The sequence below is a fragment of the Anomaloglossus baeobatrachus genome, chromosome 10 (genome assembly GCF_048569485.1).
Source record: "Anomaloglossus baeobatrachus isolate aAnoBae1 chromosome 10, aAnoBae1.hap1, whole genome shotgun sequence".
NCBI lineage: Eukaryota > Metazoa > Chordata > Amphibia > Anura > Aromobatidae > Anomaloglossus > Anomaloglossus baeobatrachus.
In genome coordinates this window covers 10,257,930-10,402,108 of record NC_134362.1, presented here as the reverse complement: position 1 = coordinate 10,402,108, position 144,179 = coordinate 10,257,930, and the positions used below count along the sequence as shown (strand labels likewise).

General features: G+C 50.6%; 2 protein-coding genes across 4 annotated transcripts in view; both read right to left on the bottom strand.

The window, feature by feature from the left end:
• Positions 1–73,812, bottom strand: part of PPFIBP2 (PPFIB scaffold protein 2) — a 239,716-nt gene extending 165,904 nt beyond the window's left edge. Inside the window, exon 1 of one of the 3 annotated variants that reach the window (XM_075326341.1) lies at positions 73,729–73,812. The gene's annotated coding sequence lies outside the window, so the exon portion shown is untranslated. Of the gene's footprint in view, positions 1–62,535; positions 62,555–73,621; positions 73,708–73,728 lie in introns of those variants that run through there. The other 2 variants (XM_075326343.1, XM_075326344.1) reach the window with 2 other exon arrangements.
• A 2,920-nt stretch (positions 73,813–76,732) lies between these two features.
• Positions 76,733–140,971, bottom strand: LOC142254493 (olfactomedin-like protein 3A). Its single transcript, XM_075325576.1, has 3 exons — positions 140,800–140,971; positions 90,479–90,767; positions 76,733–82,085 (listed from the first exon to the last, which is right to left on the bottom strand). Exons 1-3 carry the CDS (start codon positions 140,962–140,964, stop codon positions 81,301–81,303), a joined length of 1,239 nt encoding a protein of 412 aa, XP_075181691.1. The 5' UTR covers positions 140,965–140,971; the 3' UTR covers positions 76,733–81,300.
• Positions 140,972–144,179: the final 3,208 nt, after the last annotated feature.

Below are 144,179 nucleotides of genomic sequence, written 5' to 3'. Positions count from 1 at the left end.
CCATCAGAGGCAGGAGCCGGCACTACTACCACCATCATCTGCCGTTCTGTGGTTCCCCATACATCGGGGCCATACGATCGCTCGTGGGTGGCATTGAGCGGGGGTCGATCGTCCACCAATCATGGTCTGGACAGAGGTGTGCACAGTTTTCGGCTTCTCTCTCCAGAATGTTCTCGGAATGTTCAGACTCCAGCAGAAATATGCGATCTGCCCAGAAGGGAATATTCCTTGTGGGGAGCGAGTGTCCGCAGGCGTCTCCGGCCGCGCTCAGCGTCTCCCGTCAGGTGGATCCTTTACTTTCGCGCTTCTCCTTTATTAATGAATCCAGAGAAACACTGACGTTCCAGCGCTGGATTTCGGGTTTTGTCTTTGCAGGGTTCCTTGTATGTAAATAGGAGCCGGTCATAGATTTCCTGGCATCCGTGCGATTACGACAACACCAAACCTGTACGGGGGGTTTCCATATATTAAAAAAAAATAAATTAGATTAAAAAAAAACAATCAGAACTTTGTAAAAAAAAAAAAAAAAAAGCAAACAAAAAAACAAAAACAAAAAACCCCATCACTTGTTTCTCCCTCGCTGGACCTGTCTGGGGCTCGTCTGTTTTCGCATGCCCGGCCGTACCTGTAACTGGTCTCATTTTTGGTTTCTTTTTCATCACTTTCTATAGAATTGTTTGTTTGGGGGGAGGAGGGAGCTGCAACGACCGGAAAACAGCAATTGTGGGGTTTCAACTTTTCTTCCTAGCATTTACTGTAAGGGTTAAATCATTTCACAGTTTGATTGGACTTTTATAGACATGATCCAGATGAACCCATGACCCCAGCACTGCAACGCAACAGTGCTAACCACTGAGCCACCATATAGTGCTAACCACTGAGCCACTGTATAGTGTTAACCACTGAGCCATCATATAGTGTTAACCACTGAGCCACCGTACATTGCTAGCCATTGAGCCACAGCATAGTGTTAACCACTGAGCCACCATATAGTGCTAGCCACTGAGCCACCATATAGTACTAACCACTGAGCCATTGTATAGTGTTAACCATTATGCCACCATACAGTGCTAGCCATTGAGTCACAGCATAGTGTTAACCACTGAGCCACCATATAGTGCTAGCCACTGAGCCACCATATAGTACTAACCACTGAGCCATTGTATAGTGTTAACCATTATGCCACCATACAGTGCTAGCCATTGAGTCACAGTAGAGTGTTAACCACTGTGCCACAGTACAAAGCTAACCACTTAGCCACTGTACAGTGCTAACCGCTGAGCCATCGTACAGTGCTAATCACTGAACCATATAGTGTTAGCCACTGAGCCACCATTTAGTACTAACCACTGAGCCATTGTATAGTGTTAACCATTATGCCACCATACAGTGCTAGCCATTGAGTCACAGTAGAGTGTTAACCACTGTGCCACAGTACAAAGCTAACCACTGAGCCACCGTACAGTGCTAACCGCTGAGCCATCGTACAGTGCTAATCACTGAACCATATAGTGTTAGCCACTGAGCCCCCGTACAGTGCTAACCACTGAGCCACCGTACAGTGCTAACCACTGAGCCACCGTATAATGCTAACACTGAGCCATCCATGCGGCAGTATTCCAGCATGTCGGGTCCTGACCTGCGGGGCCGGGAGTCTCCTCCGCAGGAGACCGCAGCTGCCCGTGCCCACAATCAGGGTTCAGTGCGCTGCGGTCTCCTCGCTGTGTTCTTCCTACGGAGGACGCATGCGATTCTATAGCAAACAATTGACATGCTGCGATCTGGAAACACGCACCGCAGGTCAGTGTCTGCTGCGGAAAAAAGAAGAACAATGGGCACGAGATTTCTAGGAATCCATACACTGTGCTTGTACTGTACAACGCAGCGAAAACACACTACATCCAAAACACTGCAAATACTGATCGTGAGCACGCAGCCTGACAGTTCTGCTCTCACAAGTGCAACAGATCAAGAAGCTGATTGGATGATTAATGCACAGGTGCGCCTTAGGCCGTCCACAAAAAAAAGGCCACTCTAATATGTGCAGTTTTCTCACACCGCACAATGCACAGATGTCGCAGGCTTGGAGGGAGCGTGTGATTGGCTGCTGACAGCAGGAATGTCACCAGAGATGCTGTTCATGAACTGAATGTTCATTTCTCCACCACAAGCCATCTCCAAAAACGTTTCAGCGATAATGACCATGGTAATTGGCCGGGATAATCCAGATTATCGGACATTCTGGATTATGAGACATTCCAGATCATCAGACATTCTGGATTATGAGACATTCCGGACCATCAGACATTCTGGACCATCAGACATTCCGGACCATCAGACATTCCGGACCATCACACATTCCGGACCATCAGACATTCCGGACCATCACACATTCCGGACCATCACACATTCCGGACCATCAGACATTCCGGACCATCAGACATTCCGGACCATCAGACATTCCGGACCATCAGACATTCCGGACCATCAGACATTCCGGACCATCAGACATTCCGGACCATCAGACATTCCGGACCATCAGACATTCCGGACCATCAGACATTCCGGACCATCAGACATTCCGGACCATCAGACATTCCGGACCATCACACATTCCGGACCATCACACATTCCGGACCATCACACATTCCGGACCATCACACATTCCGGACCATCACACATTCCAGATCACTGGATGCTGGATTACTTCTATGGCGGCATTCATTGTACTCTGGTAGCGGCCTCACAGATTAAGTGAATCCAGCTGACTTCGCGGCTGCAGATCATTTATGAGATTCCCCATCATGTCACATGCCATGAATCTCTTTTCTTCTGGAGGCTTCGCAGATCCCGTCCTGCAGAACGTCATCAATTTACCAGATAATGAATTCAGGTCTGATGGCTCCAGAACAGGCGGCTCCGTGCTGACGACGCAACGGCCCCGACCGCTGCTGCCCCGCGCTCCCCAGAATCGCATCTGGGCGCAACAAGAAATTATGTGGTGCCATTTCTCAGCAGCATTGTATTCCTAGAGAACAGGCAGCCAGACAGGCAGAGACAGACAGACAGGCAGGCAGGCAGGCAGACAGGAAGAGACAGACAGACAGGCAGGCAGAGACAGACAGGCAGAGACAGACAGGCAGAGACAGACAGGCAGAGACAGACAGGCAGGAAGAGACAGACAGGCAGACAGGAAGAGACAGACAGGCAGAGACAGACAGGCAGAGACAGACAGGCAGACAGACAGGCAGAGACAGACAGGCAGACAGACAGGCAGAGACAGACAGACAGGAAGAGACAGACAGACAGGCAGAGACAGACAGGCAGAGACAGACAGACAGGAAGAGACAGACAGGCAGACAGGCAGAGACAGACAGGCAGAGACAGACAGGCAGACAGACAGGCAGAGACAGACAGACAGGAAGAGACAGACAGACAGGCAGAGACAGACAGGCAGAGACAGACAGACAGGAAGAGACAGACAGGCAGAGACAGACAGGCAGAGACAGACAGACAGACAGACAGGCAGAGACAGACAGACAGGAAGAGACAGACAGACAGGCAGAGACAGACAGGCAGAGACAGACAGGCAGAGAAAGACAGGCAGGAAGAGACAGACAGGCAGAGACAGACAGACAGGCAGAGACAGACAGACAGGCAGAGACAGACAGACAGGCAGAGACAGACAGGCAGGAAGAGACAGACAGACAGGCAGAGACAGACAGGCAGAGACAGACAGGCAGAGAGACAGGCAGAGACAGACAGGCAGAGACAGACAGGCAGGCAGGCAGACAAGAAGAGACAGACAGGCAGGAAGAGAGAGACAGGCAGAGACAGACAGATAGGCAGAGACAGACAGACAGGCAGAGACAGACAGGCAGGAAGAGACAGACAGACAGGTAGAGACAGACAGGCAGAGACAGACAGGCAGAGACAGACAGGCAGGAAGAGACAGACAGACAGGCAGAGACAGACAGGCAGAGACAGACAGGCAGAGACAGACAGGCAGGCAGGCAGGCAGACAAGAAGAGACAGACAGGCAGGAAGAGAGAGACAGGCAGAGACAGACAGATAGGCATAGACAGACAGGCAGGCAGAGACAGACAGGCAGGCAGGCATCGCCTTCTGTGCCTACAGGGTCCGAGCAGTGACGGAGGTTCAGGTAGATGAGACAACGCCTGTACCTAAAATGTCAGATAGAAAGAAAACCTCTCCCAGAACGGAGAACACCTCAATAATAATCAGAGGGCTCCTCATCATCAGTGCCACAATCACAGGGCTCCTCATCATCAGTGCCACAATCACAGGGCTCCTCATCATCAGTGCCACAATCACAGGGCTCCTCATCATCAGAGCCACAATCACAGGGCTCCTCATCATCAGTGCCACAATCACAGGGCTCCTCATCATCAGTGCCACAATCACAGGGCTCCTCATCATCAGTGCCACAATCACAGGGCTCCTCATCATCAGTGCCACAATCACAGGGCTCCTCATCATCAGTGCCACAATCACAGGTCTCCTCCTCATCAGAGTCACAATCACAGGGCTCCTCATCATCAGAGTCACAATCACAGGGCTCCTCATCATCAGTGCCACAATCACAGGGCTCCTCATCATCAGTGCCACAATCACAGGGCTCCTCATCATCAGTGCCACAATCACAGGTCTCCTCATCATCAGAGTCACAATCACAGGGCTCCTCATCATCAGTGCCACAATCACAGGGCTCCTCATCATCAGTGCCACAATCACAGGGCTCCTCATCATCAGTGCCACAATCACAGGTCTCCTCATCATCAGAGTCACAATCACAGGGCTCCTCATCATCAGTGCCACAATCACAGGGCTCCTCATCATCAGTGCCACAATCACAGGGCTCCTCATCATCAGTGCCACAATCACAGGGCTCCTCATCATCAGTGCCACAATCACAGGGCTCCTCATCATCAGTGCCACAATCACAGGGCTCCTCATCATCAGTGCCACAATCACAGGGCTCCTCATCATCAGTGCCACAATCACAGGGCTCCTCATCATCAGTGCCACAATCACAGGGCTCCTCATCATCAGTGCCACAATCACAGGGCTCCTCATCATCAGTGTCACAATCATAGGGCTCCTCATCATCAGTGCCACAATCACAGGGCTCCTCATCATCAGTGCCACAATCACAGGGCTCCTCATCATCAGTGCCACAATCACAGGGCTCCTCATCATCAGTGCCACAATCACAGGGCTCCTCATCATCAGTGCCACAATCACAGGTCTCCTCATCATCAGAGTCACAATCACAGGGCTCCTCATCATCAGTGCCACAATCACAGGGCTCCTCATCATCAGTGCCACAATCATAGGGCTCCTCATCATCAGTGCCACAATCACAGGGCTCCTCATTATCATCAGTGCCACAATCACAGGGCTCCTCATCATCAGTGCCACAATCACAGGGCTCCTCATCATCAGTGCCACAATCACAGGGCTCCTCATCATCAGTGCCACAATCACAGGGCTCCTCATCATCAGTGCCACAATCACAGGGCTCCTCATCATCAGAGCCACAATCACAGGGCTCCTCATCATCAGAGTCACAATCACAGGGCTCCTCATCATCAGTGCCACAATCACAGGGCTCCTCATCATCAGTGCCACAATCACAGGGCTCCTCATCATCAGAGCCACAATCACAGGGCTCCTCATCATCAGAGTCACAATCACAGGGCTCCTCATCATCAGTGCCACAATCACAGGGCTCCTCATCATCAGAGTCACAATCAAAGGGCTCCTCATCATCAGTGCCACAATCACAGGGCTCCTCATCATCAGAGTCACAATCACAGGGCTCCTCATCATCAGTGCCACAATCACAGGTCTCCTCATCATCAGTGCCACAATCACAGGGCTCCTCATCATCAGTGCCACAATCACAGGGCTCCTCATCATCAGAGTCACAATCACAGGGCTCCTCATCATCAGTGCCACAATCACAGGGCTCCTCATCATCAGAGTCACAATCACAGGGCTCCTCATCATTAGTGCCACAATCACAGGTCTCCTCATCATCAGTGCCACAATCACAGGGCTCCTCATCATCAGTGCCATAATCACAGGGCTCCTCATCATCATCAGTGCCATAATCACAGGGCTCCTCATCATCAGTGCCATAATCACAAGGCTCCTCATCATCAGTGCCACAATCACAGGGCTCCTCATCATCAGTGCCACAATCACAGGGCTCCTCATCATCAGTGCCATAATCACAAGGCTCCTCATCATCAGTGCCACAATCACAGGGCTCCTCATCATCAGTGCCACAATCACAGGGCTCCTCATCATCAATGCCACAATCACAGGGCTCCTCATCATCAGTGCCATAATCACAGGTCTCATCATCATCAGTGCCACAATCACAGGGCTTCTCATCATCAGTGCCACAATCACAGGGCTCCTCATCATCAGTGCCACAATCACAGGGCTCCTCATCATCAGTGCCACAATCACAGGGCTCCTCATCATCAATGCCACAATCACAGGGCTCCTCATCATCAGTGCCATAATCACAGGTCTCATCATCATCAGGGCCACAATCAAAGGGCTCCTCATCATCAGTGCCACAATCACAGGGCTCCTCATCATCATCAGTGCCATAATCACAGGGCTCCTCATCATCAGTGCCATAATCACAGGGCTCCTCATCATCAGTGCCATAATCACAGGGCTCCTCATCATCAGAGTCACAATCACAGGGCTCCTCATCATCAGTGCCACAATCACAGGGCTCCTCATCATCAGAGTCACAATCACAGGGCTCCTCATCATCATCAGTGCCACAATCACAGGGCTCCTCATCATCAGTGCCACAATCACAGGGCTCCTCATCATCAGTGCCACAATCACAGGGCTCCTCATCATCAGTGCCACAATCATAGGGCTCCTCATCATAATCAGTGCCATAATCACAGGGCTCCTCATCATCATCAGGGCCACAATCACAGGGCTCCTCATCATCAGTGCCACAATCACAGGGTTCCTAATCATCATCAGTGCCACATTCACAGGGCTCCTCATCATCAGTGCCACAATCACAGGGCTCCTCATCATCAGTGCCATAATCACAGGTCTCCTCATCATCAGAGTCACAATCACAGGGCTCCTCATCATCAGGGCCACAATCACAGGGCTCCTCATCATCATCAGTGCCACAATCACAGGGCTCCTCATCATCATCAGTGCCACAATCACAGGGCTCCTCATCATCATCAGTGCCACAATCACAGGGCTCCTCATCATCATCAGTGCCACATTCACAGGGCTCCTCATCATCAGGGCCACAATCACAGGGCTCCTCATCATCAGTGCCATAATCACAGGGCTCCTCATCATCAGTGCCATAATCACAGGGCTCCTCATCATCAGTGCCACAATCACAGGGCTCCTCATCATCAGTGCCATAATCACAGGGCTCCTCATCATCAGTGCCATAATCACAGGGCTCCTCATCATCAGTGCCACAATCATAGGGCTCCTCATCATCAGTGCCACAATCACAAGGCTCCTCCTCATCAGTGCCACAATCACAGGGCTCCTCATCATCAGTGCCACAATCACAGGGCTCCTCATCATCAGTGCCACAATCACAGGGCTCCTCATCATCAGTGCCACAATCACAGGGCTCCTCATCATCAGTGCCACAATCACAGGGCTCCTCATCATCATCAGTGCCACAATCACAGGGCTCCTCATCATCATCAGTGCCACAATCACAGGGCTCCTCATCATCATCAGTGCCATAATCACAGTGCTCCTCATCATCAGTGCCATAATCACAGGGCTCCTCATCATCAGTGCCATAATCACAGGGCTCCTCATCATCAGTGCCATAATCACAGGTCTCCTCATCATCAGAGTCACAATCACAGGGCTCCTCATCATCAGAGTCACAATCACAGGGCTCCTCATCATAATCAGTGCCATAATCACAGGGCTCCTCATCATCATCAGTGCCACAATCACAGGGCTCCTCATCATCAGTGCCACAATCACAAGGCTCCTCATCATCAGAGCCACAATCACAGGGCTCCTCATCATCAGTGCCACAATCACAGGGCTCCTCATCATCAGTGCCACAATCACAGGGCTCCTCATCATCAGTGCCACAATCACAGGGCTCCTCATCATCAGTGCCACAATCACAGGGCTCCTCATCATCATCAGTGCCACAATCACAGGACACCTCATCATCATCAGTGCCACAATCACAGGGCTCCTCATCATCAGTGCCACAATCACAGGGCTCCTCATCATCAGTGCCACAATCACAGGGCTCCTCATCATCAGTGCCACAATCACAGGGCTCCTCCTCATCATCAGTGCCACAATCACAGGGCTCCTCATCATCAGTGCCACAATCACAGGGCTCCTCATCATCAGTGCCACAATCACAGGGCTCCTCCTCATCATCAGTGCCACAATCACAGGGCTCCTCATCATCAGTGCCACAATCACAGGGCTCCTCATCATCATCAGTGCCATAATCACAGGGCTCCTCATCATCAGTGCCATAATCACAGGGCTCCTCATCATCATCAGTGCCATAATCACAGGGCTCCTCATCATCAGTGCCATAATCACAGGTCTCATCATCAGAGTCACAATCACAGGGCTCCTCATCATCAGTGCCACAATCACAGGGCTCCTCATCATCAGTGCCACAATCACAGGGCTCCTCATCATCAGTGCCACAATCACAGGGCTCCTCATCATCAGTGCCACAATCACAGGGCTCCTCATCATCAGTGCCACAATCACAGGGCTCCTCATCATCAGTGCCACAATCACAGGGCTCCTCATCATCAGTGCCACAATCATAGGGCTCCTCATCATCAGTGCCACAATCACAGGGCTCCTCATTATCATCAGTGCCACAATCACAGGGCTCCTCATCATCAGTGCCACAATCACAGGGCTCCTCATCATCAGTGCCACAATCACAGGGCTCCTCATCATCAGTGCCACAATCACAGGGCTCCTCATCATCAGTGCCACAATCACAGGTCTCCTCATCATCAGAGTCACAATCACAGGGCTCCTCATCATCAGTGCCACAATCACAGGGCTCCTCATCATCAGTGCCACAATCATAGGGCTCCTCATCATCAGTGCCACAATCACAGGGCTCCTCATTATCATCAGTGCCACAATCACAGGGCTCCTCATCATCAGTGCCACAATCACAGGGCTCCTCATCATCAGTGCCACAATCACAGGGCTCCTCATCATCAGTGCCACAATCATAGGGCTCCTCATCATCAGTGCCACAATCACAGGGCTCCTCATCATCAGTGCCACAATCACAGGGCTCCTCATTATCATCAGTGCCACAATCACAGGGCTCCTCATCATCAGTGCCACAATCACAGGGCTCCTCATCATCAGGGCCACAATCACAGGGCTCCTCATCATCAGTGCCACAATCACAGGGCTCCTCATCATCAGTGCCACAATCACAGGGCTCCTCATCATCAGGGCCACAATCACAGGGCTCCTCATCATCAGTGCCACAATCACAGGGCTCCTCATCATCATCATCAGTGCCACAATCACAGGGCTCCTCATCATCATCATCAGTGCCACAATCACAGGGCTCCTCATCATCAGTGTCACAATCACAGGGCTCCTCATCATCAGGGCCACAATCACAGGGCTCCTCATCATCAGTGCCACAATCACAGGGCTCCTCATCATCAGTGCCACAATCACAGGGCTCCTCATCATCAGTGCCACAATCACAGGGCTCCTCATCATCAGTGCCACAATCACAGGGCTCCTCATCATCAGTGCCACAATCACAGGGCTCCTCATCATCATCATCAGTGCCACAATCACAGGGCTCCTCATCATCATCATCAGTGCCACAATCACAGGGCTCCTCATCATCAGTGTCACAATCACAGGGCTCCTCATCATCAGGGCCACAATCACAGGGCTCCTCATCATCAGTGCCACAATCACAGGGCTCCTCATCATCAGTGCCACAATCACAGGGCTCCTCATCATCAGTGCCACAATCACAGGGCTGCTCATCATCAGTGCCACAATCACAGGGCTCCTCATCATCAGTGCCACAATCACAGGGCTCCTCATCATTAGTGCCACAATCACAGGGCTCCTCATCATCAGTGCCACAATCACAGGGCTCCTCATCATCAGTGCCACAATCACAGGGCTCCTCATCATCAGTGCCACAATCACAGGGCTCCTCATCATCAGAGCCACAATCACAGGGCTCCTCATCATCAGAGCCACAATCACAGGGCTCCTCATCTTCAGTGCCACAATCACAGGGCTCCTCATCATCAGTGCCACAATCACAGGGCTCCTCATCATCAGTGCCACAATCACAGGGCTCCTCATCATCATCAGTGCCACAATCACAGGACACCTCATCATCATCAGTGCCACAATCACAGGGCTCCTCATCATCAGTGCCACAATCACAGGGCTCATCATCAGTGCCACAATCACAGGGCTCCTCATCATCAGTGCCACAATCACAGGGCTCCTCATCATCAGAGCCACAATCACAGGGCTCTTCATCATCAGAGCCACAATCATAGGGCTCCTCATCATCAGGGCCACAATCACAGGGCTCCTCATCATCAGTGCCACAATCACAGGGCTCCTCATCTTCAGTGCCACAATCACAGGGCTCCTCATCATCAGTGCCACAATCACAGGGCTCCTCATCATCATCAGTGCCACAATCACAGGACACCTCATCATCATCAGTGCCACAATCACAGGGCTCCTCATCATCAGTGCCACAATCACAGGGCTCATCATCAGTGCCACAATCACAGGGCTCCTCATCATCAGTGCCACAATCACAGGGCTCCTCATCATCAGAGCCACAATCACAGGGCTCCTCATCATCAGAGCCACAATCACAGGGCTCCTCATCATCAGTGCCACAATCACAGGGCTCCTCATCTTCAGTGCCACAATCACAGGGCTCCTCATCATCAGTGCCACAATCACAGGGCTCCTCATCATCAGTGCCACAATCACAGGGCTCCTCATCATCATCAGTGCCACAATCACAGGACACCTCATCATCATCAGTGCCACAATCACAGGGCTCCTCATCATCAGTGCCACAATCACAGGGCTCCTCATCATCAGTGCCACAATCACAGGGCTCCTCATCATCAGAGCCACAATCACAGGGCTCCTCATCATCAGAGTCACAATCACAGGGCTCCTCATCATCAGTGCCACAATCACAGGGCTCCTCATCATCAGAGTCACAATCACAGGGCTCCTCATCATCAGTGCCACAATCACAGGGCTCCTCATCATCAGAGTCACAATCACAGGGCTCCTCATCATCAGTGCCACAATCACAGGTCTCCTCATCATCAGTGCCACAATCACAGGGCTCCTCATCATCAGTGCCACAATCACAGGGCTCCTCATCATCAGAGTCACAATCACAGGGCTCCTCATCATCAGTGCCACAATCACAGGTCTCCTTATCATCAGAGTCACAATCACAGGTCTCCTCATCATCAGTGCCACAATCACAGGGCTCCTCATCATCAGTGCCATAATCACAGGGCTCCTCATCATCATCAGTGCCACAATCACAGGGCTCCTCATCATCAGTGCCACAATCACAGGGCTCCTCATCATCAGAGTCACAATCACAGGGCTCCTCATCATCAGTGCCACAATCACAGGTCTCCTCATCATCAGTGCCATAATCACAGGGCTCCTCATCATCAGTGCCACAATCACAGGGCTCCTCATCATCAGTGCCACAATCACAGGGCTCCTCATCATCAGTGCCATAATCACAGGGCTCCTCATCATCATCAGTGCCACAATCACAGGGCTCCTCATCATCAGTGCCACAATCACAGGGCTCCTCATCATCAGAGTCACAATCACAGGTCTCCTCATCATCAGTGCCACAATCACAGGTCTCCTCATCATCAGTGCCACAATCACAGGGCTCCTCATCATCAGTGCCATAATCACAGGGCTCCTCATCATCAGTGCCACAATCACAGGGCTCCTCATCATCAGTGCCACAATCACAGGTCTCCTCATCATCAGTGCCACAATCACAGGGCTCCTCATCATCAGTGCCATAATCACAGGGCTCCTCATCATCAGTGCCACAATCACAGGGCTCCTCATCATCAGTGCCACAATCACAGGTCTCCTTATCATCAGAGTCACAATCACAGGTCTCCTCATCATCAGTGCCACAATCACAGGGCTCCTCATCATCAGTGCCACAATCACAGGGCTCCTCATCATCAGTGCCACAATCACAGGGCTCCTCATCATCAGGGCCACAATCACAGGTCTCCTCATCATCAGAGCCACAATCACAGGGCTCCTCATCATCAGTGCCACAATCACAGGGCTCCTCATCATCAGTGCCACAATCACAGGGCTCTTCATCATCAGTGCCACAATCACAGGGCTCCTCATCATCAGGGCCACAATCACAGGGCTCTTCATCATCAGAGCCACAATCACAGGGCTCCTCATCATCAGTGCCACAATCACAGGGCTCCTCATCATCAGGTCCACAATCACAGGGCTCCTCATCATCAGTGCCACAATCACAGGTCTCCTCATCATCAGAGTCACAATCACAGGGCTCCTCATCATCAGAGCCACAATCACAGGGCTCCTCATCATCAGTGCCACAATCACAGGGCTCCTCATCATCAGAGCCACAATCACAGGGCTCCTCATCATCAGTGCCACAATCACAGGGCTCCTCATCATCAGTGCCACAATCACAGGTCTCCTCATCATCAGAGCCACAATCACAGGGCTCCTCATCATCAGTGCCACAATCACAGGGCTCCTCATCATCAGTGCCACAATCACAGGGCTCTTCATCATCAGTGCCACAATCACAGGGCTCCTCATCATCAGTGCCACAATCACAGGTCTCCTCATCATCAGAGTCACAATCACAGGGCTCCTCATCATCAGAGCCACAATCACAGGGCTCCTCATCATCAGTGTCACAATCACAGGGCTCCTCATCATCAGAGTCACAATCACAGGGCTCCTCATCATCAGAGCCACAATCACAGGGCTCCTCATCATCAGTGCCACAATCACAGGGCTCCTCATCATCAGAGTCACAATCACAGGGCTCCTCATCATCAGTGCCACAATCACAGGGCTCCTCATCATCAGTGCCACAATCACAGGGCTCCTCATCATCAGTGCCACAATCACAGGGCTCCTCATCATCAGTGCCACAATCATAGGGCTCCTCATCATCAGTGCCACAATCACAGGGCTCCTCATTATCATCAGTGCCACAATCACAGGGCTCCTCATCATCAGTGCCACAATCACAGGGCTCCTCATCATCAGTGCCACAATCACAGGGCTCCTCATCATCAGTGCCACAATCACAGGTCTCCTCATCATCAGAGTCACAATCACAGGGCTCCTCATCATCAGTGCCACAATCACAGGGCTCCTCAACATCAGTGCCACAATCACAGGGCTCCTCATCATCAGTGCCATAATCACAGGGCTCCTCATCATCATCAGTGCCATAATCACAGGGCTCCTCATCATCAGTGCCATAATCACAGGGCTCCTCATCATCAGTGCCACAATCACAGGGCTTCTCATCATCAGTGCCACAATCACAGGGCTCCTCATCATCAGTGCCACAATCACAGGGCTCCTCATCATCAGTGCCACAATCACAGGGCTCCTCATCATCAGTGCCACAATCACAGGGCTCCTCATCATCAGTGCCACAATCACAGGGCTCCTCATCATCATCAGGGCCATAATCACAGGGCTCCTCATCATCATCAGTGCCATAATCACAGGGCTCCTCATCATCAGTGCCATAATCACAGGGCTCCTCATCATCAGTGCCACAATCACAGGGCTCCTCATCATCAGTGCCACAATCATAGGGCTCCTCATCATAATCAGTGCCATAATCACAGGGCTCCTCATCATCATCAGGGCCACAATCACAGGGCTCCTCATCATCAGTGCCACAATCACAGGGCTCCTCATCATCAGTGCCACAATCACAGGTCTCCTCAACATCAGTGCCACAATCACAGGGCTCCTCATCATCATCAGTGCCATAATCACAGGTCTCCTCATCATCAGAGTCACAATCACAGGGCTCCTCATCATCAGGGCCACAATCACAGGGCTCCTCATCATCATCAGTGCCACAATCACAGGGCTCCTCATCATCAGTGCCACAATCACAGGGCTCCTCATCATCAGTGCCACAATCACAGGGCTCCTCATCATCAGAGTCACAATCACAGGGCTCCTCATCATCAGTGCCACATTCACAGGGCTCCTCATCATCAGGGCCACAATCACAGGGCTCCTCCTCATCAGTGCCACAATCACAGGGCTCCTCATCATCAGTGCCACAATCACAGGGCTCCTCATCATCATCAGTGCCATAATCACAGGGCTCCTCATCATCAGTGTCACAATCACAGGGCTCCTCCTCATCAGTGCCACAATCACAGGGCTCCTCATCATCAGAGTCACAATCACAGGGCTCCTCATCATCAGTGCCACAATCACAGGGCTCCTCATCATCAGGGCCACATTCACAGGGCTCCTCATCATCAGTGCCACATTCACAGGGCTCATCATCATCAGTGCCACAATCACAGGGCTCCTCATCATCATCAGTGCCACAATCACAGGGCTCCTCATCATCATCAGTGCCACAATCACAGGGCTCCTCATCATCATCAGTGCCACAATCACAGGGCTCCTCATCATCATCAGTGCCACATTCACAGGGCTCCTCATCATCAGTGCCACATTCACAGGGCTCCTCATCATCAGTGCCATAATCACAGGGCTCCTCATCATCAGTGCCATAATCACAGGGCTCCTCATCATCAGTGCCATAATCACAGGGCTCCTCATCATCAGTGCCACAATCATAGGGCTCCTCATCATCAGTGCCACAATCACAGGGCTCCTCATCATCAGTGCCACAATCACAGGGCTCCTCATCATCAGTGCCATAATCACAGGGCTCCTCATCATCAGTGCCACAATCATAGGGCTCCTCATCATCAGTGCCACAATCATAGGGCTCCTCCTCATCAGTGCCACAATCACAGGGCTCCTCATCATCAGTGCCACAATCACAGGGCTCCTCATCATCAGTCCCACAATCACAGGGCTCCTCATCATCAGTGCCACAATCACAGGGCTCCTCATCATCAGTGCCACAATCACAGGGCTCCTCATCATCATCAGTGCCACAATCACAGGGCTCCTCATCATCATCAGTGCCACAATCACAGGGCTCCTCATCATCATCAGTGCCATAATCACAGTGCTCCTCATCATCAGTGCCATAATCACAGGGCTCCTCATCATCAGTGCCATAATCACAGGTCTCCTCATCATCAGAGTCACAATCACAGGGCTCCTCATCATCAGAGTCACAATCACAGGGCTCCTCATCATAATCAGTGCCATAATCACAGGGCTCCTCATCATCATCAGTGCCACAATCACAGGGCTCCTCATCATCAGTGCCACAATCACAAGGCTCCTCATCATCAGAGCCACAATCACAGGGCTCCTCATCATCAGTGCCACAATCACAGGGCTCCTCATCATCAGTGCCACAATCACAGGGCTCCTCATCATCAGTGCCACAATCACAGGGCTCCTCATCATCAGTGCCACAATCACAGGGCTCCTCATCATCAGTGCCACAATCACAGGGCTCCTCATCATCATCAGTGCCACAATCACAGGACACCTCATCATCATCAGTGCCACAATCACAGGGCTCCTCATCATCAGTGCCACAATCACAGGGCTCCTCATCATCAGTGCCACAATCACAGGGCTCCTCATCATCAGTGCCACAATCACAGGGCTCCTCCTCATCATCAGTGCCACAATCACAGGGCTCCTCATCATCAGTGCCACAATCACAGGGCTCCTCATCATCATCAGTGCCATAATCACAGGGCTCCTCATCATCATCAGTGCCATAATCACAGGGCTCCTCATCATCAGTGCCATAATCACAGGGCTCCTCATCATCAGTGCCACAATCACAGGGCTCCTCATCATCATCAGTGCCATAATCACAGGGCTCCTCATCATCAGTGCCATAATCACAGGGCTCCTCATCATCATCAGTGCCATAATCACAGGGCTCCTCATCATCAGTGCCATAATCACAGGTCTCATCATCAGAGTCACAATCACAGGGCTCCTCATCATCAGTGCCACAATCACAGGGCTCCTCATCATCAGTGCCACAATCACAGGGCTCCTCATCATCAGTGCCACAATCACAGGGCTCCTCATCATCAGTGCCACAATCACAGGGCTCCTCATCATCAGTGCCACAATCACAGGGCTCCTCATCATCAGTGCCACAATCACAGGGCTCCTCATCATCAGTGCCACAATCACAGGGCTCCTCATCATCAGAGTCACAATCACAGGGCTCCTCATCATCAGTGCCACAATCACAGGGCTCCTCATCATCAGTGCCACAATCACAGGGCTCCTCATCATCAGTGCCACAATCACAGGGCTCCTCATTATCATCAGTGCCACAATCACAGGGCTCCTCATCATCAGTGCCACAATCACAGGGCTCCTCATCATCAGTGCCACAATCACAGGGCTCCTCATCATCAGAGCCACAATCACAGGTCTCCTCATCATCATCAGTGCCATAATCACAGGGCTCCTCATCATCAGTGCCATAATCACAGGGCTCCTCATCATCATCAGTGCCATAATCACAGGGCTCCTCATCATCAGTGCCATAATCACAGGTCTCATCATCAGAGTCACAATCACAGGGCTCCTCATCATCAGTGCCACAATCACAGGGCTCCTCATCATCATCAGTGCCATAATCACAGGGCTCCTCATCATCAGTGCCATAATCACAGGTCTCATCATCAGAGTCACAATCACAGGGCTCCTCATCATCAGTGCCACAATCATAGGGCTCCTCATCATCAGTGCCACAATCACAGGGCTCCTCATCATCAGTGCCACAATCACAGGGCTCCTCATCATCAGTGCCACAATCACAGGGCTCCTCATCATCAGTGCCACAATCACAGGGCTCCTCATCATCAGTGCCACAATCACAGGGCTCCTCATCATCAGTGCCACAATCACAGGGCTCCTCATCATCAGTGCCACAATCACAGGGCTCCTCATCATCAGAGTCACAATCACAGGGCTCCTCATCATCAGAGTCACAATCACAGGGCTCCTCATCATCATCAGTGCCACAATCACAGGGCTCCTCATCATCATCAGTGCCACAATGACAGGGCTCCTCATCATCAGTGCCACAATCACAGGGCTCCTCATCATCAGTGCCACAATCACAGGGCTCCTCATCATCAGTGCCACAATCACAGGGCTCCTCATCATCAGTGCCACAATCACAGGGCTCCTCATCATCAGTGCCACAATCACAGGTCTCCTCATCATCAGAGTCACAATCACAGGGCTCCTCATCATCAGTGCCACAATCACAGGGCTCCTCATCATCAGTGCCACAATCACAGGGCTCCTCATCATCAGTGCCACAATCACAGGGCTCCTCATCATCAGTGCCACAATCACAGGGCTCCTCATCATCATCAGTGCCACAATCACAGGGCTCCTCATCATCAGTGCCACAATCACAGGGCTCCTCATCATCAGTGCCACAATCACAGGGCTCCTCATCATCAGTGCCACAATCACAGGTCTCCTCATCATCAGAGTCACAATCACAGGGCTCCTCATCATCAGTGCCACAATCACAGGGCTCCTCATCATCAGAGTCACAATCACAGGGCTCCTCATCATCAGTGCCACAATCATAGGGCTCCTCATCATCAGGGCCACAATCACAGGGCTCCTCATCATCAGTGCCACAATCACAGGGCTCCTCATCATCAGTGCCACAATCACAGGGCTCCTCATCATCAGTGCCACAATCACAGGGCTCCTCATCATCAGAGTCACAATCACAGGGCTCCTCATCATCAGTGCCACAATCACAGGGCTCCTCATCATCAGTGCCACAATCATAGGGCTCCTCATCATCAGTGCCACAATCACAGGGCTCCTCATTATCATCAGTGCCACAATCACAGGGCTCCTCATCATCAGTGCCACAATCACAGGGCTCCTCATCATCAGTGCCACAATCACAGGGCTCCTCATCATCAGTGCCACAATCACAGGGCTCCTCATCATCAGAGCCACAATCACAGGGCTCCTCATCATCAGAGTCACAATCACAGGGCTCCTCATCATCAGTGCCACAATCACAGGGCTCCTCATCATCAGTGCCACAATCATAGGGCTCCTCATCATCAGTGCCACAATCACAGGGCTCCTCATTATCATCAGTGCCACAATCACAGGGCTCCTCATCATCAGTGCCACAATCACAGGGCTCCTCATCATCAGTGCCACAATCACAGGGCTCCTCATCATCAGAGTCACAATCACAGGGCTCCTCATCATCAGAGTCACAATCACAGGGCTCCTCATCATCAGTGCCACAATCACAGGTCTCCTCATCATCAGTGCCACAATCACAGGGCTCCTCATCATCAGTGCCACAATCATAGGGCTCCTCATCATCAGTGCCACAATCACAGGGCTCCTCATTATCATCAGTGCCACAATCACAGGGCTCCTCATCATCAGTGCCACAATCACAGGGCTCCTCATCATCAGTGCCACAATCACAGGGCTCCTCATCATCAGAGCCACAATCACAGGGCTCCTCATCATCAGAGTCACAATCACAGGGCTCCTCATCATCAGTGCCACAATCACAGGGCTCCTCATCATCAGTGCCACAATCATAGGGCTCCTCATCATCAGTGCCACAATCACAGGGCTCCTCATTATCATCAGTGCCACAATCACAGGGCTCCTCATCATCAGTGCCACAATCACAGGGCTCCTCATCATCAGTGCCACAATCACAGGGCTCCTCATCATCAGAGTCACAATCACAGGGCTCCTCATCATCAGAGTCACAATCACAGGGCTCCTCATCATCAGTGCCACAATCACAGGGCTCCTCATCATCAGTGCCACAATCACAGGGCTCCTCATCATCAGTGCCACAATCACAGGGCTCCTCATCATCAGTGCCATAATCACAGGGCTCCTCATCATCAGTGCCATAATCACAGGGCTCCTCATCATCAGAGCCACAATCACAGGGCTCCTCATCATCAGAGCCACAATCACAGGGCTCCTCATCATCATCAGTGCCACAATCACAGGGCTCCTCATCATCATCAGGGCCACAATCACAGGTCTCCTCATCATCAGTGCCACAATCACAGGGCTCCTCATCATCAGTGCCACAATCACAGGGCTCCTCATCATCATCAGTGCCACAATCACAGGGCTCCTCATCATCATCAGGGCCACAATCACAGGTCTCCTCATCATCAGTGCCACAATCACAGGGCTCCTCATCATCAGTGCCACAATCACAGGGCTCCTCATCATCAGAGTCACAATCACAGGGCTCCTCATCATTAGTGCCACAATCACAGGGCTCCTCATCATCAGTGCCACAATCACAGGTCTCCTTATCATCAGAGTCACAATCACAGGTCTCCTCATCATCAGTGCCACAATCACAGGGCTCCTCAACATCAGTGCCACAATCACAGGGCTCCTCATCATCAGTGCCATAATCACAGGGCTCCTCATCATCATCAGTGCCATAATCACAGGGCTCCTCATCATCAGTGCCATAATCACAGGTCTCATCATCAGAGTCACAATCACAGGGCTCCTCATCATCAGTGCCACAATCACAGGGCTCCTCATCATCAGTGCCACAATCACAGGGCTCCTCATCATCATCAGTGCCACAATCACAGGGCTCCTCATCATCAGTGCCACAATCACAGGGCTCCTCATCATCAGGGCCACAATCACAGGTCTCCTCATCATCAGAGCCACAATCACAGGTCTCCTCATCATCAGAGCCACAATCACAGGTCTCCTCATCATCAGAGCCACAATCACAGGGCTCCTCATCATCAGTGCCACAATCACAGGGCTCCTCATCATCAGTGCCACAATCACAGGGCTCCTCATCATCAGTGCCACAATCACAGGTCTCCTCATCATCAGAGTCACAATCACAGGGCTCCTCATCATCAGAGCCACAATCACAGGGCTCCTCATCATCAGTGCCACAATCACAGGTCTCCTCATCATCAGAGTCACAATCACAGGGCTCCTCATCATCAGTGCCACAATCACAGGGCTCCTCATCATCAGTGCCACAATCATAGGGCTCCTCATCATCAGTGCCACAATCACAGGTCTCCTCATCATCAGAGTCACAATCACAGGGCTCCTCATCATCAGTGCCACAATCACAGGGCTCCTCATCATCAGTGCCACAATCACAGGGCTCCTCATTATCATCAGTGCCACAATCACAGGGCTTCTCATCATCAGTGCCACAATCACAGGGCTCCTCATCATCAGTGCCACAATCACAGGGCTCCTCATCATCAGTGCCACAATCACAGGGCTCCTCATCATCAGAGCCACAATCACAGGGCTCCTCATCATCAGAGTCACAATCACAGGGCTCCTCATCATCAGTGCCACAATCACAGGGCTCCTCATCATCAGAGTCACAATCACAGGGCTCCTCATCATCAGTGCCACAATCACAGGGCTCCTCATCATCAGAGTCACAATCACAGGGCTCCTCATCATCAGTGCCACAATCACAGGGCTCCTCATCATCAGAGTCACAATCACAGGGCTCCTCATCATCAGTGCCACAATCACAGGGCTCCTCATCATCAGGGCCACAATCACAGGTCTCCTCATCATCAGTGCCACAATCACAGGGCTCCTCATCATCAGTGCCACAATCACAGGGCTCCTCATCATCAGTGCCACAATCACAGGGCTCCTCATCATCAGAGTCACAATCACAGGGCTCCTCATCATCAGTGCCACAATCACAGGTCTCCTTATCATCAGAGTCACAATCACAGGTCTCCTCATCATCAGTGTCACAATCACAGGGCTCCTCAACATCAGTGCCACAATCACAGGGCTCCTCATCATCAGTGCCATAATCACAGGGCTCCTCATCATCAGTGCCATAATCACAGGTCTCATCATCAGAGTCACAATCACAGGGCTCCTCATCATCAGAGTCACAATCACAGGGCTCCTCATCATCAGTGCCACAATCACAGGGCTTCTCATCATCAGTGCCACAATCACAGGGCTCCTCATCATCAGTGCCACAATCACAGGGCTCCTCATCATCAGTGCCACAATCACAGGGCTCCTCATCATCAGTGCCACAATCACAGGGCTCCTCATCATCAGTGCCACAATCACAGGGCTCCTCATCATCATCAGGGCCATAATCACAGGGCTCCTCATCATCATCAGTGCCATAATCACAGGGCTCCTCATCATCAGTGCCATAATCACAGGGCTCCTCATCATCAGTGCCATAATCACAGGGCTCCTCATCATCAGTGCCACAATCACAGGGCTCCTCATCATCAGTGCCACAATCACAGGGCTCCTCATCATCAGAGCCACAATCACAGGGCTCCTCATCATCAGTGCCACAATCATAGGGCTCCTCATCATAATCAGTGCCATAATCACAGGGCTCCTCATCATCATCAGGGCCACAATCACAGGGCTCCTCATCATCAGTGCCACAATCACAGGGCTCCTCATCATCATCAGTGCCATAATCACAGGTCTCCTCATCATCAGAGTCACAATCACAGGGCTCCTCATCATCAGGGCCACAATCACAGGGCTCCTCATCATCATCAGTGCCACAATCACAGGGCTCCTCATCATCATCAGTGCCACAATCACAGGGCTCCTCATCATCATCAGTGCCACATTCACAGGGCTCCTCATCATCAGAGCCATAATCACAGGGCTCCTCATCATCAGTGCCACAATCACAGGGCTCCTCATCATCAGTGCCATAATCACAGGGCTCCTCATCATCAGTGCCATAATCACAGGGCTCCTCATCATCAGTGCCACAATCATAGGGCTCCTCATCATCAGTGCCACAATCACAAGGCTCCTCCTCATCAGTGCCACAATCACAGGGCTCCTCATCATCAGTGCCACAATCACAGGGCTCCTCCTCATCAGTGCCACAATCACAGGGCTCCTCATCATCAGTGCCACAATCACAGGGCTCCTCATCATCAGTGCCACAATCACAGGGCTCCTCATCATCAGTGCCACAATCACAGGGCTCCTCATCATCATCAGTGCCACAATCACAGGGCTCCTCATCATCAGTGCCACAATCACAGGGCTCCTCATCATCAGTGCCACAATCACAGGGCTCCTCATCATCAGAGTCACAATCACAGGGCTCCTCATCATCAGTGTCACAATCACAGGGCTCCTCATCATCAGTGCCACAATCACAGGGCTCCTCCTCATCAGAGTCACAATCACAGGGCTCCTCATCATCAGTGCCACAATCATAGGGCTCCTCATCATCAGTGCCACAATCACAGGGCTCCTCATTATCATCAGTGCCACAATCACAGGGCTCCTCATCATCAGTGCCACAATCACAGGGCTCCTCATCATCAGTGCCACAATCACAGGGCTCCTCATCATCAGTGCCACAATCACAGGGCTCCTCATCATCAGGGCCACAATCACAGGGCTCCTCATCATCAGAGTCACAATCACAGGGCTCCTCATCATCAGAGCCACAATCACAGGTCTCCTCATCATCAGTGCCACAATCACAGGGCTCCTCATCATCAGTGCCACAATCACAGGTCTCCTCATCATCAGAGTCACAATCACAGGGCTCCTCATCATCAAAGCCACAATCACAGGGCTCCTCATCATCAGAGTCACAATCACAGGGCTCCTCATCATCAGTGCCACAATCACAGGGCTCCTCATCATCAGAGTCACAATCACAGGGCTCCTCATCATCAGTGCCACAATCACAGGGCTCCTCATCATCATCAGTGCCATAATCACAGGGCTCCTCATCATCAGTGCCACAATCACAGGGCTCCTCATCATCAGTGCCACAATCACAGGGCTCCTCATCATCATCAGTGCCACAATCACAGGGCTCCTCATCATCATCAGTGCCATAATCACAGGGCTCCTCATCATCAGTGCCACAATCACAGGGCTCCTCATCATCAGTGCCACAATCACAGGGCTCCTCATCATCAGTGCCACAATCACAGGGCTCCTCATCATCAGAGTCACAATCACAGGGCTCCTCATCATCAGTGCCACAATCACAGGTCTCCTTATCATCAGAGTCACAATCACAGGGCTCCTCATCATCAGTGCCACAATCACAGGGCTCCTCAACATCAGTGCCACAATCACAGGGCTCCTCATCATCAGTGCCATAATCACAGGGCTCCTCATCATTATCAGTGCCATAATCACAGGGCTCCTCATCATCAGTGCCATAATCACAGGTCTCATCATCAGAGTCACAATCACAGGGCTTCTCATCATCAGTGCCACAATCACAGGGCTCCTCATCATCAGTGCCACAATCACAGGGCTTCTCATCATCAGTGCCACAATCACAGGGCTCCTCATCATCAGTGCCACAATCACAGGGCTTCTCATCATCAGTGCCACAATCACAGGGCTCCTCATCATCAGTGCCACAATCACAGGGCTCCTCATCATCAGTGCCACAATCACAGGGCTCCTCATCATCATCAGGGCCATAATCACAGGGCTCCTCATCATCATCAGTGCCATAATCACAGGGCTCCTCATCATCAGTGCCATAATCACAGGGCTCCTCATCATCAGTGCCACAATCACAGGGCTCCTCATCATCAGTGCCACAATCACAGGGCTCCTCATCATCAGTGCCACAATCACAGGGCTCCTCATCATCAGTGCCACAATCACAGGGCTCCTCATCATCATCAGGGCCATAATCACAGGGCTCCTCATCATCATCAGTGCCATAATCACAGGGCTCCTCATCATCAGTGCCATAATCACAGGGCTCCTCATCATCAGAGTCACAATCACAGGGCTCCTCATCATCAGTGCCACAATCACAGGGCTCCTCATCATCAGTGCCACAATCACAGGGCTCCTCATCATCAGTGCCACAATCATAGGGCTCCTCATCATAATCAGTGCCATAATCACAGGGCTCCTCATCATCATCAGGGCCACAATCACAGGGCTCCTCATCATCAGTGCCACAATCACAGGGCTCCTCATCATCATCAGTGCCATAATCACAGGTCTCCTCATCATCAGAGTCACAATCACAGGGCTCCTCATCATCAGGGCCACAATCACAGGGCTACTCATCATCAGTGCCACAATCACAGGGCTCCTCATCATCAGTGCCACAATCACAGGGCTCCTCATCATCATCAGGGCCATAATCACAGGGCTCCTCATCATCAGTGCCATAATCACAGGGCTCCTCATCATCAGTGCCATAATCACAGGGCTCCTCATCATCAGAGTCACAATCACAGGGCTCCTCATCATCAGTGCCACAATCACAGGGCTCCTCATCATCAGTGCCACAATCACAGGGCTCCTCATCATCAGTGCCACAATCATAGGGCTCCTCATCATAATCAGTGCCATAATCACAGGGCTCCTCATCATCATCAGGGCCACAATCACAGGGCTCCTCATCATCAGTGCCACAATCACAGGTCTCCTCATCATCAGTGCCACCATCACAGGGCTCCTCATCATCATCAGTGCCATAATCACAGGGCTCCTCATCATCAGGGCCACAATCACAGGGCTCCTCATCATCATCAGTGCCATAATCACAGGGCTCCTCATCATCAGAGTCACAATCACAGGGCTCCTCATCATCATCAGTGCCACAATCACAGGGCTCCTCATCATCATCAGTGCCACATTCACAGGGCTCCTCATCATCAGTGCCACAATCACAGGGCTCCTCATCATCAGTGCCATAATCACAGGGCTCCTCATCATCAGTGCCACAATCATAGGGCTCCTCATCATCAGTGCCACAATCACAAGGCTCCTCCTCATCAGTGCCACAATCACAGGGCTCCTCATCATCAGTGCCACAATCACAAGGCTCCTCATCATCAGTGCCACAATCACAGGGCTCCTCATCATCAGTGCCACAATCACAGGGCTCCTCATCATCAGTGCCACAATCACAGGGCTCCTCATCATCATCAGTGCCACAATCACAGGGCTCCTCATCATCATCAGTGCCACAATCACAGGGCTCCTCATCATCATCAGTGCCATAATCACAGTGCTCCTCATCATCAGTGCCATAATCACAGGGCTCCTCATCATCAGTGCCATAATCACAGGTCTCCTCATCATCAGAGTCACAATCACAGGGCTCCTCATCATCAGAGTCACAATCACAGGGCTCCTCATCATAATCAGTGCCATAATCACAGGGCTCCTCATCATCATCAGTGCCACAATCACAGGGCTCCTCATCATCAGTGCCACAATCACAGGGCTCCTCATCATCAGTGCCACAATCACAGGGCTCCTCATCATCATCAGTGCCACAATCACAGGGCTCCTCATCATCATCAGTGCCACAATCACAGGGCTCCTCATCATCAGAGCCATAATCACAGGGCTCCTCATCATCAGTGCCACAATCACAGGGCTCCTCATCATCAGTGCCATAATCACAGGGCTCCTCATCATCAGAGTCACAATCACAGGGCTCCTCATCATCAGTGCCACAATCACAGGGCTCCTCATCATCAGTGCCACAATCACAGGGCTCCTCATCATCAGGGCCACAATCACAGGGCTCCTCATCATCAGAGTCACAATCACAGGGCTCCTCATCATCAGTGCCACAATCACAGGGCTCCTCATCATCAGTGCCACAATCACAGGGCTCCTCATCATCAGTGCCATAATCACAGGGCTCCTCATCATCAGAGTCACAATCACAGGGCTCCTCATCATCAGTGCCACAATCACAGGGCTCCTCATCATCAGTGCCACAATCACAGGGCTCCTCATCATCAGTGCCACAATCACAGGGCTCCTCATCATCATCAGTGCCACAATCACAGGGCTCCTCATCATCATCAGTGCCACAATCACAGGGCTCCTCATCATCAGAGCCATAATCACAGGGCTCCTCATCATCAGTGCCACAATCACAGGGCTCCTCATCATCAGGGCCACAATCACAGGGCTCCTCATCATCAGTGCCATAATCACAGGGCTCCTCATCATCAGAGTCACAATCACAGGGCTCCTCATCATCAGTGCCACAATCATAGGGCTCCTCATCATCAGTGCCACAATCATAGGGCTCCTTATCATCAGTGCCACAATCATAGGGCTCCTCATCATCAGTGCCACAATCACAAGGCTCCTCCTCATCATCAGTGCCACAATCACAGGGCTCCTCATCATCAGTGCCACAATCACAGGGCTCCTCATCATCAGTGCCACAATCATAGGGCTCCTCATCATCAGTGCCACAATCACAGGGCTCCTCATCATCAGTGCCACAATCACAGGGCTCCTCATCATCAGTGCCACAACCACAGGGCTCCTCATCATCAGTGCCACAATCACAGGGCTCCTCATCATCAGTGCCACAACCACAGGGCTCCTCATCATCAGTGCCACAATCACAGGGCTCCTCATCATCAGAGTCGCAATCACAGGGCTCCTCATCATCAGTGCCACAATCACAGGGCTCCTCCTCATCAGAGTCACAATCACAGGGCTCCTCATCATCAGTGCCACAATCACAGGGCTCCTCCTCATCAGAGTCACAATCACAGGGCTCCTCATCATCAGTGTCACAATCACAGGGCTCCTCATCATCAGTGCCACAATCACAGGGCTCCTCATCATCAGAGCCACAATCACAGGGCTCCTCATCATCAGTGCCACAATCACAGGGCTCCTCATCATCAGTGTCACAATCACAGGGCTCCTCATCATCATCAGTGCCACAATCACAGGGCTCCTCATCATCAGTGCCACAATCACAGGGCTCCTCATCATCATCAGTGCCACAATCACAGGGCTCCTCATCATCAGTGCCACAATCACAGGGCTCCTCATCATCAGTGCCACAATCACAGGGCTCCTCATCATCATCAGTGCCACAATCATAGGGCTCCTCGACATCAGTGTCACAATCACAGGACTCCTCATCATCATCAGTGCCACAATCACAGGGCTCCTCATCATCAGTGCCATAATCACAGGGCTCCTCATCATCAGTGCCACAATCACAGGGCTCCTCCTCATCAGAGTCACAATCACAGGACTCCTCATCATCATCAGTGCCACAATCACAGGGCTCCTCATCATCAGTGCCATAATCACAGGGCTCCTCATCATCAGTGCCACAATCACAGGGCTCCTCATCATCAGTGCCACAATCACAGGGCTCCTCATCATCAGTGCCACAATCACAGGGCTCCTCATCATCATCAGTGCCACAATCACAGGGCTCCTCATCATCAGAGCCATAATCACAGGGCTCCTCATCATCAGTGCCACAATCACAGGGCTCCTCATCATCAGGGCCACAATCACAGGGCTCCTCATCATCAGTGCCATAATCACAGGGCTCCTCATCATCAGAGTCACAATCACAGGGCTCCTCATCATCAGTGCCACAATCATAGGGCTCCTCATCATCAGTGCCACAATCATAGGGCTCCTTATCATCAGTGCCACAATCATAGGGCTCCTCATCATCAGTGCCACAATCACAAGGCTCCTCCTCATCATCAGTGCCACAATCACAGGGCTCCTCATCATCAGTGCCACAATCACAGGGCTCCTCATCATCAGTGCCACAATCATAGGGCTCCTCATCATCAGTGCCACAATCACAGGGCTCCTCATCATCAGTGCCACAATCACAGGGCTCCTCATCATCAGTGCCACAACCACAGGGCTCCTCATCATCAGTGCCACAATCACAGGGCTCCTCATCATCAGTGCCACAATCACAGGGCTCCTCATCATCAGTGCCACAATCATAGGGCTCCTCATCATCAGTGCCACAATCACAGGGCTCCTCATCATCAGTGCCACAATCACAGGGCTCCTCATCATCAGTGCCACAATCACAGGGCTCCTCATCATCAGTGCCACAACCACAGGGCTCCTCATCATCAGTGCCACAATCACAGGGCTCCTCATCATCAGTGCCACAATCACAGGGCTCCTCATCATCAGTGCCACAATCATAGGGCTCCTCATCATCAGTGCCACAATCACAGGGCTCCTCATCATCAGTGCCACAATCACAGGGCTCCTCATCATCAGTGCCACAATCACAGGGCTCCTCATCATCAGTGCCACAACCACAGGGCTCCTTATCATCAGTGCCACAATCATAGGGCTCCTCATCATCAGTGCCACAATCACAGGGCTCCTCATCATCAGAGTCGCAATCACAGGGCTCCTCATCATCAGTGCCACAATCACAGGGCTCCTCCTCATCAGAGTCACAATCACAGGGCTCCTCATCATCAGTGTCACAATCACAGGGCTCCTCATCATCAGTGCCACAATCACAGGGCTCCTCCTCATCAGAGTCACAATCACAGAGCTCCTCATCATCAGTGTCACAATCACAGGGCTCCTCATCATCAGTGCCACAATCACAGGGCTCCTCATCATCAGAGCCACAATCACAGGGCTCCTCATCATCAGTGCCACAATCACAGGGCTCCTCATCATCATCAGTGCCACAATCATAGGGCTCCTCGACATCAGTGTCACAATCACAGGACTCCTCATCATCATCAGTGCCACAATCACAGGGCTCCTCATCATCAGTGCCACAATCACAGGGCTCGTCATCATCAGTGTCACAATCACAGGGCTCCTCATCATCATCAGTGCCACAATCACAGGGCTCCTCATCATCAGTGCCACAATCACAGGGCTCCTCATCATCATCAGTGCCACAATCACAGGGCTCCTCATCATCAGTGCCACAATCACAGGGCTCCTCATCATCAGTGCCACAATCACAGGGCTCCTCATCATCATCAGTGCCACAATCATAGGGCTCCTCGACATCAGTGTCACAATCACAGGACTCCTCATCATCATCAGTGCCACAATCACAGGGCTCCTCATCATCAGTGCCATAATCACAGGGCTCCTCATCATCAGTGCCACAATCACAGGGCTCCTCCTCATCAGAGTCACAATCACAGGGCTCCTCATCATCATCAGTGCCACAATCACAGGGCTCCTCGTCATCAGTGCCACAATCACAGGGCTCCTCATCATCATCAGTGCCACAATCACAGGGCTCCTCATCATCAGTGCCACAATCACAGGGCTCCTCATCATCAGTGCCACAATGACAGGGCTCCTCATCATCATCAGTGCCACAATCATAGGGCTCCTCATCATCAGTGTCACAATCACAGGACTCCTCATCATCAGTGCCATAATCACAGGGCTCCTCATCATCAGTGCCACGATCACAGGGCTCCTCATCATCAGTGCCACCATCACAGGGCTCCTCATCATCAGTGCCACAATCACAGGGCTCCTCATCATCATCAGTGCCACAATCACAGGGCTCATCATCATCATCAGGGCCACAATCACAGGGCTCCTCATCATCATCAGAGCCACAATCACAGGGCTCCTCATAATCAGTGCCACAATCACAGGGCTCCTCATAATCAGTGCCACAATCACAGGGCTCCTCATTATCATCAGTGCCACAATCACAGGGCTCCTCATCATCAGTGCCACAATCACAGGGCTCCTCATCATCAGTGCCACAATCACAGGGCTCCTCATCATCAGTGCCACAATCACAGGGCTCCTCATCATCAGGGCCACAATCACAGGTCTCCTCATCATCAGAGCCACAATCACAGGGCTCCTCATCATCAGTGCCACAATCACAGGGCTCCTCATCATCAGTGCCACAATCACAGGGCTCCTCATCATCAGGGCCACAATCACAGGTCTCCTCATCATCAGAGCCACAATCACAGGGCTCCTCATCATCAGTGCCACAATCACAGGGCTCCTCATCATCAGTGCCACAATCACAGGGCTCCTCATCATCAGAGTCACAATCACAGGGCTCCTCATCATCAGAGTCACAATCACAGGGCTCCTCATCATCAGTGCCACAATCACAGGGCTCCTCATCATCAGAGCCACAATCACAGGGCTCCTCATCATCAGTGCCACAATCACAGGGCTCCTCATCATCAGGGCCACAATCACAGGTCTCCTCATCATCAGAGCCACAATCACAGGGCTCCTCATCATCAGTGCCACAATCACAGGTCTCCTCATCATCAGTGCCACAATCACAGGGCTCCTCATCATCAGTGCCACAATCACAGGGCTCCTCATCATCAGTGCCACAATCACAGGGCTCCTCATCATCAGAGTCACAATCACAGGGCTCCTCATCATCAGGGCCACAATCACAGGTCTCCTCATCATCAGTGCCACAATCACAGGGCTCCTCATCATCAGTGCCACAATCACAGGGCTCCTCATCATCAGGGCCACAATCACAGGTCTCCTCATCATCAGAGCCACAATCACAGGGCTCCTCATCATCAGTGCCACAATCACAGGGCTCCTCATCATCAGTGCCACAATCACAGGGCTCCTCATCATCAGAGTCACAATCACAGGGCTCCTCATCATCAGAGCCACAATCACAGGGCTCCTCATCATCAGAGTCACAATCACAGGGCTCCTCATCATCAGTGCCACAATCACAGGGCTCCTAATCATCAGAGTCACAATCACAGGGCTCCTCATCATCAGTGCCACAATCACAGGGCTCCTCATCATCAGGGCCACAATCACAGGTCTCCTCATCATCAGTGCCACAATCACAGGGCTCCTCATCATCAGTGCCACAATCACAGGGCTCCTCATCATCAGTGCCACAATCACAGGGCTCCTCATCATCAGAGTCACAATCACAGGGCTCCTCATCATCAGTGCCACAATCACAGGTCTCCTTATCATCAGAGTCACAATCACAGGTCTCCTCATCATCAGTGCCACAATCACAGGGCTCCTCAACATCAGTGCCACAATCACAGGGCTCCTCATCATCAGGGCCACAATCACAGGGCTCCTCATCATCAGTGCCACAATCACAGGGCTCCTCATCATCATCAGTGCCATAATCACAGGTCTCCTCATCATCAGAGTCACAATCACAGGGCTCCTCATCATCAGTGCCACAATCATAGGGCTCCTCATCATCAGAGCCACAATCACAGGGCTCCTCATCATCAGTGTCACAATCACAGGGCTCCTCATCATCAGGGCCACAATCACAGGGCTCCTCATCATCATCAGTGCCACAATCACAGGGCTCCTCATCATCAGTGCCACAATCACAGGGCTCCTCATCATCAGTGCCACAATCATAGGGCTCCTCATCATCAGAGCCACAATCACAGGGCTCCTCATCATCAGTGTCACAATCACAGGGCTCCTCATCATCATCAGTGCCACAATCACAGGGCTCCTCATCATCATCAGTGCCACATTCACAGGGCTCCTCATCATCAGAGCCATAATCACAGGGCTCCTCATCATCAGTGCCACAATCACAGGGCTCCTCATCATCAGTGCCACAATCACAGGGCTCCTCATCATCAGTGCCACAATCACAGGGCTCCTCATCATCAGTGCCACAATCACAGGGCTCCTCCTCATCAGAGTCACAATCACAGGGCTCCTCATCATCAGTGTCACAATCACAGGGCTCCTCATCATCAGTGCCACAATCACAGGGCTCCTCCTCATCAGAGTCACAATCACAGGGCTCCTCATCATCAGTGCCACAATCATAGGGCTCCTCATCATCAGTGCCACAATCACAGGGCTCCTCATTATCATCAGTGCCACAATCACAGGGCTCCTCATCATCAGTGCCACAATCACAGGGCTCCTCATCATCAGTGCCACAATCACAGGGCTCCTCATCATCAGTGCCACAATCACAGGGCTCCTCATCATCAGGGCCACAATCACAGGTCTCCTCATCATCAGAGCCACAATCACAGGGCTCCTCATCATCAGTGCCACAATCACAGGTCTCCTCATCATCAGTGTCACAATCACAGGGCTCCTCATCATCAGTGCCACAATCACAGGGCTCCTCATCATCAGTGCCACAATCACAGGGCTCCTCATCATCAGTGCCACAATCACAGGGCTCCTCATCATCAGTGCCACAATCACAGGGCTCCTCATCATCAGGGCTACAATCACAGGTCTCCTCATCATCAGAGCCACAATCACAGGGCTCCTCATCATCAGTGCCACAATCACAGGTCTCCTCATCATCAGTGTCACAATCACAGGGCTCCTCATCATCAGTGCCACAATCACAGGGCTCCTCATCATCAGTGCCACAATCACAGGGCTCCTCATCATCAGAGTCACAATCACAGGGCTCCTCATCATCAGTGCCACAATCACAGGTCTCCTTATCATCAGAGTCACAATCACAGGTCTCCTCATCATCAGTGCCACAATCACAGGGCTCCTCATCATCAGTGCCACAATCACAGGGCTCCTCAACATCAGTGCCACAATCACAGGGCTCCTCATCATCAGTGCCATAATCACAGGGCTCCTCATCATTATCAGTGCCATAATCACAGGGCTCCTCATCATCAGTGCCATAATCACAGGGCTCCTCATCATCAGAGTCACAATCACAGGGCTCCTCATCATCAGTGCCACAATCACAGGGCTTCTCATCATCAGTGCCACAATCACAGGGCTCCTCATCATCAGTGCCACAATCACAGGGCTCCTCATCATCAGTGCCACAATCACAGGGCTCCTCATCATCAGTGCCACAATCACAGGGCTCCTCATCATCAGTGCCACAATCACAGGGCTCCTCATCATCATCAGGGCCATAGTCACAGGGCTCCTCATCATCATCAGTGCCATAATCACAGGGCTCCTCATCATCAGTGCCATAATCACAGGGCTCCTCATCATCAGAGTCACAATCACAGGGCTCCTCATCATCAGTGCCACAATCACAGGGCTCCTCATCATCAGTGCCACAATCACAGGGCTCCTCATCATCAGTGCCACAATCATAGGGCTCCTCATCATAATCAGTGCCATAATCACAGGGCTCCTCATCATCATCAGGGCCACAATCACAGGGCTCCTCATCATCAGTGCCACAATCACAGGGCTCCTCATCATCATCAGTGCCATAATCACAGGTCTCCTCATCATCAGAGTCACAATCACAGGGCTCCTCATCATCAGTGCCACAATCACAGGGCTCCTCATCATCATCAGGGCCATAATCACAGGGCTCCTCATCATCAGTGCCACAATCACAGGGCTCCTCATCATCAGTGCCACTATCACAGGGCTCCTCATCATCAGTGCCACAATCACAGGGCTCCTCATCATCAGTGCCACAATCATAGGGCTCCTCATCATAATCAGTGCCATAATCACAGGGCTCCTCATCATCATCAGGGCCACAATCACAGGGCTCCTCATCATCAGTGCCACAATCACAGGGCTCCTCATCATCAGTGCCACAATCACAGGGCTCCTCATCATCATCAGGGCCACAATCACAGGGCTCCTCATCATCATCAGGGCCACAATCACAGGGCTCCTCATCATCAGTGCCACAATCACAGGGCTCCTCATCATCATCAGTGCCATAATCACAGGGCTCCTCATCATCAGAGTCACAATCACAGGGCTCCTCATCATCAGTGCCACTATCACAGGGCTCCTCATCATCAGTGCCACAATCACAGGGCTCCTCATCATCAGTGCCACAATCATAGGGCTCCTCATCATAATCAGTGCCATAATCACAGGGCTCCTCATCATCATCAGGGCCACAATCACAGGGCTCCTCATCATCAGTGCCACAATCACAGGGCTCCTCATCATCATCAGTGCCATAATCACAGGTCTCCTCATCATCAGAGTCACAATCACAGGGCTCCTCATCATCAGGGCCACAATCACAGGGCTCCTCATCATCATCAGTGCCACAATCACAGGGCTCCTCATCATCATCAGTGCCACATTCACAGGGCTCCTCATCATCAGAGCCATAATCACAGGGCTCCTCATCATCAGTGCCACAATCACAGGGCTCCTCATCATCAGTGCCATAATCACAGGGCTCCTCATCATCAGTGCCATAATCACAGGGCTCCTCATCATCAGTGCCACAATCATAGGGCTCCTCATCATCAGTGCCACAATCACAAGGCTCCTCCTCATCAGTGCCACAATCACAGGGCTCCTCATCATCAGTGCCACAATCACAGGGCTCCTCATCATCATCAGTGCCATAATCACAGTGCTCCTCATCATCAGTGCCATAATCACAGGGCTCCTCATCATCAGTGCCATAATCACAGGTCTCCTCATCATCAGAGTCACAATCACAGGGCTCCTCATCATCAGAGTCACAATCACAGGGCTCCTCATCATAATCAGTGCCATAATCACAGGGCTCCTCATCATCATCAGTGCCACAATCACAGGGCTCCTCATCATCAGTGCCACAATCACAGGGCTCCTCATCATCAGTGCCACAATCACAGGGCTCCTCATCATCATCAGTGCCACAATCACAGGGCTCCTCATCATCATCAGTGCCACAATCACAGGGCTCCTCATCATCAGAGCCATAATCACAGGGCTCCTCATCATCAGTGCCACAATCACAGGGCTCCTCATCATCAGTGCCATAATCACAGGGCTCCTCATCATCAGAGTCACAATCACAGGGCTCCTCATCATCAGTGCCACAATCACAGGGCTCCTCATCATCAGTGCCACAATCACAGGGCTCCTCATCATCAGTGCCACAATCACAGGGCTCCTCATCATCATCAGTGCCACAATCACAGGGCTCCTCATCATCATCAGTGCCACAATCACAGGGCTCCTCATCATCAGAGCCATAATCACAGGGCTCCTCATCATCAGTGCCACAATCACAGGGCTCCTCATCATCAGGGCCACAATCACAGGGCTCCTCATCATCAGTGCCATAATCACAGGGCTCCTCATCATCAGAGTCACAATCACAGGGCTCCTCATCATCAGTGCCACAATCATAGGGCTCCTCATCATCAGTGCCACAATCATAGGGCTCCTTATCATCAGTGCCACAATCATAGGGCTCCTCATCATCAGTGCCACAATCACAAGGCTCCTCCTCATCATCAGTGCCACAATCACAGGGCTCCTCATCATCAGTGCCACAATCACAGGGCTCCTCATCATCAGTGCCACAATCATAGGGCTCCTCATCATCAGTGCCACAATCACAGGGCTCCTCATCATCAGTGCCACAATCACAGGGCTCCTCATCATCAGTGCCACAACCACAGGGCTCCTCATCATCAGTGCCACAATCACAGGGCTCCTCATCATCAGTGCCACAATCACAGGGCTCCTCATCATCAGTGCCACAACCACAGGGCTCCTTATCATCAGTGCCACAATCATAGGGCTCCTCATCATCAGTGCCACAATCACAGGGCTCCTCATCATCAGAGTCACAATCACAGGGCTCCTCATCATCAGTGCCACAATCACAGGGCTCCTCCTCATCAGAGTCACAATCACAGGGCTCCTCATCATCAGTGTCACAATCACAGGGCTCCTCATCATCAGTGCCACAATCACAGGGCTCCTCCTCATCAGAGTCACAATCACAGGGCTCCTCATCATCAGTGTCACAATCACAGGGCTCCTCATCATCAGTGCCACAATCACAGGGCTCCTCATCATCAGAGCCACAATCACAGGGCTCCTCATCATCAGTGCCACAATCACAGGGCTCCTCATCATCAGTGTCACAATCACAGGGCTCCTCATCATCATCAGTGCCACAATCACAGGGCTCCTCATCATCAGTGCCACAATCACAGGGCTCCTCATCATCATCAGTGCCACAATCACAGGGCTCCTCATCATCAGTGCCACAATCACAGGGCTCCTCATCATCAGTGCCACAATCACAGGGCTCCTCATCATCATCAGTGCCACAATCATAGGGCTCCTCGACATCAGTGTCACAATCACAGGACTCCTCATCATCATCAGTGCCACAATCACAGGGCTCCTCATCATCAGTGCCATAATCACAGGGCTCCTCATCATCAGTGCCACAATCACAGGGCTCCTCCTCATCAGAGTCACAATCACAGGGCTCCTCATCATCAGTGCCACAATCACAGGGCTCCTCATCATCATCAGTGCCACAATCACAGGGCTCCTCATCATCAGAGCCATAATCACAGGGCTCCTCATCATCAGTGCCACAATCACAGGGCTCCTCATCATCAGGGCCACAATCACAGGGCTCCTCATCATCAGTGCCATAATCACAGGGCTCCTCATCATCAGAGTCACAATCACAGGGCTCCTCATCATCAGTGCCACAATCATAGGGCTCCTTATCATCAGTGCCACAATCATAGGGCTCCTTATCATCAGTGCCACAATCATAGGGCTCCTCATCATCAGTGCCACAATCACAAGGCTCCTCCTCATCATCAGTGCCACAATCACAGGGCTCCTCATCATCAGTGCCACAATCACAGGGCTCCTCATCATCAGTGCCACAATCATAGGGCTCCTCATCATCAGTGCCACAATCACAGGGCTCCTCATCATCAGTGCCACAATCACAGGGCTCCTCATCATCAGTGCCACAACCACAGGGCTCCTCATCATCAGTGCCACAATCACAGGGCTCCTCATCATCAGTGCCACAATCACAGGGCTCCTCATCATCAGTGCCACAATCATAGGGCTCCTCATCATCAGTGCCACAATCACAGGGCTCCTCATCATCAGTGCCACAATCACAGGGCTCCTCATCATCAGTGCCACAATCACAGGGCTCCTCATCATCAGTGCCACAACCACAGGGCTCCTTATCATCAGTGCCACAATCACAGGGCTCCTCATCATCAGTGCCACAATCACAGGGCTCCTCATCATCAGTGCCACAATCATAGGGCTCCTCATCATCAGTGCCACAATCACAGGGCTCCTCATCATCAGTGCCACAATCACAGGGCTCCTCATCATCAGTGCCACAATCACAGGGCTCCTCATCATCAGTGCCACAACCACAGGGCTCCTTATCATCAGTGCCACAATCATAGGGCTCCTCATCATCAGTGCCACAATCACAGGGCTCCTCATCATCAGAGTCGCAATCACAGGGCTCCTCATCATCAGTGCCACAATCACAGGGCTCCTCCTCATCAGAGTCACAATCACAGGGCTCCTCATCATCAGTGTCACAATCACAGGGCTCCTCATCATCAGTGCCACAATCACAGGGCTCCTCATCATCAGAGCCACAATCACAGGGCTCCTCATCATCAGTGCCACAATCACAGGGCTCGTCATCATCAGTGTCACAATCACAGGGCTCCTCATCATCATCAGTGCCACAATCACAGGGCTCCTCATCATCAGTGCCACAATCACAGGGCTCCTCATCATCATCAGTGCCACAATCACAGGGCTCCTCATCATCAGTGCCACAATCACAGGGCTCCTCATCATCAGTGCCACAATCACAGGGCTCCTCATCATCATCAGTGCCACAATCATAGGGCTCCTCGACATCAGTGTCACAATCACAGGACTCCTCATCATCATCAGTGCCACAATCACAGGGCTCCTCATCATCAGTGCCATAATCACAGGGCTCCTCCTCATCAGAGTCACAATCACAGGGCTCCTCATCATCATCAGTGCCACAATCACAGGGCTCCTCATCATCAGTGCCACAATCACAGGGCTCCTCATCATCATCAGTGCCACAATCACAGGGCTCCTCATCATCAGTGCCACAATCACAGGGCTCCTCATCATCAGTGCCACAATGACAGGGCTCCTCATCATCATCAGTGCCACAATCATAGGGCTCCTCATCATCAGTGTCACAATCACAGGACTCCTCATCATCAGTGCCATAATCACAGGGCTCCTCATCATCAGTGCCACGATCACAGGGCTCCTCATCATCAGTGCCACCATCACAGGGCTCCTCATCATCAGTGCCACAATCACAGGGCTCCTCATCATCATCAGTGCCACAATCACAGGGCTCATCATCATCATCAGGGCCACAATCACAGGGCTCCTCATCATCATCAGAGCCACAATCACAGGGCTCCTCATAATCAGTGCCACAATCACAGGGCTCCTCATAATCAGTGCCACAATCACAGGGCTCCTCATTATCATCAGTGCCACAATCACAGGGCTCCTCATCATCAGTGCCACAATCACAGGGCTCCTCATCATCAGTGCCACAATCACAGGGCTCCTCATCATCAGTGCCACAATCACAGGGCTCCTCATCATCAGGGCCACAATCACAGGTCTCCTCATCATCAGTGCCACAATCACAGGGCTCCTCATCATCAGTGCCACAATCACAGGGCTCCTCATCATCAGTGCCACAATCACAGGGCTCCTCATCATCAGAGCCACAATCACAGGGCTCCTCATCATCAGTGCCACAATCACAGGGCTCCTCATCATCAGTGCCACAATCACAGGGCTCCTCATCATCAGGGCCACAATCACAGGTCTCCTCATCATCAGAGCCACAATCACAGGGCTCCTCATCATCAGTGCCACAATCACAGGGCTCCTCATCATCAGTGCCACAATCACAGGGCTCCTCATCATCAGAGTCACAATCACAGGGCTCCTCATCATCAGTGCCACAATCACAGGTCTCCTCATCATCAGTGCCACAATCACAGGGCTCCTCATCATCAGTGCCACAATCACAGGGCTCCTCATCATCAGTGCCACAATCACAGGGCTCCTCATCATCAGAGTCACAATCACAGGGCTCCTCATCATCAGGGCCACAATCACAGGTCTCCTCATCATCAGTGCCACAATCACAGGGCTCCTCATCATCAGTGCCACAATCACAGGGCTCCTCATCATCAGGGCCACAATCACAGGTCTCCTCATCATCAGAGCCACAATCACAGGGCTCCTCATCATCAGTGCCACAATCACAGGGCTCCTCATCATCAGTGCCACAATCACAGGGCTCCTCATCATCAGAGTCACAATCACAGGGCTCCTCATCATCAGAGCCACAATCACAGGGCTCCTCATCATCAGAGTCACAATCACAGGGCTCCTCATCATCAGTGCCACAATCACAGGGCTCCAAATCATCAGAGTCACAATCACAGGGCTCCTCATCATCAGTGCCACAATCACAGGGCTCCTCATCATCAGGGCCACAATCACAGGTCTCCTCATCATCAGTGCCACAATCACAGGGCTCCTCATCATCAGTGCCACAATCACAGGGCTCCTCATCATCAGTGCCACAATCACAGGGCTCCTCATCATCAGAGTCACAATCACAGGGCTCCTCATCATCAGTGCCACAATCACAGGTCTCCTTATCATCAGAGTCACAATCACAGGTCTCCTCATCATCAGTGCCACAATCACAGGGCTCCTCAACATCAGTGCCACAATCACAGGGCTCCTCATCATCAGTGCCACAATCACAGGGCTCCTCATCATCAGTGCCACAATCACAGGGCTCCTCATCATCAGTGCCACAATCACAGGGCTCCTCATCATCAGTGCCACAATCACAGGGCTCCTCATCATCAGTGCCATAATCACAGGGCTCCTCATCATCAGAGTCACAATCACAGGGCTCCTCATCATCAGTGCCACAATCACAGGGCTCCTCATCATCATCAGTGCCATAATCACAGGTCTCATCATCAGAGTCACAATCACAGGGCTCCTCATCATCAGTGCCACAATCACAGGGCTCCTCATCATCAGTGCCACAATCACAGGGCTCCTCATCATCAGTGCCACAATCACAGGGCTCCTCATCATCAGTGCCACAATCACAGGTCTCCTCATCATCAGAGCCACAATCACAGGGCTCCTCATCATCATCAGGGCCATAATCACAGGGCTCCTCATCATCATCAGTGCCATAATCACAGGGCTCCTCATCATCAGTGCCATAATCACAGGGCTCCTCATCATCAGTGCCATAATCACAGGGCTCCTCATCATCAGTGCCACAATCACAGGGCTCCTCATCATCAGTGCCATAATCACAGGGCTCCTCATCATCAGTGCCATAATCACAGGGCTCCTCATCATCAGTGCCATAATCACAGGGCTCCTCATCATCAGAGTCACAATCACAGGGCTCCTCATCATCATCAGTGCCACAATCACAGGGCTCCTCATCATCAGTGCCACAATCACAGGGCTCCTCATCATCAGTGCCACAATCACAGGGCTCCTCATCATCAGTGCCACAATCACAGGGCTCCTCATCATCATCAGTGCCATAATCACAGGTCTCCTCATCATCAGAGTCACAATCACAGGGCTCCTCATCATCAGAGTCACAATCACAGGGCTCCTCATCATCATCAGTGCCACAATCACAGGGCTCCTCATCATCATCAGTGCCACAATCACAGGGCTCCTCATCATCAGTGCCACATTCACAGGGCTCCTCATCATCAGAGCCATAATCACAGGGCTCCTCATCATCAGTGCCACAATCACAGGGCTCCTCATCATCAGTGCCATAATCACAGGGCTCCTCATCATCAGTGCCATAATCACAGGGCTCCTCATCATCAGTGCCACAATCACAAGGCTCCTCCTCATCAGTGCCACAATCACAGGGCTCCTCATCATCAGTGCCACAATCACAGGGCTCCTCATCATCAGTGCCACAATCACAGGGCTCCTCATCATCAGTGCCACAATCACAGGGCTCCTCATCATCAGTGCCACAATCACAGGGCTCCTCATCATCAGTGCCACAATCACAGGGCTCCTCATCATCAGAGTCACAATCACAGGGCTCCTCATCATCAGAGTCACAATCACAGGGCTCCTCATCATCATCAGTGCCACAATCACAGGGCTCCTCATCATCATCAGTGCCATAATCACAGGGCTCCTCATCATCAGTGCCACAATCACAGGGCTCCTCATCATCAGAGTCACAATCACAGGGCTCCTCATCATCAGTGCCACAATCACAGGGCTCCTCATCATCAGAGTCACAATCACAGGGCTCCTCATCATCAGTGCCACAATCACAGGGCTCCTCATCATCAGAGTCACAATCACAGGGCTCCTCATCATCAGAGTCACAATCACAGGGCTCCTCATCATCATCAGTGCCACAATCACAGGGCTCCTCATCATCATCAGTGCCATAATCACAGGGCTCCTCATCATCAGTGCCACAATCACAGGGCTCCTCATCATCAGTGCCACAATCACAGGGCTCCTCATCATCATCAGTGCCACAATCACAGGGCTCCTCATCATCATCAGTGCCACAATCACAGGGCTCCTCATCATCATCAGTGCCACATTCACAGGGCTCCTCATCATCATCAGTGCCACAATCACAGGGCTCCTCATCATCATCAGTGCCACAATCACAGGGCTCCTCATCATCAGAGCCATAATCACAGGGCTCCTCATCATCAGTGCCATAATCACAGGGCTCCTCATCATCAGAGTCACAATCACAGGGCTCCTCATCATCAGTGCCACAATCATAGGGCTCCTCATCATCAGTGCCACAATCATAGGGCTCCTTATCATCAGTGCCACAATCACAGGGCTCCTCATCATCAGTGCCACAATCACAAGGCTCCTCCTCATCATCAGTGCCACAATCACAGGGCTCCTCATCATCAGTGCCACAATCACAGGGCTCCTCATCATCAGTGCCACAATCACAGGGCTCCTCATCATCAGTGCCACAACCACAGGGCTCCTCATCATCAGTGCCACAATCACAGGGCTCCTCATCATCAGTGCCACAATCACAGGGCTCCTCATCATCAGTGCCACAACCACAGGGCTCCTTATCATCAGTGCCACAATCATAGGGCTCCTCATCATCAGTGCCACAATCACAGGGCTCCTCATCATCAGAGTCGCAATCACAGGGCTCCTCATCATCAGTGCCACAATCACAGGGCTCCTCCTCATCAGAGTCACAATCACAGGGCTCCTCATCATCAGTGTCACAATCACAGGGCTCCTCATCATCAGTGCCACAATCACAGGGCTCCTCCTCATCAGAGTCACAATCACAGGGCTCCTCATCATCAGTGTCACAATCACAGGGCTCCTCATCATCAGTGCCACAATCACAGGGCTCCTCCTCATCAGTGCCACAATCACAGGGCTCCTCATCATCATCAGTGCCACAATCACAGGGCTCCTCATCATCAGTGCCATAATCACAGGGCTCCTCATCATCAGTGCCACAATCACAGGGCTCCTCCTCATCAGAGTCACAATCACAGGGCTCCTCATCATCAGTGCCACAATCACAGGGCTCCTCATCATCATCAGTGCCACAATCACAGGGCTCCTCATCATCAGTGCCACAATCACAGGGCTCCTCATCATCATCAGTGCCACAATCACAGGGCTCCTCATCATCAGTGCCACAATCACAGGGCTCCTCATCATCAGTGCCACAATCACAGGGCTCCTCATCATCATCAGTGCCATAATCACAGGGCTCCTCATCATCATCAGTGCCATAATCACAGGGCTCCTCATCATCAGGGCCACAATCATAGGGCTCCTCATCATCATCAGTGCCATAATCACAGGGCTCCTCATCATCAGGGCCACAATCATAGGGCTCCTCATCATCAGTGTCACAATCACAGGACTCCTCATCATCAGTGTCACAATCACAGGGCTCCTCATCATCAGTGTCACAATCACAGGGCTCCTCATCATCATCAGTGCCATAATCACAGGGCTCCTCATCATCAGGGCCACAATCATAGGGCTCCTCATCATCAGTGTCACAATCACAGGACTCCTCATCATCAGTGCCATAATCACAGGGCTCCTCATCATCAGTGCCACAATCACAGGGCTCCTCATCATCAGTGCCACCATCACAGGGCTCCTCATCATCAGTGCCACAATCACAGGGCTCCTCATCATCATCAGTGCCACAATCACAGGGCTCATCATCATCATCAGGGCCACAATCACAGGGCTCCTCATCATCATCAGAGCCACAATCACAGGGCTCCTCATAATCAGTGCCACAATCACAGGGCTCCTCATCATCAGTGCCACAATCATAGGGCTCCTCATCATCAGTGTCACAATCACAGGGCTCCTCATCATCAGAGCCACAATCACAGGGCTCCTCACCATCAGTGCCACAATCACAAGGCTCCTCATCATCAGTGCCACAATCATAGGGCTCCTCATCATCAGTGTCACAATCACAGGGCTCCTCATCATCAGAGCCACAATCACAGGGCTCCTCACCATCAGTGCCACAATCACAAGGCTCCTCATAATCAGTGCCACAATCACAGGGCTCCTCATCATCAGTGCCACAATCATAGGGCTCCTCATCATCAGTGTCACAATCACAGGGCTCCTCATCATCAGAGCCACAATCACAGGGCTCCTCACCATCAGTGCCACAATCACAGGGCTCCTCCTCATCATCAGTGCCACAATCACAGGGCTCCTCATCATCAGTGCCACAATCACAGGGCTCCTCCTCATCAGAGTCACAATCACAGGGCTCCTCATCATCAGTGCCACAATCTCAGGGCTCCTCATCATCAGTGCCACAATCACAGGGCTCCTCATCATCAGTGCCACAATCACTGGGCTCCTCATCATCAGTGCCACAATCACTGGGCTCCTCATCATCAGTGCCACAATCTCAGGGCTCCTCATCATCAGTGCCACAATCACAGGGCTCCTCATCATCATCAGTGCCACAATCACTGGGCTCCTCATCATCAGTGCCACAATCTCAGGACTCATCATCATCAGTGCCACAATCACAGGGCTCCTCATCATCAGTGCCCCTTTCACAAGGCTCAAATAAAGAAACATTTGCACTCTGAAATGCTAAGGTACCGCATGTTAATGAGTATAGGAATATGAACATGCATCACTGCTAAGAAAATACATACAACAAGGTAGATAGCATAAAAATGGCCAATTTTATGTAAGCCCAACAGCCAGCATCAAGGTGTATCATTAATGTTGGGTCCCTGTTTACTCTAATGCTTCTCTTTGGGTTTAAAACCCTCCAAGTTATGGGCGAACAGGAACCTGCAAATTTGTAGGACAGGTTCCAATATACCTATAAAGTTGACGTTTTTTAACCAAAAAGGGAAACATTAGAGTAGACAGGGACCCAACATTAATGATACACCTTGACACTGGCTGTTGGGCTAACAAAACTGGCCATTTTTATGCTACCTTTTTATATGCATTTTCTTATTTCGTATTCTCCCATCACCGCGCCCGTATCCTCCACTTCCCAATGAGCAGGAATATTTCCCAGTATAATCACATACTGGAGTCTGAGCTTCTCCACTTATAACTACATTAACTTTAATTCTAAACCTGACATGTAGATAAAAGCTTCAGACGCAGCTGAGGGTTCGCTTTACTGTGTAATCATCATCTCCTGATGTCCTCTGCTCTCAGCTCATGCCCCTGAGGCACCTGGAGTGAAGCCCGGAGGCTCCGCTATCGGCCAGTATCCTCAGCAAGTGCGTCTTGCACCCGACCATCGCTGTCTATTCTGGATAGACCGTTCACCTCCATGTGCAATGCTCCATTCACCCTCTGGGGGGAGCTGTGGGGAATCTGGGGTCTTACTGAAGGACGGTGATGAAGATGTAACAGTGAGGTCTCGTTACACCGGATCCCAGATCCCCTCCACGTATTTCCCCAAATGTCCACAGCTCCAAGTCCTCTACATGTTGAATTTCACCACGCCAGATCCCTTTTTACTTCAGACTCCTACCATTGACAGAGGATCACAGCGCCCCCCTCATACATACTGGATGGTCAGGCTCGTCTCCCGTGTCCCGCAGAGTCTCCGGACTCGTCTCCCGTGTCCCGCAGCGTCTCCGGGCTCGTCTCCCGTGTCCCGCAGCGTCTCCGGGCTCGTCTCCCGTGTCCCGCAGCGTCTCCGGGCTCGTCTCCCGCAGCGTCTCCGGGCTCGTCTCCCGTGTCCCGCAGCGTCTCCGGGCTCGTCTCCCGTGTCCCGCAGCGTCTCCGGGCTCGTCTCCCGTGTCCCGCAGCGTCTCCGGGCTCGTCTCCCGTGTCCCGCAGCGTCTCCGGGCTCGTCTCCCGTGTCCCGTGTCCCGCAGCGTCTCCGGGCTCGTCTCCCGTGTCCCGCAGCGTCTCCGGGCTCGTCTCCCGTGTCCCGCAGCGTCTCCGGGCTCGTCTCCCGTGTCCCGCAGCGTCTCCGGGCTCGTCTCCCGTGTCCCGCAGCGTCTCCGGGCTCGTCTCCCGTGTCCCGCAGCGTCTCCGGGCTCGTCTCCCGTGTCCCGCAGCGTCTCCGGGCTCGTCTCCCGTGTCCCGCAGCGTCTCCGGGCTCGTCTCCCGTGTCCCGCAGCGTCTCCGGGCTCGTCTCCCATGCCCTGCAGTATCTCCGGACTCGTCTCCTCTGGCAGCAGTATCTCCGGACTCGTCTCCTCTGGCAGCAGTATCTCCGGACTCGTCTCCTCTGGCAGCAGTATCTCCGGGCTCGTCTCCTCTGGCAGCAGTATCTCCGGACTCGTCTCCTCTGGCAGCAGTATCTCCGGACTCGTCTCCTCTGGCAGCAGTATCTCCGGGCTCGTCTCCTCTGGCAGCAGTATCTCCGGACTCGTCTCCTCTGGCAGCAGTATCTCAGGACTCGTCTCCATTGAGCACATTGGAGATGTCATTGGTTGGTGATTACACCGGAGCCGCCATGATTTGTACAAGTGCATTCAGCGGCAGAACCCTCCTCAGACGGCCATTACGGCTGTGTTCACACAGAGCGTTTTTCTGCATTTTTGCGGTGTTTTTTTGCCATGCTTTTCATTGGCTTTACATAAATCTATGCTAATAAAAAGCTGCTTTTTACAGGATCAGCAAAATCTATGAGATTCCAGAATCTCCTGCACAGCTACGCTCCTCCAGTCAGGAAAAAAACCTGCTGCGTTTCTGCACGGGTCACAGCGGGTCGGTTCTGTCAGTGTTTTTGCTTCTTTTTTCACCATTGAAAGCAATGAGAAAGTGAAAGAACGCGGCTGCGAGTTTTTACTTCATTTTTTTGTGAATGAAAGTAACTTTTTTTGAACATGTTGTGCAGATAAACGACACCAAAAGGGCAAAAAAAACCCAAACCATAGCAAAAATGAACCTGATTAATGGCAGCCGGGGCTGGAAGAGCCGGGATTTCTGCGCGAGGCTCAGGCTCCAGATGAATGAAGAAATCCAGAAGAAACATGTTTAATATTTCCACCTCCTTCCACTGCTCCCGGGGTCCGAGTCTCGCTGATGAGGGGTGTTAGACTTCCGACGTCTGCTGACTCCGAGGTGACACTTCCACCGGCATCTTCACGTCGCTCCTGGGATTACACAGGATCAGATCATATTAATAGCAGATGGTGTCCAGCTGCAGGAGGCCAGGATTGCAGGAGGACAAGAGGCTGCAGGAGGCTAGGAGGTTACAGGAAGCCGGGGATCACAGGAGGCTGAGCGGTTGAAGGAGGCCAGGGATCGCAGGAGGCTGAGCGGTTGAAAGAGGCCAGGGATCGCAGGAGGCTGAGCGGTTGCAGGAGGCCGGGAGGTTGCAGGAGGCCAGGGATCACAGTAGGCCAGGGATCACAGGAGGCTGAGCGGTTGCAGGAGGCTGGGAGGTTGCAGAAGGCCAGGGATCGCAGGAGGCCAGGGATCGCAGGAGGCTAAGCGGTTGCAGGAGGCCGGGAGGTTGCAGGAGGCCGATTATCGCAGTAGACCGGGAGGTTGCAGGAGCCTGGGGATCGCAGGAGGCTGGGGATCGCAGGAGGCTGAGTGGTTGCAGGAGGCCGGGAGGTTGCAGGAGGCTGAGTGGTTGCAGGAGGCCTGGGATCGCAAGAGGCCGGGAGGTTGCAGGAGGCTGAGAGGTTGCAGGAGGCTGAGAGGTTGCAGGAGGCCGGGGATCGCAGGAGGCCGAAAGGTTGCAGGAGGCCGAGAGGTTGCAGGAGGTCGGGGATCGCAGGAGGCCGGGGATCACTCTCTCCTTCCTCTAAGGTCGGAATGTTGTTATTTATACTAATAATAAAGCCGGAATTGGAGACGCCCTCATTTGCTGCTATGGACTGTAATGACGTCCCCCGAGGAACTCGTCTCAGAGCCCCGGCTGCCATAGTAGAGACCTCCAGGCCATATCACGTCCCGGTCTCCGGCTGCTGAGGATAAAAGTGGATGCGCAGATGTCTCCATTCAGCCCTATGGGGATTGTGAGAATCGCAGAGCTCGCCTTGTGCTGCTGGGGAGGGAGAGGTGGCTCTCTCCATTCACTTCTATGGAAGTTCCAAATATTAATAGAACTCTTGTAGAAGAAGGCAGAACATGGGCACCTCTATTCCTGGAGGGGAGGACAGGACCCGGCGCTAGAGAGGAGGACTCGTCCCAAAGGTGGAGCATGAATCTATCCAGAAACATCCCAGGAGGAGAGTTCTTTACTGATCACCAAAGTTGTCCCCATCCATAGTACAGGGCTCTGCCGCCCCGTCCTGTGTGAAGCGGAGATGCTCATGCTCGGCCTCGGCTCCAGTCACGCATACACAGGGAGTGGAGGCCGAGCATGAGCATCTCCACTCCATTCAGGACGGGACCGCAGGGCCTCAATTTCTGGGTTCCATAACTCCAATATCAGAATTGCTGGGGGTCTCGGTGGTCAGACCCCAAAAATAAGAAAATTATTCCTTACCCTTTAGTTTCCCCCAAAAATCAATTTAAGTTTCGAGAACCTGTATAAGGTTAAAAGGGTCAAAGGACAAGGAAAGAGGATGGAAGTGACAAGCAGCGTTATCATGGCGACCGCTCTGTTTACTGTGCCCACCAATGCCCCGCAGCGCCCCCCTTATCTACACCACAGCTGCGTTACCCAGAAGACAATCGGCCATTGTGCGATGGAGGCTGCATCTCCGAAGCCACAGACACAGAATTACACTCATAGAATTCCCCAAAATAATAAAAAGCGAATTTCATCCTGAATTACAAGTGCAGCCCGGTGTCCACGGCCCCCGGTATCAGAGGAGTCAGGTCCGGGCAGCGTCCCACACCAGTAACAGGAGCCGGATCGCAGATACCGGGATATTTATAGATCCGAAATGTCACAGTGGAGCGACACACAACAATGGCCGGAGCTTCTCCCCGCTGCCGCTCGTCTGACGGTGTGCCGTGTGAATACATTATTAATCATTACCATGAACGGCAAGAGACGAACAACAACACAGCGGTCCAGGCCGGCGCCGAGGAGAGTCCAGCCCGGGGGAATGGAGGCAGCTTGGCCACCGGCCGGCTCCACCAACAAGGAATCGAGGAGCAGCCAGGACCTTCCTACTCAACATCTACAGCTCCTGCACTGCTGGGTATGGGAAATAAGGAAGATAGTGGCATGGAGGCTCCGGGAACAAACTGGCATGTAGACCGAGAAAGACGAGCAGGAGTCCAGGCTGGACAGAAAGCTCAAGACGACGCACTCGGGGAACAAACTGGCATATAAACCGAGAAAGACAAGCAGGAGACCAGGCTACAGGAAAAGCTCGAGACGACGCACTCAGGGAACAAACTGGCATGTAGACCAAGAAGGACGAGCAGGAGACCAGGCTGCAGAGGAAGCTCGAGACAGCGCACTCAGGGAACAAACTGGCATGTAGACCAAGAAGGACGAGCAGGAGACCAGGCTGGACAGAAAGCTCGAGATGACGCACTCAGGGAACAAACTGACATGTAGACCAAGAAGGACGAGCAGGAGACCAAGCTGCAGAGGAAGCTCGAGACGACGCACTCAGGGAACAAACTGGCATGTAGACCAAGAAGGACAAGCAGGAGACCAGGCTGCAGAGGAAGCTCGAGACGACGCACTCAAGGAACAAACTGGCATGTAGACCAAGAAGGACAAGCAGGAGACCAGGCTGCAGAGGAAGCTCGAGACGACGCACTCAGGGAACAAACTGGCATGTAAACCAAGAAGGACGAGCAGGAGACCAGGCTACAGGAAAAGCTCGAGACGGCGCACTCAGGGAACAAACTGACATGTAGACCGAGAAAGACAATCAGGAGACCAGGCTGCAGAGAAAGCTCGAGACGACGCACTCAGGGAACAAACTGGCATGTAGACCGAGAAGGACGAGCAGGAGACCAGGCTGCAGAGGAAGCTCGATACGACGCACTCAGGGAACAAACTGACATGTAGACCAAGAAGGACGAGCAGGAGACCAGGCTACAGAGAAAGCTCGAGACGACGCACTCAGGGAACAAACTGGCATGTAGACCAAGAAGGACGAGCAGGAGACCAGGCTACAGGAAAAGCTCGAGACGACGCACTCAGGGAACAAACTGGCATGTAGACCGAGAAGGACGAGCAGGAGACCAGGCTACAGAGAAAGCTCGAGACGGCGCACTCGGGGAACAAACTGGCATGTAGACCGAGAAGGACGAGCAGGAGACCAGGCTACAGGAAAAGCTCGAGACGACGCACTCAGGGTACAAACTGACATGTAGACCAAGAAGGATGAGCAGGAGACCAGGCTACAGGAAAAGCTCGAGACGACGCACTCAGGGAACAAACTGGCATGTAGACCGAGAAGGACGAGCAGGAGTCCAGGCTGCAGAGGAAGCTCGAGACGACGCACTCAGGGAACAAACTGGCATGTAGACCAAGAAGGACGAGCAGGAGACCAAGCTGCAGAGGAAGCTCGAGACGACGCACTCAGGGAACAAACTAACATGTAGACCAAGAAGGACGAGCAGGAGACCAGGCTACAGGAAAAGCTCGAGACGACGCACTCAGGGAACAAACTGGCATGTAGACCGAGAAGGACGAGCAGGAGACCAGGCTGCAGAGGAAGCTCGAGACGGCGCACTCAGGGAACAAACTGACATGTAGACCAAGAAGGATGAGCAGGAGACCAGGCTACAGGAAAAGCTCGAGACGACGCACTCAGGGAACAAACTGGCATGTAGACCAAGAAGGACGAGCAGGAGACCAAGCTGCAGAGGAAGCTCGAGACGACGCACTCAGGGAACAAACTGACATGTAGACCAAGAAGGACGAGCAGGAGACCAGGCTGCAGGGAAAGCTCGAGACGGTGTACTCGGGGAACAAACTGGCATGTAGACCAAGAAGGACAAGCAGGAGACCAGGTTGCAGAGGAAGCTCGAGACGGCGCACTCAGGGAACAAACTGGCATGTAGACCGAGAAAGACAATCAGGAGACCAGTCTACAGAGAAAGCTCGAGATGGCGCACTCGGGGAACAAACTGGCATGTAGACCGAGAAAGACAATCAGGAGACCAGGCTGCAGAGAAAGCTCGAGACGACGCACTCAGGGAACAAACTGGCATGTAGACCGAGAAGGACGAGCAGGAGACCAGGCTGCAGAGGAAGCTCGAGACGGCGCACTCGGGGAACAAACTGACATGTAGACCAAGAAGGATGAGCAGGAGACCAGGCTACAGAGAAAGCTCGAGACGACGCACTCAAGGAACAAACTGACATGTAGACCAAGAAGGATGAGCAGGAGACCAGGCTACAGGAAAAGCTCGAGACGACGCACTCAGGGAACAAACTGGCATGTAGACCGAGAAGGACGAGCAGGAGACCAAGCTGCAGAGGAAGCTCGAGACGACGCACTCAGGGAACAAACTGACATGTAGACCGAGAAGGACGAGCAGGAGACCAAGCTGCAGAGGAAGCTCGAGACGACGCACTCAGGGAACAAACTGACATGTAGACCAAGAAGGACGAGCAGGAGACCAGGCTGCAGGGAAAGCTCGAGACGGTGTACTCGGGGAACAAACTGGCATGTAGACCAAGAAGGACAAGCAGGAGACCAGGCTGCAGAGAAAGCTCGAGATGGCGCACTCGGGGAACAAACTGGCATGTAGACCAAGAAGGACGAGCAGGAGACCAGGCTGCAGGGAAAGCTCGAGACGGTGTACTCGGGGAACAAACTGGCATGTAGACCAAGAAGGACGAGCAGGAGACCAGGCTGCAGAGAAAGCTCGAGATGGCGCACTCGGGGAACAAACTGGCATGTAGACCAAGAAGGACGAGCAGGAGACCAGGCTGCAGGGAAAGCTCGAGACGGTGTACTCGGGGAACAAACTGGCATGTAGACCAAGAAGGACAAGCAGGAGACCAGGTTGCAGAGGAAGCTCGAGACGGCGCACTCAGGGAACAAACTGGCATGTAGACCGAGAAAGACAATCAGGAGACCAGTCTACAGAGAAAGCTCGAGATGGCGCACTCGGGGAACAAACTGGCATGTAGACCGAGAAAGACAATCAGGAGACCAGGCTGCAGAGAAAGCTCGAGACGGCCACTTGGGGAAAAAACAAATGCAATCACACAGGCAGTGGAGGAACAATGGCGGCTGCAGGGAGTGTGCCGGCCACCAGAGGCCACCGGGACAGCAAAATGCAGATAAAACTTGGCACCCAGACCCCCCCCCCCCCCGGGAGAAACCCCCTCCCTCCAAGAGACCCCCGATCTGACGTCCTTTTCTTAACTGTCTATAACCAGAGCTTCATCCGTCCTCTGGGGTTTATTTCTTGTCACCGGATCTGTTGATGGAGCAGAAGTTTTGCCAAAGTCCCCGGCGCATTTCCTCTCCATGAATTCCTCCTGCCGTGTATTTAGGGAGAGTAATGAAGCCGGATCCGGTGTCCTGCGGAGCGTCGTCAACTGTCACTCACCCCCCCACCCCCCGGACTGACACGGAGACCTGCCTAGAAATGGCTAAATATATATATACACAGTCTCTGAAAACATATGTCCAGTATTAGTCAGTACAGGGAAAATGCTCCGAGCACCACCCTGTATTATACCACTATCCCCATATCCACCACGAGGGGGGCAAACTGCCTGGTAGTGCCCGCTCATCACTAGTTACCAGTACTGAGCACCCGAGCATGGTAGTGCCCGCTCATCACTAGTTACCAGTACTGAGCACCCGAGCATGGTAGTGCCCGCTCATCACTAGTTACGAGTACTGAGCACCTGAGCATGGTAGTGCCCACTCATCACTAGTTACCAGTACTGAGCACCCGAGCATGGTAGTGCCCGCTCATCACTAGTTACCAGTACTGAGCACCCGAGCATGGTAGTGCCCGCTCATCACTAGTTACCAGTACTGAGCACCCGAGCATGGTAGTGCCCGCTCATCACTAGTTACCAGTACTGAGCACCCGAGCATGGTAGTGCCCGCTCATCACTAGTTACCAGTACTGAGCACCCGAGCATGGTAGTGCCCGCTCATCACTAGTTACCAGTACTGAGCACCCGAGCATGGTAGTGCCGCTCATCACTAGTTACCAGTACTGAGCACCTGAGCATGGTAGTGCCCGCTCATCACTAGTTACCAGTACTGAGCACCTGAGCATGGTAGTGCTCGCTCATCACTAGTTACCAGTACAGAGCACCTGAGCATGGTAGTGCCCGCTCATCACTAGTTACCAGTACTGAGCACCTGAGCATGGTAGTGCCCGCTCATCACTAGTTACTAGTACTGAGCACCTGAGCATGGTAGTGCCCGCTCATCACTAGTTACCAGTACTGAGCACCTGAGCATGGTAGTGCCCACTCATCACTAGTTACCAGTACTGAGCACCCGAGCATGGTAGTGCCCGCTCATCACTAGTTACCAGTACTGAGCACCTGAGCATGGTAGTGCTCGCTTATCAGTAGTTACCAGTACAGAGCACCCGAGCATGGTAGTGCTCACTCATCACTAGTTACCAGTACTGAGCACCCGAGCATGGTAGTGCTCGCTCATCACTAGTTACCAGTACAGAGCACCCGAGCATGGTAGTGCCCTCTCATCACTAGTTACCAGTACTGAGCACCCGAGCATGGTAGTGCCCGCTCATCACTAGTTACCAGTACAGAGCACCCGAGCATGGTAGTGCCCGCTCATCACTAGTTACCAGTACTGAGCCCCCGAGCATGGTAGTGCCCGCTCATCACTAGTTACCAGTACTGAGCACCCGAGCATGGTAGTGCCCGCTCATCACTAGTTACCAGTACTGAGCACCCGAGCATGGTAGTGCCGGCTCATCACTAGTTACTAGTACTGAGCACCTGAGCATGGTAGTGCCCGCTCATCACTAGTTACCAGTACTGAGCACCTGAGCATGGTAGTGCCCGCTCATCACTATTTCTTACATCTCAAGAACTGCTCCACAGCCCAGAAATCACCGCATGAGGCCAAATACTGACTGTCCAGACAGTGGTGAAGCCCATCCCATCCATACGTAAGTAAATAGCCGGCGCTCGTTGGCCGCGGTCTCCGGCCGGCATTGATCATTGTAGGTTTTTGCCGTAATGCCGCGTTCTGTGCCGATTTCTCAGTGACATGTTTTATTTATGGCTCCATGGTTAATAACTGGCAATATTTAGTCTCCCGTAATCCCGGCCTTAAGGCTGCTTTACACCAGGCAATCTATCGTGCGATAGATCGTCGGGGTCACGGATTTTGTGACACACATCCGGCATCGCTGGCGACATCGGCCTGTGTGACACCTCCTAGCGACGCAGTATCGCTCACAAATCGTGAGTCGGGTACTGCTCGTTAGGTTCCATAATATCGGTTACTTTAGTCGCCCATCGTTTCCGTGGTAGCACACGTCGCTCCGTGTGACACCACGGGAACGATGAGCAGCTCACCTGCCTCCCGCGGCCGCCGCCGGCTCTATGTGGAAGGAAGGAGGTGGGCGGGATGTTTACGTCCCGCTCATCTCCGTCCCTCCGCTTCTATTGGCCGGCGCCCGTGTGACGTCGCTGTGACGCCGAACGTCCCTCCCACTCCAGGAAGTGGACGTTCGCCGCCCACAGCGAGGTCGCACGAGAGGTAAGTATGTGTGACGGGGTTTAGTAACTTTGTGCGACACGGGCAGCGATTTGCCCGTGACGCAAAAAGGACGGGGGCGGGTACGATCGATTGTGAAATCGCACAATCGGTCGTACCGTGTAAAGCAGGCTTTAGGGCCACGCACGACCGATATCTGGCACCGGTATGAAGCACTGGATGTCGCTGGTTTGCTCTTGGAGGTTTAACTCTTGATTTGACATAGGTCACATTGAATAGTTTTTTATACATTTTAACAATGTTTTTTCTAGTCCAAATGGATTTTATCATGATAATCAGATACGCCTGAGCCATGAAAAACGAATGCGTGAGGGGTAAGTGCAGCCCCCAAAGTTACGCACCAGTCCTCCCCCCATAGGATTCTGTAGCCAATGTATATTTATTGGATCATGATCTGTGGATCGTTCCAGGTCCGGCCGCTGCCAACACGCAGACATTTCTACTACAGCGCCCCTGCAGGGCAAGTGTGGTACTGCATAACCATTATCCTAAAAGGAATCTGTCAGCAGGTATTTGCTATGTAATCCGAGAGCACCATGATGTAGGGGCAGAGACCCTGACTCCATCGCTGTCTCCTTTGCTGGGCTGTGTGTTGCTGTTAAAATAAAATTAGAGTTTTGTCAGCAGTAGATCATCATCGCAGCACGAGCGTCTCTCATGCCTCCGGACCCAGTCACAAGCTCCCCACCGATCAGCAGCTTTCTGTCCATATACAGTGTACACAGAAAGCTGCCAATCAGTGGTCGAGGGGGATACACAGAAAGCTGCCAATCAGTGGTCGAGGGGGATACACAGAAAGCTGACAATCAGTGGTTTGGGGTGGGGGATACACAGAAAGCTGACAATCAGTGATGTGGGCAAGGTTACACAGGGCTCAGCATTCCCACCTCTGCTAGATCTGATTTATACCCACTCATAGGTGGCAACTAGACAGGACAGAGACAGCATGAGTCCTTGAGGTGAAAGTCCCCTGTCCCTCAACAGTCCTTGTGGCGTGACCCTCCTCAGTCCTTGTGGTGACCGGCCATGTCCCCTGCCCCTTAGTCTGTGTGGTGAACGTCCCCTGTCCCTCCTCAGTCCCTGTGGTGAACGTCTTGTGACCCCTGTCCCTCTACAGTGCTTGCGGTGAACCTCCCGTGACCCTCCTCAGTCCTTCTGGTGAACGTCTCCTATCACTCAACAGTCCTTGTGGTGAACATCTTCTGCCCACTCTCAATCCTTGTGGTAAACGTCCAGTGTCCCCTGTCCCTCCTCAGTCCTTGTGGTGAACGTCCCGTGTCCCCTGTCCCTCCTCAGTCCTGGTGGTGACTGTCCCGTGTCCCCTGTCCCTCCTCAGTCCTGGTGGTTACTGTCCCGTGTCCCCTGTCCCTCCTCAGTCCTGGTGGTGACTGTCCCGTGTCCCCTGTCCCTCCTCAGTCCTTGTGGTGACTGTCCCGTGTCCCCTGTCCCTCCTCAGTCCTTGTGGTGACTGCCCCGTGTCCCCTGTCTCTCCTCAGTCCTTGTGGTGAACGTCCCCTGTCTCTCCTCAGTCCTTGTGGTGAACGTCCCCTGTCCCCTGTCCCTCCTCAGTCCTGGTGGTGACTGTCCCGTGTCCCCTGTCCCTCCTCAGTCCTGGTGGTGACTGTCCCGTGTCCCCTGTCCCTCCTCAGTCCTTGTGGTGACTGTCCCGTGTCCCCTGTCCCTCCTCAGTCCTGGTGGTGACTGTCCCGTGTCCCCTGTCCCTCCTCAGTCCTGGTGGTGACTGGCCTGTGTCCCCTGTCCCTCCTCAGTCCTGGTGGTGACTGCCCCGTGTCCCCTGTCCCTGCTCAGTCCTGGTGGTGACTGTCCTGTGTTCCTCCTCAGTCCTGGTGGTGACTGTCCTGTGTCCCTCCTCAGTCCTGGTGGTGACTGTCCCGTGTCCCCTGTCTCTCCTCAGTCCTAGTGGTAACTGTCCTGTGTCCCCTGTCCCTCCTCAGTCCTGGTGGTGACTGCCCCGTGTCCCCTGTCCCTCCTCAGTCCTGGTGGTGACTGTCCCGTGTCCCCTGTCCCTCCTCAGTCCTGGTGGCGACTGTCCCGTGTCCCCTGTCCCTCCTCAGTCCTGGTGGTGACTGTCCCGTGTCCCCTGTCCCTCCTCAGTCCTTGTGGTGACTGCCCCGTGTCCCCTGTCTCCTCAGTCCTTGTGGTGAACGTCCCCTGTCTCTCCTCAGTCCTTGTGGTGAACGTCCCCTGTCCCTCCTCAGTCCTGGTGGTGACTGTCCCGTGTCCCCTGTCCCTCCTCAGTCCTGGTGGTGACTGTCCCGTGTCCCCTGTCCCTCCTCAGTCCTTGTGGTGACTGTCCCGTGTCCCCTGTCCCTCCTCAGTCCTGGTGGTGACTGTCCCGTGTCCCCTGTCCCTCCTCAGTCCTGGTGGTGACTGGCCTGTGTCCCCTGTCCCTCCTCAGTCCTGGTGGTGACTGCCCCGTGTCCCCTGTCCCTGCTCAGTCCTGGTGGTGACTGTCCTGTGTTCCTCCTCAGTCCTGGTGGTGACTGTCCTGTGTCCCTCCTCAGTCCTGGTGGTGACTGTCCCGTGTCCCCTGTCTCTCCTCAGTCCTAGTGGTAACTGTCCTGTGTCCCCTGTCCCTCCTCAGTCCTGGTGGTGACTGCCCCGTGTCCCCTGTCCCTCCTCAGTCCTGGTGGTGACTGTCCCGTGTCCCCTGTCCCTCCTCAGTCCTGGTGGCGACTGTCCCGTGTCCCCTGTCCCTCCTCAGTCCTGGTGGTGACTGTCCCGTGTCCCCTGTCCCTCCTCAGTCCTTGTGGTGACTGCCCCGTGTCCCCTGTCTCCTCAGTCCTTGTGGTGAACGTCCCCTGTCTCTCCTCAGTCCTTGTGGTGAACGTCCCCTGTCCCTCCTCAGTCCTGGTGGTGACTGTCCCGTGTCCCCTGTCCCTCCTCAGTCCTGGTGGTGACTGTCCCGTGTCCCCTGTCCCTCCTCAGTCCTTGTGGTGACTGTCCCGTGTCCCCTGTCCCTCCTCAGTCCTGGTGGTGACTGTCCCGTGTCCCCTGTCCCTCCTCAGTCCTGGTGGTGATTGGCCTGTGTCCCCTGTCCCTCCTCAGTCCTGGTGGTGACTGCCCCGTGTCCCCTGTCCCTGCTCAGTCCAGGTGGTGACTGTCCTGTGTTCCTCCTCAGTCCTGGTGGTGACTGTCCTGTGTCCCTCCTCAGTCCTGGTGGTGACTGCCCCGTGTCCCCTGTCCCTCCTCAGTCCTGGTGGTGACTGTCCCGTGTCCCCTGTCCCTCCTCAGTCCTGGTGGCGACTGTCCCGTGTCCCCTGTCCCTCCTCAGTCCTGGTGGCGACTGCCCCGTGTCCCCTGTCCCTCCTCAGTCCTGGTGGTGACTGCCCCGTGTCCTCGGTCCCTCCTCAGTCCTGGTGGTGACTGCCCCGTGTCCCCTGTCCCTCCTCAGTCCTGGTGGTGACTGCCCCGTGTCCCCTGTCCCTCCTCAGTCCTGGTGGTGACTGTCCCGTGTCCCCTGTCCCTCCTCAGTCCTGGTGGTTACTGTCCCGTGTCCCCTGTCTCTCCTCAGTCCTGGTGGTGACTGCCCCGTGTCCCCTGTCCCTCCTCAGTCCTGGTGGTGACTGCCCCGTGTCCCCTGTCCCTCCTCAGTCCTGGTGGTGACTGCCCCGTGTCCCCTGTCCCTCCTCAGTCCTGGTGGTGACTGCCCCGTGTCCCCTGTCCCTCCTCAGTCCTGGTGGTGACTGTCCCGTGTCCCCTGTCCCTCCTCAGTCCTTGTGGTGACTGCCCCGTGTCCCCTGTCCCTCCTCAGTCCTGGTGGTGACTGTCCCGTGTCCCCTGTCCCTCCTCAGTCCTGGTGGTTACTGTCCCGTGTCCCCTGTCCCGCCTCAGTCCTGGTGGTGACTGCGCCGTGTCCCCTGTCCCTCCTCAGTCCTGGTGGTGACTGTCCCGTGTCCCCTGTCCCTCCTCAGTCCTGGTGGTGACTGTCCCGTGTCCCCTGTCCCTCCTCAGTCCTTGTGGTGACTGCCCCGTGTCCCCTGTCTCTCCTCAGTCCTTGTGGTGAACGTCCCCTGTCTCTCCTCAGTCCTTGTGGTGAACGTCCCCTGTCCCCTGTCTCTCCTCAGTCCTGGTGGTTACTGTCCCGTGTCCCCTGTCCCTCCTCAGTCCTGGTGGTGACTGTCCCGTGTCCCCTGTCCCTCCTCAGTCCTGGTGGTGACTGTCCCGTGTCCCCTGTCCCTCTTCAGTCCTGGTGGTGACTGCCCCGTGTCCCCTGTCCCTCCTCAGTCCTGGTGGTGACTGCCCCGTGTCCCCTGTCCCTCCTCAGTCCTGGTGGTGACTGTCCCGTGTCCCCTGTCCCTCCTCAGTCCTGGTGGTGACTGTCCCGTGTCCCCTGTCTCTCCTCAGTCCTTGTGGTGAACGTCCCCTGTCCCCTGTCTCTCCTCAGTCCTGGTGGTGACTGCCCCGTGTCCCCTGTCTCTCCTCAGTCCTGGTGGTGACTGCCCCGTGTCCCCTGTCTCTCCTCAGTCCTGGTGGTGACTGTCCCGTGTCCCCTGTCCCTCCTCAGTCCTGGTGGTGACTGCCCCGTGTCCCCTGTCCCTCCTCAGTCCTGGTGGTGACTGCCCCGTGTCCCCTGTCCCTCCTCAGTCCTGGTGGTGACTGCCCAGTGTCCCCTGTCCCTCCTCAGTCCTGGTGGTGACTGCCCCGTGTCCCCTGTCCCTCCTCAGTCCTTGTGGTTACTGTCCCGTGTCCCCTGTCCCTCCTCAGTCCTGGTGGTTACTGTCCCGTGTCCCCTGTCCCTCCTCAGTCCTGGTGGTTACTGTTCCGTGTCCCCTGTCCCTCCTCAGTCCTGGTGGTTACTGTCCCGTGTCCCCTATCTCTCCTCAGTCCTGGTGGTGACTGCCCCGTGTCCCCTGTCCCTCCTCAGTCCTGGTGGTTACTGTCCCGTGTCCCCTGTCCCTCCTCAGTCCTGGTGGTTACTGTCCCGTGTCCCCTGTCCCTCCTCAGTCCTGGTGGTTACTGTCCCGTGTCCCCTGTCCCTCCTCAGTCCTGGTGGTTACTGTCTCGTGTCCCCTGTCTCTCCTCAGTCCTGGTGGTGACTGTCTCGTGTCCCCTGTCCCTCCTCAGTCCTGGTGGTGACTGCCCCGTGTCCCCCGTCTCTCCTCAGTCCTGGTGGTGACTGTCCCGTGTCCCCTGTCCCTCCTCAGTCCTGGTGGTGACTGCCCCGTGTCCCCCGTCTCTCCTCAGTCCTGGTGGTGACTGCCCCGTGTCCCCTGTCCCTCCTCAGTCCTGGTGGTGACTGCCCCGTGTCCCCTGTCTCTCCTCAGTCCTGGTGGTGACTGTCCCGTGTCCCCTGTCCCTCCTCAGTCCTGGTGGTGACTGCCCCGTGTCCCCTGTCTCTCCTCAGTCCTGGTGGTTACTGTCCCGTGTCCCCTGTCCCTCCTCAGTCCTGGTGGTGACTGTCCCGTGTCCCCTGTCCCTCCTCAGTCCTGGTGGTGACTGTCCCGTGTCCCCTGTCCCTCCTCAGTCCTGGTGGTGACTGCCCCGTGTCCCCTGTCCCTCCTCAGTCCTGGAGGTGACTGCCCCGTGTCCCCTGTCCCTCCTCAGTCCTGGTGGTGACTGCCCCGTGTCCCCTGTCCCTCCTCAGTCCTGGTGGTGACTGCCCCGTGTCCCCTGTCCCTCCTCAGTCCTGGTGGTGACTGCCCCGTGTCCCTCCTCAGTCCTGGTGGTGACTGTCCCGTGTCCCCTGTCCCTCCTCAGTCCTGGTGGTTACTGTCCCGTGTCCCCTGTCCCTCCTCAGTCCTGGTGGTGACTGTCCCGTGTCCCCTGTCTCTCCTCAGTCCTGGTCGTTACTGTCCCGTGTCCCCTGTCCCTCCTCAGTCCTGGTGGTGACTGCCCCGTGTCCCCTGTCCCTCCTCAGTCCTGGTGGTGACTGCCCCGTGTCCCTCCTCAGTCCTGGTGGTGACTGCCCCGTGTCCCTCCTCAGTCCTGGTGGTGACTGTCCCGTGTCCCCTGTCCCTCCTCAGTCCTGGTGGTTACTGTCCCGTGTCCCCTGTCCCTCCTCAGTCCTGGTGGTGACTGTCCCGTGTCCCCTGTCTCTCCTCAGTCCTGGTCGTTACTGTCCCGTGTCCCCTGTCCCTCCTCAGTCCTGGTGGTGACTGCCCCGTGTCCCTCCTCAGTCCTGGTGGTGACTGCCCCGTGTCCCTCCTCAGTCCTGGTGGTGACTGTCCCGTGTCCCCTGTCCCTCCTCAGTCCTGGTGGTTACTGTCCCGTGTCCCCTGTCCCTCCTCAGTCCTGGTGGTTACTGTCCCGTGTCCCCTGTCCCTCCTCAGTCCTGGTGGTTACTGTCCCGTGTCCCCTGTCCCTCCTCAGTCCTGGTGGTTACTGTCTCGTGTCCCCTGTCTCTCCTCAGTCCTGGTGGTGACTGTCTCGTGTCCCCTGTCCCTCCTCAGTCCTGGTGGTTACTGTCCCGTGTCCCCTGTCCCTCCTCAGTCCTGGTGGTGACTGTCCCGTGTCCCCTGTCTCTCCTCAGTCCTGGTCGTTACTGTCTCGTGTCCCCTGTCCCTCCTCAGTCCTGGTGGTGACTGTCCCGTGTCCCCTGTCCCTCCTCAGTCCTGGTGGTTACTGTCCCGTGTCCCCTGTCCCTCCTCAGTCCTGGTGGTGACTGTCCCGTGTCCCCTGTCTCTCCTCAGTCCTGGTCGTTACTGTCCCGTGTCCCCTGTCTCTCCTCAGTCCTGGTGGTGACTGTCCCGTGTCCCCTGTCCCTCCTCAGTCCTGGTGGTGACTGTCCCGTGTCCCCTGTCTCTCCTCAGTCCTGGTCGTTACTGTCCCGTGTCCCCTGTCCCTCCTCAGTCCTGGTGGTGACTGTCCCATGTCCCTCCTCATTGTACGTTCACTGCCCACGCGGCTGCAGAGGTCGCACAATTCTCCGTTGTCTGGGAAGGGGGGAGCGATTCTGTGGTGACATTACGGGAGCGGTGCCAAGTGTAAAGGGCTCCTCTGAATGTATCACCCAGACAGGGGGGCGCAGAGCAGCCGGAGCTGACGACCCCTCATCATTGATTACAATCCCCTCTATCACCATCCACAGTAATGCGGAGTATTGTGAGAGGCAGGCGGCATTATGTGCACCAGATGGCGGTGAGTTTCTGTACGTGCTGTTCTATCACTCTGCTCATCATATGATATAAGTAGATGGCGGCGCTGTCTGGGGCCAGTCACTGGAGTCGCCTGACCTCCCGGGAGGTCACTGGAGCCGCCGGTCCTCCCGGGAGGTCACTGGAGCCGCCGGTCCTCCCGGGAGGTCACTGGAGCCGCCGGTCCTCCCGGGAGGTCACTGGAGCCGCCTGTCCTCCCAAGAGGTCACTGGAGCCGCCGGACCTCCCGGGATGTCTCTGGTCAGTGATTACCTGCGGCCATCACTGCATTCTCACATGATACCGAGGCAGAAGAAGAATAAAGCTTCACCAATAACAAGGGCGTTCTGCCCCCGAGATGCTCTGCAAATTATCTGTGCACTTCAGCGGAACTTTACATATTTTTCTAGGATGATGACATCACTGTGTGTATTATCCCTGTACTGTGACATCACTGTGTGTACTATCCCTGTACTGTAACATCACTGTGTGTATTACCCCTGTACTGTGACATCGCTGTGTGTATTATCCCTGTACTGTGACATCACTGTGTGTATTATCCCTGTACTGTGACATCACTGTGTGTATTACCCCTGTACTGTGACATCACTGTGTGTATTATCCCTGTACTGTGACATCACTGTGTGTATTATCCCTGTACTGTGACATCACTGTGTGTATTATCCCTGTACTGTGACATCACTGTGTGTATTATCCCTGTACTGTGACATCACTGTGTGTATTACCCCTGTACTGTGACATCACTGTGTGTGTCACGAACCACCGGGGGGTCACTCAGAAATCCCCCGCGCTGGCTACCAGTACGTCACAATCGGGGGGTAACAAGTGGGGGTCACCCCTACTTTATACCTCCCGACCGACAGACAGAGCACGTGACGCGCTCTCTAGCGCCCCTCTTATAGTCAGGCCAATTATGGAATTGCCCGACAATAAGCAAGGAGGCCGCTATACTACTTATGCCGATTATTGAAGGGTCCCCGGTGAGAGTAGGGTATATATTCCCCCGACCTCCGCGGGCGGAATATATAAAATCTCCCCGAATCTCACTGGCCTCCCCACAATAATCCTTGGCACAACTCGCTGCCACCAACCGATTTACGGTAACTATTAGCCGAACACACAGACGTGGGATTCAAGATCGAGATAACAGAACAGCCCAAGATTAATTATATAATTTAATCGCCTAAAGCACACTAGAAACTACAATATATACAATAGGGAATCTACAGAATATACATATGTCAGAGTACAGTTACAGATAAAGCATGGTTTACAAACAGGTATGGAATTCAATCAGTTACCTTGTGCGTCTGGCCACAGGGGGGCGCTGTAGACCAGGTTTCTAGGATTCTTCCTCACAGGTCTTTCCCAACCAGGCCCCCGAGCAGAAGAACGCTGGAAAATGGCCGAAGTAGGGTTATCAACCTGGGCAGATCCAGGTCCCCTCCTACCTTAGTGACCTCACAGGGAAGCACTGCCACTCCCCCTGCATGGATCAGAATTATCCAGCCAAGGGGATATTGGCCATAACTTTGCCTGGGAGCGTCGTAGGCGGACGCCAATGCTCTCATTGTGACAGTTATGAATTTAGCTACAGAACGAGGGGACTCATGACCTGTCTGCCAGTTCCCCATTGGCTGATATCACGCCTGGGGCATTTCCCAATGTCCTGCTCCCATAAAAAGGGTGTGCCGGCATCGTCCACATGCGGAGACACCATTTTTATGGTTGCCATATTTATCGGAAATATGGCTTGCGAGATATGAACCATTTTTTTACTGGAGTCGTTCTGTCTGGCTATTTCCATAGCCTTGCTAACTAGCTAGCAGCCCCCACTACAGGGTGACGGCAGGGAGTCATCCTGTGTCCATTGTCCTAAAGCCACCTAATTTCCATATCACAGGACATGGCCATGGATTTGTTGCTAAACCAGTTGTGTGAAGGGAAGGGGGTAGTGACACCAGGAGAGGGCTTCCTGACATGACTTGAATGTCATGATTTATCGTCATATCTCCGGATTTACCTCACACCTCCCCCCTTTTGAGGGCGCTAGGGGGCAGCACACTCCGGTGTTCCCCCGTGCGCCCGTCCGCGACCTCTCCTTGTCGGGACAGCCCGTCTGCGTTACCGTGGTCACGGCCCCTTTTGTGGCGAATGGTGAAGTTGTATTGCTGGAGCGCAAGGCTCCATCGCAACAATCGCCCATTCGTCCCAGAGACGGTGTGCAACCAGCTGAGGGGATTGTGGTCCGTCTCCACGATGAAGTGGCGCCCGTATAGATAGGGTTGCAGACGCTGCAGGGCCCACACTATGGCCAGGCACTCCTTCTCCATCGTGGAATAGGCAACTTCCCTTGGTAACAGCTTCCTGCTCAGGTACAAGACCGGGTGCTCTTGGCTCGCAGAGTCCACCTGGCTGAGCACCGCACCGAGGCCGAAGTCACTGGCGTCGGTCTGTACTACAAACGGCCGCGTGAAGTCGGCTGCCTGTAGCACGGGCGGGCTGGACAGGGCGTCCTTTAGGGCCCGGAAGGCTGTCTCGCAGTCCATTGTCCAATCGACTGCAGAGGGCAGCTTCTTCTTGGTGAGGTCCGTCAAGGGCTTTGCCAGGCTACTATAGCATGGAACAAACCTCCTATAGTACCCAGCGGTCCCCAAGAAGGACATCACCTGCTTCTTGGTCCTGGGGGTGGGCCAGGATGCGATGGCTTCCACTTTCTCAGGCTCGGGCTTCAGTGTTCTCCCACCTACCCGGTGACCGAGGTACTGGACCTCGCTCATGGCCAGCTGACACTTTCCCGGCTTGATGGTCAAACCTGCCCGGTGGACCCGCCTGAGCACCTGTGCTAGATGCTCTAGGTGATCTTCCCAGGTGGGACTGAAGACGGCAATGTCATCCAGGTACGCGGCCGCGTACCCTTCAAGTCCCTTGAGCAGGGTGTTGACCATCCGCTGGAAAGTGGCAGGGGCATTCCTCATCCCGAATGGCATCACCGTGGACTCGTACAGTCCAAATGGGGTAATAAAGGCAGAGCGTTCCCTGGCCTTGCGAGTCAGGGGGATCTGCCAATATCCCCGGCTCAGGTCCATGATGGTCAGGTACTGAGCCCCGGCCAACTGATCGAGCAGGTCATCGATGCGTGGCATTGGGTACGCATCGGCGACCGTGACAGCATTGAGCCCCCTGTAGTCCACGCAGAACCGAGTGGTTCGGTCCTTCTTAGGGACGAGGACTACAGGCGAGGCCCAAGCGCTGTTGGATGCCTGGATCACCCCCAGCTTCAGCATCTCGTCAATCTCCTGGCGCATGTGTTGCTGCACCTCCAGGGAGACCCGATATGCTGAACGCCGGATCGGGGGATGATCCCCAGTGTCCACGTGATGGACAGCCAAGTCAGTCCTTCCGGGCTGGTTGGTCAACAACCCCCGGAAGGGGTGTAGGGTGGCCCACAGCTGGGACCGTTGGTCCTCCAAGAGCTGGTGGCCAACCTCCACATCCTCAATGGATCCGCCTGCCCTAACCTGGGCTAGCATATCCAAGAGGGTTTCCGCTTCTCCCTCCTCGGGCAGGTTGCACACGGGGAGCGCACATGCCTCCCGCTCATGATGTGCCTTCATCATGTTCACATGGAAGGGCTTCCGCCTTCCACGGGCAGGGTCCAGGGTGACCAGGTACGTTACAGGGTTGAGCTGCTGGTACACGAGGTATGGGCCTTCCCAGGCTGCCTGAAGCTTGTCCTGTGGTACGGGGACCAGTACCCACACCTTTTGACCCACTTGGTAGGTCCTCTCACAAGCGTTCTGGTCGTACCAACGCTTCTGATCGGCCTGGGCTTGAGCCATATTGTCGTGTACCAGTTGCGTCAAGGCCTGCATTTTGTCCCGGAAGCGCATGACATACTCGATAACCGACACTCCAGGGGTGGCCAAATCCCCTTCCCAAGCCTCTTTCACCAGAGCCAGGGGGCCCCGCACACGTCGCCCGTACAGGAGCTCAAACGGTGAGAATCCTGTTGAGGCCTGTGGAACCTCCCGGTAAGCAAATAACAGGTGTGGGAGATACCGCTCCCAGTCACGCCCATGGGAGTCGACCAACATCTTAAGCATCTGCTTTAAGGTGCCATTGAACCGCTCGCACAGGCCATTAGTCTGTGGATGGTACGGGCTGGCCACCAGATGTCGCACCTGGACTTGCTTACAGAGGGCCTCCATCAGCTGGGACATGAATTGGGTCCCCCGGTCAGTGAGCATTTCCTGGGGAAAACCCACTCGGGAGAAAATCTCCAGCAATGCGGTGGCCACCTTGTCAGCCCGAATGGACGACAAGGCCACTGCTTCTGGGTACCGGGTGGCATAGTCCACTACCGTCAGTATGAAGCGTTTCCCGGAGCTGCTGGGGATGGCCAGCGGGCCGACCAGATCCACAGCCACCCTCCTGAAAGGCTCATCGATGATTGGCAGAGATACCAGTGGGGCTTTGGGGCGTGGCCCCGCCTTCCCCACTCTCTGACAGGTTTCACACGAACGGCAGTAGGCAGCCACATCGGCCCCCATTTTTGGCCAGTAGCAATGCTGGTTTAACCTGGCCTTGGTCTTAGCGATCCCTAGGTGTCCGGCCATCGGAATCTCATGTGCGATCCGCAACAACTCCGTCCGGAACGGATAGGGTACCACCAACTGTCGGTCCCTGGGCCACGCCTCCGGTGAACCCTGCTGGACCGTGGCCCGGTACAGCCGTCCTTGGTCCCAGACCACTCGCTCCGGGTCCGAGTCCGAGGGAGGCTGTGCCACCTGCTCCTTTAGAGCTTTCAGGCTGTCGTCAGCTTCTAACGCTGCCTGAAACCCCTGACCAGATGTGGCCAGAATCGACGAGACTGTCACATCTTCGGTCAGTACCCCGGGACCTGTGTCCTGGCCTCCACCTGACTCGGCTGCCACTTGGTCAGAAGGGGAAGAGCTATCGGACCTCCGGGAGGCCCCTTGGCTTCCAGCACTCCCACTGCGGGTGACAGCGGCCACAGCCGCTGCGACCGTGGGTCGTGCCTGCTCCTCCTCCGTTCCTGACCAAGTCGCCGGCTCAGGCAGACCTACCTGGCTTCCTGACACCCCGGTTGTGGGGGAACCCTGCACCGAGATCTTACCTGGGAGCACTTCCGCTCCTGGACCGGCCCCAATCTCACCTGCCTGTTCCCCTCCTGCAGCAACAGAACCCCGCTGTGAAATCTCTGGGGACCCCACATTTGCTGTGGTAGCCCCCACCCCACACACTGGTCCTCCCCCTGCAGCACCCTGCTCTCTGCTTATCCCTGCAGAGGGCAACAGATCCCAGCTCACAGGCTGATTACTTGTAGAGGCATTGTCACACCTCTCTCTGACCCCCTCCCCTGTCACAGCTGCAGCTGTGTGTGTGTCTATGGTGTCTGTGCAAGCAGAAATATCAGAGTTCACTCCCTCCTCCCTTACATCATTCATAGATAACACACTAACATTGTCAGGAGTCATGTCAGCACTGGCTGAAGGTTCAGCCTTTGGGGCGGGGCCAAACTGGGAGGTTATTTGCCCCAAATCTGTCCCAAGTAGCACGTTTGCAGGGATCCGATCAGTTACCCCCACCTCCCTCACCCCTCGCCCTGCGCCCCAGTCCACATAAATGTCAGCAACAGGTAGCGCCGGGTCAATGCCTCCAATCCCGGAGACAGCGAGGGTTTTTCCAGGGATCAAGTCTTGGGGGGACACCATCTCAGGCCGCACCAGAGTCACCTCCGAGGCGCTGTCTCGCAGTCCTATGGTCACAGACTGGCCGACGGTGACAGGTTGGAAGCTGTCCAGGGACCTACCACCACCCCCACCCACACAATACACCTTGGGCGGCCCTTGGGACGGGGACGGAGCCGGGGCCTTGGGACGCTGAGGGCACATGGCCTTGAAGTGTCCAGGTAGGTTGCACTGGTGGCACCGTCTTGGCTCTGCCACGGGCCTGGAGAGGGGAGTTGAGGGGGACACCCCCTGCAGTCTAGGGGCAGGTGGGGCAGTCGCAGAGTTCATCTTACCCCCTCTCCAGGTGCTGCTGGTGGCTGCTCTCCTGGCCTCAGGAGCCCGATTGTTGGTGTAGTCATCTGCCAGGGCAGCTGTAGCCGTGGATCCCTTTGGCTTCTGGTCTCGGATGAACTGGCGGAGATCCTCAGGGCAGTTCCACAAGAGTTGCTCCGTGATGAACAAGTCCAGGATCTCCGGTCCGGTGGAAAGCTGCAGGCCTTGGGTCCAGTGGTCGGCAGCTCGGGCAAGTGCCCGCCGGTGGTCAGCCCAGGAGTCCTTTGGTCCCTTCTGCAGCGTCCGGAACTTCTTGCGGTAGGACTCCGGGGTGAGGTTGTACTGTTGGATCAGGGCCCGCTTGATGGTGTCGTAGCCCTGATCCGCCTCAGCAGGCAAGTCCCCAAGGATATCCAGGGCCTTACCCCTTAAACGGGGGGTCAGGTATTTGGCCCACTGGTCCTTGTTCAGATGATGCTGCAAGCAAGTCCGTTCAAAAGCAGTCAAGAAAGAGTCCAAGTCTCCATCCTTCTCCAGCACTGGGAAGTCCTCAACACGGACCTTTGGAAGTTTGGTGTCTGGAAGGTCACGGGTGGCTGATGAGGGCCGGAGCTGAGCTAGCTGCAGCTGGTAGTTACGCTCTGCCTGGCGCTCTTCACGCGCTGCTTGCCGCTCACGCTCGGCCATGAGTTCCTTGTAGCCCTCCCGGTCTCCAGCCTGGCGTAGGGCCATAGCCATTTGAAGAAGGCTATCCGAGCCTCCCAGGCTCGGTGGAATGGCACGTGGTGATCTGCGGCCCGCTGCGGAGCCTGGTGATTCACTGTCCATTGCAGAGCGGAGGGCTGGCATCTGGCTCGTTGAGGACCCTTGGGCGAGCTGCTCCTCATCTTGTCCAGCAGTGCCCGGTTGTGCAATGCCCTCTGCAGAGCTGTTTTCTGGCGTCGAGCTCCTGGAGGACTCGTGGACAACCTCCTCATCGTCTCTGGCCTTAGCATCGGCCATTCCTTTGGCTTTGCTCCTGGTGCTCTCAGCCATTCTTGCAGACTTTTGGTCACTGACACAGAACTGACACCTGATGCCTCCACACACCTTACAGTATCTGCACTCTGACACTCTAGTGTTGAGCTAGTCTGAAGACCCCAGCAGCCACAGCTGCTGCAGGCAGTCTTTAGTGTCTGGGAGTATGGGTCTCACACTCACACACACTATTATCTCGATCCCACCGCTTGCCACCAATATGTCACGAACCACCGGGGGGTCACTCAGAAATCCCCCGCGCTGGCTACCAGTACGTCACAATCGGGGGGTAACAAGTGGGGGTCACCCCTACTTTATACCTCCCGACCGACAGACAGAGCACGTGACGCGCTCTCTAGCGCCCCTCTTATAGTCAGGCCAATTATGGAATTGCCCGACAATAAGCAAGGAGGCCGCTATACTACTTATGCCGATTATTGAAGGGTCCCCGGTGAGAGTAGGGTATATATTCCCCCGACCTCCGCGGGCGGAATATATAAACTCTCCCCGAATCTCACTGGCCTCCCCACAATAATCCTTGGCACAACTCGCTGCCACCAACCGCTTCACGGTAACTATTAGCCGAACACACAGACGTGGGATTCAAGATCGAGATAACAGAACAGCCCAAGATTAATTATATAATTTAATCGCCTAAAGCACACTAGAAACTACAATATATACAATAGGGAATCTACAGAATATACATATGTCAGAGTACAGTTACAGATAAAGCATGGTTTACAAACAGGTATGGAATTCAATCAGTTACCTTGTGCGTCTGGCCACAGGGGGGCGCTGTAGACCAGGTTTCTAGGATTCTTCCTCACAGGTCTTTCCCAACCAGGCCCCCGAGCAGAAGAACGCTGGAAAATGGCCGAAGTAGGGTTATCAACCTGGGCAGATCCAGGTCCCCTCCTACCTTAGTGACCTCACAGGGAAGCACTGCCACTCCCCCTGCATGGATCAGAATTATCCAGCCAAGGGGATATTGGCCATAACTTTGCCTGGGAGCGTCGTAGGCGGACGCCAATGCTCTCATTGTGACAGTTATGAATTTAGCTACAGAACGAGGGGACTCATGACCTGTCTGCCAGTTCCCCATTGGCTGATATCACGCCTGGGGCATTTCCCAATGTCCTGCTCCCATAAAAAGGGTGTGCCGGCATCGTCCACATGCGGAGACACCATTTTTATGGTTGCCATATTTATCGGAAATATGGCTTGCGAGATATGAACCATTTTTTTACTGGAGTCGTTCTGTCTGGCTATTTCCATAGCCTTGCTAACTAGCTAGCAGCCCCCACTACAGGGTGACGGCAGGGAGTCATCCTGTGTCCATTGTCCTAAAGCCACCTAATTTCCATATCACAGGACATGGCCATGGATTTGTTGCTAAACCAGTTGTGTGAAGGGAAGGGGGTAGTGACACCAGGAGAGGGCTTCCTGACATGACTTGAATGTCATGATTTATCGTCATATCTCCGGATTTACCTCACAGTGTGTATTACCCCTGTACTGTAACATCACTGTGTGTACTATCCCTGTACTGTGACATCACTGTGTGTATTATCCCTGCACTGTGACATCACTGTGTGTATTACCCCTGTACTGTGACATCCCTGTGTGTATTATCCCTGTACTGTGACATCCCTGTGTGTATTATCCCTGTACTGTGACATCACTGTGTGTATTACCCCTGTACTGTGACATCACTGTGTGTATTACCCCTGTACTGTAACATCACTGTGTGTACTATCCCTGTACTGTGACATCACTGTGTGTATTATCCCTGCACTGTGACATCACTGTGTGTATTACCCCTGTACTGTGACATCCCTGTGTGTATTATCCCTGTACTGTGACATCACTGTGTGTATTATCCCTGTACTGTGACATCACTGTGTGTATTATCCCTGTACTGTGACATCACTGTGTATTATCCCTGTACTGTGACATCACTGTGTGCATTATCCCTGTACTGTGACATCGCTGTGTGTATTATCCCTGTACTGTGACATCGCTGTGTGTATTATCCCTGTACTGTGACATCGCTGTGTGCATTATCCCTGTACTGTGACATCACTGGATATACCTATAAAAAATTGAATGCTTTTCTGATTAACCCTTCAAGGCTTCTTTCCCACATAGTTGTATGGAACAGTTTTATATTTTGCTTATCAAATAAAGTCATGTTTTTTCATATTGAAAAGCCTATAAAAGCCTATGGACAAATTAATGAAAATCTCCTCTCCTAGAGCACTCTGGAGCTGGAAAAGGCACAGGGAACCTCAAAAAAAACAAAACAAAAAAAAAAACAAAAAACCAAACACAAAATAAAAAGGTACTACTTTCCTAATTTCCTTTTTACTTTTAGTTTTTATCTGCAAGAAGCATTTTTGTGATAAGAGTGTGGCAAAAAATAACATAAAACAGCGCAGCATAAACATACAATCAATCCGCAGGAATCCGGGATACAGATCTGCAGTAAATCGCGCCGTTTCGCTGCTGATTTAATATTGTGAATTTTCTCTAAAAAAGAAGTTTTAAAAAAGTTAGTGTTTTGAAATCTGCAGATGTGTTTTATGGAGGATTCAATGAGAATGTTCTGCAAAATCTATAACGTCACATTACCAGGGGGGTAAACTGCAAAGAACCTATACAAAACCTCAGAGGGGTGAGGATCCGCTCCGCATGGATGAGGAGTGCAATCATATACATTGTTCTAGAAATTACAATACAGATCTGGGAAACTCTGGCACATGCACCTGATATGATGGGGTACAGGACTGCTCCACACGCACCTGATATGATGGGGTACAGGACTGCTCCACATGCACCTGATATGATGGGGTACAGGACTGCTCCACACGCACCTGATATGATGGGGTACAGGACTGCTCCACCTGCACCTGATATGATGGGGTACAGGACTGCTCCACATGCACCTGATATGATGGGGTACAGGACTGCTCCACATGCACCTGATATGATGGGGTACAGGACTGCTCCACATGCACCTGATATGATGGGGTACAGGACTGCTCCACACGGCACCTGATATGATGGGGCACAGGACTGCTCCACCTGCACCTGATATGATGGGGTACAGGACTGCTCCACCTGCACCTGATATGATGGGGTACAGGACTGCTCCACATGCACCTGATATGATGGGGTACAGGACTGCTCCACATGCACCTGATATGATGGGGTACAGGACTGCTCCACATGCACCTGATATGATGGGGTACAGGACTGCTCCACCTGCACCTGATATGATGGGGTACAGGACTGCTCCACATGCACCTGATATGATGGGGTACAGGACTGCTCCACATGCACCTGATATGATGGGGTACAGGACTGCTCCACATGCACCTGATATGATGGGGTACAGGACTGCTCCACATGCACCTGATATGATGGGGTACAGGACTGCTCCACATGCACCTGATATGATGGGGCACAGGACTGCTCCACATGCACCTGATATGATGGGGTACAGGACTGCTCCACATGCACCTGATATGATGGGGCACAGGACTGCTCCACATGCACCTGATATGATGGGGTACAGGACTGCTCCACATGCACCTGATATGATGGGGTACAGGACTTCTCCACATGCACCTGATATGATGGGGTACAGGACTGCTCCACCTGCACCTGATATGATGGGGTACAGGACTGCTCCACACGCACCTGATATGATGGGGTACAGGACTGCTCCACATGCACCTGATATGATGGGGTACAGGACTGCTCCACACGCACCTGATATGATGGGGTACAGGACTGCTCCACCTGCACCTGATATGATGGGGTACAGGACTGCTCCACCTGCACCTGATATGATGGGGTACAGGACTGCTCCACATGCACCTGATATGATGGGGTACAGGACTGCTCCACATGCACCTGATATGATGGGGTACAGGACTGCTCCACACGGCACCTGATATGATGGGGCACAGGACTGCTCCACCTGCACCTGATATGATGGGGTACAGGACTTCTCCACATGCACCTGATATGATGGGGTACAGGACTGCTCCACCTGCACCTGATATGATGGGGTACAGGACTGCTCCACATGCACCTGATATGATGGGGTACAGGACTGCTCCACATGCACCTGATATGATGGGGTACAGGACTGCTCCACATGCACCTGATATGATGGGGTACAGGACTGCTCCACATGCACCTGATATGATGGGGTACAGGACTGCTCCACATGCACCTGATATGATGGGGTACAGGACTGCTCCACACGGCACCTGATATGATGGGGCACAGGACTGCTCCACCTGCACCTGATATGATGGGGTACAGGACTGCTCCACCTGCACCTGATATGATGGGGTACAGGACTGCTCCACATGCACCTGATATGATGGGGTACAGGACTGCTCCACATGCACCTGATATGATGGGGTACAGGACTGCTCCACATGCACCTGATATGATGGGGTACAGGACTGCTCCACCTGCACCTGATATGATGGGGTACAGGACTGCTCCACATGCACCTGATATGATGGGGTACAGGACTGCTCCACATGCACCTGATATGATGGGGTACAGGACTGCTCCACATGCACCTGATATGATGGGGTACAGGACTGCTCCACATGCACCTGATATGATGGGGCACAGGACTGCTCCACATGCACCTGATATGATGGGGTACAGGACTGCTCCACATGCACCTGATATGATGGGGCACAGGACTGCTCCACATGCACCTGATATGATGGGGTACAGGACTGCTCCACATGCACCTGATATGATGGGGTACAGGACTTCTCCACATGCACCTGATATGATGGGGTACAGGACTGCTCCACATGCACCTGATATGATGGGGTACAGGACTGCTCCACCTGCACCTGATATGATGGGGTACAGGACTTCTCCACATGCACCTGATATGATGGGGTACAGGACTGCTCCACCTGCACCTGATATGATGGGGTACAGGACTGCTCCACATGCACCTGATATGATGGGGCACAGGACTGCTCCACATGCACCTGATATGATGGGGTACAGGACTGCTCCACATGCACCTGATATGATGGGGTACAGGACTGCTCCACAGGACTTCTGGGACCGTTTCGTACAGCAGTGTCGTGCTTGTGCTATGGCTGTGTACACTGCGGTATGAATCACTTTTTAGGAACATTTAGAAGTTATGTCCTTGTTATTATAACGCCCCCCATAATGCTTCCCTCTGCACAGGTTGTGGGGGCACATTCTACAGGTGCAGTAGCTGTGACTATGGAGCATTTGTGCAGAGTTTGTGTCAGTAGAATAATCCCAGATGGAGTCTGACCTGATCGCAGTCTGTGCGGCGGCGGCAGCGGATCCGTTACAATGTATCACCGGGGTCACCTGACCGGATGGAACGTTCAGATCCCAGCGTTCTACAAGTGAACTCACCCGTGACGTCAGCGCTGCCAGGTGTCAGGTCTAGAGCTCCCGGGCACTGTGCGCCCTGCCCGTGCCCCTCCGGTCCTGCCCAGTGCCTTCCTGCTGCTCTCCCCCTGCCCGTGCCCCTCCGGTCCTGCCCAGTGCCTTCCTGCTGCTCTCCCCCTGCCCCTCCGGTCCTGCCCAGTGCCTTCCTGCTGCTCTCCCCCTGCCCGTGCCCCTCCGGTCCTGCCCAGTGCCTTCCTGCTGCTCTCCCCCTGCCCGTGCCCCTCCGGTCCTGCCCAGTGCCTTCCTGCTGCTCTCCCCCTGCCCGTGCCCCTCCGGTCCTGCCCAGTGCCTTCCTGCTGCTCTCCCCCTGCCCGTGCCCCTCCGGTCCTGCCCAGTGCCTTCCTGCTGCTCTCCCCCTGCCCGTGCCCCTCCGGTCCTGCCCAGTGCCTTCCTGCTGCTCTCCCCCTGCCCGTGCCCCTCCGGTCCTGCCCAGTGCCTGCTGCTCTCCCCCTGCCCGTGCCCAGTGCCTGCTCTCCCCCTGCCCGTGCCCCTCCGGTCCTGCCCAGTGCCTTCCTGCTGCTCTCCCCCCTGCACAGTGCCTGCTCTCCCCCTGCTCCCTGCACAGTGCCTGCTCTCCCCCTGCTCCCTGCACAGTGCCTGCTGCTCTCCCCCTGCCCCGTGCCTAGTGCCTGCTCTCACCCCCTGCCCCGTGCCTAGTGCCTGCTCTCACCCTGCTCCCTGCCTGCTCTCACCCTGCCCGTGCCCAGTGCCTGCTGCTCTCCCCCTGCTCCCTGCCCAGTGCCTGCTCTCCCCCTGCCCGTGCCCAGTGCCTGCTGCTCTCCCCCTGCTCCCTGCCCAGTGCCTGCTCTCCCCCTGCCCCGTGCCTAGTGCCTGCTCTCACCCTGCTCTCACCCTGCCCGTGCCCAGTGCCTGCTGCTCTCCCCCTGCTCCCTGCACAGTGCCTGCTGCTCTCACCCTGCTCCCTGCCCAGTGCCTGCTCTCCCCCTGCCCGTGCCCAGTGCCTGCTGCTCTCCCCCTGCTCCCTGCACAGTGCCTGCTGCTCTCACCCTGCTCCCTGCCCAGTGCCTGCTCTCCCCCTGCCCGTGCCCAGTGCCTGCTGCTCTCCCCCTGCTCCCTGCACAGTGCCTGCTGCTCTCACCCTGCTCCCTGCCCAGTGCCTGCTCTCCCCCTGCTCCCTGCCCAGTGCCTGCTCTCCCCCTGCTCCCTGCACAGTGCCTGCTGCTCTCCCCCTGCCCGTGCCCAGTGCCTGCTGCTCTCCCCCTGCTCCCTGCACAGTGCCTGCTGCTCTCCCCCTGCCCGTGCCCAGTGCCTGCTGCTCTCCCCCTGCCCGTGCCCAGTGCCTGCTGCTCTCCCCTTGCTCCCTGCACAGTGCCTGCTGCTCTCCCCCTGCTCTTTGCCCAGTGCCTGCTCTCCCCCTGCTCCCTGCCCAGTGCCTGCTCTCCCCCTGCTCTTTGCCCAGTGCCTGCTCTCCCCCTGCTCCCTGCACAGTGCCTGCTGCTCTCCCCCTGCCCCCTCCTCCCTTGTCACACTCTTGGCTCCTACTGTTTTTGGTGTTTGACCTTGACTTCTCTGCTCCTGGCCTGTGGGGGGCGCTGCTCCTATTTCTGAGTTTTGGAAATGGACAAGGATTCTGTCCTCTATAAAAAAAATAAAATTATATTAATTTGCATAAAACTCATGAAAAAAAAAGCAGCAAAAACACAAGCATGTGAGCACAGTCTTTTATACTGAAATAATAATAATAATAATAATCTTTATTTCTATAGCGCCAACATATTCCATAGCGCTTTACAATTCAGGAGGATCATATACAAACAAGTAACAGTTATAGAAATACAATATTTAGAGGGGAAAAAAAAATACAACCCTGCTCGTGAGAGCTTCCAATCTACAATGAGATGGGGGGAGAGGCAAGGTTCAAGTGCTTATTTACAATGACAATCCAGCCATCTCACGGAAATGGGGCTGGATAATGGTTTCCTGGACCAGTGGGCCCGAGCTTTGGGATGCATTTGGGTGCCATGGAGTTTGATGTGGAGTTATGTTGTGAGAGGTTGTAGAGGGACTATGTGAATCGAATCTGATTAGGGAGTGTGATAGGCCGCCCTAAAAAGATGCGTATTTAGGGTGCGCCTGAAGCTGAGTAAGTTGTGATTTGTCCTAACTTCTTGGGGTAGAGTGTTCCAGAGGGTTGGTGCAGCTCGGAAGAAGTCTTGGATCCGGGAGTGGGAGGTTCGAATTAGTGTGGATGTTAGTCGAAAGTCACTTGCAGAGCGTAGAGAACGGGTGGGGTGATAGACAGAGAGGAGGGTGGAGATGTAGGGGGTGCTGCACTGTGGAGAGCTTTGTGGTGATAGACAGAGAGGAGGGTGGAGATGTAGGGGGTGCTGCACTGTGGAGAGCTTTGTGGTGATAGACAGAGAGGAGGGTGGAGATGTAGGGGGTGCTGCACTGTGGAGAGCTTTGTGGTGATAGACAGAGAGGAGGGTGGAGATGTAGGGGGTGCTGCACTGTGGAGAGCTTTGTGGTAATAGACAGAGAGGAGGGTGGAGATGTAGGGGGTGCTGCACTGTGGAGAGCTTTGTGGTGATAGACAGAGAGGAGGGTGGAGATGTAGGGGGGTGCCGCACTGTGGAGAGCTTTGTGGTGACAGAGAGGAGGGTGGAGATGTAGGGGGTGCTGCACTGTGGAGAGCTTTGTGGTGATAGACAGAGAGGAGGGTGGAGATGTAGGGGGTGCCGCACTGTGGAGAGCTTTGTGGTGACAGAGAGGAGGGTGGAGATGTAGGGGGTGCTGCACTGTGGAGAGCTTTGTGGTGATAGACAGAGAGGAGGGTGGAGATGTAGGGGGTGCTGCACTGTGGAGAGCTTTGTGGTGATAGACAGAGAGGAGGGTGGAGATGTAGGGGGTGCCGCACTGTGGAGAGCTTTGTGGTGACAGAGAGGAGGGTGGAGATGTAGGGGGGTGCCGCACTGTGGAGAGCTTTGTGGTGACAGAGAGGAGGGTGGAGATGTAGGGGGTGCCGCACTGTGGAGAGCTTTGTGGTGATAGACAGGGAGGAGGGTGGAGATGTAGGGGGTGCCGCACTGTGGAGAGCTTTGTGGTGATAGACAGGGAGGAGGGTGGAGATGTAGGGGGTGCTGCACTGTGGAGAGCTTTGTGGTGATAGACAGGGAGGAGGGTGGAGATGTAGGGGGTGCTGCACTGTGGAGAGCTTTGTGGTGACAGAGAGGAGGGTGGAGATGTAGGGGGTGCCGCACTGTGGAGAGCTTTGTGGTGATAGACAGGGAGGAGGGTGGAGATGTAGGGGGTGCTGCACTGTGGAGAGCTTTGTGGTGATAGAGAGGAGGGTGGAGATGTAGGGAGTGCCGCACTGTGGAGAGCTTTGTGGTGATAGACAGAGAGGAGGGTGAAGATGTAGGGGGTGCTGCACTGTGGAGAGCTTTGTGGGTGAGAACAAGCAGTTTGAATTGGATCCTGTGATATATGGGCAGCCAGTGCAATGACTGGCACAGAGCAGAGGCATCCGAGTAGCGGTTAGCCAGATAGGTGACCCTGGCTGCTGCATTAAGGATTGACTGTAGAGGAGAGAGTCTAGTTAGGGGGAGACCAATTAATAGAGAGTTACAGTAGTCCAAGCGAGAGTGGATCAGGGCCACGGTGAGGGTTTTTGTCGTTTCCATGAAATGAAAGTACCTATTGGGACTGAGGATTTCCTGGCGTCCTGTAAATCAGCATCATCTGGGATTAGTCACTGAAATTAGGGTGGAAGGCTGTGTGTGTGCACATGGTGCGTTTTTAATGGCAAATTCTGGCCCAAATCTGCAAAGTCAATGAGAATTCTGAAGTTTTGTGCTTGTGTTGCTAATTTGTTTTTCTTGCAGATTTGGTGCAGAAAATAATCTGCAGCGTGCAATTGTTGCAGTTTTTTTTAGCCCTTCCAATCACTGACAATTAAAAAAAAAAAAAAACGCATGGCACAAAAATGCACCAAAACGCATGCGTTTTGCCAGAAGGTGCAGATTTCATGCAGACAATTTCTGCAGCGTGTGCACACAGCCTAAACGCCCCATTTCTGAAGTGCAGGGATTTTTTCACCGTCTCTGCGGATCTGTGCGGATTTCCTCCCCGGCTGAGCACTGTCCTGGTCTGTTCACATGGAGCAGATTTGCCGCAGATTTTACCCTTTGCACACAATGAAATCCACGTGTTATATTCTGCACAGAGATTTGTCGCTCTGCAGATTTTATTATTTGCACCGTCCTTCAATTTCATAGTAAATCAGGAGGGTCCGCTCAGCTGAGGGGGTCCCATCTGCACAGGGCCTCAGTATAGCAAGACCAAAGGGTCCAAATAGAAAATACCAGGAAAACGGAGCCTAATGTTTACTGAATATCGCACAATCTCTCGTCACGATTTGACCCTTTCGGATTTGATCTTTGTTTTAAGGCTTTTTACGTGTTCAATAAACATTTTTTAAGGTTTCATTTTCCTGGTTTTTTTTCTGTTTTCTCAATTCAGTTTCCACCCAGAAATTTTGTAAAATGTGTAAGGCTAGGTTCACATTTCCGTTAAATTGTATCAGTCACAATCCGCGGTTCTGGTAAACAACGCAATCCGTTTGGCGGATTCCGTTGTGTCCCATAGACTTGTATTAGGGGCGGATTGCGACTGATGACCTTACGTTGCATCCGCTGCGCCGCGGTCAGTCGTTTTTGGACTGACTGCCGGGTGGAAACAACGCAGAATGTAACGTTTTTCGGGCCGTCAAAATTAACGCACCGCGCAGGAATCCGTTGCAATCCATCAAGCTTGTAATGGATGTCTATGGTGCTGGATTCCGTCATGTTCTACTGAGCATGCCCAGCCTGTCTGGCACCCACTGGGCTGACCCAAACACAAACGGATCATGACTGATCCGTCAAAAAACGGACGCACAGCGGGTGTAATGGACGCGACGGATCGTTTTTTTCACAGGATGCCTGTGAACTGAATCCTGTGAAAAACACATCCGTTGACATCTAAAAAACGACTGATCCGTCGCTGACGGATTTAAAACAACGGAAATGTGAACCTAGCCTAAAGAAGATCACCAACGTGTAGATATATCCTGCGGCTGTGGTCACTTTTTTTTTCTTTCTCAAAAACCCTTTAAAAACACCTAGAAAACTCGCCCTATTCATTATTATGGGAAATCATTCAAGGCATTTTTTAAGCCTTATTTTCTCTTAAAGATGTTTTGAAAAACCTTGTGGGGGAAAAAAGAAAGTGCATATCCATTCTTGGAAGTGGATCTTGATGGACACCGGGTCAAACCACACATTGTCCAATCAGAAGCCTCAAACAAAAAAAAAATCCCCAAAAAAGTAAAATCTGCTAGATTTATTATCATGTACAGCGTCGTGCGCAGATTGTAGGGAGACGACGTGTTGAGTTGATGCAGCCTCGCTTTTTTGACAGTACCCTGTATAATAGGTGGGGTAAATCCCCGGGTGAATATATTTCAGGGTTTTTACTGTAGGAGACGTCAGCTCCCACTATGGCCTCTGATTGGACGGATCCAAATCATGTCCTGGTCTTTTCTGCCACCTTGTGGTTTATATTGGAAGTGCACTTACATATGAGATAAATGCCAGAATGCTCAATATTTACTGGGGGTGACGTAACACTGGATCCAGCGAGGAAAGGGTGCAGACATTACATTCCTGGGGGGCCGCTTTCACCATAGATATGCCCAGGGATGGCTGCAGGAAAGACCATGGGGCTGATTTATTACCTAATACCCTGGACAAATTTAAATGCCCCAAAATTATTAAGAGGAAGAGTCGTCCTAAAGAACGTGGCACATCTTGGGCTCTACTGAAAGTATTGGTCAAGTCTTCCGAAATGTCTAAGGGGGTACTTTACATGCTGCGATTGCTAGCAATGTCGAGCGCGATAGTCCCCGCCCCCGTCGTACATGCGATATCTTGTGCTTGCTGCTGTAGTGAACATTATCGCTACGGCAGCGTCACACGCACTTACCTTGTCAGCGACGTCGCTGTGACCGCCGAACAATCCCTCCCTCAAGGGGGAGGTGCGTTTGGCGTCACCGCAACATCACTAAGCGGCCGGCCAATAGAAGCGGAGGGGCGGAGATGAGCGGGACTTAACATCCCGCCCATCTTCTCCCTTCCGCATTGCCGGTGGAGGCAGGTAAGGTGATGTTCCTCGCTCCGGCGGCTTCATACACAGCGATGTGTGCTGTCACAGGAACGAGGAACAACATCGTACCTGCAGCTGTACCGACATTATAGAAATGACCGACGTTACACAGATCAGCGAGATTGTACGCTTCTGTGCTCGTTCATTGTTCCATCTAGGATTTACACGTTGCGATGTCGTTACCGGCGGCGGATGTGCGTCACTAACAATGTGTCCCCAACTAGATATCGGTAGCGATGACGCAACGTGTAAAGTACCCCTAAGGACAGGAAAATAATGATTGATGGTTGATAATCCCACCATCACTCTGCAGGCTTGGTTATAATCTTTGTGCCACTTCTTACCGCGCTGAAGACCAAGCCGCACAAGTTCCATTCCGTTTTTAATCTTGGTAACTAAACTTTTTAATATTTTTGACCAGTGGAGGTCCTAAGGGCCGCTTTACACGCTACGACATCGCTAGCGATTACACCGCCCCCGTCGTTGTAACGATATGTGGTGATCGCTACGGCAGCGTGACACGCACATACCTATGCAGCGACGTCGCTGTGACCGGCAAACCACCTCCTTTCTAAGGGGGCGGTTCGTTCAGCATCACAGCGCCATCACAGCAGCGTCACTTAACCGCTGTCCAATAGAAAAGGAGGGGAGGAGATGAGCGGCTGGAACATCCCGCCCACCTCCTTCCTCCCTCCTTTTCCAGTGGACGCAGGTAAAGAGATGTTTGTCGTTCCTGTGGTGTCACACATAGCGATGTGTGCTGCCGCAGGAATGACAAACAACATCGTTACTGCAGCAGCAACGATAATTGGGAAGAGGGGGTGATGTCACCGATGAGCGATTTTGAATGTTTTTGCTACGATTCAAAATCGCTCATAGGTGTCACACACAACGACATCGCTAAAGCGGCCGGATGTGCGTCACAAATTCCGTGACCCCAACGAGATCGCTTTAGCGATATCGTAGTGTGTAAAGCCTCCTTAAGTTTGATCGCTATAACCCCAGGGTAGAAGTGTCGGGTTATGTCCAGCACTAGTAGAGCAATGCACTGACTTGTAAAGCCTTTATTATCAGTGGAGGTCGAGGTACCAAGACCCCAACTGATTGCTATAACCTTAGGGTAGTCGTGTTGGGTTATGCCCAGCACTAGTAGAGCAATGCGCTGACTCATAAATCCTCTATTACCTGGGTCACAGCTGAGCGGACACTCAGCCCTTCAGCCGTTTGGTTTGAGCAATCGTGGGGGTCTCAGGACCCAGATTCCTACTGATCAACACTATCAAGCGGCCTGTAAATGATCATGTTACATATCCAAAATAAATTCAGTTTGCCCGAGTTTTCATAAATGTCTCAGTGTTTTTTCTGATCATCTCACACATGTTCAACTTTCTTCTTCGATTCGAATGTATAGACGGTTTGGTAGCCGTCATCCCAGGCGTAGAGCTTCTGGTCTCTGGGGTTGTAGTGCACAGAGGAATGGCTGCTGTACCTCTTTGGGAAGTATAGTGTTGGGATCTCCTGAGCGTCAATGAGATCCGAAGTGTCATAGATGCAATCGATGTGGGATCTCCCCCCACTGGGACTGTTATACATGACGTAGAGCGTTCCACAGATGACGAAGGCCGCCTCCGCATTATTGCTGCTGCAGGTGGTGTTCCACGTCTCCGTAGCCTCCATTTTGTTGTGGTCTATCTTGGTGAGCACAATGTCCCCTCCATTGGTGGGATCAGCATAGATGGCCCAGAGACCTTGTTCATCCATGGCGAGATCGATTTTCGTGTATGGAGAAAGTCCATAAGGTGGGACCTGTCCAGCTCCATCTATATTCACGGACCGGGTCATGTTGGTTAGGATGTTGTATTTCACAATTTCATCCATGGTTCCGTTTTTGTGGAAGAAGACGTTGTCGTTGTAGACGTGGAGACCGGTTCCCTGCCAGGAGAAAGGGAGCAGTATATTTTCAGCTTTTCGGAGATAGTCGCGGCTGGTGAAGTCTTCTGTGCTTGCGAATTCTAGAAGCGCGTTGTTACTGGAATCGGTAAAGAAATAGATGTTGTCCACGTTGTCACCAGTATTCTTCATCCACGCACCCACCGCCCCGCCGGCCTTCTTCACAGTCTTCTGGGATTTGATTTGAGCCAGCATCGTGGTACAGCCTGAAAAGAGGGAACAGACAAAGTTTTGGTTTTCAATATCTCACATACTCTTTGCTACATCAACATACAAATGTTCCCCCCACCTGAACGTGGATCTGACTGCCAGGACTGTGTCCGATGGGGAAGCACCGAAAATATTCAGGACGCTTCTATCCCAGAAGATTCTGCAACATTCGGGAGATACTGACGGACATCCAGAAACCGCGGACAATTTCATCCGATTTTCATGTATGAGACACCGGGGTATAAATATTTTATGTCAGTGTGATGGCCGTGTGCGCTCCGTGCGTGGCTCATTTTCATACATTCATAGATATATGTGATTAAATACAGTTTGCTAGGTTAATAGTAGAAATTCGTCCATACGCATCGGATGCTATACAGATGTTCTGTGTGGCCTCTGATTTTGTTACGCAGCCATAGACGTAAATGGGTGAGTCACATCGAGACCTGGAAGAGAAGGGGGCACCTTGTGATTTTTTTCTCATGGACGGTTGGACCAAGAGAGGAATCGTTCCTCTGCACAGCCCTATTAAATAGCATGGGTGAGTGTGGCATCCGGTGTTATGATTCAGGGACCGAGGAGGATCAAAAAATGCGGAATCCAAAAAGGTAACAGAGTGGCTGGAAACTTAACGGACTGCAGACCTAATTGTTGTGAATGTTAGTTATGTCTTGGCTGCTGGGAGGCTCCCTCTGGTGGCCAGGAATGGTTTGGACATGGACCAGGTGTGTTGAGCAGTGGGTGTTTCCTTTGCTAACTCTCTGCTTATTTAAATCCTGGTCTGATTGCAGGCTGTTGCCGGATGTCAGTTGTTCTTTGTATCTCCAGCCTGCTTAATCCTGCTCTACACCACATCTTCCCCAGATAAGTGCTTGCTCTTTATTTATTGTCTGGTTCTTTTGCTTATCTGGGTTTGTCATTTGTTGTGGTTGGTTTCAGTTTATTTCCTTCCAGGGATTTTCCCCCTCAGTGGATTGTTGAGGAACTCCCTGCAGTTCTGTGTGGAGTATAGCTCCTTTGGGTCCATGTGTTTATGGCTTGTTGAATTTGTTATAATTCTTGTTTTCTGTTCATTGGTATGACAAGGGCACCTAGTATAGGACGGAGTTCAGATCGAGCGATCTGAGGGCCTTTTTGTACTATCAGGAAGTTGGTATTTTGCAGGGTTTTTCTCTGGCCACCATCAGTCCCTTTCCTGTCTTTTCCTATTTTAGTCAGCGGGGGCCTCACCTTTTGCTAATCCTGTCATCTACCTGTGTATTGTGTTTTCCTATATCACCGCAGTATTTGAATGTAGGGGGCTAGCTATTCTTGTCTATTTTCTGAGGCAGAGAGTTATTCATCTTTCCTACCTTTAGGATAGTTAGTTCTCCGGCTGGGTTCGCGGTGCACAGGATTTTAGTTCACCCCTCGGCTACTTCTAGTTGTGATGGTTAGTAAGGGGATGGCGGCCAGATTAGTTGCCAATGCTCTTGTACCCTTTTGCCAATGATTTGTGGTGGTCTTCCATGGTTCCGGATCATAACACCTAATCCTGACACACAACTAACCGTAGCTGTGGGGCGTGCCTACGATGACCTGGACGCCTCGACAAAGCTGGAGAACTAAATAATCTCACAGATAGAGATATAAGAAAGCTAATCTGCCTCGGAGCAGTCCCCAAAGATAGATAGATAGCCCCCCACATGTAACGGCTACAGTGATATTGAAAAACACAATACAAAGCCAGAAAAGACAGGTTCAGCAAAGGTGAGGCCCAAACTATCTTTATCGGAAAGGATAGGAAGGAGCAACTGTCTGCAGCTGTAAAAACCCTAATAAATACCAGCACTTCTGACATGGAAAAATCCTGAGGTCACACAACCTCTCCCCCACTGTATCTGCACTCTGATGTTACTGGGATCCAAAAACACTAATACAGATGAGGGACTGAATTAATACCAAGCATGACAAACACAATACCTTGCAGAATCATGGAGCTAAGTATACAGACACTCCCAGCAGGGAATGATCCCATTCCACCACAAACTCCACACATACAAAATAGGAATCAAGCCTTAGCATTAAAGCAGAATAAACAACAAGAAAGTTGAAAACAAACAGCAGAGGTACAAAGACCACTTATCTGAGAGGAGTTCTGGTAGAGAGCAAAGCTGGTTACAAAATGTCCTTAACACACAGGAGACATTGACCACCGGCAAGTAACAAAAGAAAACTACTCAGTTAAATAGCCCAATCTGACCCTGATTTCCAGTCCTCCACAGGTGTGTGGGTTTCATTCCACACATCAACTGCACCGCCAGCACTGACCACAAGAGGGAGCCCCCAACTGGAAAATGCATTCACAACAGTCCGGGTTATACGCTCGTCCGCACAAACCTCGTACACAAGCTCGTATACACGCAGTATGAAAAGCGTTTCTTACCCACTCGGCAGGAGAAAGGTCTAATCCCCCATTTTCCTCCAGGTTTGCACTGCGATTGCACTTATACCGACAGGTACATTTGTTTCAAGTCAACATAAAAGTAACCTCCGGTGTGGAAATGCCATCAGATTTCATGCAATAAAAGCATTGGGTTTATGTATTTCAGGATGTCACTTCTTCAGGTTCCATCATCCCCCGTATTCAGTGAGTAAAAACCACATTTTCATTCTGCTGTAGGTGCTTGGTGCTGATGATCGCTCGGTGCTGGTGATCGTTCGGTGCTGGTGATCGCTCGGTGCTGATGATTGCTCGATGCTGATGATTGCTCGGTGCTGATGATTGCTCGGTGCTGATGATTGCTCGGTGCTGATGATTGCTCGGTGCTGATGATTGCTCGGTGCTGATGATTGCTCGGTGCTGATGATTGCTCGGTGCTGATGATTGTTCGATGCTGATGATTGTTCGATGCTGATGATTGCTCGGTGCTGATGATTGTTCGGTGCTGACGATTGTTCGGTGCTGACGATTGCTCGGTGCTGACGATTGCTCGGTGCTGACGATTGCTCGGTGCTGATGATTGCTCGATGCTGATGATTGCTCGGTGCTGATGATTGCTCGGTGCTGATGATTGCTCGGTGCTGATGATTGCTCGGTGCTGATGATTGCTCGGTGCTGATGATTGCTCGGTGCTGATGATTGCTCGGTGCTGATGATTGCTCGATGCTGATGATTGTTCGATGCTGATGATTGCTCGGTGCTGATGATTGTTCGGTGCTGACGATTGTTCGGTGCTGACGATTGCTCGGTGCTGACGATTGCTCGGTGCTGACGATTGCTCGGTGCTGACGATTGCTCGGTGCTGACGATTGCTCGGTGCTGATGATTGCTCGGTGCTGATGATTGCTCGGTGCTGATGATTGCTCGGTGCTGATGATTGCTCGGTGCTGATGATTGTTCGGTGCTGATGATTGTTCGGTGCTGATGATTGCTCGATGCTGATGATTGCTCGGTGCTGATGATTGTTCGGTGCTGACGATTGCTCGGTGCTGACGATTGCTCGGTGCTGATGATTGCTCGGTGCTGATGATTGTTCGGTGCTGATGATTGCTCGGTGCTGATGATTGCTCGGTGCTGATGATTGTTCGGTGCTAATGATTGTTCGGTGCTGATGATTGTTTGGTGCTGATGATTGTTCGGTGCTGATGATTGCTCGGTGCTGATGATTGCAGATGTTATCGCGGGATCTCATGTTCGATGGACTGAAAGCGATTGTAAAAGCCTGAAATTGCGGCAATGAAAAGTACAGGCGGCAGCTGATGCCACTCACGCAGTCAGTTTTCCTTTTTGATGAGTGACCCTGTACTTTTTTGCCTGCGGTTAGAATCGGTTGTGTCTGAAGTGCTCTTGAAAGCTCCTCCATCTTTTCGCCGTCGTCGTGGAGTCAATTGCTCCTGATTCATGAAGTGGTTCCTGCCTCCTCGTGAATCAGGAGCGTCTGACGAGTGTCGTGCGCCTCTGTGTGCCACGCCAGAAACCTTCCTCGTGAGATGTCACCACAGCTTGTCATAAAGTAGACGAGCCGTGGTATCCCGACCCCGAACCACCGCAGCTCTGAACATTTTGGTGAAACTGAAAGAAACCTGAAAATGCCAAAAGTTGCAAAAGTTTTGCACAATTACACGTTGTGGAAAATTTTGCGACTTCTCTAAGCAATTTACCTGATGATTAGTTCAGTCGTGTGGATTAATAAAGCTGCTCTTTTCTTCAGCATCATCCTCTTCATCGGATTTCTTCCTGACCCGCAGCGCAGCAGATTATCCGTATATTCCTTCCCATATTTACTGGTGGTCCTATTCCAGCATATGGAGCAGCGGCGGCTGGTATCTATACCTACAGAGGAGCCGCGCCCAACACAATCCAGCCAGGGGAGCAATACCGGACTATCCACAACGTATATTGCCCAGGGATGCCATGTTGTGCACTTTTTGACACTTAGCTCAGTCACGGTCACCCCATTACTGAGAGGCTGTGCCCAAGCCCTTTACTGCAAATATCTGAATATCCATTGAAGTTATTAGAATCATTCCACAGATGATCGGTATTCACCTAATATGGCCTGTATTCACTGTCACGGCCGTGTCTCTGTCCTTTGAAGCTAGTGATAGGATCAGGATTAAAGTCTCTCGTTATCATTTGAGACTCTACATATTAAACGTGTTTTCTTTCTTTGGTTGTGGCAAGGGTTAATGTCAGTTTTCCTTTCCAGCAGCTTCTGACTACCGGTCAGGTGTTTCCAGTTTGGGACCACTCCCAGTCGCTTTATATACCCTCTGCTTCCAGCAGAAGGGGCTGGTTATTGTCTTTGCCATTTGGATTCTGGGCCTGGAGGTGGAAGGTGCTGTTGGATTCCTTACTGTTGGTAGCGGTGTAGGCTGCAGCACTGGTGCCTGACTGTAGCCTAGTTGCTGGATTTAGTCTTTTGTTATGTTCCCCCCTGTCTGTCTTACCTTCCCTTGGTGTGTTGTTTTAGTGCAATGATGGGACTAGTGATCCTTACCTTCCCACTCACTAGCCAGGGTTTACTACAGTGAGGAACCTGTACAGGGCCTGGCTAGGAGTGCAGGGCGCAGTGCCAGGTAAGGGGAGGGGGTGTTCTTTTTTCCCCCTCACTAGCACCAGCGCCCACTGTTAATGTGTCCCTGGTGTACCCCTTGTTTGTCTTGGTAAACCCCCTGTCTGTTGTGGGTTTTAACTCACGCTAGGCCTTCCCTAAGTCCATGCCAGGACACTCACGGACCCAACCTGGTTTGAATTCTAGAAAGTGCCGGCCCCCGAGTTGAGACTGAACTTTTCAGGACTCGTATATGATACCCAAGAGGGGGATACAAACCCTTTCTTTAGCCACCACTGCCGGACCCCAGAGGTGAGACGAAACGTTTCAGAACTTGTGTATATGAGACCAAAAAATAGAACTGCCATGACTCACGGGTGCCAGTGTTCCTTGGAGCATGGCCATAGGGAGGGGACCCCCTTTGTGCCTCGTTCCCAGGATCATGGCGCCTTATCTATGGGGCATTTCCGTTCACGCGTCGCCAGTTATAATTCTGCTCTGCAGTGTGTCGCTGGTCCCTGTAAGTTGTCTGACCCTGCCTCTCATCCTGACTACGTCCGTCCTCCCTGCCTCCCATACTGACTGCCTTTGTTCCTCTCTGACACCTGTCCTCCCTCCTCTGTTGTTCTGTCCTCTTTAACTCCCTGCTACTGCCTGCTCTCCCGGCTCCCGACTTCAGCTTGCAATTAAACTCCGGTTTCTGCGCTGCCTCGGTTTGACGTTCTCTCTTGGTTTTCTGACTTGGCTCTCCCTTGACTTTGTCTTCGTCTGATCCCTGGTACCACATCGCCTTCCCGGCTCTGACTCTGACCCGTACGACCATCCACTCCTTCCACTAGGGAGACTAGGGCCATCTAGTGGAGAGTTTCTTACCAGCATTCTCCTGGTGCTCCAGCTCCCCCTGCTGGTTTGTTACAGTCTAGTGCCATCTAGTGGAGAGTTTCTGCCCAGCAGTCTCCTGGTGCTCCAGCTCCCCCTGCTGGTTTGTTACAGTCTAGTGCCATCTAGTGGAGAGTTTCTTCCCAGCATTCTCCTGGTGCTCCAGCTCTCCCTGCTGGTTTGCTACAGTCTAGTGCCATCTAGTGGAGAGTTTCTGCCCAGCAGTCTCCTGGTGCTCCAGCTCCCCCTGCTGGTTTGTTACAGTCTAGTGCCATCTAGTGGAGAGTTTCTGCCCAGCATTCTCCTGGTGCTCCAGCTCTCCCTGCTGGTTTGTTACAGTCTAGTGCCATCTAGTGGGGAGTTTCTTCCCAGCATTCTCCTGGTGCTCCAGCTTCCCCTGCTGGTTTGTTACAGTCTAGTGCCATCTAGTGGGGAGTTTCTTCCCAGCATTCTCCTGGTGCTCCAGCTCCCCCTGCTGGTTTGTTACAGTCTAGTGCCATCTAGTGGAGAGTTTCTTCCCAGCATTCTCCTGGTGCTCTAGCTCCCCCTGCTGGTTTGTTACAGTCTAGTGCCATCTAGTGGACAGTTTCTGCCCAGCAGTCTCCTGGTGCTCCAGCTCCCCCTGCTGGTTTGTTACAGTCTAGTGCCATCTAGTGGACAGTTTCTGCCCAGCAGTCTCCTGGTGCTCCAGCTCCCCCTGCTGGTTTGTTACAGTCTAGTGCCATCTAGTGGAGAGTTTCTTCCCAGCATTCTCCTGGTGCTCCAGCTCTCCCTGCTGGTTTGCTACAGTCTAGTGCCATCTAGTGGAGAGTTTCTGCCCAGCAGTCTCCTGGTGCTCCAGCTCCCCCTGCTGGTTTGTTACAGTCTAGTGCCATCTAGTGGAGAGTTTCTGCCCAGCATTCTCCTGGTGCTCCAGCTCTCCCTGCTGGTTTGTTACAGTCTAGTGCCATCTAGTGGGGAGTTTCTTCCCAGCATTCTCCTGGTGCTCCAGCTCCCCCTGCTGGTTTGTTACAGTCTAGTGCCATCTAGTGGACAGTTTCTGCCCAGCAGTCTCCTGGTGCTCCAGCTCCCCCTGCTGGTTTGTTACAGTCTAGTGCCATCTAGTGGGGAGTTTCTTCCCAGCATTCTCCTGGTGCTCCAGCTCCCCCTGCTGGTTTGTTACAGTCTAGTGCCATCTAGTGGACAGTTTCTGCCCAGCAGTCTCCTGGTGCTCCAGCTCCCCCTGCTGGTTTGTTACAGTCTAGTGCCATCTAGTGGACAGTTTCTGCCCAGCATTCTCCTGGTGCTCCAGCTCCCCCTGCTGGTTTGTTACAGTCTAGTGCCATCTAGTGGAGAGTTTCTTCCCAGCATTCTCCTGATGCTCCAGCTCCCCCTGCTGGTTTGTTACAGTCTAGTGCCATCTAGTGGAGAGTTTCTGCCCAGCATTCTCCTGGTGCTCCAGCTCCCCCTGCTGGTTTGTTACAGTCTAGTGCCATCTAGTGGAGAGTTTCTTCCCAGCATTCTCCTGGTGCTCCAGCTCCCCCTGCTGGTTTGTTACAGTCTAGTGCCATCTAGTGGAGAGTTTCTGCCCAGCATTCTCCTGGTGCTCCAGCTCCCCCTGCTGGTTTGTTACAGTCTAGTGCCATCTAGTGGAGAGTTTCTTACCAGCATTCTCCTGGTGCTCCAGCTCCCCCTGCTGGTTTGTTACAGTCTAGTGCCATCTAGTGGAGAGTTTCTGCCCAGCAGTCTCCCGGTGCTCCAGCTCCCCCTGCTGGTTCATTACAAGAACACAATCCCTTCATATAGCCCACACTGCCGCCCCCGGAGGTGAGACTGAACTTTTCAGGACTCGTATATGATACCCAAGAAGAGGACATGGCCGCTACTGCCGCCCTTCCGAGGTGAAATCGGACTTTTCAGGACTCGCATATGAAACCCATTAAGACGACATGGCCCCTTCGTTTAGTCGCCACTGCCGCTCCCTGAGGTGAGACTGGACTTTTCAGGAATCATATATGATACCCAATAAAATTACACGGTCCCATCGTTTAACTGCCACTGCCGCCCCCCCGAGGTGAGATTGATCTTTTCAGGACTCGTATATGATACCCAAGAAGACGACATGGCCCCATAATATAGCCCACACTGCCAGCCCCCCAATGTGAGATCGCACTTTTCAGGAATCATATATGATACCCAATAAGACGACGCGGCCCCTTCATGTAGCCCACACTGCCGGCCCCGGGAGGTGAGATGGCACTTTCAGGAATCATATATGATACCCAATAAAATGACACGGCCCCATCGTTTAATTGCCACTGCCACCCCCCGAGGTGAGACCGGACTTTTCCGGAATCATATATGATACCCAATAAAACGACATGGCCCCTTCGTTTAGCTGCCACTGCCACCCCCCGAGGTGAGACCGGACTTTTCAGGACTCGTATATGGTACCCAATAAGACGACGCGGCCCCTTCATTTTGCCGCCACGTACCTGTACTGGGCTTGAGCTGCAGTTTTTTCTTCTCCTCTGCTTTCTCCACCACTTGCTTCTCCACTAAGTGTTCATCCACCTCTATGTGGGCGCTGGAGGACACGCTGCTCTCCAGGTAGTCGATGTCCCACTCGGCCCGCTCCACTCTCGCCCACAGACTCTCCATTTCACTCTTCACCTCGTGTTTGTAGCGGCTGAGATTGTCCAGGCGTGACATCAGCTTGTGCGACATTTCTTTGAACTCGTGCACGTATTGCTGAATATCTTGCTCACATTTGGAAAGTTTGTCCTGGAAAGGTGAAGAGAAGATTGAAATAAAGGTTAAATGGTCCCTGTACGTCAGATATCGGGGTCTCAGATAGTAAATACTGTGCTAAATAGACTGTACATTTAGAAATTAGGTTGTATTACCCTAAAAAATCACTAAATGTCTTTTCCACTGTACGTCTCCCTAGAAGAAGAGGCATCACATACATGCTGTAAAATGAAAGTGAGAAAGCTCCAGCACCTACAGTTAGGTCCAGAAATATTTGGACAGTGACACAAGTTTTGTTATTTTAGCTGTTTACAAAAACATGTTCAGAAATACAATTATATATATAATATGGGCTGAAAGTGCACACTCCCAGCTGCAATATGAGAGTTTTCACATCCAAATCGGAGAAAGGGTTTAGGAATCATAGCTCTGTAATGCATAGCCTCCTCTTTTTCAAGGGACCAAAAGTAATTGGACAAGGGACTCTAAGGGCTGCAATTAGCTCTGAAGGCGTCTCCCTCGTTAACCTGTAATCAATGAAGTAGTTATAAGGTCTGGGGTTGATTACAGGTGTGTGGTTTTGCATTTGGAAGCTGTTGCTGTGACCAGACAACATGCGGTCTAAGGAACTCTCAATTGAGGTGAAGCAAAACATCCTGAGGCTGAAAAAAAAGAAAAAATCCATCAGAGAGATAGCAGACATGCTTGGAGTAGCAAAATCAACAGTCGGGTACATTCTGAGAAAAAAGGAATTGACTGGTGAGCTTGGGAACTCAAAAAGGCCTGGGCGTCCACGGATGACAACAGTGGTGGATGATCACCGCATACTTTCTTTGGTGAAGAAGAACCCGTTCACAACATCAACTGAAGTCCAGAACACTCTCAGTGAAGTAGGTGTATCTGTCTCTAAGTCAACAGTAAAGAGAAGACTCCATGAAAGTAAATACAAAGGGTTCACATCTAGATGCAAACCATTCATCAATTCCAAAAATAGACAGGCCAGAGTTAAATTTGCTGAAAAACACCTCATGAAGCCAGCTCAGTTCTGGAAAAGTATTCTATGGACAGATGAGACCAAGATCAACCTGTACCAGAATGATGGGAAGAAAAAAGTTTGGAGAAGAAAGAGAACGGCACATGATCCAAGGCACACCACATCCTCTGTAAAACATGGTGGAGGCAATGTGATGGCATGGGCATGCATGGCTTTCAATGGCACTGGGTCACTTGTGTTTATTGATGACATAACAGCAGACAAGAGTAGCCGGATGAATTCTGAAGTGTACCGGGATATACTTTCAGCCCAGATTCAGCCAAATGCCGCAAAGTTGATCGGAAGGCGCTTCATAGTACAGATGGACAATGACCCCAAGCATACAGCCAAAGCTACCCAGGAGTTCATGAGTGCAAAAAAGTGGAACATTCTGCAATGGCCAAGTCAATCACCAGATCTTAACCCAATTGAGCATGCATTTCACTTGCTCAAATCCAGACTTAAGACGGAAAGACCCACAAACAAGCAAGACCTGAAGGCTGCGGCTGTAAAGGCCTGGCAAAGCATTAAGAAGGAGGAAACCCAGCGTTTGGTGATGTCCATGGGTTCCAGACTTAAGGCAGTGATTGCCTCCAAAGGATTCGCAACAAAATATTCAAAATAAAAATATTTTGTTTGGGTTTGGTTTATTTGTCCAATTACTTTTGACCTCCTAAAATGTGGAGTGTTTGTAAAGAAATGTGACAATTCCTACAATTTCTATCAGATATTTTTGTTCAAACCTTCAAATTAAACGTTACAATCTGCACTTGAATTCTGTTGTAGAGGTTTCATTTCAAATCCAATGTGGTGGCATGCAGAGCCCAACTCGCCAAAATTGTGTCACTGTCCAAATATTTCTGGACCTAACTGTATAGCACTGGCAGAATGCTATTGAAAAGGAATTGCTCACTGGAAAAAAGCAGATGCCAGGATGCAGAGAGTGAGAATCCGTATCATTCACATAGTAAACTGGATTGTGCACCAAAAGCAATTTTAGTTTGGGATAATGGGCTGGCAAGACCATGATCGTGAGGGGGTTGATGTAAATCCAATATTTGGCCATTTTTCTGCAGCTACAAGCAGACAGACGGGATTGTGAGGGAGGATGTGGAGATGACCGCTCCCCTGGGACACAGAACAACGTTATATCTCGTAGTGTTTATAGTATGATGAGACATTTCTCATTTCTTCAGTGGGATTGTATAAGATTAGGAACATGTGTCGGCTTCCAGACAAATCCGCACAGGGAAGAGGAGCGGACAGACTATCAGCAGTGAGGGGGGCTCTGCCCAGAAACACCCGGCCCCCCAAACTGCGTGAAGAGCCTGAATACTCAGGCAGCGTGCCACCACCTGAACCAGCCTAAGAAGGCCTCAGCCCGATATCAGAGGGGCATGCCAGGGCAGCAGAGGTAGACCCCACCATGGAGAAGAAGCACTGGAGGGGAGGAACACAAACATGGCTGCTGTCTTCTGAAAACAGTAGGGCACAAGCCTACAGGTTGTGTGGTATCAGCTCAGTCCCATGCACGTCAATGGAGCGGAGCTGCAATACCCAACACAATCCGCAGACTTGTGGAGGCCGAGTAACTCCATCTCTAGATGGACTGGTGACGACTGGTGATGACTAGTGACGACTGGTGATGACTGGTGATGACTGGTGATGACTAGTGACGACTGGTGATGACTGGTGATGACTAGTGACGACTGGTGATGACTAGTGACGACTGGTGATGACTAGTGACGACTGGTGATGACTGGTGATGACTGGTGATGACTAGTGACGACTGGTGATGACTGGTGATGACTGGTGATGACTAGTGACGACTGGTGATGACTGGTGATGACTGGTGATGACTAGTGACGACCAGTGACGACTGGTGACGACTGGTGATGACTGGTGATGACCAGTGACGACTGGTGATGACTGGTGACGACGGGTGATGACTGGTGATGACTGGTGATGACTGGTGATGACTAGTGACAACTGGTGACGACTGGTGATGACTGGTGACGACTGGTGATGACTGGTGACGACTGGTGACGACTGGTGATGACTAGTGACGACTGGTGATGACGGGTGACGACGGGTGATGACTGGTGATGACTAGTGACGACTGGTGACGACTGGTGATGACTGGTGATGACCAGTGACGACTGGTGATGACAAGTGACGACTGGTGATGACTGGTGACGACGGGTGATGACTGGTGATGACTAGTGACGACTGGTGACAACTGGTGATGACTGGTAATGACTGGTGACGACTGGTGATGACTGGTGCGGCCACTGGAAGCAGCAAAGTGGAGAAAGCAGATAGAGGGGCAAGAACATGGAGGGGTCCCATTGTAGCTGTGAATACTGTAGAGGGGGTTGTTATGTGACCCCTGTGAGGAGGGGGCGGCTGTTTTCAGGCTGATGTGACAATGGCGTTTTCAGTCACTGAAAGAAGCATTTATCCACCCGATTCTGAGGCCCTGTTATCCATTCCTTGTCTTCATCGCCGCCCCTGCAGACAGCTCCTGTGGATTGCCCCTGTAGATGGCCCATGTGAACGGCCCCTGCCTCTGATGCTGCCATGTTGGCTCTCCTGTGACATCCTGTGGAGGGCCCCTGTCGCTGCCATGTTGGCTCTCCTGTGATGGCCGGACGGGCCCTGTCGCTGCCATGTTGTCTCTCCTGTGACATCCTGTGGACAGCCCCTGATGCTGCCCTGTTGGCTCTCCTATGACGGCCCCTGTCGCTGCCATGTTGGCTCTCCTGTGATGGCCGGATGGCCCCTGTCGCTGCCATGTTGGCTCTCTCCTGTGACGGCCCCTGTCCCTGCCATGTTGGCTCTCCTGTGATGGCCGGACAGTCCCTGTCGCTGCCATGTTGGCTCTCCTGTGATGGCCGGACAGTCACTGTCCCTGCCATGTTGGCGCTCCTGTGATGGCCGGACAGTCCCTGTCGCTGCCATGTTGGCTCTCCTGTGATGGCCGGACGTCCCCTGTCGCTGCCATGTTGGCTCTCTCCTGTGATGGCTGGACGGCCTCTGTCACTGCCATGTTGGCTCTCTCCTGTGACGGCCCCTGTCACTGCCATGTTGGCTCTCCTGTGACATCCTGTGGACGGGCACTGTCGCTGCCATGTTGGCTCTCCTGTGACAGCCCCTGTCGCTGCCATGTTGGCTCTCCTGTGATGGCCGGACGGCCCCTGTCACTGCCATGTTGGCTCTCCTGTGACATCCTGTGGACGGCCCCTGTCGCTGCCATGTTGGCTCTCCTGTGACAGCCCCTGTCGCTGCCATGTTGGCTCTCCTGTGATGGCCGGACGGCCCCTGTCACTGCCATGTTGGCTCTCCTGTGACATCCTGTGGACGGCCCCTGTCGCTGCCATGTTGGCTCTCCTGTGACAGCCCCTGTCGCTGCCATGTTGGCTCTCCTGTGATGGCCGGACAGTCCCTGTCCCTGCCATGTTGGCTCTCCTGTGATGGCCGGACAGTCCCTGTCGCTACCATGTTGGCTCTCCTGTGATGGCCGGACGTCCCCTGTCGCTGCCATGTTGGCTCTCTCCTGTGATGGCTGGACGGCCTCTGTCACTGCCATGTTGGCTCTCTCCTGTGACGGCCCCTGTCACTGCCATGTTGGCTCTCTCCTGTGACGGCCCCTGTCACTGCCATGTTGGCTCTCCTGTGACATCCTGTGAATGGGCACTGTCGCTGCCATGTTGGCTCTCCTGTGACAGCCCCTGTCGCTGCCATGTTGGCTCTCCTGTGATGGCCGGACGGCCCCTGTCACTGCCATGTTGGCTCTCTTCTGTGACGGCCCCTGTCACTGCCATGTTGGCTCTCCTGTGACATCCTGTGGACGGCCCCTGTCGCTGCCATGTTGGCTCTCCTGTGACAGCCCCTGTCGCTGCCATGTTGGCTGTTGGCTCTCCTGTGATGGCCGGACGGCCCCTGTCGCTGCCATGTTGGCTCTTTTCCCTGAAGAAGGAGACAGTTGGGGTCTCTGAAACGCGTAGGAATGAAATAATAAAAAGAATCATCTGTTTTGACATCAATGTCTGTGGTCTTCAAGCGCGGCAAAAAACCTGTTTTTTCTCCAGTTTTCCTTTGATGTTGGCTCTCCTGTGACATCCTGTGGACGGCCCCTGTCTCTGCCATGTTGTCTCTCCTGTGATGTCCGGCCGCACCTTGGGCCTCAGTACAGGCCGTGATTTTGGCTGTAATCTGCGATTTCTGTGGTATTACAGGACATAGAACAAGTGATCAGACAATCGCAGGATCAGTGTTAGGCATTGTTCACACAGGGCCTTTTTGGCAATTTTTTTCCTGACCAAAACCTGATCTTGTCATCTGTGTTTTTGGTGCATTTTTTTTTTCTACAAAATGGGTTGTATCAATGAAAAAACGTTGCAAAAACGCTGCAAAGACTTGACATGCTCAGTGTTTGAAATCTGCAGCAAAAACGCAGGTATTTGCCAAAACAGTCAGGAAACAATCTGCAGGTGTGTGTGTATGGCCTCCTCTGTGTGTATATAGCTGTGTGCGGCCTCCTCTGTGGGTATATAGCTGTGTGCGGCCTCCTCTGTGTGTATATAGCTGTGTGCGGCCTCCTCTGTGTGTATATAGCTGTGTGTGGCCTCCTCTGTGTGTATATAGCTGTGTGCGGCCTCCTCTGTGTGTATATAGCTGTGTGCGGCCTCCTCTGTGTGTATATAGCTGTGTGTGGCCTCCTCTGTGTGTATATAGCTGTGTGCGGCCTCCTCTGTGTGTATATAGCTGTGTGTGGCCTCCTCTGTGTGTGTATATAGCTGTGTGCGGCCTCTTCTGTGTGTATATAGCTGTGTGCGGCCTCCTCTGTGTGTATATAGCTGTGTGCAGCCTCCTCTGTGTGTGTATATAGCTGTGTGCGGCCTCCTCTGTGTGTATATAGCTGTGTGCAGCCTCCTCTGTGTGTGTATATAGCTGTGTGTGGCCTCCTCTGTGTGTGTATAGCTGTATGCGGCCTCCTCTGTGTGTATATAGCTGTGTGCAGCCTCCTCTGTGTGTGTATATAGCTGTGTGCGGCCTCCTCTGTGTGTATATAGCTGTATGCGGCCTCCTCTGTGTGTATATAGCTGTGTGCAGCCTCCTCTGTGTGTGTATATAGCTGTGTGCGGCCTCCTCTGTGTGTATATAGCTGTGTGCGGCCTCCTCTGTGTGTGTATATAGCTGTGTGCGGCCTCTGTGTGTATATAGCTGTGTGCGGCCTCCTCTGTGTGTATATAGCTGTGTGCAGCCTCCTCTGTGTGTATATAGCTGTGTGCGGCCTCCTCTGTGTGTATATAGCTGTGTGTGGCCTCCTCTGTGTGTGTATATAGCTGTGTGCGGCCTCTTCTGTGTGTATATAGCTGTGTGCGGCCTCCTCTGTGTGTATATAGCTGTGTGCAGCCTCCTCTGTATGTGTATATAGCTGTGTGCAGCCTCCTCTGTGTGTATATAGCTGTGTGCAGCCTCCTCTGTGTGTGTATATAGCTGTGTGCGGCCTCCTCTGTGTGTGTATATAGCTGTGTGCGGCCTCCTCTGTGTGTATATAGCTGTGTGCGGCCTCCTCTGTGTGTATATAGCTGTGTGCAGCCTCCTCTGTGTGTGTATATAGCTGTGTGCGGCCTCCTCTGTGTGTATATAGCTGTGTGCGGCCTCCTCTGTGTGTATAGCTGTGTGCGGCCTCCTCTGTGTGTATATAGCTGTGTGCGGCCTCCTCTGTGTGTGTATATAGCTGTATACGGCCTCCTCTGTGTGTATATAGCTGTATACGGCCTCCTCTGTGTGTATATAGCTGTGTGCGGCCTCCTCTGCGTGTATATAGCTGTGTGTGGCCTCCTCTGTGTGTATATAGCTGTGTGCGGCCTCCTCTGTGTGTGTATATAGCTCTGTGCGGCCTTCTCTGTGTGTATATAGCTGTGTGCGGCCTCCTCTGTGTGTATATAGCTGTATACGGCCTCCTCTGTGTGTGTATATAGCTGTGTGTGGCCTCCTCTGTGTGTATATAGCTGTGTGCGGCCTCCTCTGTGTGTGTATATAGCTGTGTGCGGCCTTCTCTGTGTGTATATAGCTGTGTGCGGCCTCCTCTGTGTGTATATAGCTGTGTGCAGCCTCCTCTGTGTGTGTATATAGCTGTGTGCGGCCTCCTCTGTGTGTGTATATAGCTGTGTGCGGCCTCCTCTGTGTGTATATAGCTGTGTGTGGCCTCCTCTGTGTGTATATAGCTGTGTGCGGCCTCCTCTGTGGGTATATAGCTGTGTGCGGCCTCCTCTGTGTGTATATAGCTGTGTGCGGCCTCCTCTGTGTGTGTATATAGTTGTGTGCGGCCTCCTCTGTGTGTGTATATAGCTGTGTGCGGCCTCCTCTGTGTGTGTATATAGCTGTATACGGCCTCCTCTGTGTGTGTATATAGCTGTGTGCGGCCTCCTCTGTGTGTATATAGCTGTGTGCGGCCTCCTCTGTGTGTATATAGCTGTGTGCGGCCTCCTCTGTGTGTGTATATAGCTGTGTGCGGCCTCCTCTGTGTGTATATATAGCTGTGTGCGGCCTCCTCTGTGTGTATATATAGCTGTGTGCGGCCTCCTCTGTGTGTATATATAGCTGTGTGTGGCCTCCTCTGCGTGTGTATATAGCTGTGTGCGGCCTCCTCTGTGTGTGTATATAGCTGTGTGCGGCCTCCTCTGTGTGTATATATAGCTGTGTGCGGCCTCCTCTGTGTGTATATATAGCTGTGTGCGGCCTCCTCTGCGTGTGTATATAGCTGTGTGCGGCCTCCTCTGTGTGTGTATATATAGCTGTGTGCGGCCTCCTCTGTGTGTATATAGCTGTGTGCGGCCTCCTCTGTGTGTATATAGCTGTATGCAGCCTCCTCTGCGTGTATATAGCTGTGTGCGGCCTCCTCTGTGTGTGTATATAGCTGTGTGCAGCCTCCTCTGTGTGTGTATATAGCTGTGTGCGGCCTCCTCTGTGTGTATATAGCTGTATACGGCCTCCTCTGTGTGTGTATATATAGCTGTATGCGGCCTCCTCTGTGTGTATATAGCTGTGTGCGGCCTCCTCTGTGTGTATATATAGCTGTGTGCGGCCTCCTCTGTGTGTATATATAGCTGTGTACGGCCTCCTCTGTGTGTATATAGCTGTGTGCGGCCTCCTGTGTGTGTATATAGCTGTGTGTGGCCTCCTCTGTGTGTGTATATAGCTGTGTGCGGCCTCCTCTGTGTGTATATAGCTGTGTTCGGCCTCCTCTGTGTGTATATAGCTGTGTGTGTATATAGCTGTATACGGCCTCCTCTGTGTGTGTATATAGCTGTGTGTGGCCTCCTCTGTGTGTGTATATAGCTGTGTGCGGCCTCCTCTGTGTGTATATAGCTGTATACGGCCTCCTCTGTGTGTGTATATAGCTGTGTGCGGCCTCCTCTGTGTGTGTATATAGCTGTGTGCGGCCTCCTCTGTGTGTATATAGCTGTGTGTGTATATAGCTGTGTGTGTATATAGCTGTGTGCGGCCTCCTCTGTGTGTATATAGCTGTGTGCGGCCTCCTCTGTGTGTATATAGCTGTGTGCGGCCTCCTCTGTGTGTATATAGCTGTGTGTGGCCTCCTCTGTGTGTATATATAGCTGTGTACGGCCTCCTCTGTGTGTATATAGCTGTGTGCGGCCTCCTGTGTGTGTATATATAGGTGTGTGGCCTCCTCTGTGTGTGTATATAGCTGTGTGCGGCCTCCTCTGTGTGTGTATATAGCTGTGTGCGGCCTCCTCTGTGTGTGTATATAGCTGTGTGCGGCCTCCTCTGTGTGTATATGTTAAAAAGCATTAAAATTAATACATCTAGTTATCAGATATGTTATAGTAAGACATATAAGTTCACAGTTCTGTTGGAGGGCATAGGTTATTAATAAAGTTTATAAGTATTAAAATATCCCTATTGAATATATATGCTGAGCACGGAAGGATATATATAAATCCATTCCAGAAGCTTCCCGAGGCTTCCAGAAGCTTACGTAATATGAACTATATTCAACTGTGTTCCACTAGAATGCCCTATATGGTTTGAACAGCTGGTATATAATACACGATGGAGGGGGCTACGGGGCGCTCTCCACACTGCCTGCCGTGAGAAGACTCCAGTGCTGCAAGATATGACACGTTGTCCAGGCTAAGAGATGACATCCCCAGCATTGCCGTTCAGGAGCCAAAGAGAGATGGGTAAAGACTTCCCATTGTTCAATATGGACTAAATGAACTCTTTTTACATAAGCTATCAAAGTATATTATTTTTTTCCTTTCTGTAACTGAACCTTGGCAACCTTTTTTTAAATAGATAAAATACATTTATTTTTTACATTTTTGAGGTCTTTTCTTTCATGCGGCTTTACGTATTTGAAGAAAAATATATGTAAGAGTATATTTTTTAACATTTTGGTGAGCCACCCATTCGTGTTTTTTCTATATTTTTTGTGCTTCTTCCTTCACTTTGCATACGGGGGGAGAGACAGAGACATATATCTCCTGCAAAAGATCAGGAATCGACAATTTATAAAAATCACGCAGAACCTAGGAAATACGTATAAGTCAAGTTGCATGAATGTTTTTTTTTAATGAACTTGAAAGTCTTTACAAAGTTACAGAAGTTAACTTTTGACGTATTTTTGAGCAAGAAAGATAAAGTCAGTCCATAAGAAGTATTGGACCTGTTGAACAAAGTGAATCAAGTCTTACAGGATCATCCATCAGATCATCTGATCATTTCAGGTAAGAAAATGGATTTTATCTCTTCATATGTAAAGCAAAGTAAACTTCAGTTCACTTATCCAGATATTTCTAATGTAGAAGAGATTTGGTTACGCTTTTATGAGGAGTGTGAACTTGAGAATTCACGTATAGAATGTGCAAGGTCTTTTAATAGAGAGAAACAGAAAATCAGAAATGTCTGTCATTTAGTCTATGATTTTCACAAGTTAATCGTAGGAAAGTGTAAAAATGGTGGAAATAGACAACCTGAATTGTCAGGAGAGTCAGTGACAGAGAAATCCAAAGACTGCTTAGAACTTGGAATGTCAGTCAGTGATATTGTGAATTCTGACTGTAATGTTGTAAATGATCAGTCAGATGATTTAGACTGTAATTTTGTAAATCAGAATTTTGATAATGGCGACAGACACGTGTTACCTAATCAAGGTGCCTTTCAAGATACTGAGAAAGACGCAGGAAATGACGTAGAGAAGCCAGAAGGGGGAGGAGCCAGAGTGGGAGACGTGCAGACAGGACACGTGGAGAGAGAAAATGGCGACGATCAGTTTCTAAAAATAGAACAGGCCAAGTTAGGGATTACACTTAGAAAAAATTTATTGGACATATGCAAATTAATTCCTGCATATAATCCTAAAATACATGTTTGCAGAAATTCAGAGATATTTGAAAGTTCCATCGAGAAGTTAAACCTAACTATTAGTGAGACGAATCAGTTATTCCGTATGTGGTTACCTCAGCACTTCTTTAGACAATTGGCATTAAAAAAGTCTTCTGGCAATGAGACATTTGATTGTTCAAATGATAACGACATCATAAGGCTAAAAAATCTCATATTCTGTACAAGGAATGAATCTGATCCAAACTATGAGATGTTGAAGGAATTACAAATTGAACAGAATGAGAGTACGTTCTCATTTATGTCCGTTTTTGAACGTTTGTATAGGGCGGTTATTCCAAATGTCGGATTGGATGGAATGATACGTTTATTCATCAAGAAATTTAATTTCCTTGACAATGCAGCCTGTGCGGTGGCATTAAATAAAAGGTCCCTATTCGAATGTACGACATTTATTGATTTTGTTAGAAGTCGCCAAAGTCAATCAGAACAGAAATTAATTAATTCTGAAAAACCAACACAAAAAAGGGAGAGTTTCCGTGAAAAACCAACAGTGTCTCCCAGATCCAAAAATTTTTGTGACAAGATTTATGAAATTCGCAGGAAATTTCATGTGAATTATAAGTCATACACCCCCCCTCTTTCCTTGTCACCTTCAATGAAAGAGAAAATTGTCACAAAATCTGATACCGATTATCTCAGACAAGCGATTTTTAAAAGCCCTGAAAGACAGAAACAGGTGTCTTGTGCGGATTCTCTCCCCTGGTCACTAGTGAAAGAAAAAAAGTCGTCCAGAGAATTTGATAGGCAGCGACAGCTGTGTGGGTTTTCAGAGAAAGATAATTTTTCTCATTTAAGGAAAAAAATTGAGTTACAAAATAACTTCAATTCCCATTTTCTGGAAATTACTGTAATAAATCGAATCTTGCAAAAATTGAGGTTTGGTCTTTAGCTGGATAAAAGGGGATTTCTGGATAAATTAATTTTGCTATTTGATAATCATAATTTTTCATATACAGTGAATATATATATATATATATATATATATTAGAAGTAGTGATAGTAAATCAAGGTCATATTTTCATTTAGTCAAATGATAGTTTAATGTCATAAATTAAATAATTTGATCTCTGTATATGAATAATAATATTTAAAATAAAACAATAAGAGGAAGTAACAGATTCTAAGTGTTTCATTTTTATCATAAATATGATAATAATTTTATTCTTTTATTTCCCTCAGAATTTATCAGTAAAGCAGATTGATGAAGTATTAACTTTTATTTATACATATGTTCTTGTCCTCAATCAGGTAACATATATTTTATTGGGTAAGATTAATCGCGAAAGCAAGATTAATATTATTATTTTCTCAGGTACCAATTGCCAGAGTATTAGTGCTTTAACGTTTCTTTTATGAATATACATGCATTTTCTTTAGAGTTATTAGAAATGTAATCTGAACTTTGGAGTGTTGTAAAACTGCTTGCTGTCTTAGAATGGTGTTCCTTGCACGTGACCTAAAGCATGTGACTTGATACTAAAGCTAAAAATAAATGTTTGTTCCATGGTCATATGTACAGTCTGTAATTCATTGGAATTTGTTTTTTTCGAGAAGTACTTCAAATTAGTAACATAATCTTTGAAATGCGCATAGAATAATGGGGAATACAGGGATTTGTGTCCGTCAATGTTTTTATGTGAAAGTATATGTTACAGTCTTTTGTGCATAGATGTGTCAATGAATGATTGATTGTTTGAGCAGCTGCAAATGCTAAAGTCAAAGTACTTGGATCCAGAGAGAGAAAAAAAAAAAAAAGGGGGAATTTTTGTTTTAACTTAGAAGTTATAAGATATGTATGTATACTATATAGAATAAATAAGTTATAGTACATAAGGAATTTATACAAGATATATATTTTAATTCTTAGACATATTTCTTTAGTATAGAGATATTAGGATTTTTTATTAAGGGTTTATTCTGAATAGTTACATTCTAGAATAAGGTTATAACGTTTTGATTTTCTTATATCTTTTTGTGTTAGTCACTTCTTTTACTGATACACAGATTGGTAATCATTTTTTCTTTTCAAATATGGAAGTGATATTGATAATATGGTCTTGAAGATATACCACACAAATTTTAATTTAATTTAATCTAAACATATTAATTTTTATAATATCATATTTCATGATATTGAAAGGGGGAGGTTTGGTCTCAATCACACACATTTATATTTGATAAATATATGTGTTTACAGGATACTTTAATAATTAATATTTCAAGTACAAAGGAAGAATTGGAAAAAAAATATATATTTGAAGTATATCATAATGCATTTATATACTAAGAGAAGTGTATTATTTGCAAGGTTACATGACTTAATTATTGGTTACTGATAGGTTTGGTAATTTTATAAGATACTGGTAATATTAAGGTTATCTGGTAACATTAAGGTTATGTATTATTAAAGACATAGGTGTTATATACTTAGAAGGCCTTATTTTTATTTCAAGTTTTATTTTTATTCTGATTTTCATTTTTCTTTTTATTCCTATTTTTATATTAATTATTATTTAATATTCACATTTTAATCAAAATCTTAATTCTACAATTTTTATTTTTTCTGTAGATTTTAAATATCTCAATTGAGAAAACACTTCAATATTTAGTTCAGTAATATCTAATATAAGAATATTACTTTATTAAATATGAATGATATTAAAAGGGAAAAGTTCCATTTTTTGGAAGAAAAGATACTTTTTTCATCAATATATACAATTGTTTATTTCCTAGTAATACATTATTTTTTATATTAATATGGATGAAATACTACTTATAGTTACACATTTCTTTATAGTAGGTTATTTAATAAATAATAGACAAATCAAATAAATTAAATTAGAGTAATAAAGATGGAAGATTAAGGTACATCTAGGTTTACCTTCCTATATTTACAAATAATATATATTATATTTTTAATCAATAATAATTTATAATGGGTATTATTGTGTTTTGATGATATCATCCAGTCTTTTCTAAAAGGTTATTTGCTTTGGTTTATAATTTACAAATGATCTAACTAATAAGCCACATTGTTGCCTTTCATATTTATAATATGATACATGTTATAGGTACTGTGATATAATCACTGGTACTATGCTGAGAGGGTTAAGGTGTGTTACCTGGGCCGGCTCTGTTGTGGACAGCTAATGAGATAGGTGGGACGGCTGTTCACCATATCTCCACCTCGGGGTGTGGTCCCAGGAATGAAAGTCAGGCCTCTGGACACACTCAGGGCCCTGCTCTGAACTTCCTGTGGTGAAGGAAGTAACCGAGTTTGTCTGGGGGTGGAGGTGTGGAAACCTGCTGTCTGAGAAGGCTAGGCTGGGACTTCTGTGCCGGACTGAACCAGGAGACCTGGTGTTTGGGGAACGTGCCTGTATCCTGCTTGTAATGCCATTGTTGTATGCAGTCCTGGCAGTATGCTGTGTAAAGTCTGAATAAAGCAGCCTGAGAATAAGGATGTGCCTCCCGTGTTTACCTGAAGCCCTCATGCTGAGTGAGTAACCCCCAATGTGCAAGGTGCAACATCACATATGGTGTCTCGAATGCGGGCATGCGGTCTGGTTGCTAGGGGCAACGCAGCCTGGTTGCTAGGGGCAACGGCCTAGGACATATTTCTGTGGATACGGACTGCTTGCGGTGGATCGGCGGGTCCACGAAAATTTTTTGACGCGGTTTGCTGTGGATCGGCGGGTCCACGAACAGGGACAGCGCTCTCAAGCACCTGGTGGTGAATCAGCAGGTCGTTGGGGACCCGTGCTGCAGTGGCGAGAGTCCAGCGACTGGAGGTTCCAGGCCAGCCGGAATTGCAAGGCCCTGCTTGGTGAGCAGTGATACACCCCAGGCTGGAGATCCTGGTTGTACGGGCGGTACAACCCGGAAAGGTTAGTGGTTCTCTAACCCCCCCCCTGTCTTTGACCACCGGGTATTACCCATTGGAGCGCCCCTCCTGTTCCTCTTTTCGTTGCAGCATGGAGGAGCTCCTGAACCAGCTGCTGCAGAGCCAGCAGCACCAACAGCATGTGCCTGGAGGTCCAGTGACAGCAAAAGGGGGCGGAGTCCCAAAAAGGGGTGGTTGCCCAAAAGGGGGCGGAGTCCCAAAAAGGGGTGGTTGCCCAAAAGGGGGCGGAGTCCCAAAAAGGGGTGGTTGCCCAAAAGGGGGCGGAGTCCCAAAAAGGGGTGGTTGCCCAAAAGGGGGCGGAGTCCCAAAAAGGGGTGGTTGCCCAAAAGGGGGCGGAGTCCCGGAACGGGGTGGTTGCCCAAAAGGGGGCGGAGTCCCGGAACGGGGTAGTTACCCAACAGGGGGCGGAGCCTCAGAAAGCGATGGTGACCCACCAGGGGGTGGAGCAGTTACAAGCCAAACAGGTAGACTATAGCAAGGGGCAATGGGGTTCGCCTTACATATGTCCTACCTGCGGTATAGGCTATCCATCCAGTATGAGGCCACAGAAGTGCTCCGTGGACTTGAATGGGCTACGTGTGTCTGGTCTGTTAGACCCGGGGAGCCGGTTGACCTTAGTTAGACCCATGTCTGATCTCCATGTGATGGTGGGTAGGACGATAGAAGGAAGTTGTGTGCATGGGACCACTAAAGTATATCCTCTGGCCAGGGTGATGATTCAAACGGCCAAACGTTTGGGACGCCCTGATGTGGGTGTAGCGCCAGATCTGTTATATCCGGTTATCATAGGACGGGACTTTGAGCTCTTTCAGGATTTATGGAAGACAGAGGCCGGGACCGATTGCACAGGAATGAGTCGGCCCTCGCCTAAGAAAGCCTCTTTTCCGTATGAGGTTATACAGATTCCCTGTGGGATATTGGGGTGCAATGAGGAGATGGTACCTCCACATAAGGACTGTCAAGAGTTAGGGGTGACCATGACGTCTCCAAAAGGAAGTGACAGTGTGACCACTACAGTTATAGTAGCTCCAGAAAAGGGGGCCGACATCTGGTTAAGTGGGGACGTGTTAGTCCAGGACACCAGGGGGAGTGACGATGACTCCAGTAAAGACACTGACTCCAGAAAGGTGACAAGCAAGTACAGTGAGGTACAGAAGTGTGAGAAGGGGAAAACTTCCTCCCGACGCCGAAGACGTAATAAGCGCCGAGAGGTGGCACAGTGTATGTCGCCTGAGGGTGCAGAGAAAGTGAAATACTTGGGTAATGAAAACACGTTGCCAGTAGCAACTGCTACGGTAGAGTCAGACAGTGATATCCTACAAAAGAAAAAGGAATCAAAGACTGAACTGACACATTGTCACGACAAAAATCAGCAGGGTGAAATTGCAGGGAAGGAACCGACCAAAGAAGTAATGGCGGTGTCTCCTATAATTTCCAAGCATGAAGCTGGTGGTCTGTCGGATGAAAGCACTGTAGGAGATGAAATCCAACAGAGTAATACAGGAGACGGAATCCTGGACAGTATTGGTGGAGTACAAATCCACAAAGGTCCTGGTGAGCAGACCGGTAAGCCACCCAGTGTTGAAGTGATATATGTTGAAAATAGTGCCAAGGTTCTAAGAAGAACAGAGTGCCGTGCTGAAGGGCGTAATACCCTGGTAGAAGGCGATGCTGTAAACTCCCAAGAGAAGGCAGAGGGTGACACTGCAGAGACCCAAGAGGAAGGTGGAGGGAATGCAGTGAAGTCCCAAGACACAGCTGGTGCTGTAAAAGTGGAAAGAGCCTCTGAGGAAGAGGTGAAGTCTGGACGTGAGGTCTCATCAGAAGCTGAGAGCCTGACTGACTCAGTAGGTAAGACTAAGATCGCAGACAAGAAGATTGGCTCAGCTAAGAGCCTGAAACCCGAAGGCTCTGAGGCCGGGGCGGAACCCGAGGCGTGTGTAACTCAACGGGTGAAGCCTTTGGTGGAGAATATGGAGGAAGGCAAGAGACCTCAGGAACAGTCTAGTGTCCTTGACAGTGAAGGAAGCAGACCAGTCTTCAAGTACCGGATAGACGTGCCGGAAGACTTAAGAGAAGCCTGTGCCAGTGAGAAGGTGCATGAGAGATTCCAGAAGGCAATAGGGGCCTGTGAAGTGTACTTTGCCGCAGAGACTAATCAGTTGGTGGTGTGCTCTTTCAGTGATGCCACAAAGAAGCGAGTGGCAATCCTGAGTGACATGCACCTACGGTGTCTTCGTACGAAGTGGCTCATCACTGCAAAGAAGGATGAAGACACCAGACGCTTGGCGCAGCTGACCGCAGGCTTTCAAGAAGTGGTGGTTGTGAAGAAAGCATTATTTGGACTGGCATTGAGAGCACTAAGAAATAATATTAAGCAAGCCAGGAAGGTTCCAGGTGTCACAGCTGTGCATTTAGATAAAGACAGTGGAACATTTCGTATCTATGGGACAACTGCAGAAGCGGTGAAGACAGCTCGCCGGTTATTGGAGTTTGTGGAAGAGATCATTCAAGTGCCCAAAGAGATGGTTATGAGGCTTATTGGACGACATGGAAGAGCCATGCAGGAGATGGTTGATAAGACCGGTGTGACGACATTAAGAATTGATATTCATAACGAAGCCAGGAGGCCCTGTGAAGTCGGTATGGTTCCATGTACCATTGTGGGCACAACTGGATGTGTTGAAGATCTACGAGCCCTCCTAGAATACCGTTTGGGATACCTGGAAGAGTTAAAACAATTGAATCGAGAAAGACGGAAGATTGCAAACCAACTTCGCCAAGTTGGTGTAGTTTGGCGACCATATAGGGGCTATGGCCCCGAAGAGAAAGGTGGCCCGCTCGATGAACGTGTTGCTTCAGAGTGCAAAAGCAAGTCCAATGGTAAAAGGAGCCAGGGTCATAGAGGACCCAGGTATTCATCGGGCTATAGCACAGACTCTGAACGGTCTCAGTCCTGTGAGACACAATCCAAAGGACTGAATGAAAGTAGCGATGGGTCGTTAGCCAATGTCGTTGACAAGAGAGTGCACAATCCGAGAAACAGACGACGATGCCCGGGTAGAAGAGCCCACGATAGATTTATACACAGACCCTGCGGAGGGCCTGGATATGGCGCCTCTTCTGGCAGTTCACCGCTGAGGCCCCTCGATAGTGACCCCTCTAGTGGTCGGGATAGCTCAGGGTTAGACAGAACGGTAGTATCGACTGGGAGAGAGACTCTCTCCTACACTGACCGTGGGTGGCAGCCTTGGAGAGCTGGGACTGACCAGGGGGCGTATGAGAGAGTTCGCTGGGGAGGGTCCGGTGACTGTGACGGACGGTACGTCAATGGCTGTAGTCCGGGGCGGACGGAGCGGGTGCTCTTGTCCGCTATGTCAAGGTGCCAAAACCCTCCGGCTTTGGGCAGAGGGGGAGGATATGTGATATAATCACTGGTACTATGCTGAGAGGGTTAAGGTGTGTTACCTGGGCCGGCTCTGTTGTGGACAGCTAATGAGATAGGTGGGACGGCTGTTCACCATATCTCCACCTCGGGGTGTGGTCCCAGGAATGAAAGTCAGGCCTCTGGACACACTCAGGGCCCTGCTCTGAACTTCCTGTGGTGAAGGAAGTAACCGAGTTTGTCTGGGGGTGGAGGTGTGGAAACCTGCTGTCTGAGAAGGCTAGGCTGGGACTTCTGTGCCGGACTGAACCAGGAGACCTGGTGTTTGGGGAACGTGCCTGTATCCTGCTTGTAATGCCATTGTTGTATGCAGTCCTGGCAGTATGCTGTGTAAAGTCTGAATAAAGCAGCCTGAGAATAAGGATGTGCCTCCCGTGTTTACCTGAAGCCCTCATGCTGAGTGAGTAACCCCCAATGTGCAAGGTGCAACATCACAGTACATATTATATTATTTCATATTTTATATTATATTTTGGTTACATTCAACATATTGCCACCTATGGGTTTGGAAGGGTAATGCACCAATGACAAAAAAGGTCATTATAAGAAAATACTATTGTCTATACCATTATGCAATATTTTATCATTCTGAGTATCAATTATATTAATACTTTTACGATAATAATAATGACATGGTATTATAGTATTAGAGTTATGGTACGCTGTGACATTTATTAGTGATAGTTATTGCCATATTTGGTATCTAGATTAGGGAATGAATCAGTCTTCAATCAAGATTAGAGAAGATAAAAAGACTTTATATTTTTCCTAAAGTTAAAAGGGATTCTGCAAAAAGGTCCAAAAGGTAACGTCTCAAATAAGACTGTGAAACATACAAAATACACTTACCGTGCTTGCATCTCAGAAACACAATAGTCCTATGATTTCAGGATGGACAATGACACATGGTCTGTGCATTAAGACCTCCCTAAAGTTACTAAGAAGAGCAATGACGTGTTAAAGTTAACCCCTGTCGTGCTGACCAAGAACGTCTTAACATCTGTTCCTGGGTTATTTGACAACAGGCAGCATGAAAGGTGACTAGTGTAAATCACACTGCACAGACATCAAAGACTTTTGGCTATTCTTCTACATTCATGAACTGTGGTTTATCAACATTGGCTATGGACTTTGCAATAAAAAAATAAAGTTTATGGACTGTGATCTAACAATGATAAGCAATATGGGACTGTATTAAATTGGTAACCATTCATTTTTATCAAAGGATTTATTTCTAAGAGACTGTGTTTATGCCGGATTACATCGGAGATAAGAAGACATCAACTCAGAGGACATCATATGGTGACCGGATTTGGTTTTTGCATTTCTTTTTAGGTTTAGCGAAGTATAGTTATATACATTTTTATATGATTGAACAGTCACAGCCTGTCATAACAGGAATCAACATTATTATATTATTGAACTTACAACATGAATAATGTAAATTAATTATTATTCATCATTATTATTGATATTAATCCATTATCGCCAAATAAGGAAAGAAGATTTGTTATTTTAATGATGTATTAATTAATTTTCGGGGTTACTCCACCCGCTTCAAGGGGGGTTTGTTAAAAAGCATTAAAATTAATACATCTAGTTATCAGATATGTTATAGTAAGACATATAAGTTCACAGTTCTGTTGGAGGGCATAGGTTATTAATAAAGTTTATAAGTATTAAAATATCCCTATTGAATATATATGCTGAGCACGGAAGGATATATATAAATCCATTCCAGAAGCTTCCCGAGGCTTCCAGAAGCTTACGTAATATGAACTATATTCAACTGTGTTCCACTAGAATGCCCTATATGGTTTGAACAGCTGGTATATAATACACGATGGAGGGGGCTACGGGGCGCTCTCCACACTGCCTGCCGTGAGAAGACTCCAGTGCTGCAAGATATGACACGTTGTCCAGGCTAAGAGATGACATCCCCAGCATTGCCGTTCAGGAGCCAAAGAGAGATGGGTAAAGACTTCCCATTGTTCAATATGGACTAAATGAACTCTTTTTACATAAGCTATCAAAGTATATTATTTTTTTCCTTTCTGTAACTGAACCTTGGCAACCTTTTTTTAAATAGATAAAATACATTTATTTTTTACATTTTTGAGGTCTTTTCTTTCATGCGGCTTTACGTATTTGAAGAAAAATATATGTAAGAGTATATTTTTTAACAGTATATAGCTGTGTGTGTATATAGCTGTATACGGCCTCCTCTGTGTGTGTATATAGCTGTGTGTGGCCTCCTCTGTGTGTGTATATAGCTGTATGCAGCCTCCTCTGTGTGTATATAGCTGTGTGCGGCCTCCTCTGTGTGTATATAGCTGTATGCGGCCTCCTCTGTGTGTATATAGCTGTATGCGGCCTCCTCTGTGTGTATATAGCTGTATGCGGCCTCCTCTCTGTGTATATAGCTGTGTACGGCCTCCTCTGTGGGTATATAGCTGTATGCGGCCTCCTCTGTGTGTATATAGCTGTATGCGGCCTCCTCTGTGTGTATATAGCTGTGTGCGGCCTCCTCTGTGTGTGTATATAGCTGTGTGCGGCCTCCTATGTGTGTATATAGCTGTGTGCGGCCTCCTCTGTGTGTATATAGCTGTGTGTGTATATAGCTGTATACGGCCTCCTCTGTGTGTGTATATAGCTGTGTGTGGCCTCCTCTGTGTGTGTATATAGCTGTATGCAGCCTCCTCTGTGTGTATATAGCTGTGTGCGGCCTCCTCTGTGGGTATATAGCTGTGTGCGGCCTCCTCTGTGTGTATATAGCTGTGTGCGGCCTCCTCTGTGTGTGTATAGCTGTGTGCGGCCTCCTCTGTGTGTATATAGCTGTGTGCGGCCTCCTCTGTGTGTATATAGCTGTATGCGGCCTCCTCTGTGTGTATATAGCTGTATGCGGCCTCCTCTGTGTGTATATAGCTGTATGCGGCCTCCTCTGTGTGTATATAGCTGTGTACGGCCTCCTCTGTGGGTATATAGCTGTATGCGGCCTCCTCTGTGTGTATATAGCCGTATGCGGCCTCCTCTGTGTGTATATAGCTGTGTGCGGCCTCCTCTGTGTGTGTATATAGCTGTGTGCGGCCTCCTATGTGTGTATATAGCTGTGTGCGGCCTCCTCTGTGTGTATATAGCTGTGTGCGGCCTCCTCTGTGTGTATATAGCTGTGTACGGCCTCCTCTGTGTGTATATAGCTGTGTGCGGCCTCCTATGTGGGTATATAGCTGTATGCGGCCTCCTCTGTGTGTATATAGCTGTATGCGGCCTCCTCTGTGTGTATATATCTGTGTGCGGCCTCCTCTGTGTGTGTATATAGCTGTGTGCGGCCTCCTATGTGTGTATATAGCTGTGTGCGGCCTCCTCTGTGTGTATATAGCTGTGTGCGGCCTCCTCTGTGTGTATATAGCTGTGTACGGCCTCCTCTGTGTGTATATAGCTGTGTGCGGCCTCCTCTGTGTGTATATAGCTGTGTGCGGCCTCCTCTGTGTGTATATAGCTGTGTGCGGCCTCCTCTGTGTGTATATAGCTGTGTGCGGCCTCCTCTGTGTGTATATAGCTGTGTACGGCCTCCTCTGTGTGTGTATATAGCTGTGTGCGGCCTCCTCTGTGTGTATATAGCTGTGTGCGGCCTCCTCTGTGTGTGTAAATAGCTGTGTGCGGCCTCCTCTGTGTGTATATAGCTGTGTGCGGCCTCCTATGTGTGTATATAGCTGTGTGCGGCCTCCTATGTGTGTATATAGCTGTGTGCGGCCTCCTCTGTGTGTATATAGCTGTGCGCGGCCTCCTCTGTGTGTATATAGCTGTGCGCGGCCTCCTCTGTGTGTATATAGCTGTATGCGGCCTCCTCTGTGTGTATATAACTGTGTGCGGCCTCCTCTGTGTGTGTATATAGCTGTGTGCGGCCTCCTCTGTGTGTGTATATAGCTGTGTACGGCCGTGTGTGTGTGTGTGTGTATATAGCTGTATGCGGCCTCCTCTGTGTGTATATAGCTGTGTACGGCCTCCTCTGTGTGTATATAGCTGTATGCGGCCTCCTCTGTGTGTATATAGCTGTATGCGGCCTCCTCTGTGTGTATATAGCTGTATGCGGCCTCCTCTGTGTGTATATAGCTGTGTGCGGCCTCCTCTGTGTGTGTATATAGCTGTATGCAGCCTCCTCTGTGTGTATATAGCTGTGTGCGGCCTCCTCTGTGTGTATATAGCTGTATGCGGCCTCCTCTGTGTGTATATAGCTGTATGCGGCCTCCTCTGTGTGTATATAGCTGTGTGTGGCCTCCTCTGTGTGTATATAGCTGTGTGTGGCCTCCTCTGTGGGTATATAGCTGTGTGCGGCCTCCTCTGTGTGTGTATATAGCTGTGTGCGGCCTCCTCTGTGTGTATATAGCTGTGTGTGGCCTCCTCTGTGTGTATATAGCTGTATACGGCCTCCTCTGTGTGTATATAGCTGTGTGCGGCCTCCTCTGTGTGTATATAGCTGTATACGGCCTCCTCTGTGTGTATATAGCTGTGTACGGCCTCCTCTGTGTGTATATAGCTGTATGCGGCCTCCTCTGTGTGTATATAGCTGTGTGCGGCCTCCTCTGTGTGTATATAGCTGTATACGGCCTCCTCTGTGTGTATATAGCTGTGTACGGCCTCCTCTGTGTGTATATAGCTGTATGCGGCCTCCTCTGTGTGTATATAGCTGTGTACGGCCTCCTCTGTGTGTATATAGCTGTATGCGGCCTCCTCTGTGTGTATATAGCTGTATGCGGCCTCCTCTGTGTGTATATAGCTGTATGCGGCCTCCTCTGTGTGTATATAGCTGTATGCGGCCTCCTCTGTGTGTGTATATAGCTGTGTGCGGCCTCCTCTGTGTGTGTATATAGCTGTATGCGGCCTCCTCTGTGTGTATATAGCTGTGTGCGGCCTCCTCTGTGTGTATATAGCTGTATGCGGCCTCCTCTGTGTGTATATAGCTGTATGCGGCCTCCTCTGTGTGTATATAGCTGTATGCGGCCTCCTCTGTGTGTATATAGCTGTATGCGGCCTCCTCTGTGTGTGTATATAGCTGTGTGCGGCCTCCTCTGTGTGTGTATATAGCTGTATGCGGCCTCCTCTGTGTGTATATAGCTGTGTACGGCCTCCTCTGTGTGTATATAGCTGTATGCGGCCTCCTCTGTGTGTATATAGCTGTATGCGGCCTCCTCTGTGTGTATATAGCTGTATGCGGCCTCCTCTGTGTGTATATAGCTGTGTGCGGCCTCCTCTGTGTGTGTATATAGCTGTATGCAGCCTCCTCTGTGTGTATATAGCTGTGTGCGGCCTCCTCTGTGTGTATATAGCTGTATGCGGCCTCCTCTGTGTGTATATAGCTGTATGCGGCCTCCTCTGTGTGTATATATAGCTGTATGCGGCCTCCTCTGTGTGTATATAGCTGTATGCGGCCTCCTCTGTGTGTATATAGCTGTGTGCGGCCTCCTCTGTGTGTGTATATAGCTGTATGCAGCCTCCTCTGTGTGTATATAGCTGTGTGCGGCCTCCTCTGTGTGTATATAGCTGTATGCGGCCTCCTCTGTGTGTATATAGCTGTATGCGGCCTCCTCTGTGTGTATATAGCTGTATGCGGCCTCCTCTGTGTGTATATAGCTGTGTACGGCCGTGTGTGTGTGTATATAGCTGTGTGCGGCCTCCTCTGTGGGTATATAGCTGTGTGCGGCCTCCTCTGTGTGTATATAGCTGTGTACGGCCTCCTCTGTGTGTATATAGCTGTATGCGGCCTCCTCTGTGTGTATATAGCTGTGTGCGGCCTTCTCTGTGTGTATATAGCTGTGTGCGGCCTCCTCTGTGTGTATATAGCTGTATACGGCCTCCTCTGTGTGTATATAGCTGTATGCGGCCTCCTCTGTGTGTATATAGCTGTATGCGGCCTCCTCTGTGTGTATATAGCTGTGTGCGGCCTCCTCTGTGTGTATATAGCTGTATGCGGCCTCCTCTGTGTGTATATAGCTGTATACGGCCTCCTCTGTGTGTGTATATAGCTGTGTGCGGCCTCCTCTGTGTGTATATAGCTGTGTGCGGCCTCCTCTGTGTGTATATAGCTGTGTACGGCCGTGTGTGTGTATATAGCTGTGTGCGGCCTCCTCTGTGTGTATATAGCTGTATGCGGCCTCCTCTGTGTGTATATAGCTGTGTACGGCCGTGTGTGTGTATATAGCTGTATGCGGCCTCCTCTGTGTGTGTATATAGCTGTATGCGGCCTCCTCTGTGTGTGTATATAGCTGTATGCGGCCTCCTCTGTGTGTGTATATAGCTGTGTGCGGCCTCCTCTGTGTGTGTATATAGCTGTGTACGGCCGTGTGTGTGTGTGTGTATATAGCTGTATGCGGCCTCCTCTGTGTGTATATAGCTGTGTACGGCCTCCTCTGTGTGTATATAGCTGTATGCGGCCTCCTCTGTGTGTATATAGCTGTATGCGGCCTCCTCTGTGTGTATATAGCTGTATGCGGCCTCCTCTGTGTGTATATAGCTGTGTGCGGCCTCCTCTGTGTGTGTATATAGCTGTGTGCGGCCTCCTCTGTGTGTATATAGCTGTGTGCGGCCTCCTCTGTGTGTGTATATAGCTGTGTGCGGCCTCCTCTGTGTGTATATAGCTGTGTGCGGCTTCCTCTGTGTGTATATAGCTGTGTACGGCCGTGTGTGTGTATATAGCTGTGTGCGGCCTCCTCTGTGTGTATATAGCTGTGTGTGGCCTCCTCTGTGTGTATATAGCTGTATACGGCCTCCTCTGTGTGTATATAGCTGTGTGCGGCCTCCTCTGTGTGTATATAGCTGTATGCGGCCTCCTCTGTGTGTATATAGCTGTGTACGGCCGTGTGTGTGTATATAGCTGTGTGCGGCCTCCTATGTGGGTATATAGCTGTATGCGGCCTCCTCTGTGTGTATATAGCTGTATGCGGCCTCCTCTGTGTGTGTATATAGCTGTGTGCGGCCTCCTCTGTGTGTATATAGCTGTGTGTGGCCTCCTCTGTGTGTATATAGCTGTATACGGCCTCCTCTGTGTGTATATAGCTGTGTGCGGCCTCCTCTGTGTGTATATAGCTGTATACGGCCTCCTCTGTGTGTATATAGCTGTGTACGGCCTCCTCTGTGTGTATATAGCTGTATGCGGCCTCCTCTGTGTGTATATAGCTGTGTGCGGCCTCCTCTGTGTGTATATAGCTGTATACGGCCTCCTCTGTGTGTATATAGGTGTGTACGGCCTCCTCTGTGTGTATATAGCTGTATGCGGCCTCCTCTGTGTGTATATAGCTGTATGCGGCCTCCTCTGTGTGTATATAGCTGTGTACGGCCTCCTCTGTGTGTATATAGCTGTATGCGGCCTCCTCTGTGTGTATATAGCTGTATGCGGCCTCCTCTGTGTGTATATAGCTGTATGCGGCCTCCTCTGTGTGTATATAGCTGTATGCGGCCTCCTCTGTGTGTGTATATAGCTGTATGCGGCCTCCTCTGTGTGTGTATATAGCTGTATGCGGCCTCCTCTGTGTGTATATAGCTGTGTGCGGCCTCCTCTGTGTGTATATAGCTGTGTGCGGCCTCCTCTGTGTGTATATAGCTGTATGCGGCCTCCTCTGTGTGTGTGTATAGCTGTATGCGGCCTCCTCTGTGTGTATATAGCTGTATGCGGCCTCCTCTGTGTGTATATAGCTGTATGCGGCCTCCTCTGTTTGTGTATATAGCTGTGTGCGGCCTCCTCTGTGTGTGTATATAGCTGTATGCGGCCTCCTCTGTGTGTATATAGCTGTGTGCGGCCTCCTCTGTGTGTATATAGCTGTATGCGGCCTCCTCTGTGTGTATATAGCTGTATGCGGCCTCCTCTGTGTGTATATAGCTGTGTACGGCCGTGTGTGTGTGTATATAGCTGTGTGCGGCCTCCTCTGTGGGTATATAGCTGTGTGCGGCCTCCTCTGTGTGTATATAGCTGTGTGTGTATATAGCTGTGTGCGGCCTCCTCTGTGTGTATATAGCTGTGTGCGGCCTCCTCTGTGTGTATATAGCTGTATGCGGCCTCCTCTGTGTGTGTATATAGCTGTGTGCGGCCTCCTCTGTGTGTGTATATAGCTGTATGCGGCCTCCTCTGTGTGTATATAGCTGTGTGCGGCCTCCTCTGTGTGTATATAGCTGTATGCGGCCTCCTCTGTGTGTATATAGCTGTATGCGGCCTCCTCTGTGTGTATATAGCTGTGTACGGCCGTGTGTGTGTGTATATAGCTGTGTGCGGCCTCCTCTGTGGGTATATAGCTGTGTGCGGCCTCCTCTGTGTGTATATAGCTGTGTACGGCCTCCTCTGTGTGTATATAGCTGTATGCGGCCTCCTCTGTGTGTATATAGCTGTGTGCGGCCTTCTCTGTGTGTATATAGCTGTGTGCGGCCTCCTCTGTGTGTATATAGCTGTATACGGCCTCCTCTGTGTGTATATAGCTGTATGCGGCCTCCTCTGTGTGTATATAGCTGTATGCGGCCTCCTCTGTGTGTATATAGCTGTGTGCGGCCTCCTCTGTGTGTATATAGCTGTATGCGGCCTCCTCTGTGTGTATATAGCTGTATACGGCCTCCTCTGTGTGTGTATATAGCTGTGTGCGGCCTCCTCTGTGTGTATATAGCTGTGTGCGGCCTCCTCTGTGTGTATATAGCTGTGTACGGCCGTGTGTGTGTATATAGCTGTGTGCGGCCTCCTCTGTGTGTATATAGCTGTATGCGGCCTCCTCTGTGTGTATATAGCTGTGTACGGCCGTGTGTGTGTATATAGCTGTATGCGGCCTCCTCTGTGTGTGTATATAGCTGTATGCGGCCTCCTCTGTGTGTGTATATAGCTGTATGCGGCCTCCTCTGCGTGTATATAGCTGTGTACGGCCGTGTGTGTGTGTGTGTGTATATAGCTGTGTGCGGCCTCCTCTGTGTGTGTATATAGCTGTATACGGCGTCCTCTGTGTGTATATAGCTGTGTGCGGCCTCCTCTCTGTGTATAGCTGTGTGCGGCCTCCTCTGTGTGTATATAGCTGTGTGCGGCCTCCTCTGTGTGTGTATATAGCTGTATACGGCCTCCTCTGTGTGTGTATATAGCTGTGTGCGGCCTCCTCTGTGTGTGTATATAGCTGTGTGCGGCCTCCTCTGTGTGTATAGCTGTGTGCGGCCTCCTCTGTGTGTATATAGCTGTGTGCGGCCTCCTCTGTGTGTATATAGCTGTATGCGGCCTCCTCTGTGTGTATATAGCTGTGTGCGGCCTCCTCTGTGTGTATATAGCTGTGTGCGGCCTCCTCTGTGTGTGTATATAGCTGTGTGCGGCCTCCTCTGTGTGTGTATATAGCTGTATACGGCCTCCTCTGTGTGTGTATATAGCTGTGTGCGGCCTCCTCTGTGTGTGTATATAGCTGTGTGCGGCCTCCTCTGTGTGTATAGCTGTGTGCGGCCTCCTCTGTGTGTATATAGCTGTGTGCGGCCTCCTCTGTGTGTATATAGCTGTATGCGGCCTCCTCTGTGTGTATATAGCTGTGTGCGGCCTCCTCTGTGTGTATATAGCTGTGTGCGGCCTCCTCTGTGTGTATATAGCTGTGTGCGGCCTCCTCTGTGTGTATATAGCTGTGTGCGGCCTCCTCTGTGTGTATATAGCTGTGTGCGGCCTCCTCTGTGTGTATATAGCTGTGTGCGGCCTCCTCTGTGTGTATATAGCTGTGTGCGGCCTCCTCTGTGTGTGTATATAGCTGTGTGCGGCCTCCTCTGTGTGTGTATATAGCTGTATACGGCCTCCTCTGTGTGTGTATATAGCTGTGTGCGGCCTCCTCTGTGTGTGTATATAGCTGTGTGCGGCCTCCTCTGCGTGTATATAGCTGTGTACGGCCTCCTCTGTGTGTATAGCTGTGTGCGGCCTCCTCTGTGTGTATATAGCTGTGTGCGGCCTCCTCTGTGTGTATATAGCTGTATGCGGCCTCCTCTGTGTGTATATAGCTGTGTGCGGCCTCCTCTGTGTGTATATAGCTGTGCGGCCTCCTCTGTGTGTATATAGCTGTGTGCGGCCTCCTCTGTGTGTATATAGCTGTGTGCGGCCTCCTCTGTGTGTATATAGCTGTGTGCGGCCTCCTCTGTGTGTATATAGCTGTGTGCGGCCTCCTCTGCGTGTATATAGCTGTGTGCGGCCTCCTCTGTGTGTGTATATAGCTGTGTGCGGCCTCCTCTGTGTGTGTATATAGCTGTGTGCGGCCTCCTCTGTGTGTGTATATAGCTGTGTGCGGCCTCCTCTGTGTGTATATAGCTGTATGCGGCCTCCTATGTGGGTATATAGCTGTATGCGGCCTCCTCTGTGTGTATATAGCTGTGTGCGGCCTCCTCTGTGTGTGTATATAGCTGTGTACGGCCTCCTCTGTGTGTGTATATAGCTGTGTGCGGCCTCCTCTGTGTGTATATAGCTGTGTGCGGCCTCCTCTGTGTGTATATAGCTGTGTGCGGCCTCCTCTGCGTGTATATAGCTGTGTGCGGCCTCCTCTGCGTGTATATAGCTGTGTGCGGCCTCCTCTGTGTGTATATAGCTGTGTGCGGCCTCCTCTGTGTGTATATAGCTGTGTGCGGCCTCCTCTGTGTGTATAGCTGTGTGCGGCCTCCTCTGTGTGTATATAGCTGTGTGCGGCCTCCTCTGTGTGTATATAGCTGTATGCGGCCTCCTCTGTGTGTATATAGCTGTGTACGGCCTCCTCTGTGTGTATAGCTGTGTGCGGCCTCCTCTGTGTGTATATAGCTGTGTGCGGCCTCCTCTGTGTGTATATAGCTGTATGCGGCCTCCTCTGTGTGTATATAGCTGTGTACGGCCGTGTGTGTGTATATAGCTGTGTGCGGCCTCCTCTGTGTGTATATAGCTGTGTGCGGCCTCCTCTGTGTGTGTATATAGCTGTGTGCGGCCTCCTCTGTGTGTGTATATAGCTGTGTACGGCCTCCTCTGTGTGTATATAGCTGTGTGCGGCCTCCTCTGTGTGTATATAGCTGTGTGCGGCCTCCTCTGTGTGTATATAGCTGTGTGCGGCCTCCTCTGTGTGTATATAGCTGTATACGGCCTCCTCTGTGTGTATATAGCTGTGTGCGGCCTCCTCTGTGTGTGTGTATATAGCTGTGTGCGGCCTCCTCTGTGTGTATATAGCTGTGTGCGGCCTCCTCTGTGTGTGTATATAGCTGTGTACGGCCTCCTCTGTGTGTATATAGCTGTGTGCGGCCTCCTCTGTGTGTATATAGCTGTATACGGCCTCCTCTGTGTGTATATAGCTGTGTGCGGCCTCCTCTGTGTGTGTGTATATAGCTGTGTGCGGCCTCCTCTGTGTGTATATAGCTGTGTGCGGCCTCCTCTGTGTGTGTATATAGCTGTATGCGGCCTCCTCTGTGTGTATATAGCTGTGTACGGCCTCCTCTGTGTGTATAGCTGTGTGCGGCCTCCTCTGTGTGTATATAGCTGTGTGCGGCCTCCTCTGTGTGTATATAGCTGTATGCGGCCTCCTCTGTGTGTATATAGCTGTGTACGGCCTCCTCTGTGTGTATAGCTGTGTGCGGCCTCCTCTGTGTGTATATAGCTGTGTGCGGCCTCCTCTGTGTGTATATAGCTGTATGCGGCCTCCTCTGTGTGTATATAGCTGTATGCGGCCTCCTCTGTGTGTATATAGCTGTATGCGGCCTCCTCTGTGGGTATATAGCTGTGTGCGGCCTCCTCTGTGTGTATATAGCTGTATGTGGCCTCCTCTGTGGGTATATAGCTGTATGCGGCCTCCTCTGTGTGTATATAGCTGTATGCGGCCTCCTCTGTGTGTATATAGCTGTGTGCGGCCTCCTCTGCGTGTATATAGCTGTGTACGGCCGTGTGTGTGTATATAGCTGTATGCGGCCTCCTCTGTGTGTATATAGCTGTATGCGGCCTCCTCTGTGTGTATATAGCTGTATGCGGCCTCCTCTGTGGGTATGTAGCTGTGTGCGGCCTCCTCTGTGTGTATATAGCTGTGTGCGGCCTCCTATGTGTGTATATAGCTGTGTGCGGCCTCCTCTGTGGGTATATAGCTGTATGCGGCCTCCTCTGTGGGTATATAGCTGTATGCGGCCTCCTCTGTGTGTATATAGCTGTATGCGGCCTCCTCTGTGGGTATATAGCTGTATGCGGCCTCCTCTGTGGGTATATAGCTGTATGCGGCCTCCTCTGTGTGTATATAGCTGTATGCGGCCTCCTCTGTGTGTATATAGCTGTGTGCGGCCTCCTCTGTGTGTATATAGCTGTATGCGGCCTCCTCTGTGTGTATATAGCTGTGTACGGCCGTGTGTGTGTGTGTGTGGAGATTTCAGAAATCTCATAGACTTTGCTGGGACTGTAAAAAGCAGCTTTTTATTAGCATGGATTTACATAAAATCAAGGCAAATCTGCAGCTAAAAAACGCAGCAAAATCACCCTGTGTGAACACGGCCGAAGGAGACAAAAAAGCTGGAAATGTATAGATCACCGCGGCAGCGGCAGCCATCTGTACAGAGACATCCCACAGACAGCACCACACATTGCTGCTTCCCAGGACTACAACTCCCAGCAGACACTGCTCCTCTCTGCCTCACAGGAGGAGGAGGAGGAGGAGGAGCAGAGCAGTGGAGAAGAAGGGAGGAGTGAGCTGAGGACAGATGTGTGTGAGCCTCCATTACAGGCCGGGGCGAGTCTGACCCTGCAGAGATGGGGCCGATAATAAAGAGGATCCTGCTGCTGGCCACATCTGCAGAGCGGCCATCACCCCCGGCCTAGCCCCAAGATGGAGGCTGCCTGCGTCCCCAGGTGACCAGAGAGCATCAAAAAGTGAGTACACCCTGCTGGGACTTGTGGTTCCACTATAGAGGAGTTAATAAGACGACTGTCAGATTTAACCCCATAGATCGCGCTGTCAAACACTGATCTAATGCGCTCCGCCGAGGATCGTGCTGTTCCCTGCCACCATCAGCAGCCACGTGACACGAACATGGAGCGCCAATGTGTTGTCATGGCAGCACGTGGTCAGATGATGACGCCTGTCACTGCCATAACGTGTTTCCTGTAGACGGCGCAGAGCGCAGCGCACACGCGAGAGCAGCGTTACTCCTGATCAGAGCCATGATGATGATGATGATGATGATGATGATGATGATGATGAAGCCTCGCTCTGATCAGCAGAAGCGATCGGACGCCGCTGACAGAAAGTCTAATAACTAATAAAATCATTAAAAAAGAGAGGTTTTAAAAATATTAAAATAATCGAAAAGTTCATACACCCCCTTTTGCCCCATTCAACATAAAATAATAATAATGTACACACATTTGGTATTGCAGTGTTCAGAAATGCCCGATCTATCAAAATAAAAAATCAATTTGGCAACTAAAGCGCAACTCTTCCCCCCATTTTTTTTTTTTTACCCTTAAAAGTAAACCTATACATGTTTGGTGTCTATGAACTCGCACCAACCTGAGGAATCGTAACGCCAGGTCACTTTTCAAAATAGTGAACATGGCAAATTAAAAAAAAAAAAGTGCATTTTTTTCCCCCAATTTTCCAGCACACTATATGGCAGAATGAATGGTGTCGTTCAAAAGTACAACTCGTCCCACAAAACACAAGCCCTCATATGTCTATATGAATGGACAAATAAAAAAAGTCATGGCTCTTGGAAGAAGGGGAGGAAAACATGAAAACGGAAAATCGCCCTGGGGTGAAGGGGTTAAAGGAGAATTCTTAACTGAGGGCCAGCAGCGTAGGCGGAATAGTGCAAGGTACATGTGATTGTGGTACTGCGGACCCCCAGGGATTGCCCTGTGCTAGGACATCACCTAGGCCGCCTGCACTTCCATTCATTGACTCTAGATGGCCACGTATCTGCTGCTGTGGTATCGTTCGTGCGCTGCTCCTTGTTACCTTTGTATTTTACACCTTTTAACCCCTGTACTATAAACCTTTTGGGTTGTTATAATCTTGTGAGTTTGCACAGAGCGCGGCTAGGGGCTTCCGGAGTGGACTCCTGGCAGAAGAAGAAGACCCTCCTGCATCTCCCTAGAGGTCTCAGCAAGACTCAGGTGGAGGCAATGCGCCATACTGAGGTGACAACTATCAGACCACAACCCATTGAGGCGGCTTAAAGGGGTGTTACAGTGGAGGCACTGCTGAGGTAGATCAAGACAGGAACAGCTATTACGGAGACTTTACCTGAAGCACAGGTGTCCTTGTGGTGTGATGAGGAGCACAGCTTTGCCCTTTGTGGTGAACTCGCTGATACATCTGATGAAGAGGTACGACGGATTGTGAACCGACTTCAGGAACTTGTTCATACCAGGGTTGTTACAGGCAGAGTGATGAAGGGAGGGAATTATTAGCAGCCCTGATCCCTACTGAAAAGAACCTGAAGAAGGGATCCCATCAGTCATAGTCGTGTTATTAAAACATAGGCAACAATGGAAGATCACCTGGCCTGAGAGTCAAACACAGCCTTGAAGGCCTAGTAAAGGTTACCTCTTACCCCTGCTGGTGACAAGCCTGAAGAAACTGCCACTACTGTTGACATGGTTGTCCCAGCCCTGGAGAAGTTAGTCATCCAGTTTGCACAGATGCAGCCTTATGAGGCCTACTTGGGATGCTTGTCACTACTTACGGATAGTATAGACAGACGAGTAGTCAGGAAACAGGAGGGCACAACATGACACGAGGAATAAGCAGAAACTCAGTCAAGTCACAGGCCGAGGGTCAGAATTCCAGGAGAGTACGTATAGATTCAGGGAGCAGACAGAGACGTGGTTAGGTAACGGTCTGAGGTCAGAAGCCAGGAGATAACGACAAGAACAGGGAGCAGGCAGAGAGGAGTCAATGAACGGTCCAGGGTCAAAAAACTTAGATTAGAGCATAAGCACAAATACAAGCCAAGAGCACAACTGCAGAACCAGAGAGTACGACTGGCGAGGTTCTGGGAGAGCATGCTCAGTAATGAAACAGAGTAATCACCAAGAAGGTGGAACACCTGAGTAATCAGCACCTTCCAGAACCTGCATGGAATACAGCGCTGTGAAACAACCTGTCGAGCACCAGCTAGTGCTCAAAGAAACACAGCAGAGCATCTCCAAATGCAAAATGCACAAAGGAAACATGTCACTGACGACTCTGAAGTTCAGGAAGGCACGGCAGAGCATCACCTGTGTACCAGAAGCCCCGCACAGAGGAATCGTGACACTACCAATGTCTGAGAACCTTTTCGGGTTTCACTCCAATCCCATCTGGTGATGAAGGGTCCAACACTTGGAGAGATGTTGCCCCGCAGTATCTAGAAGAATGGCAGTGCATCAATACTGTGAAGAAACTTAGAATTGTGGAGAGTGTGAAAGGTCCTGTGATGAGAGTGGTACAAGTTGCTTGGTGAAGCCAGCCACAGGTCTCCTATCAAGACTATACCGTGTGCAGAATTATTAGGCAGATGAGTATTGTGATCACATGACACTTGTTATACATGTCCTACTCCGCGCTGTATAGTGAGAGCCAACTACCAATGAAGTAAATCCGGTGATGTGCCTCTCTGTAATGAGGAGGGGTGCGGTGTAATGACAACACCCTATATAAGAGGTGCTTAATTATTAGGCAACTTCCTTTCCTTTGGCAAAATGGGTCAGAAGAGAGATTTGACGGGCTCTGAAAAGTCCATATTGTGAGATGTCTTGCAGAGGGATGCAGCAGTCTGGAAATTGCCAAACTTTTAAAGCGTGATCACCGAACAATCAAGCGTTTCATGGCAAATGGCCAACAGGGTCACAAGAAGCGTGCTGGGCAAAAAAGACGCAAAATAACTGCCCATGAATTGAGGAAAATCAAGCGTGAAGCTGCCGAGATGCCATTAGCCACCAGTTTGGCCATATTTCACAGCTGCAACGTTACTGGAGTATCAAAAAGCACAAGGTGTGCCATACTCAGGGACATGGCCAAGGTAAGGAAGGCTGAAAACCAGCACCTGTGACCAAGAAACATGAGATAAAACGTCAAGACTGGGCCAAGAAATATCTGAAGACTGATTCTTCACAGGTTTTATGGACTGATGAAATGAGAGTGACTCTTGATGGGCAGATGGATGGACCAGAGGCTGGATCAGTAAAGGGCAGAGAGCTCCACTCCGACTCAGACGCCAGCAAGGTGGAGGTGGGCACTGGTATGGGCTGGTATCAAAGATCAACTTGTGGGATCTTTTCGGGTTGAGGATGGAGGAAGCTCAACTCCCAGACCTACTGCCAGTTTCTGGAAGACAACTTCTTCAAGCAGTGGTCCAGGAAGAAGTCGCTATCGTTCAGGAAAAATATGATTTTCATGCAGGACAATGCTCCATCACATGCATCCAACTACTCCACAGCGTGGCTGGCCAGTAAAGGGCTAAAAGATGAAATAATGACATGGCCCCCTTGTTCACCTGATCTGAACCCCATAGAGAACCTGTGGTCCCTCATAAAATGTGAGATCTATAGGGAGGGAAAACAGTCCACCTCTGGGAGAAGTGTCTGGAGGCTGTGGTGGCTGGAGGCTGTGGTGGCTGGAGGCTGTGGTGTCTGCTGCACGCAATGTGGATGGTAAACAGATCAAGCAATGACAGAATCTATGGATGGTCGCTGCTGAGGGTCATCAGAAAGAAAGGGGCTATATTGGGCCCTCATTTTTGGGTTTTGTGTTTGCATGTCAGAAATGTTTATTTCTAAATGTTGTGCAGTTATATTGGTTTACCTGGTGACAAACAAGTGAGATGGGAATAGATTTGGTTTTTATTAAGTTGCCTAATAATTCTGCACAGTAATAGTCACCTGCACACACAGATCCTCCTAAGATAGCCAAATCTAAAAAAAACCCACCCCAACTGCCAAAAATATTAAGCTTTGATATTTATGAGTCTTTTGGGTGATTGAGAACATAGTTGTTGATCAATTAGTAAAAAAAATCCTCTAAAATACAACTTGCCTAATAATTCTGCACACTGTGTACATGGTTGCCCCAGAAGATGCCTTTGGATGTCCAGAGGATTCCATGGACCTCCTATATAAATGTTATATTATCTATCAGGACTATAATCCGGGTCCGACGGATACGGATCGGGTTTGCGCCGAAGTCCGGATCCGATCCGGAATCCGCGGCTATGTAAATGAATGGGGATCCGGGACAAGGGGAGAGAGAGAGATTGATTATCTTTGACTAGACAAGCTGGTGCACAGAATAGTATCTAGACCGACCTTAGCCCTGAAAAAGTTGACTAGTTTTGTCTGGAACAAGCACTACAAGAGGACCTGACCCACAATCACATTGCTCAATGACTGAGATGCTGTGATTCCCCGTTCTTCCATCAGTTGCTTAAAGAGGTGCAACAGGAGAAAGCTATTATAGAAGCCAGAGATCAGACAATCAAGCAAGTACCTGCTGTTGCCTTAAAGCCCAAGCCAAGCCATCGAGAAGAACAGCTCTTGAAGATCATTGAGAAGCAAGGGGAAATGTTTGCCCAACTTCTAAATACCCAGGCTAGGCAAGTAGAGCAACTAAACCTATTTGTTGAATCAGCCAATGAAAGGTGATTGTGGAGACACGGAGCTCAGTGGGTGCTCTCGTCCACTAAAACCCGCCGCCTTTAGAAAGACAGCGTGGCTCAGGGCTCATCCCAACTGAACGCCGGCCTCCTTAACCGTGGGCGTAACACTACTCAGACAACACAGGGTGAGGGAACCACAATAATTAGACTTTATTGGATCCCCAAACAATTAACGGCACATAACACATAACCAGCAAAACACACAAATGTAACAGGCAACAGTGTCTCACCCTTCCGCTGGCTCACCAGGGATTAGAATGTCCGTGCCTCAGAGCTTCCAGGGCCACTTACTCCAATCCAGCAGCACCCCGCTTTCGGCGGGCACCCACCGAGAAAGGAATAGTGCCGGATTTAGGAAGCTGGCTGAGGTCTGCAAAGTCTGTAGCCAGGTGACCAAATTGTCCCAACCTGGGTTTCTTCCTTAAGTAGTCCTTGGTTTGATGATATAATCCTGGCAGCCGGAGTCGAAATCCCTAGACTGTGGATATGCTCTCCAATCGGAACTGGAGTCCCTAGATTGAAGCCACAAGGTATCCTGATCCTCTAGCCAGCTCCTAAGAGCTTAGACTGGATCCATCAGCATCCATCAACAACAACCACATGGTGACTTAAAGAAATCCCTTTTATAGCCATAACCTTCCCTTAGGATACACTGCGTCCTCATCGGATTGGTTGGACAAGATTGCTTCTCCCATTGGATGAATTTCAAGCTATATTCAAATATCCAGAGACAAGGGTGGGACAGGTATGTTACATCACATCTAGCAATTCACTTAGTAATACAATGGGAACTTTGCATAATTGAGTTATCTGGGTGTCTGGGCTCCAGTGGCCAACACAATTGCAGGAGTCAACAAGAGCCTTGTAAAAACAATGTCCAAAGTCTATAAACAAACTATCTTCATGTCTGCCTGAATCTTAAGAAATTTAACCCATGAGAGTCCATGTCGTCACAGTGACAACTTGAAGTTGGACGAGTAATGGTCAGCTTTGCAATGGTGATATGGAGGAAGCCGGATGCTTTGTGGGAATCTTAATCATATGCCTAGTCAAGACTCAAAACGGTGGGGTTTCGGTCTTTCCTCCACCAAGAGAAAAGGTTGTCTGGAGCTGGACAGTCCTGTATTGGGCACCCTTCAAAATCAGAAGTTTCTACCTGTGAAGTTGAAGTTGTGTCACCGAATCTGAGGCAATATCGTTCCATCATTGTACTCAGTTTTCGGAAGCCTCAGAGGAAGCATCTGCACATTTGTTGTACCAATTGGCTAAGGTGAATACCTGCTCTCTGCCACCATTGATGCAAAGTGGGGTCGAGAAGGCTCAGCAGGAAGATCCTTCTGTAGGGGTAGTTTGATGGCCCATGAAAAGGGGTTGCAGGCCTGAGAGGAACGCACTGAGGACAGAAAAATCCTTAGTTGTGAGAAATGGATTGATGTATTGAGAGGTAAAGCGTCAAAACGGGGCAGTCACAGACAGTTGGCGCTTCCCCCTCTGTTTCGGAAGATGGTAATGAGAGTGCTGCATGATGACCATGGGTGATAACAAGACTACTGATTGTATACCATGCAATGAATGCTGTCAGAACAAAACCCAAAAACAATGGTGGAATTGTTATTTCACACTTTTTTTTTCTTTCAACTAAAATGGTAAAGTGGTGTCATTGAAAACTACAAAAAAATCAATTCCTCGTACGGCCATGTAGACTAAAAAATAAAAACTTCGCACTGAGAGAAGGGGCAATGCCGCGAAACACCATGTCTGCAAATTGAGATTGTGGTTTGGCTTATATCCTAAGGGGTACTTCTCACATAGCGAGATCGCTGCTCAGTCACGGTTTTTGTGACCTCATTAGCGATCTCGCTGTGTGTGACACTGAGCAGTGATCTGGCCCCTGCTGTGAAATCATTGCTCGTTACACACTGCTCTAGTTCATTTTTTGGACGTTGCTCTCCCGCTGTGAAGTGCACATCGCTTTGTGTGAGAGCGAGAGAGCAACGATCTGAATGTGCAGGGAGCAGGGAGCCGGCGTCTGGCAGCCTGCGGTAAGCTGTAACCAAGGTAAATATCGGGTAACCAAGGGAAGGGCTTTGCTTGGTTACCCGATATTTACCTTGGTTACTAGCGTCCGCCGCTCTCACACTGCCAGTGCTGGCTCCCTGCACACGTAGCCAGAGTACACATCGGGTAAATAAGCAAAGCGGTTTGCTTATTAACCCGATGTGTACTCTGGCTACAAGTGCAGGGAGCCAGCGCTAAGCGGTGTGCACTGGTAACCAAGGTATATATCGGGTAACCAAGCGCTTGGTTACCCGATATTTACCTTAGTTACCAAGCGCAGCATCACTTCCATGCATCGCTGGTGGCTGGGGGCTCGTCACTCGTGAGATCTACCAATCAATCAATGAATTAGTAAGGGAGTTTAACAATAACAGTAAAGCCTATATGGAAAACTCCACACATAGATATATTTAAAAGAAGATTTTTATTAAATATCCAAGATTTTAAAAACACTTAAAAAAGGAAAAGGACACGATCACCTTGGTCCAAGCGGTAACAAAGTAACAAATTCACAATCAAGACTCCAGAGTCAAAATTAAATATGATTTAGTACATATAGATAGCAACCGAGTGGCCGTAAAACACTAGTAAATAAGTATAATAAATATAAATAAAGTGCAAAGTTTTTATTGAACCGCAAGGTGGCTAAAAAGCACCAAAAAGGTAAGCATGAATAGAGATATAAAGTGTAATGCAAATGTATAACAGCTAGATGGCAGTAGATAGCAATGCATACACAAACATCTAGGTGGCAGTGGAGAGCAAGACCACACAAATATAACTATAAAGGTAAAAGATCTTTGATAACCACTAGGTGGCAGTAAAGCTCCATAGAGAAGGTACTATTAAGGATATGAGATTAATATAATGAATAAAGTACAATGCTTATAGTTATATAGAGTGCATGCTCTCACACAACCACGTGGTAACATAAGACGGCGTTTCGCCGTCGCTTCCTCACACACCCCTTGTGAGGAAGCAACGGCGAAACGCGCGTCAAGGGGCGGTCCTTGCGGTAATTATTCACACACTTTCTTTACTCCTTATCTTTATTTTCCTTAGTCTATTGTCTTTGTGCGGTTCAGGTTTTTTTTTCCTTTATACGCTGTTTAGTATGAGACATACTGTATAAAAACCTGCCTATTCTGACTTGGACTCTTTAGTACGGTTCTTAGGCTATGTGCCCACGCTGCGGAAAATGCGCGGATTTTGCCGCGGATTTCTCGCGGAAAAGCCGCGGATTTGCCAGAAATCTGCAGCACAGCTACTCCCCAGCCATTTCTATGGCATTTGGGAAATGCTGTGCCCATGCTGCGGATTTTTCGCAGCGGAAATCGAGCGGATTTTCGTGCGGAAAAATCTGCAGCATCTCAATTATTGTTGCGGATTTCTCCGCAGAGTCCCATATACTTACCTGCCTTGATAGAGACCCGAGTCACTTCTCCGTCCGGTGTAGCGGCAGCGGCGGCAGCTCGGTGGATCCAGCCAGGTACAGGAAGGAAGAGGTGGGCAGGGCCTGCACGAGCTCCGGTCATGTGACAGCCGGAGCTAGTTCAGGCCCGCCCACCTCCATCACAGTGAACCAGACGCTGCCTGCCAGTGACCCGGCCGCCGGAAAGCGAGGTGCTGCATGCTGGAGGTAAGTATGAGCACCCCGATCACTGCAGCACTTGTTCTGCATTGAGGATGCAGTGCCGAAGCCATGGTACTGTATCCTCAATGCAGAATGCCCGCACCATATCCGCACGACATTCCGCTGTATATCCGCAGCATTGAAACAGAGAAAGTTCTGTTGCGGATTTCTGGGAGCACCTGCGGAATGTCTTGCGGATATATCCACAGGACAATGTCCCCGTGGGCACATAGCCTTATGTTACCACGTGGTTGTGTCAGAGCATGCACTCTATATTTATAACTATAAGCATTGTACTTTATTCATTATATTAATCTCATATCCTTAATAGTACCTTCTCTACGGAGCTTTACTGCCACCTAGTGGTTATCAAAGATCTTTTACCTTTATAGTTATATTTGTGTGGTCTTGCTCTCCACTGCCACCTGGATGTTTGTGTATGCATTGCTGTCTACTGCCATCTAGCTGTTATACATTTGCATTACACTTTATATTTCTATTCATGCTTACCTTTTTGGTGCTTTTTAGCCACCTTGCGGTTCAATAAAAACTTTGCACTTTATTTATATTTATACTTATTTACTAGTGTTTTACGGCCACTCGGTTGCTATCTATATGTACTAAATCATATTTAATTTTGACTCTGGAGTCTTGATTGTGAATTTGTTACTTTGTTACCGCTTGCACCAAGATGATCGTGTCCTTTTTCCTTTTTTAAGTGTTTTTAAAATCTTGGATATTTAATAAAAATCTTCTTTTAAATATATCTACAGTTAGGTCCAGAAATATTTGGACAGTGACACAAGTTTTGTTATTTTAGCTGTTTACAAAAACATGTTCAGAAATACAATTCTATATATAATATGGGCTGAAAGTGCACACTCCCAGCTGCAATATGAGAGTTTTCACATCCAAATCGGAGAAAGGGTTTAGGAATCATAGCTCTGTAATGCATAGCCTCCTCTTTTTCAAGGGACCAAAAGTAATTGGACAAGGGACTCTAAGGGCTACAATTAACTCTGAAGGCGTCTGTTACGGTTGCTGCGAGCACTGGAGACTATGTCCAGATTTCTTGCTACTGCACATGTGCGAGCGCCGGAGACTAAGTCCTATATTGGAGCCATTGCACATGTGCTGGTGACATCATCGCTGACACGAGGTCACATGTCTCTGACACCTTCTATGCCGATTGGTCGCTGGTCATGTGCTTGTGATGCCTTGCTCGGTGATAGGCCAGCATGACGTCACTCCTGTCGTTCTGGCAGCGGATTGGCTCTGGTGTCCTCCATCTTGGATGAGGCACAGAGTCTATATAAGACCCTGACACATGCCGCATGGCGCTCAGTCCTCTTGGTTCATGCATAAGAGTAGACGCTCTGTGCGCGTTCCTCTAGGCATTCCTCTGTCTATGCTAGGTGAGCGCTACCGGCAGGGTAGCGTTCTTATACCTTACAGCTTCGGCTGCTGTCCGTATCCTTACCTCTTAGGGGAGCGGACATAGGCAGGTGCCTGAGGCACATGGTCTGGCTGGGCCTTGTGGTTCGACTCGTAGGTGGACGTTGCCGCTAGGGTAACGTTCCTTATACTGCGTCTGGCAGTTGTTCGTATCCTCGCACACTAGGGGAGCGAACAGAGGTAGGAGCTTTGTGCGGCTTACTCTGCTGTTCGTCTCTTTTGCACCACTAGAAGAGCGGACCTATGCAGGTGCCATATCTAGTGGTTCGTGTCCTCGCACACTAGGGGAGCGAACGCAGGTAGGAGCTTTGTGCGGCTTACGCTGCTGTTCGTCTCTTTTGCACCACTAGAAGAGCGGACCTAGGTAGGTGCCATTTCGCACACATTGCCTTTGTCTCTGTGATTATTAACAGAGATCATTCCACACACCCTCCAAGTAAGGGAGGAATTGCTTTACTTTCTTATTATATCCTTCTGTGAGTTAACAGAGGTATTGCACTCTGCCATAGTCTGCAGCAGAGTCTTTGCACGGTGGACCCTGACTGTCTGATACTCATTTAGGTTATTATCAGACAGCCCCCCGTAACAGCGTCTCCCTCGTTAACCTGTAATCAATGAAGTAGTTAAAAGGTCTGGGGTTGATTACAGGTGTGTGGTTTTGCATTTGGAAGCTGTTGCTGTGACCAGACAACATGCGGTCTAAGGAACTCTCAATTGAGGTGAAGCAGAACATCCTGAGGCTGAAAAAAAAGAAAAAATCCATCAGAGAGATAGCAGACATGCTTGGAGTAGCAAAATCAACAGTCGGGTACATTCTGAGAAAAAAGGAATTGACTGGTGAGCTTGGGAACTCAAAAAGGCCTGGGCGTCCACGGATGACAACAGTGGTGGATGATCGCCGCATACTTTCTTTGGTGAAGAAGAACCCGTTCACAACATCAACTGAAGTCCAGAACACTCTCAGTGAAGTAGGTGTATCTGTCTCTAAGTCAACAGTAAAGAGAAGACTCCATGAAAGTAAATACAAAGGGTTCACATCTAGATGCAAACCATTCATCAATTCCAAAAATAGACAGGCCAGAGTTACATTTGCTGAAAAACCCCTCATGAAGCCAGCTCAGTTCTGGAAAAGTATTCTATGGACAGATGAGACAAAGATCAACCTGTACCAGAATGATGGGAAGAAAAAAGTTTGCAGAAGAAAGGGAACGGCACATGATCCAAGGCACACCACATCCTCTGTAAAACATGGTGGAGGCAACGTGATGGCATGGGCATGCATGGCTTTCAATGGCACTGGGTCACTTGTGTTTATTGATGACATAACAGCAGACAAGAGTAGCCGGATGAATTCTGAAGTGTACCGGGATATACTTTCAGCCCAGATTCAGCCAAATGCCGCAAAGTTGATCGGACGGCGCTTCATAGTACAGATGGACAATGACCCCAAGCATACAGCCAAAGCTACCCAGGAGTTCATGAGTGCAAAAAAGTGGAACCTTCTGCAGTGGCCAAGTCAATCACCAGATCTTAACCCAATTGAGCATGCATTTCACTTGCTCAAATCCAGACGTAAGACGGAAAGACCCACAAACAAGCAAGACCTGAAGGCTGCGGCTGTAAAGGCCTGGCAAAGCATTAAGAAGGAGGAAACCCAGCGTTTGGTGATGTCCATGGGTTCCAGACTTAAGGCAGTGATTGCCTCCAAAGGATTCGCAACAAAATATTGAAAATAAAAATATTTTGTTTGGGTTTGGTTTATTTGTCCAATTACTTTTGACCTCCTAAAATGTGGAGTGTTTGTAAAGAAATGTGACAATTCCTACAATTTCTATCAGATATTTTTGTTCAAACCTTCAAATTAAACGTTACAATCTGCACTTGAATTCTGTTGTAGAGATTTCATTTCAAATCCAATGTGGTGGCATGCAGAGCCCAACTCACGAAAATTGTGTCACTGTCCAAATATTTCTGGACCTAACTGTATGTGTGGAGTTTTCCATATAGGCTTCACTGGTGAGATCTGCCTGATTGACAGTTCACCAGCGACCATGTATCGACGCACCAGCAATCCTGACCAGGTCAGATCGCTGGTGGGATCGCTGGAGTGTCGCTAAAGTGTGACGGTACCCTAAGTCATATGGCAAGGTCGTTAAAGGGTCGATATTGACTTTTAGGATTGCTACTTCCAATAGGCGGTGCTAGCGTTCAAGTGTTTGTTGTCACGAGTGTGTCATGGCCTCAAGTGATCTCTGAGGGATCTGGGAACACCTCGAATTATTGATCGCAGATCCGCTTTAATGCCCGCTCTTTGTTTCAACTGACTTGGAGCGAATTTAGTTCCATCTGGTACTGAAGGGGTTAAGGTGCATTTCTATCCTGCAGTGATCTAGCAGGTAGTTGTAAGCTCAGCTGCAGCCACTCCCTACTGCTGTAAAGATCCCCTCCTCACTCCACCCTGTGTCGGCTATATCTCAATCCTAAAGCTGCCCATGCGGAAAGAGCTTGTCTTTGCTGAGCTGTGGTGTTGTTACAGTTGCAGCTGTGAAGGTCCCGCTAAAGAAACCTTGGAGTTCGCATTGTTGTGTCTTTTCCCCACCTGTTTGTCTTGCCTACCTCTTTTTGGCTTATTGTAGTGGTGAGATAACCTCTCGCTTGGCCCTCACTACTTAGGGAAAGTTTAGGGTCTGCGAGGGCCAAGGCACGTGATCAGGGATGGGGGGGAACCCGTATAGGGATATTAAGGAGTTCAGGGATCAGCCTCAGATGATTAAGAGGTAGCCCCCTCCCCTCTCTAGCACCAGGGCCCACGTTCCCAGTGTACCCTGTGTGTTGCGGTGATCACTGGGAGTCCCCTCTACACCTGGCAGACCTCGGTAGTCACTGTGTGACACTCCTCCTTTCTGAAGAGGCAATCTACATATTTAATTTCCCAGGGGAGGATTCCAGGCGTTTAACTCTCCTCATTCTGGCATGCCAGACCTAGCGTGTCACTCTCCACATAGAGAAACCTTATGTCATGGTTCTGGTCAGCGTTTTTTAGCTCTCTTGCATTCTTTTCCTTGAGTCCTGGTCAGATCCTGTGTGGGTATGGAGGGGTCTGTTCATTAAAGCCTCGTGTCGGGTGATTGCTTTATCTGGGAGCTGTTTCACCCGGAACGTCGCCAGTGATAGTTCCTGTTTTTGCAGTGTACATGTCTGGTTCTGTAAGTGACTGTTCTGATCTTGTCTCGCTACTTCCCTGACCTATTGGCTTGTTCTCTGACCTCGGCTCTTCTCGCCCCCTTGTACTGATGCAACCTCCCAGCTTACAGACCTCAGTTTGTGCCCTGACTCTGGCTCAACTCTCTCCGTTGTACTGATGTGACCTCCATGTGTACTGACCTCGGCTTTCTCTGACTTTGACTCCGCCCCCTCCTTTGTACTTGCGTGACCTTCTGGCTAGTAGACCCTCGGCTCACAAACAGACTCTGGTTTCTCTCTCTCCTTCTGGCATTTGTTAATTCCTGGCTCTGACCCCCCCCTAACTTGTTTGACTACCCTACACTAGGTGTGTCTGGCGACACCTAGTTTTCCAACCCGGCTAATCCACTCCACTAGTGTGCCTGGTGACACCTAGTGGTTTGGTGTCTTATTACACCGCGTTCACTGTGACGGGGGTGTACAAGAGAGCAAAGGATGGACGAGGCCGAGGAACGATCCAACAGGTTTATTAACAGGAATACAGGAACAGCACACGATTAGTCCACATAAAACAGATTTGGGGGCCCTTCCCGACAATCCTCGGACCGGATAACAAAGCAATCGTCCTTACAGTAGTCCAAAGAGTTCCACACAATCCCACGGGCCGCCACACAGGCCTAGCTCCGTCCGTGTCCACAGCCACCCAGGCTGGGGCTCCTGCTCTCTTCAAGTTTCAGCTCACTCTGAAGTTACAAAAAGGGAAATGCATTGTCTGGGCTGCTTGACCAGCCCACCATGTTTGTTCAGGGGGTAGGGGTCACACATACTATCATCAATGGTTTGGTCCATCACAGGGCTCCAATATGTCTGCCAGCCACAGTAGATGAAGGGATCCCCTGCTGTGCAGAACAATGACTATTCCTTCACTGGCCAATGCAATTACAGATTAGATACACAACTCTGGATAGAAGAGGACAGGCTATTTACATAATCACATTAGATGCCAAGACTACAATTGTATGAGAGAGACACATTGAGACCAGTAGCTCCCCCAAGAAAATACATGAATTACAACTAATACAACCAGGGAAATATACATATCATGACATAGTATCACAGCATATACAGTGAGAGGGTAAATTACATCTTCACAATCCCTCCCCCTCCCAACTTGTGTACGTACTAGGGACCTCTACAGGTCACTGGTTAAGTACACACAGGCAGAGCGTTACTTACATGTGGCTTCATGCAGCCACGAATTGGCATCGTAGCTCTCCCACATCATTGCCCAGGAGAACAGCTGCAGGCAGACCACCCATCACCCCAACCACACATCGCCTTACCCCAAAACCAAAGTTCAGATCCACAGTGGCTGTGGGAATAGTCCTCCATTGTCCACCAGCCAGTTCAATAACAATCCCAGGTCCTCTATGGATTGCCTCAGGCCGAACCACTCGGGGATCAGCCAGTGTGAGGAAAGCACCCGAGTCACAAAATCCAACAAGTCTCTGTCCATCCAGCACAACCTCCTGCAAGTGCTTACCTCGATGAGCAGAAGTCGTCATAACTGCGGGTCGCACCCCGTAAACTCCTGGTGGTGCAACATGGGGGGCTGAGTCACTAGGCCAGTCCTCACATAACGGTGCCACATCTTCCTCCATGGCACTGGGCTGTAAATAATTAACAATCCGATTGGGTGCAGGATCAGTCCTCATTTGAACAGCTGGGCAGGAGACTTGCCGATGCCCTGGCTGTCCACATTGATAGCATCTGAGCTGGGTCTCCCTCCATCCAAGGCGTCCTCTTGGGTAAGGGGTAGGGGAACTTGGAGGCCGGCTCCCACCTGAAGGTGCTGTAGGGGTTTGAGGATGATTCCTCCATGGGCTGGCTGGGCATGAGGCCTGCAAATGCCCGGGATGCCTACAAACATAACACCTGCGCTCTGTTACTTCCTCTCCCCGGCGTATTCCAGAAAGTGCAGTAGAAGCAACTGGAGGCACATTAACACGGGTATCAACATGTGGTGGCTTAGAGGAACGGGGAACAATGGGGACAGAATAACTGGGGGCATCCGGTGTTGTGGAGCTGTTAGGCGTCTCTCCATCCTCCAACAGAACCCTCCACTGAGGCTTGATGGTGAGAGCCTCATCAGCGAGAGCAGCAGCTTCCTCCACTGTCGCTGGTTTTCTCTCACGCACCCATTCCCGGATCTCAGCGGGGCACTGGGCAAAGAATTGTTCTTTTAGGATGACCTGCAGGAAGGTCTCCCAAGATAAGGCCTCCTCTGCCTCCAGCCAGCGATTACATATTTGTTTGAGTCTATGAGCATATATCTTAAAAGACACTTCCCCATCACAGGCTAAAGCACGGAACTGAGTCCTGTAAGTGTCTGGGGTCACAGCATAATGTTCTAGAATAGTCTGTTTAATATCCGCATACTCACAGTTCCACCGAGGGTCCATAGCTCTATAGGCTTCAGCAGCTCCCCCCTCTAGGAGCCCAACCAGATGCCGGACACGCTCCCTGTCCGGGACTTCCATTAATCGACACTGATGCTCAAAGTCCTGGAAGAAGCCCTCAATGTCGCCTGCAGCCTCATTAAACGGCTTAAAGTCTTTGCGGGACACCCTGGGAAGTTCCCTCATGATGGGTGCTGGGGTTACAGTCTGTCTGGAACCTCTCGCGGCTTCCACAGCGAGCTCCTTGTCCAGCAGTGCCATCTCCTCCATCCTGCGCTCCTTCTCTTTAGCTCCATGCATGGCCTCCCTCTTATCTTCTATGGTGGCCTCATCTCCAAGCAGTGCCATCTCCTCCTTGTACCACACAACCCATTGACTTTTTTGGGTATTCACCTCCGGCTGCCGTCTTTCTTCCGTTTGCTGTGAGGATCCTTCCTCCACGTCATTTTGCGAACAGACTCCTTCTAGCGCCTCAATCAGCTGCTCCTTGGAGAGTCCCTTGAAACGAACTCCTACTTCACGGGCCTTTGATTGCAGGCTCCCCAAAGTCCAGGTCTTGTACTCTGCAGTGCTGGTTCCTGATGTTGAGCCATTGTCCTCCATTCCTTCTGCTCTGATCCCAGCGCTGCCAACCAGTTTGTGACGGGGGTGTACAAGAGAGCAAAGGATGGACGAGGCCGAGGAACGGTCCAACAGGTTTATTAACAGGAATACAGGAACAGCACACGATTAGTCCACATAAAACAGATTCGGGGGCCCTTCCCGACAATCCTCGGACCGGATAACAAAGCAATCGTCCTTACAGTAGTCCAAAGAGTTCCACACAATCCCACGGGCCGCCACACAGGCCTAGCTCTGTCCGTGTCCACAGCCACCCAGGCTGGGGCTTCTGCTCTCTTCAAGTTTCAGCTCACTCTGAAGTTACAAAAAGGGAAATGCATTGTCTGGGCTGCTTGACCAGCCCACCATGTTTGTTCAGGGGGTAGGGGTCACACATACTATCATCAATGGTTTGGTCCATCACAGGGCTCCAATATGTCTGCCAGCCACAGTAGATGAAGGGATCCCCTGCTGTGCAGAACAATGACTATTCCTTCACTGGCCAATGCAATTACAGATTAGATACACAACTCTGGATAGAAGAGGACAGGCTATTTACATAATCACATTAGATGCCAAGACTACAATTGTATGAGAGAGACACATTGAGACCAGTAGCTCCCCCAAGAAAATACATGAATTACAACTAATACAACCAGGGAAATATACATATCATGACATAGTATCACAGCATATACAGTGATTGGGTAAATTACATCTTCACATTCACGTCATCACACCTTACCCCTTAGATTAAAGTGAATATGGGGATTGTCATGGCACACTTTAAGTCTGAAATGGATTAGAGACACCTAGGTAAATAAATTTTTTGTTAAAATATATCTTTTTTTGCCAAAATTAAAGCATGCGTTTTTGGCATTATAGTGAGGTCAAGAGGTTTCCTTTTGCTCTCACATCCAGACCGACTAAAAAAAAAAAAAGAGTCAAACAATAAATTTAATTTATTTTTTACATAGATTAAGAGGTAGCCCCCTCCCCTCTCTAGCACCAGGGCCCACGTTCCCAGTGTACCCTGTGTGTTGCGGTGATCACTGGGAGTCCCCTCTACACCTGGCAGACCTCGGTAGTCACTGTGTGACACTCCTCCTTTCTGAAGAGGCAATCTACATATTTAATTTCCCAGGGGAGGATTCCAGGCGTTTAACTCTCCTCATTCTGGCATGCCAGACCTAGCGTGTCACTCTCCACATAGAGAAACCTTATGTCATGGTTCTGGTCAGCGTTTTTTAGCTCTCTTGCATTCTTTTCCTTGAGTCCTGGTCAGATCCTGTGTGGGTATGGAGGGGTCTGTTCATTAAAGCCTCGTGTCGGGTGATTGCTTTATCTGGGAGCTGTTTCACCCGGAACGTCGCCAGTGATAGTTCCTGTTTTTGCAGTGTACATGTCTGGTTCTGTAAGTGACTGTTCTGATCTTGTCTCGCTACTTCCCTGACCTATTGGCTTGTTCTCTGACCTCGGCTCTTCTCGCCCCCTTGTACTGATGCAACCTCCCAGCTTACAGACCTCAGTTTGTGCCCTGACTCTGGCTCAACTCTCTCCGTTGTACTGATGTGACCTCCATGTGTACTGACCTCGGCTTTCTCTGACTTTGACTCCGCCCCCTCCTTTGTACTTGCGTGACCTTCTGGCTAGTAGACCCTCGGCTCACAAACAGACTCTGGTTTCTCTCTCTCCTTCTGGCATTTGTTAATTCCTGGCTCTGACCCCCCCCCCTAACTTGTTTGATTACCCTACACTAGGTGTGTCTGGCGACACCTAGTGTTCCAACCCGGCTAATCCACTCCACTAGTGTGCCTGGTGACACCTAGTGGTTTGGTGTCTTATTACACCGCGTTCACGTCATCACACCTTACCCCTTAGATTAAAGTGAATATGGGGATTGTCATGGCACACTTTAAGTCTGAAATGGATTAGAGACACCTAGGTAAATACATTTTTTGTTAAAATATATCTTTTTTGCCAAAATTAAAGCACTCGTTTTTGGCATTATAGTGAGGTCAAGAGGTTTCCTTTTGCTCTCACATCCAGACCGACTAAAAAAAAAAAAAGAGTCAAACAATAAATTTAATTTATTTTTTACATAAATATTAAATCTCAATAATCTTTTTAGGAAAATTATCATTATAGTGTATGATTTAAAGCATGACTTTTTTTTTCCAATTTTTTCCTAGTGTTTCAATGTTCAAACTTTTAGTAGTGTTTTTATATTGAAAACGCATCCAATTTTAAGCTCTGAAAATGCAAAAACGCAAGAAAAACGCATGCGTATCTCCTGCATTTATGTGGTCAAAACCAATTTGACAATGACAAATTCTGCCAGAGGATGCGTTCATTTCTGCAAGGTACAGAATGCAATGTGTGCACATGGCCTTAATGTTAACTTCTATCGGAAATCCGCTTTACTGTTTCCAGTGGTTTTTTAAACTTTTTTTGTTAAAGGTTTTGAAAAATATCCAGTAGATAAAGAAGGTGCCTGTTACTTCTCTGAAGCGGATCCTAATGAATCTGCTCCAGATTAGGCACTGATTAATCAAAAGGCTATTAGGTTAAAAAAATAAAATCATCTTTAAAAAATTTTCACAAATCTTCACGAAGCAGAAAAAATCTTCCAGAAACACCCTAAAGAAAGAGAGATTGAAAAAAATTTCTCTTTTAAGAACCAAGCCTTAAAGGGAACCTGTCATATAAAAAGCACTATTAACCTGCATATGTGGGTTTAATCTGTAGATTAATAACATTCTGATCCTGCCTGGCACCTGTACGGAGATCCCCGCTATCGGGAGGAAATTGATTTTATTCCTCTCTGCAGCCTCTGACTTTCAGTTACAGGGGCGGTGCCGATACAGATTCAATCACATCTCGGCGTCTAGTGAGTTTCGGCTGTAACCGCTCCGCTGGCACTGACTGATAGCTGGCGCAGCATAAGAGCTCAGCATTAGTGCCGGCTGTCAGTCAGGGCATTGGGCGGTTACACCCGCCACTGACTAGACTCTGTGAGCCCACCCCTATGACTGTAAGCCCCAGGCTGCCCGGAGGAATAAAGTTAATTTCCTTCTGGCTGCAGGGCTCTCGGTACAGCCCCTGGGCAGGTTCAGAACACTAATAATCTGCAGATTAGCTCCATATCTGTAGGGTAAGAGTGTTGTTTTACATCACAGGTTCTCTGTAGAGCATCCCTATCAGATTTATGCCAAAAAAACACACTGAAAAATGAAGCATTACCTACCTCAAGGGTTAAAATCCGTTTCTCGATGTAGCGTATGAGGGGTTCATCTTGCGCTGAACTTGGAGGGGTTGTGTGCGCCACCAGCAGGAACACAGACAGGATCCGAATGTAGATATAGTCCATACTGAGCTCTTTACAGTCTCTGTGGCCGGGGAGTCTTGCCATACACAGGACGGAGGGGCGCACTATCGTATGTGGACACTTTAAGAAGGGCTTCAGGATTCACAAAAGCTGCTTGTGATACAAATTCTTTCTTCGAGGAGCTGCCAAATGTTGTGATCAGTTCCATATGTTCCAACAAGAGTCAAATCCTTACCATCTGCAACTTAGGAGATTTTCGTTCTGTGCTTCATGGTAGAAAAGGTAGCACAATACAAAGGGAGTTGTATTATAAATTTCTATCTACGATTGTAGTGATGTGGGGCTGAATACCAAAGTGATTGTCTCAACTCAGGAACCCCCATTCTACAATTTTGGTCAATGTTATAATGTTGTTGGCCCCCTGAATATTCTTCTACATACAGTGTGGAAAATAAGTATTTGATCCTCAGCTGATTTTGCAGTTTTCCCACCTACAAAGGATGGAGAGGTCTGTATTTTTTTTATCATATGTAGCTTCAACTAAATATAGACACCCCCCCCCTTCAGAAAATCCCATTGTAGGATTTATAAATAATTTTGCATTTTATTGCATGAAATAAGTATTTGATACAATAAAAAACAGAACTGAATATTTGGTAGAAACCCTTGTCTGCATTTACAGAGGTTGGATGTTTCCGGTAGTTCTTGACCAGGTTTGCACACACTGCACCAGAGATTTTGGCCCACTCCTCCCATACAGATCTCCTCCTGATCTTTCGGGTAACTCCTCCCATACAGATCTCCTCCTGATCTTTCAGGTCACTCCTCCATACAGATCTTCTCCAGATCTTTCAGGTCACTCCTCCATACAGATCTTCTCCAGATCTTTCAGGTCGCTCCTCCATACAGATCTTCTCCAGATCTTTCAGGTCACTCCTCCATACAGATCTTCTCCAGATCTTTCGAGTCACTCCTCCATACAGATCTCCTCCAGATCTTTCAGGTCGCTCCTTCATACAGATCTCCTCCAGATCTTTCAGGTCGCTCCTTCATACAGATCTTCTCCAGATCTTTCAGGTCACTCCTCCATACAGATCTTCTCCAGATCTTTCAGGTCACTCCTCCCATACAGATCTCCTCCTGATCTTTCAGGTCACTCCTCCATACAGATCTCCTCCAGATCTTTCAGGTCGCTCCTCCATACAGATCTTCTCCAGATCTTTCAGGTCATTCCTCCATACAGCTCTACTCCAGATCTTTCAGGTCACTCCTCCCATGCAGATCTCCTTCTGATCTTTCGGGTCACTCCTCCATACAGATCTTCTCTTGATCTTTCAGGTCACTCTTCCCATACAGATCTTCTCTTGATCTTTCAGGTCACTCCTCCATACAGATCTTTCAGGTTTTAGTGCTGTCACTGGACAACATTGACTTTTAGCTCCTCCAGACATTTTCTATTGGGGTCAGGTCTGCAGACTGGCTAGGCCACTACAGGTCCTTGCAATGCTTCTTATGGAGCCACTCCTTAGTTGCCCTGGCTGTGTTTCGGGTCATTGTCCTGCTGGAAGACCCAGCCGCGACCCATCTTCAATGCTCCTATTGAGGTAAGGAGGTTGTTGCCCAAAATATCGCAATACATAAATCCATCCATCCTCCCTTCAATACGGTGCAGTTGTTCTGTCCCCTTTGCAGAAAAACACTCCAAAGTATGATTCCACCACCATACTTCACGGTTGGGACGGGGTTCTTGGGGTTATACTCATGCTTCTTCTTTCTTCAAACATGTCAGGTAGAGTTGATACCAAAAAGTTCTATGTAGGCTTCATCTGACCACATGACCTCCTCTGGATCTTCCAGGTGGTCACTGCCGAAGTTAAAATGGGCCTGGAATTGTGCGGGACCTTGTGCCCTGCAGGATTTTAATCCATAACGGCGTAGTGTGTTACTAACGGTAATGATTGAGACTGTGGTGCCAGCTCTCTTAAGTTTATTGACTAGGACCTCCTGTGTATTTATGGGCTGATTCCTGACCTTTCTCAGAATCATCCTTCCCTCACGAGGCGAGATCTTTTAGGGAGCCCCAGACTGAGTAAGATTGACAGTCATCTTGTGTTTCTTCAATTTTCTAATAATTGTGCCAACAGTTGTTACCTTCTCACCAAGCTGCTTGCCTATTGTTCTGTATACAGCCTATCCCAACCTTGTGCAGGTCTACAATTTTTGTCCCTGCTGTCCTTAGACAGCTCTTTGGTCTTGGCCATGGTGGAGAGGTTGGAGTGTGAGCATGTGGACAGGGTTCTTTTATACAGGTAACACATTCAAACAGGTGCAATTAATACAGGTAATGAGTGCAAGGGAGGAGAAGAAATAACAGGTCTGTGAGAGAAGAATTTCTGATGGTTGGTCAGTGATCAAATACTTATTTCATTTGATAAAATGCAAATTATTTATAAATCAGACAATGGGAGTTTCTTTTTCTTGATTCCGTCTGTCTCAGTTGAAGTTACCTACAATAAAAATTACAGACCTCCTCATTCTTTATAGGTGGGAAAACTTGAAAAATCGGCAGAGGATCAAATACTTATTTTGCCCATTATATACAGTGACAGAGCAAAAGGGTAACGATGTTTTGCACTTGTGACTTTCAGGCTTCATATCTCACCGTCCTCTACAGCTTTCAGCGTGAGACGTCCTTCATTTTATAGACAATTATCTTGGCTATGTCATACATGAATTTGATTATTTATCATATGGTTAGTTCTGCAGATTCTTTTAATTTTTATTATTTTGTTGTTAGTATTTTGTAAATTCACCTTCTGGCTTTCAGCACTGCCTGAATCTTTCTGGGCTCTCCATCAGATTCAAGCATGACTCCACTGAAATCTGATCCGAAGTCTCTTCTACATGTAGCGCCTCTGACTATATCAGGGTGCTACAGGGAACTACATCCTGTCCCCCAGGGTGTAGGACCCAACCCCCATGGTTCCAAGTTCCCAATAACCGGTATCACCTCCATCAGCACTACAAATCCCAACCACACCTCACATCAAACCTGTCAGACACACCAGTGGGATGGTCAAGCTGGAGTAGGGCCACCCACCTAGGGGTCAGGCAGACTGGTGGAAGGGAGGAAGAGGGGAGTTTAGTGAGAGCCCTCAAAGAGTGAGGACCTGGGAGTAATAGCTCCCAAGAGCGAGACCAAGGTTGGGTCGCAGACGGTGGTCCCGGGACCACAGGAGTCGGGGACCAGTAGCAGTGACATTGGAAAAGGGTGCGACGGACATAGTCTTGGAGGACTG

What these genes read in the sequence shown, in the direction of transcription:
- LOC142254493 (XM_075325576.1), bottom strand. Translation starts at nt 140,964, where the DNA reads ATGGCAAGACTCCCCGGCCACAGAGACTGTAAAGAGCTCAGTATGGAC. An exon ending in AACGGATTTTAACCCTTGAG is followed by an intron (nt 90,768 to 140,799) that starts GTAGGTAATGCT and finishes TCACCTTTCCAG; the next exon opens with GACAAACTTTCCAAATGTGA. An exon ending in GCAGCTCAAGCCCAGTACAG is followed by an intron (nt 82,086 to 90,478) that starts GTACGTGGCGGC and finishes CCCTCTTTTCAG; the next exon opens with GCTGTACCACGATGCTGGCT.